Below are 144,179 nucleotides of genomic sequence, written 5' to 3' on the forward strand. Positions count from 1 at the left end.
CTACAGAGGAATTGTCGTGTTTCAGCAGCTGGGTCAGAACAGTAATGTCTAGTGCCAGGGTGTCAAACTCGCAGCCCGCAGGCCAGATGCGTCGTGCTGGTCATGCCCACTCCCATTTTAGCGAAGGGGGGGAAAGTCGCGATACATCACATGATGAAAATGTGATGCCGCCAGTTTGACATCCCTGGTCTAGTAGGTCAAATGTAACTCTTGTGGAACTCACTGGCAAACCTCTCCATGCCTTGCTTTCTCCTGGGCCTCAGGCAGTTTTTAAATAACTACATAAATAAATACCATAATGTAATATGCAATGAATCTCTCATCTTGATTATTGCAAGTCCTAGGTGTGACTCTCTTTGAAAAGTGTCTGGAACAAAATGCAGCAGAAAACCTTGTGCAAGGTACAGCAATCACATGATGCCTGAACAGGAAGAGCGACACTGGCTGCCAACTGATCACCAGATAGAATTTGAAGTGTTAGTGCTGACTTTTAAATAGCTTAAGGCTTGAACATCTGGGGACAACCCCTCTTGCTGTGAACCTGTCCAAGTTACTTAAATCGGCAGGAGAGGCCCTTAGGAAAATGTCCTCTAAGGCCACAAAGATGTCCATCCAGCATATTGAAGAGGAACTTGCTCCTTGTGTAAGTCACAAGCTCTGGAACGTTCTTCCAGAAAGGTATCTTTGACCGTAGCTTTCCCAATACTTAAAAAAGTGGCAGAGACCTACCATATTTTTCAGAGTATAAGACGCACCAAGATTTTGAAGACGCAAAATTTTTTTAAAAAGTTTTTGGACTTTGCAGACTTCCCAAAAATAGACATTTTTTTGAGAAAATGGGGCTGGTTATTGTCAAAAAAGGGGTATGAATAGCCTCTAGGAGGCTTGTAAAGTTCTCCTGGAGGCTTGGGAGGGCAAAAATGAGCAAAAAATGGCCCATTTTTCATGAAAACAGGCCTATTTTTGTCAAAAAAAAGGCATGCATAGTCTTTAGGAGGCTTCCAGAGTGCCGCTGGGGGCTGGCGGGGCAAAAACAAGCAAAAATGTCTTGTTTTTCACTCATTTTTGCCTTCCCCAGCCCCCAGCAGCACTCTGGAAGCCTCCTAAAGGCTCTGCAGTACATTTTTGCAAAGGGGGCAGGGTTTTGGGAGGCCAAAAATGCTGTATTCAGTGTATAAGACGCCCCCAGATTTTCACCCTATTTTTTGAGGGGAAAAAGGTGTGTTTTATACTCTGAAAAATATGGTATTTGTTTTGTAAACTTTAGTTACCCCAAGTTTATTTTCATGTTTTACAATTTGCATTTTGTTTAATTATGCTAACTGCATAAGCAGAAAAACAGGCCATGTATTTAATCAGGAGAATGAGGATGTCCACCCAGCACGATAACTTTTTGCAATGAATAGTAATGCACGAAGAAAGAGGCATATGTCTGAAATCAAGTCGTTGAATCAGTTCAGCAAATCAATGAATACAAATATGTTTTCATATTCTCAGGGATTATAATGCACATTAACTATTTGAAATCCTTACATCAAGAAGTATTGTTTTGTATTCTTACACCAAGCTTGCAAGTAAAGAAATTATTATAGCCCATCTTTCCATCAAAACAAAAATCTTTCCATCGAAACAAAAAAAAAGCAAATAGTTGAAATGCAGTTAAAATGTGCGCAGAAATGCTGAACTGATCCTCAACTTACAACCCATTTGTTTAGCGACCATTCAAAGAGACAGCAACATTGAAAAAAGTGACCTAACTATTTTTTATAACAACCACTACAGAATTCCTGTGATCAATGTAATCAAATTTCAGGTGCTTGGGGTCTAGAGCGTGATCCACTTGTGCGACTCTCTGACAAGCAAAGTCAATGGGGAAGCCAGATTCACTTAACAACTGTGTTACTAACTTAACAACTGCAGTGATTCCCATAACAACTGTGGCAAGAAAGGTCATAAAAGCACTTAACAATTGTCTCATTTAGCAACAGAAATTTTGGGCTCAAACAACTTGTGAAAACCATGGTCCAATTGAAGGAGCAGATCTTAATAATTCTCCTGATGGCACAGAGAGAGGGAGAGAAATGCACCTTCTGTCGTGGTGTTGCTCAACCCTTGGCAACTTTTGAGGTCCACACCTCTTAAAATTCCAAGGTTGAGAAACCCTATTCTATGAGAAGGAATTTCTAGCTTAGGTGTGACCGGATGGGTAGGTGGATGCAAAACACTAATCAGCATAATAATCTGGAATTTAGCTAAATTGAATTTAAGATAAGGTTAACTTTACTATCTGCTCTTCAATATGGTACAAATAGTCCTCGACTTACAACAGTTCATTTAGTGACCATTCAAAGTTATAAAGGCACTGAAAAAAGTGACTTATGACCATTTTTCAGAGTTACAACCTTTACAGCATCCCCATGATCATGTGATCAAAATTCAGATGCTTGGCAACTGGTCCATAATTATGACCTTTGCTGTGTCCCAAGGTCATGGGGTCCTCTTTTGTGACTTTCTGACAAAGTCAATGGGGAAGGCAGATTCACTTGACGGTTCCACCACAAATGCGCGAACGACAAAAGCGCGCCTCACTAAACCGCAGTGACAAAACCGCGGTGACAAAACCGTGCGACGAAGTAGCGACGAATGAGCCCTGAAGCGCGCCGACAACAGCGTGCCGACAGAAGCGCGCTGTAACCTAACCCAAAACCTAACCCTAAACCTAACCCTAAACCTAACCCTAAACCTAACCCTAAACCTAACCCTAACCCTAACCCTAACCCTAACCCTAACCCTAACCCTAAACCTAAACCTAACCCTAACCCTAACCCTAACCCTAACCCTAAACCTAACCCTAAACCTTACCTTAACTTAAATCGCACTTCTGTCGGCGCGCTGTTGTCGGCGCGCTTATGATGTTCGCGCTTTTGTCGGGTCACATCACTTGACAACCGGGTTACTAATTTATCAACTTTCGTGATTCACTGAACAATGTGGCAAGAAATGTCATAAAATGGGGCAAAACTTGCTTGACAAATGTGCCATTTAACAACAGTAATTTTGGTCTCAATTGTGGTCATAAGTTGAGGGCTACCTGTACTAGATAAAGCCTGACTCAGATGATTGCAAAGACAGAGCCATATAAAGGAAGAAGAGGAGGGTGACAACTGGCGTTTGTGACCATTGCACTCTTCCGGGGTCATGTGATCACCATTTGAAACCTTCCCAGCTGGCTTTCCACAATGGGGGAAGCCAGATGCACTTCATGACCGCATGGTTCATTTAACAACTGCAGTGATTTGCTTAACAACTGTGGCAAAAAGGTCATAAAATGGGCCACAGCTCACTTAACAACTGTCTTGCTTAGCAACTGAAATTTTGGGCTCCGTTGTGGTTGTAAGTCGAGGGCCTGTATTGGTACGTGGTAGAACTTCTCTATAACTCCAAAAAACGCTGCGGTTCAAAGGAACTCTAGAAAATTGGGATCGGGAAAAAATACTCTCATATAACTTTTCACATCATACATCCACTGAAATGTTTTCCACACACTGGTGAAAATCCCCCTGAGATCTGCAGTCAGATTGTCTGGTGTACGGCTCAATAAACTTGCGACATTGAAATGGGACATTGAAATTGCAACAAGGACAACTTATGGATCAGAGGTGGTATTCAGCTGGTTTTCTCTCTGGTCCGGGCGAACCAGTAGCGACCGCTGCGGGAGGCTCTGCCCACCCGCCTTGGTGTAATGTGCGAGCACTGCGTATGCGCAGAAAGCGGTGCGATGCGTAGAAGTGGCACATGGGCTCAGATTTGTGAACCGGTAGGGAAGGTAAATGAATCCCACCACTGTTATGGGTGTAATTTATGATGTTTCTTCTGATCTGAATGCCATGCAGTCATGGTAGCTAACCAATTATTTAATCATTTATCATTTAACAAGTAGTTTAAAAAAGTCACCGCATCTAATCTTTTATATTGACAAGGCAGGTGCCTGCTCTTGAAAATAACATTTCAAGTTGCCCACTTCCTGTTTCCTGTTGTATTCGTTTTGATTTAGGCAGTTTGTGAAATACAGATGCAAAGATTACAGTTATACACAGTTTCTGTTCCTGAAATTTCAGTCTATATCATGCAATTCACTTAATGGTTTCTTCTACTATGTTATGGCCTCAAAAAACAACAACATGGGCAACTATTCTGGTAGTCTATCACCTATCTTCTTTCAAATGGCCGGGTAACTAGCAATGAGTACTGAGCTCCTATAACTTAAATTACGTAGTAGAAGAAGAAATTCTACCAATGGTACGAGTTGGACATGCTACACCTGCTGAACTTGCTTTTCTGTACAACCACTGAAGGCATGTTTACCATTCAATCGTTTAAAATGACTCTTCTTTTTTCCCATCCACTGATTTACTGAAATTCCCTTCCATTGTGGTCCGTTCTTGCTCCTGCTGTCTTTTACTCATTCTTCTTTGCAGAAAAGAAGCAATTGCATGCTCAGCTTTGGAAATAGAATAAAATTCCTGAAAAGAAGCAGGGGTCGTCAACAAACCTCCTCCGATTTCACAGGTTGAGGCACACCATCGAGAAGGACTACCTCTCATCTCTTTCACCACCATTCTCTCCTGGGGATGGAATTCTAAGCAACTCTTCGTTTGTGATATGTTTGTATTTATTAAACTTATATCCATCCTCTCGTTTAGGACTTCAAGATATAATATTTCCACCTTCTCTATTTTTATTTATTTATTTATTTATTTATTTATTTATTTATTTATTTATTAGACTTATATACCGCTTACAATTTTTTTTTAGCAAATTGAGTCAGCAACTTGCCCCCACAGTCCGGGTCCTCATTTCACCCACCTTGGAAGGATGGAAGGCTGAGTCGACCTTGAGCTGGTGAGATTTGAACCGCTGAACTGCAGATCACAGTCAGCTAAAGTGGCCTGCAGTACTGCACCCTAAGCAACCAAGTTCACAGAAAGCGTATCGGAAGCCTGGAACCAACTTCCAGCGGAGGTAGTGAGTCAATCCTCAGTAACTGAATTGAAACATTCTTGGGATAACAGAATAATAGAGCTAGAAAGGACCTTGGGGTATTCTAGCCCAACTCCCTGTCCAAGCAGGAACCCCCTATACTGTTCCAAACAAATGGCTCTCCAGTCTTCTTCTTAAAAGCCTCAACTGATGGAGCCCCAGAGGTGATATTCTGCCATTTCACCCTGGTTCAAGCAAACTGGTAGTGGTGGCAGTGGGAGGCTCTGCTCACCCGCCCAGAGGGCGTCACGGATGCTCTGCGCATGCACACGCTCCCGGTTCCAAGCCGGTAGTGAAGATTAGAGCATTTGATGCCTGTGGGGCACCCACAACTGCTGAAGGCAAGCTGTTCCACTGGTTAATTGTCCCCACTATTAGAAAGTTTTCCCTTAGTTCTAGGTTGCTTCTCTTCTTGATTAGTTACCACCCATTTCTTCTTGTCTTGCCTTCTAGAGCTTTGAAGAATAGTTTGACTCCCTCTTCTTTGTGGCAGCCCCTTAGATATTGGAACACTGCTATCATGTCTCCCCTATTCCTTCTTTTCATTAGACTAGACATACCCAGTTCCTGCAACCGTTCTTCATATGTTTTAGCCTCCAGTCCCCTAATCATCTTTTAGCCTCCAGTCCCCTAATCATCTTTCTGGCTCTTCTCTGGACTCTTTCCAGAGTCTCAACATCTTTTTTTATATATTGGTGCAAAACTGGATGCAGTAGTCCAAGTATGGTCCTCTCAAGGCATTATATAGTGGTACTAACACTTCACATGTTAATTGGGAGTGTTTATCCTAATTGGATAAGCACATGTCCATCATTTGATAAAAATAAAAAAATAAGTAAAATATAAAAATAATAATTTTAAAAAATAAAGTGAAAGTAAAACAAAAATAAATAAAATCAAAGGGCTGACTCAATGGATCATTAGATCTTTTTCTGCTGCCAATTTTCTATGTTTCTAAGGTAGCTTGAGCCAGCAGAGAAGAATTGGCCCAAAGTTACTCAGAGAACGGCCATAGCTGAGGGTGGACTAGAATTTAAATGTGCTCATTCTTCACTTCCATTACTAGACCACACTGGCACAGCGGGCTGAATGCCTAGACCAGGTAGTACTGAATGGGGATAGTATTAAAGTTAAAGGGGAATACTTTGTTTTAAATCAGATTAAATTGCACTTCCACATTTTTCCGCCAGGTGGAGTATCCTATTCCACAGGGTTTGTTCTGATCCCACAGCACTTGAGCAGCTGTTCATCTGCTTTAGCTCATCCCTGTGGCATCTTTTGCCACATAGTTCAGGAAGGGACCAGGCACCTTTGCACTAACTTTGCCTACTCCATTAAGGCACAGAAGCAAGGATATCTTTGTTTAAGGGGCCATCATTGCTCCCAATCAGCAAAGCTTTCTTAGACTGCATTCAATTCCCCAAAACCGAATAACCCAAAGTTAGCTGAGCCAACTATTGCCTTTTTTTTCCTCTCTTCAGTTTGCACCTGCTCTTCTTTCGTTTTCAGCAAGGGATTCGTGTCTTCCTCACTTCCTGCCTTTTAAACAGCCTTTGAGATACTTTAATTTCTTCTATTCTGACGTTTCTCACGATGCCTTCAGCATTTCGTTTAAACAGACGGATGCTCCAGCTCCAGTTCTGAACCATTTGATTGCTCCGTAACAACAGCGCTCTTACAGAAGCTATGGCAAAACAAGCTATATATATATATATATACAAAAGATAAATTGTGTAGGTACATAGATCTGTTTATTTTCAATAGAGTCATGAACATGGGCAAGCAGAATGAAATCTCTCTCCCTCTCCCTCTTTCCCTCCCTCCCTCTCTCTCCCTCTCTCCCCCTCTCCCTCCTTCCCCCTCTCTCCAATATATCCAATATATCCAATATATCAAAATAAACTCGAAATATAAGATAAACCTCTAGATAATTCAAAGATCCTTTAAATGCAGATAATTTAACAGTTTCCTTTTTTGTAGCAACAAGCAACTGCTTTGTACCTTTCCCTGGGATTCTTCCCAAGCAAGACTTCCCTATCCTTCTTGATGAAGGAAGTTCCTTAAGGGGTGAAATCTTATCTTGCCTAACCCTCCCCCCTCTTTTAAATGGCAACAACTTACAAACAAAGCTCCTGTAATTGAAGTCAGTAACCACAACACTGCCTACTCCAGAACCCCCGCCTTCTCAACCTCTGACGTGACAGATCGTATTGCAGGGAATACTAGGCTGGACTAAGAGGAGAGGACCACAGTGCTAAGGGACCACAGCCCACAAGGGTGGGGTCTGGGTAGTGCGGTCAAGCCCAGCAAACCCCCATGTCCATATCCAGTGTTCTGGATTATGAATATCAATGAGCCAAGATGGAAAGAGGATAGCTATGTGTTCTCTCACTGAGAGATTCTGCCTTCTTGCAGTCCTCCCTGTAGAGACGGGCCCAATTCTGCTCAGGCAGTCCGTTCTTGCTATCCTCAATAGACAGACCAGGGCTTAGAGGATGGTGGCTCAGTTTAAGTTGAATGATGACTGATTGCAGCCTGTTTCAGATAAACCGAACACTGGAAATGCATCATATCACACATTAAACATCAAGTCATGATATATAAACGGCAGTAACTGGCAAACACTAGGACTGTGTGTGGTTTGGAATGAGGGAGAAGAAACATTTGCCAGAATGTAAATGTAATTTCTGCTGCTTTCTTGAAGCAGTCAGGCATTCTTCAGATTTCTGTGTGATCAGGAAAAAGGTGATCAAAGAAATGTCCTTCTGGGTTCGGCTCCAAGTGGGGAAAAAGACACTGGAGACATGGAGGCTGCTTGGAAAGATGGTTTATTGTTGGACACGACCACATGGCTTGAGTCCTGAACAGAAAAGGTGATCGCATGCTTCAATGTTGGTGGAGAAGAAGAGAAGGGCTGAGGGAGGGGCTTGCTAAGCTTTTTATAACCTGTTCAGTCCCACCTCTCTGTTTCCTGTTCCTGTGTAAGAAATGTATTCTGATTGGTTGTCAGACTCCCACGGGGCCATGCAGGGGCAACTCTCTAGGCTGTGTTTTGAATCCAGGTTTGGTTGAGTTCTCAGATGCCATGTGGTCAGTTGGGGCCAATATTATCATACTTTCCTGTAACTGAGGTGGAGAAGTCTTTATTATGTAAAGTGGACTAGCTTGGTCTTCTTAATGGCCCATTAACAAAGTGGGGATGGGCAGGAAGCTACAGGCAGCTATTCTGTCTTTTAAAACATGTTCCTTTCTTTTCACATCCAGAGAAATATTCTGCCTTTTCAATATTTCCTAGGATATTTCATTTTTCTGGGAGAGGGCTGGGTGATAACTTCCTACAATGGAAAAAAGTCGCTGCTGCTTTAGCAGGTTCAATTTAATGTGCCAGTAGTGGTTAAGGCACCAGGCTAGAAGTCAGGGGATTATGGGTTCTTGTCCCGCCTTAATCATGAAAGCTGGCTAGGTGACCTTGGAAGACTCTCATCTCACAATATTGTTGTTGTGAGGAAAATAACAGCAGGAAGGTGTGTTGGAAATTATAATAAATCAAGGTGTGTGCCTTAAGTTATTAATATGCAAATAATCAGGCAGGATATAAATAAATAAATAAATGTAACTTTTGTATTAGCAGATTCCTTGAACACATTACATCATAAACCAGAGCTTACTACTCACAGTGGTTGGTTCACAAAACATGCTCAGCCCAAATCATAACAGCAGCAGCATAATGGGCACACATGGCTTAGAAACCCTTTTTGTGCTATTTGTATGCTGTTTCCTGCTGGAATTTTGGTGCAAAGCTACCACTAAAGGCAAAGAGGTTGATTCTGGTGAAAGTTTTCATCTAATACATGAACAAGTTCTTGCACAAATAGTTAATGCCAATTTATATAGCAGTTTATGCACCAATTTATTATGTAGCAGTCATTGGAGTCCATAGGATGGGAAATAAATGACAGCATCTGCATAATGAAGTCATCACACAAATCACCACTTAAGTACCTGGGTCAAATGTCAGGATGAAAGTCTGTAATGGCTAAATTGGGTGTGTCATCATTTTACTGTCACTGTGGTTTGCTGCAGATGATACTGCTAATAACTTCATCTCAGACTAATGTAATCAATTCATTAATGTGTGGTTGGATTTGTATTCCGTGTTTCTACCTGAAAAGGGAACCCAAGCAGAATGAGGCATGAAGAAAGTGCAGAATACATGAATAAAATAAAAAAAGATACTGTAAAACCAATTTTAGAATGCATATATATATATATATATATATATGTATGTATGTATGTATGTATGTATGTATGTATGTATGTATGTATGTGTGTATGTGTATGTGTATGTGTATGTGTATGTATATGTATATGTATATGTATATGTATATGTATATGTATATGTTTACGTATACGTATACGTATTGTGTCACAACCCCTGGTATGCCCAAATATGCATACTGCTTCCTTTCTCTGTCTATCGGCTCATCACAAGAGATCATCACGACAGAAAGCCATTATTTTTACTGTTGCCTTTGTTACATTTGTGTTGCATTTGTGCTGATAAATAAATAAAGGGAGACTAGTATAGATCTATTTCAAGCTATTTAGCTCTCATCAGCTAGCCATACCTTTACTGGGAATCGAACCTGGGCTGTATTACATAGTGGCTAATATAACTGCCTGATATGTAATACAGCCCAGGTTCGATTCCCAGTAAGGGTATGGCTAGCTGATGAGAGCTAAATAGCTTGAAATAGATCTATACTAGTCTCCCTTTATTTATTTATCAGCACAAATGCAACACACACACACACACACACACACACACACACACACACACATCATGATATCATTAAGACAAAAATAAAGTCTCTTTCACGTTGAACTTAATGATAAGGAACTGCAGTAACAAATTCATGGGTTTTCTTGGCAACAATAGGAAGCCGATTTGCTGGTTTTGGTTTTTCTGGGTTCCTTTTTCAACTGTCCAGTTTAAATCCCCAGGGATTTCCAAATGATCTCCCATCCAAGCGCTAATTAAGGTCTGGTGGGGGGGAGGAATCAGCCGAGGTGGACTAGTTGCTAGTCTCAGACCAGGAAAGGTTACCATCTGGACAGCGGGACCTGACCGCGGTATCTGTTTTGTGCGAAAACGAAAGCACGGCAGACTTTTTCGACAGGGGCTTTTCTTCTGATACTTACGGCGCTCGGCTGCCTAAGCATGAAGTTGAAACGGGCTGTTTTCAGGTTCCGTTTCAGGGTCTTAGAGGAGGCAGCGAGCGAGATGGAGACCTCGCCTGCCGCCGCTGGCGGCGGCAGCTGGGACGGCGAGGATTGCCGCTGCCGCCGGTGCCCTTGGTCTTAACCCCTTGACCCCCGCAGGACTCCTTCCCAGCCACACAAGCGAAGAGGAATGGGCTGCAGGGAGAGTAAACCGGGCTGCTGCGGAGCCCGAAGGAAGGTAAAAAAAAAAAGCGCGCGGGGCAGGGGCGGGAAAAGTTACTCGGGGCTGCCGGGGTGGCATTTCGGGGTGGGCTGGCACCCTGGTTTCTCTTGACAGCCCTGGTATCGGTCCCGAAGATGAATTGGGGCGTGTGGAGTCTTCCCCCCCCCCCGATTTCTTGCAAACTCATTCATGTGTACACACACGTACACACATACACACACACTTTGTAGTGCCACGAACTTCAATCTGTTCGCGAATCGGAGGCGGGCGAGGCGTCCGGGAAGGGGAAAGGAAGGAGCTCTTTAGCAACAAAGCCCAGAAGTTTGCGACCGCAGCAGCGACAAGTGGGTGCGTGTGAACAAATTCAGCGGCTATTCAAGCTTTCTCTTCTTCTCCGCCTCCGCCCCGAAACCAGGCAGATTATCCGAACGATGGCTGGAGTCGAACGGACCTTTCGCCCCTAGCAAACAAAGGGAGCCCTCCTTTCCAGCTACAATGCGAGAGGGGGGGGGAGGAGGGGGAGGCTGCAACAGCCGACGGCCAAGTCAACTTTTAGAAGAGATACATTACAGTCCAAGGGATGTTTGCTTCTCGCTTGTAAGGCTCGCGATGGGAGTCTAGGGTGAAGTTCCCGTTACTTCCCCCCCCCCCAAGGAAATCTGTGTGTCTCTACCTGATCGCGCATAGAGGTCTGTTGCTCGTGATCGCACATCCCGCCCCAGATTAACTTCTCACTAAATCGCCTTTAATTCAGTAAACGGTAGTTTTGTTTTTTTTTTAAATCGGTTTAGAAACATCTTGGCTAATATTTATAGGCTGCATTCACACCAAGAGGGTCTTCTATAAACCAGGATTTACAAATCACAATAGCTGACTTCATACTAAGCTAGAACCAGCAAACTTCGCAATAGAATAGAATAGAATAGAATAGAATTCTTTATTGGCAACAAGTGTGATTGGACACACAAGGAATTTGTCTTTGGTGCATATGCTCTCAGTGTACATAAAATAAAAGATACATTTGTCAAGACTCATAAGTACAACACTTAATGATAGTCATAGGGTACAAATAAGCAATCAAATCATATTAGGAAACAATCAATATAAATCGTAAGGATACAAGCAGCAAAGTTACAGTCATAACTGGGAGGAGAAGGGTGATAGGAACAATGAGAAGACTAATAGTAATGCAGCCTTAGTGAATAGTTTGACAGTGGTGGGGGAATTATTTGTTTAGCAGAGTGATGGCATTCAGGGAAAAAACCTATTCTTGTCTCTAGTTGTTCTGGTGTGCAGTGCTCTATAGTCGTTTTAAGGTTAGGAGTTGAAACAATTTATGTCCAGGATGTGAGGGGTCTGTAGATATTTTCACAGCCCCCCTTTTGACTTGTGCAGTATACAGGTCCCCAATGGAAGGCAGGTTGTTAGTAATTGTTTTTTCTGCAATGTATGTTTCCTTGGTGTCGTCTTTGCCATTGTGCTGAGTAAACCAGGATTTTAACACAATGTGGATGTTTATGCCACACTGAGAAACTTATCCGAGGTTTTCCAAATGGACTGTTAACATAATGCGGGCACTTATTTTGAATTCAGTATCCAGAGGCAAGGCCTAATTTACACTTGTTGGATGTCTAGGAAAAGAAGCAACATCAGTATGCAATTTTCAACTGGAAAAATAAAAATAAAATCTATCTCAAATTGTAGAACAGGCAGTGAAGATTCCACTAACCTTCTCCTTTGTTTTAAACAAGAAAGTTTCTACCAGGCTATTATCTTGTATTTAAAACGATGCTTCCAACCACATTTTCAGGCAAATAGCAGTGCCTGTAATTCCATCATGCTTATTTTGGGGTCAGGATGTATTTGTTTAGTTTAAAGATATGAGCAAGGGCAGCTTGATGGAGTGGCAAGGTACTAACTTTTTATAGAAGTCGTTATCTTGAATTAAAGTCTTACTAGGCAACAGGGCTATGTTGTATAAAATCTATATAAAAAGTTTTGAGTAAAGTTAGATTTTAAAAGTTTGTGCAGCTTTTTCTTTTTTAACCAAATTCTTTAGCAAAATACAGTATTTATGGGACATATTACAGGGCTAGTTATAATGAACTATATGAGAATGATGCATTTTGAACACTGAATGATAAATACATACTAAACTCAAGTGAGAACCATTTGTGTAGTGGTTAAAGCTTCAGGCTAGAAACTGGGAGATAGTGAGTTCTAGTTCCACCTAAGCCACAAAACCAAATTGATGACTTTGCTAGTTCACTCTCTCTCAGACCTAGGAAGGAGGCAATGGCAAACCACTTCTGAAAACTTTGTAGGACTTGTCCAGGGAGTCTCTAAAAATCAGCCATAATTAAATGGGAGAAAAAATTGATACACTATCTAATCTTCTGATTCTAAACAGCATGATTCTCGTGAAATAAAAATGCATATAATGATGAAATCCATCTATAAAACCAATAAATAGCAAACAAAACATCCACCTTTCCTTTCCAGCAACTCCTTCACCACTGGACTGATTCTTCACTACAGGTAGTCCTCGACTTACAACAGTTCATTTAGTGACTGTTTGAAGTTACAATGCCACTGAAAAGAGTGACTTGTGACTGTTTTTCATGCTTATGACCATTATAGCATTCCCATGGTCGTGTGATCAAAATTCAGACGCTTGGCAACTGACTCATATTTATGACGGTTGCTGTGCCCCGAGATCACGTGATCCCCTTTTGCGACCTTCTGACAAGCAAAGTCAATGGGGAAGCCAGATTCTCTTAACAACCATGTTACTAACTTAACAACTGCAGTGATTTACTTAGCAACTATGGCAAGAAAAGTCATAAAATGACTTTAGGTGAGCAAAACTCACTTAACAACAGAAACTTTTGGCTCAATTGCAGTCACACGTCGAGGACTAACTTTACTTCTTTCAAATGGGCCATTGCTTCTGACTCACTTGCTACTCTTAAGTATAACTGTGTGCAGAAATAATGAGAGGAGAAAGAGAGAGGGAGGGAGGGAGGGAGATGGGTTAAGTCAGGAGTGTCAAACTGGCGGCCCGCCCATCGGATGCATCTTGCGCAGGCCATGCCCACTCCAGCTTTGTGAAAGTGGCAAAATGTCACGTAATGGCAACATGCCATGGCGAGTTTGACACCAGTGGGTTAAGTCACCAGGCTAGAATTCCAGGGATCGTGAGTTCTAGTCTGACCTTAGGCATAAAGCCAAGTGGGTAACCATGGGCCAGTCACTCTCTGTCTGCTCTAGGAGAATAACAGTGGCAAATCACACCTGAAATCTTGCCAAGAAAACTGCAGGAACTATTCCAGACAGTTGCCAGGAGTCAACACTGACTCAAAGGCATAATAAAACAAACAAACAAAAACTCTGGTTAGTCTTTTTGTTCTGTACCTAACTTGCACAGTGAAGATGAAAGAGTTTTGCAAGATGCAAATCTCTGTTTCTAAAAAGAAGTGCCACATTCCCGATCATCAAACCACACACACAAATCCACCATAATTACTGACAAAACTAATGCTTTGCCCATGAGCAGAAACACGATTGATCGATTATTGGTTGATTCGTATGGTGAACACATAATCCCTACTTGAGGCCGTGTTTCACCTGACTGAACTTTGGGCCCCGTGAAAACGATGGTGCAAACCTTTGCAAAAAGCCATTGTAGCCGTAAATATTCAAAATAATCACATTCTGCTCAGAAACGCCTATGTTTGCCTTTACCTACTTTTCCCATTTCTCAGATTAAAAAGAAATCCAAAAAGACAGGCCTGTTGTTCTCTGTGTTTGGAATCCATGCTTTGAGTTACTAAGGAACGTCTTGTTTTTTCCCGTCTTCTCTTTGGCAATGTGCACCTGTAAAAAAAATCTGCTTCTCAATAAATATGCTTAACTCAGTTGCATAATACTTTAATCTCCTACATGCAGTGAAAACAGTTATGTACCAACCCGGAAGAACTCTGAGAGAAACTTACATCCAGATTACTCCATGTCCGTGGTGATGAATCTATGGCACGTGTGCCAGAGGTGGTGCACTGAGCCCTCGCTGTGGGCACGTGTACCCTCAACAGCTGCTCTTCTGGTTTCGGGCAGGCAGATGTGCACCAGCCATCTGGTCTTCATGGGTGCCGGAAAACAGCCAGGAAACAGCCCAAAAAGCAGCCTGAAAATGGCTCGAAAAACAGCCCAAAACCATGGCCGTTTTCCAACCGTTTTTCACCCAAAAAAGGGCCTGAAAATGGCCCAAAATACAGGCATGTGTGCACCGCTGGTCTTTGGGTTTCCGGCACTCCAGCACACATGTGCAAGCACCACATACACACGTATGCATTTGTGTTCCGGTTTGGGCATTCGGTGCCGAAAATGTAAGCATCACTGCTCTGTTTTAAAACCATCATGTGAAAGGCAGAGGTCCAGAATAGGAGGATTCCTTTGAAAGAACAGGAACTGGAAAATACCATGAGTTTAGGTTATTGGTATTAATGGACTCAACTTACTTTTATGTATGACAAATCAGGTGAGGATTTCTCACAAAACCCTTACAAAATACGCCATACCTTATCAAGTGTATCCTTTGCCCACAAATTATTAAGATTGGAAACAAAATGTATTTTATTTTTTGTGCTGGTGAAAGGGAAAAACTGTGGTAAATACATAATTGTTTTGGGGCCTGCTCCTGATTTTGTCAATTAATCATCAATACCATTGCAAAGCCAAAGGTATCCTGCAGCCCATTTGGCTGACGCCTAAAAAATAATTGATATGTACCTTATTCCGATTATATTCCAAAGGAAATAAATAACTTTGCAGTCTGCACAGATGCAGGTCTACTTCTCAGCCCCCTTCCCCTCCCTTTTTAATCCCCCCCCCATGTTTTCTAGGGCATCAGAAATGCACAGAGGTTTGCATCTGGAAGAGAAGGAGGTTTCTAGTGAACTGGTTGCAACTACATATCTGAGTCCAGAATCAGGGACAGCATTAGGACATGCTGCTTTGACTCTGTTCTGAAATGAAGTAAACTAGAAGATAAACCTCTACAACAACGTTTCCAAGCTGGGACCACATTGGGAAGGGTGAATGCAATCCCAACAGTTACCATTGAGTACCATTTAAGATTAATGGTGCCACATTCTATAGCTTTTATTATTCAACTGTTTAATTTTAATGTATTTTGGATGAAGAACAGAGAGGAAATCAATTATTCAAAAGTTTATGTGAAGAGATTCACACAAATGTATCTTTTCCATGCTGAGTACATTTAGTGATAGCTATTTTATTTTCCATCATGCATTGTCTATTTCTATGATGGCAAACCTATGGCATGTGGGCCACAGGTAGCACAGAGCCATATCTGTCGGCACATGAGTCGTCAGCTCCAGTGCGCAGGCACACGCCGGCCAGTTGATTTTCAGCCTTCATTTTTGCTCTCCCTAGGCCTTGGAAGCTTTCCTTTGCCTGGGGAGGGCAAAAATAGCCTCCCCTGCCTGGTATAGCAGGAAACACCAAGCTCAGCTTGGAGGCGAACATTGTGGGGTGCGTGGGGGATGAAGCATGGAGGGGGGGTTGTGCATGCATGCGCATGTGGGGGTGCGGTTTGCATTATGGGTTCCGTGCGGGCACTCACATTCTTGGCACCCAACAACAAAAAGTTTCGCCATCACTGTTCTATTTTGTCCTTGTATAGCTGATCTTTACTATCAGAGATTTTTTAAAATTGTATCTTCTTTTTTTAAAAAAAGGCTCAGGCGAGATTCAATGGAATTAATCATTTGTCCCCTTGCAACCAATTGCATCCATAACAACTCGCAATGTCAAAAGATTAGCATGCACCCACTATATCACTGCACAAATAGCACAATGATGCAATGGCATCCTGAGGTCTGATAGAAGTCCATTAAATCATGTCCTTTGCATGATGATGTCACAATGTACTCTTCTTCTCTCCGCCACCGTGGCACGACATAACCGTGAACGTCAAAAGCGTGCCGACAACACCGCGACGCTAAAACCGCGATGTCAAAAGCGCGCCGACAACAGCGCACCGACAACAGCGCACCGACAGAAGCGCGATTTAACTTAAGGTAAGGTTTAGGGTAGGTTTAGGGTTAGGTTTAGGGTTAGGTTTAGGTTTAGGGTTAGGGTTAGGTTTAGGGTTATTTTTAGGGTTATGTTACAGCGCGCTTCTGTCGGCGCGCTGTTGTCGGCGCGCTGTTGTCACGCGGTTTTGACGGTGCGGTTTTGTCACCGCGCTTTAGTCACACGTGCTTTAGTCTACCGCGGTTTTGTGGTGGAACCCTCCACAATTGTCCAAGGCTAGTTCAAGTGGCAGGCAGGGCAGAGTTTTTCACCTCACATAGTGGGGCAACTAAATTAGCCGTAACTCAGGATTCCTTTGTTTTATACAACATCTTGAGCCATAATTTCTTTATTTGGGTTTAGTGCATTGTTATGAATCTACTAAACCCTGATCTCTGAGTTAAATCAACTGTGTCAAATTGGCACCTTTAATCTGTGTGTTCTGCTTCCAAAGTGTTTAGCGATGGCAGGTGAGCTGGTAATTGTGAGAGTGTTCAAAACTGTATCGTGTCAACCTACACAACTGTAGTTTACACAGCAAACCGAAATGAACCAAACCAGGGCTGGGTTTCAACCGGTTCGCACCGGTCCCTGCGATCCGGTTGGTCGCCGAACCCGGAAGTAAGTAACTTCCGGGAACGGCGAAGCCCACCCCCCGCGCCCGCGCGCGCGCCCGCACACCCGCGCCGCTCCTTACCCGGTTTTTTTGAATTTCGCGCTTTCCACGCATGCGCAGAACGCCTGCGCGATCCTCCAGGAGCAGCTGGAGCATCGCGCAGACGCTAATACGCATGCGCGCGCCGCGTGCGTGCACACGCGCGCCGCTGCGTGCGCGAGGACGCCGCCGGCCTCGTTCCAACCGATCCGGTTGGAACGGGGCGAGAAACCCACCCCTGAACCAAACCCATAAACATGTGCAAGAAACTTTTTAGGGCCAGCTGGTAGTATCCAATACAGAATGTTGTTTCTTTGGTTTGCTTTGATTGTGTTGTGCAATTCCAACTATTGTAGTTGGTAAACCATGATTTATAGGTTAACATTATGACCAGACCAGACTACTGAAATAGAGAAGGTTTGATTGTGTGAGCTAACTAGATAGGAACCAGCTGTTTGGGCAGGGCTGTCATAATATTCCATGTAGCAGCTTCTTTGCCATTTCAAGGGTGTAGGCTCTGTCATCTATTTTTGTTTCTTAGAGGAGAAGAAGATAAGGAAATGATTGTGTTGGTGCCACAGCCAGAAGCCCACGGGGATTTGTAGCGAGAGGAATGCTGGCTGAGCTGCCCAGAGGATTGTAGTGTTACTTTATATCAGGGGTTGGAATTCAGCTGCCTGGCACAGGGGGAGACAACGTGTGTTTATAGTCTGATCCCTGGTGGGGAGAAAGGCTGAGAGATGGCTGGCCTCATTCCAGAACCAGATTAGATATCCTGCACTACTGAGGAACAATCCTGTAACAAGCAAGAGTTTTATGAAACGTAAGCAGGCAAAGTCTGAACAAAAGGGCAGAAATGAAAAGGCACAGACAGGACAAAATGTGTGGGAACAAAAAAATTCTGAAGGAATTTTTCTTGCATTCTTGTGACTCCAGTTAATGAAGTTTCTTTACTGTATCTGAGATGATTTACTGGATCTTTAGACTTAGAATAGCCTCAGTTTTTAGCTTGCTTCCAGATGTCTTGGACTACAAACCCTATAATCTATACCAAGCATACATGAATTGCTGGACAAGTGTTGAAGTTAGAGTCTAGCACAGTTGGGGGATACCCAAATAGGAAATGTTAATCTATGGTCCCCTATCAACTACAGAGGGAGGGGTTCTTTTCTCAGAGATGTGTTTATCTGGATTCTTGTTTGTTTGTTTGTTTAATTTCTAGGTTGTCCATCTCAAAGCAATTGGTTTTTGGGTGGGGTATCAACCAAGACCCAGGGGCAGAGTGGCTGGATGGGCCCTTTCATCTGGGACTCCATGGTAAATGGACTGCTGCACTCATGTCAGAAAAACCAAGATGCTTCTGGGTTGTAAGGATTAGCCGGAGACATCACTGTTGCCCAGTTGGGGGGCACATGCCCCCAGCAGGAGCTGGTACAAAGGACAGGAACTCACCCTGCCCCACAACAGCTGTCGGATCTCGAACAAAGGCTTGATATTCTCCAATCCAGGATCCCAACCACTCGAGCAACCGTGCTCCTTTCAGAGACACTGCCCACAGTCATGGTGTCAGAACCTTTAAGTTGGTGATTCGTATCAGGCTCTTTAAGTTGGCTTCCAGAGATTGTTGCTTCTGTCTCAGTCTCCCTGCTGCAAAGCAACCCATCTGGTTGAGCTGCAGAACTCGGTAGCTGAGTTGGCAGCAAGTCTTTAATCTGACTTCTCTGGACGTGAAGCAATAGGCATCTCAGGAGTTCAGGAGCCACCAGGTCTGATCCAGATAACTGAGGGCCTAATGCATTCCATCACTTCTTTGTCATAGTCACATCACTTTCTGATTAGCCTTAGAGCCGTGATGGCAAACCTAAGCGACACGCAGAGTCATTTCTTAGGGCACGCGAGGCGTTGCCCTGTCAGCTCCAGCACACATGTACGTGCTGGCCAGCTGACTTCAGCCTTCATTTTTGGCCGTTTTTCACCCTCCAGAGGCTTCCCTGAAGCCTCCGGAGGGTGAAAAACAATCTAATGTGTAACCCGGAAGTTCAGGAATGGACTTCTGGTTTGTGCATTGGGCCGTTTTGCTCCCTCCGGAGGCTTCATGGAAGCCCCCTGAAGCCTCCAGAGGGTGAAAAACAGCCCTACAGGGAACCCGGAAGTCTGTTCCTGAACTTCTGGGTTGCCCGTAGGGCCATTTTTTGCCCTCTGGAGGCTTCAAGGTGGCCTCCTGAAATCTCCAGAGGGTCTCCAGGGGGCGGGGCGGGGGAGACCGTTTTCGCCCTCCCCAGCTCCTAGAGAGCCTCTGGAGCCTGGGGAGGGGAAAAACGGGTCCATCGTGCGCCAAAAGCGGGGGAAGGGCGGGGATCACATGCACATTCACAGGAGGGTCACGCCCATAGAATTATGGGTGTGGGCATGCCTGTGCATGACACACACCCTGCGCTCTCCCTGCTTTTTGCACACAATGGCAAAAAGTTTAGCCATCACTGCCTTAGAGTGTCCCTAGAGTTCTTAGAGTACTCTTAAAGCACCACAGGTGCTTGGATGACTGCTCCATTCAAGTGACTGGTGGACCCAGATGAGTTCCAAAGGGAGCTTGGGGTACTTCTTGAAGGTTTGATGCATATTGTGGCTGAAGTCTTAGTCACTGCATAGAATGAGGGGGTGAGTTGGGTTTTGGATCAACTATGCTACCTTTCCTCTCCAGCATAGCCTAGGTCTCTCCTTAGTTAACAAAGGCACTTGGGGAGATGAAGCAGAAGAGGTCACCTCAGTCCTTTGGAACACTATCCCATGGGACATCAGGGGAACATCTACTCTTTTAATCTTCTGGAGGGCTATGAAGACATGGCTTTTCATGCAAGCATTGGGCTAGGATGTTTGCTCTTGTGCCTGGGAGGAAGGGCATGTTTTTATTTATGTTTCATGAATTGTTGAGAGATGCCTAGCGACATTGTATGAATGGGTGACCAAATAAGTCCAATAATAAATAAGTTAGTAACCTAAAAATGAAAAAAGAGACTTTGTTCCTCTTAACATAGTTGCAAAGTTGTCTCCCACCTCATTTTATAAATAATAGGACAGACCTGCATTTAACCCACACAGCTGTGCTGCTATTTTTAACAATACAATAAGAAGTGAAAGATAGTTTACCATTTGTGATAGTATATTAAATACTAAGCTATCATAGCAATATAAATTGATATATTTGAATTGTAGTGGCCAAGGAAGCTAAGAGCATAAAATTTCACATGAGTCTGAGATCTTACTAGGTGGTTAAGCATCTGCATCTCTTGATCACATACAGGTGAAACTCGAAAAATTAGAATATCGTGTAAAAGTTCATTTATTTCAGTAATGCAACTTAAAAAGTGAAACTAATATATGAGATAAAATTCATTTCATGCAAAGCAAGATAGTTCAAGATGTGATTTGTCATAATTGTGATGATTATGGTTTACAGCTCATGAAAACCCCAAATTCACAATCTCAATAAATTAGAATATTACATGCAATCAATAAAACAAGGATTGTACATAGAACAATATTGGACCTCTGAAAAGTATAAGCATGCATATGTACTCAGTACTTGGTTTGGGCCCCTTTTGCAGCAATTACTACCTCAATGGGGCATGGCATGGAAGCTATCAGCCTATGGCACTGCTGAGGTGTTATGGAAGACCAGGATGCTTCAAACCGGCCTTCAGTTCTTCTGCATTGTTTGCTCTCATGTCTCTCATCTTTCTCTTGGCAGTGCCCCATAGATTCTCTATGGGGTTCAGGTCAGGCGAGTTTACTGGCCAATCAAGCACAGGAATCCCATGGTCATTGAACCAGGTTTTGGTGCTTTTGGCAGTGTGGGCAGGTGCCAAGTCCTGCTGGAAAATGAAGTCAGCATCCCCATAAAGCTCGTTTGCGGAAGGAAGCATGAAGTGCTCCAAAATCACCTGGCAGACGGCTGTGTTGACCCTGGACTTAATGAAGCACAGTGGACCAACACCAGCAGATGACATGGCTCCCCAAATCAACACAGACTGTGGAAACTGGACTTCAAGCATCTTGCAGTGTGTGCCTCTCCATTCTTTCTCCATACTCTGGGTCCTTGGTTTCCAAATGAGATGCAAAAGTTGCTCTCATCAGAAAAGAAGACTTTGGACCACTGAGCAACAGACCAGGTCTGTTTTTCTTTAGCCCAAGTAAGACGCTTCTGACATTGTTTGTTGTTCAGGAGCGGCTTGACAAGAGGAATACAACATTTGAAGCCCATGTCTAGGATCCGTCTGTGTGTGGTGTGTCTTGATGTACTGACTCCAGTCTCAGTCCACTCCTTGTGAAAGTCCCTAACACTTTTGAATGGCCTTTTCCTGACAATCCTCTCCAGGCTGTGGTCATCCCTGCTGCTTGTGCACCTTTTTCTTCTACATGTTTCCCTTCCACATAACTTTCTATTAGTGTGCTTTGATACAGTACTTTAGGAACATACAACATTTTTTTGCAATTACCTTTTGAGGCTTTCCCTCCTTATGGAGGGTGTCAATGATGGCTTTCCGCACAACTGTCAGGTCAGCAGTCTTTTCCATGATTGTGCTTCCTACTGAACCAGACTTAGAGACCATTTAAAGGCTCAGGAACCCTTTGTAGGTGTTATGGCTTAATTAGTTGATTAGAGTGGGACACTTTGAGCCTAGAATACTGCACCTTTCCACAATATTCTAATTTTCTGAGATTGTGGATTTGGGTTTTTATGAGCTGTAAGCCATAATTATCACAATTATGACAAATCACGGCTTGAACTATCTTGCTTTGCATGTAATGAGTCTTATCTCATATATTAGTTTAACCTTTTAAGTTGCATTACTGAAATAAATGAACTTTTGCACGATATTCTAATTTTTTGAGTTTCACCTGTATTATTGTGTTTTTAAATATACATTTAAATGTGTTTTGAATAACCAAATAAAATGAGATAATGACTTCCTATATTAGCCATCCCCTTAGCCTAGATTACAAGAAGTACTTGACTACACTTCAAATATGTCTCCAATCACGCTAGTTGGAAATCACAACTTTTGTAGTTCTACAGCCTGGAATATATGGTATACAGATTGAGCGCTATATACTTAACAAAAACCACCCACAGTCACAATATAAATACATATTTTTTAGAGTATACATATTCTAATTCATCTGTGAATCGAGCTTGCTAGAACAATCTTAGTCAATGCATTTTAATTACAATCAAAGACTATTGAATGATTGATTGTTCTCTACCACGGAACAATCCATTTTGTCCCCATGCGAGGACTTTTAATATCTGTTTGTTTGTTTGCATCCCACCTTTAGTATCTTTATAAATAACTAAAGATTGCGAACATAACTAATACTCCTTCCTCCTTCTCCTATTTTCCCCACAACAACAACCCAGCGAGGTGGGATGAAGTGAGAGAGAATGACTGGCACAAGGTCTCCCAGATGCCTAAAGCAGGACTAGAACTCACCATCTTCTGATTTCTAGTCTGGTGCCTTAACCACTTGACCAACTGGCTTCAGAATATAATACGTTACGGCTCTCCCCAACTATGACAGCCACTATGCTTGTTTGGAATGATGGGAATTGCAGTCTGGCACATTTCTAATGCATAAAACCAGTAAAAGCTACGCTATGCCAAGAGATTTCTACACTGGAATTTTCCAGAGATGATACCTTATCATTTAAGTGGTCTCCACACTTAAAGACCAATTGGAACACAACTGCCTTCTCTCCCTCCCTCCCTCCCTCCCTCCCTCCGTCCCTCCCTCTCTCTCTCTCTCTCTCTCTCTCTCACCTCTCTCTCTCACACACACCTCTCCCTCTCTTGCAGTGGCTAAATAGAGAAGTTAACCATTCCTCCCAATCACTTTCTGCCTCTGATTGTCAGTATTACACCATCTCCTGCAGTCTGGAATGAGAGGAACCGGATCCTGTCTTTCCTCTATGTGACATTATTTCAGGATATGAAGAGTGCTATCATATCCCCTCCTTGTTTGTCATTTTTCACAGAGGAACCTATGCAGTTCTTCAGAGATTTATAGCACACCAAACATAATGGAATGAAGCCTATTCTGTTGTGGCTGAGTATTAGCTGATATGAATATAAGACCGAGTGGCCGAATATCTGTTTTATGGCTTTTAATCATCAAGGGCTATTCTACAGATTAGGAATTTTAGACCTAATTCAAGTACCGCTTAAAAATCGCATTTGTACGGCTGTAAACGTAACTGGTGAATGAAGTGAATGAAATAATTTGGTTTTCTCAACTTTAGCTGTCTCCTGACACGATTCCTGAAAGTCTTAGCCAGCCAATGGGGATGGGTGGGGTGGGGGCTGGTAATGATGTGAGTTATGGTTTCAGATACATCTGGAGGAAGGATGAGAGAAACTCGTGTTCAGAAATATGCAATGCACAATGTATAGAGACACCTAGGAGATAGTTACATTGTAAGTGGTTCAGTGGCTAAGACACTGAGCTTGTCGATTAGAAAGGTCGGCAGTTCGGTGGTTAGAATCCCTAGTACAGGTCTCCTGTGTGCACAGGGGGTTGGGCTAGAGGACCGCCAAGGTACCTTCCAACTCTTATTACTGTTTAGTTCTCTGCCAAGTGTAATCTCATTGGCAAACTCAGATGTTTAGGTTGGACCTACAGCAGGGGTGGGTTTCTCGCCCCGTTCCAACCGGATCGGTTGGAACGAGGCTGGCGGCGTCCTCGCGCACGCACGCGGCGTCCTCGCGCACGCACGCGGCGTCCTCGTGCACGCACGCGGCGTCCTCGCGCACGCGGCGTGCGCATGCGTACTAGCATCTGCGCGATGCTCCAGCTGCTCCTGGAGGATCGCGCAGGCGTTCTGCGCATGCGTGGAAAGCGCAGAATTCGAAAAAACTGGGTAAGGAGCGGGCGCGGGTGTGCGGGCGGGGGGGGGCTTTGCCGTTCCCAGAAGTTACTTACTTCCGGGTTCGGCGACCAACCGGATCGCAGGGACCGGTGCGAACCGGTCGAAACCCACCCCTGACCTACAGCTCCATCTTTTTCTAGTCTGTTAAATATTGTTGGGACGCTTAGGTCATTTTCTTTCATGCATTCCACCCATCTTTAAGTTGGAAGATTAGCACATAAAGCATGAAAAAAAAAAATCTGGCCCCTTAGTTGAATTTGATTGTGCTTTAGCCAGCCATAAGTGTAAGACAGGGTTGAGAAAACTGCGGCTCTGGAGCCGCATGTGGCTCTTTCATCCCTCTGCTGCGGCTCCCTGTTGTTCAAAATATGTGACACCCGCCAGAACGTGACTTATTGAGCTCTTTGACCCTGGAAGGCCAACCATGGATAAATCCAAGAAAAGAAAAGCTTCAGAAGAGAACAGAACGTTTAATTCAACTACATATGCTAGTTTTGTGGCTGCTCAGGAAATAGTCAGGCATGGGAAAGGGTTTCTGCTCCCCGTGTTTTCTTTTCTGTGGGGAAACAGGTCCAAATGGCTCTTTGAGTGTTTAAGATTGCTGACCCCTGGTCTAAGCAGTAGTACCATGATTGCAGAAGATTAAATAGGAGACTGTATTATGTAAAGCACAATCAGCCTAGCAAAATTATTTGACATCTATTCTGTATACAGGTAGTCTTTATGACCACAATTGAGCCCCAAATTTCTGTTGTTAAGTGAGATGTTTGTTAAGCGAGTTTTGTTCCATTTGCTCCATTTTACAACCTCTCTTGCCACAGTTGTTAAGTGAATCACTGCAGATGATAAATTAGTAACCCAGTTGTTAAGTGAATGGCTTCCCCCACTTACTTTGCTTGTCAGAAGGTCGCAAAAGGGGATCACATGACCTTGGGACACAGCAACCGTCATAAATATGAGCCAGTTGCTAAGCATCTGAACTTTGATCATGTGACCATGGGGATGCTGCAAAGGTCGTAACTGCGAAAAACAGTCATCAGTCACATTTTTCAGTGCCGTCGTAACTTTGAACGCTCACTAACCAAACCGTTGTAAGTTGAGGGCTACCTGTACTGAAATAATGTTATTTCATTGCCCCCTGATGTTACATTTTGATATCAGCAGACACAATATAACAAATATAATGCAGGTAGTCCTTGACTTACAACCATTTGTTTTTGTGACCATTCAAAGTTACAATGGCACTGGGAAAAAAGTTATTTATAATAGTTTTTCACACTTACGACCACCAGTGGTGGGTTGCTGCGGGTACGGCCCGGTACGGCTGTATGGGTAGTGGCCAGGAGAAGCTGAGAGCATACCAGTACGGTGGCTCATTTGACCCACCCGCCCACCCGCCCACCTGCCCTCTATTGCTGTTTTTATGGGAAATGGAAATGTACGCCTGCATGCACTGCATGCGGCGCCTGCGCGAGCCCAACAAGCAACTGATTGTCGCAGCGGCAGTGGATTGCACATGTGTATGCAGCGCATGTCCGGCATGTGCACAAAGAGACCACGAGCAGCGTACCGGTAGCGACGGTAAGAGCAACCCACCACTGACGACCACTGCAGTATCCCCATGGTCACATGATCAAAATTCGGACACTTGGCAACTGGCATGTATTTATGATCATGTGATCACCTTTTGTGATCTTCCGACAAGCAACGTCAATGGGGAAGCCAAATCCACTTAACAACTGTGTTACTGAAACTTAATACCTGAAGTGATTCACTTAATAGCAGTGGCAAGAAAGGTCATAAAATGGGGCAAAAATGCCTCTTAGCAATGGAAATTTGGGGGTCAATTGTCGTCCTGAGTCGAGAACTATCGTGTCTCAATTTGCCTTATATCCTCCTGACTGCACAGTGGTCCACAAAGAAAGAGGCTTTAGGAATTATCACTTTAAACATAAGACAATTTTGTCATGTACAGAATAAACAGTACCCAGCTTTGTCTGTGCCTCCCTCCCCCCTTATGTTTCAAATTAAGTTTTTCCTAACTCGCAACTTCTTGAAAATGTTTTGTACTAATGTTTCTCCTTTCCTGGGCAACAAAGGTGGGTACTTTGAATGAGCCATGGTGGTGCAGTGGTTAGAGTACAGTACTGCAGGCTACTTCTGCTGCCTGCTGCCTGCCTGCAATTTGTCAGTTCAAATCTCACCAGGCTCAAAGTTGACTCAGCCTTCCATCCTTCCGAGGTGGGTAAAAATGAGGACCCAGATTGTTGGGAGAAATATACTGATTCTGTAAACAGCTTAGACAGGGCTGCAAAGTACTGTTAAGCGGTATAAAATACTGTAAAGCGGTGTATCAATCCAAGTGCTGTTGCTATTGCTACTTTGGTTGCAAAATGGATGTAGCCCCAAAATCAAAATCTTAAGTCTTTATATACATCCTTATTTAAAATTAGGCTGAGATGGAAACTCTGACAGTAGCAAAGCTTAAGGAGATGGTAAAAACAGTGGATGCTGAAAAAAAAGCATTCCTGAACTGATGATATCGCTGCTTGAACTGCAGCCTCTGCTGGATATGGGTGAGTGCCAAATATTTGGAGGAATTATTAGGACTGAGATTCTGCCCAAAAACCAGTGATAATTTATTGTCTTCTCAAGGACAGTGCACTCACTCTGCACCCTGATTTCAACCTCTGGAGTTAGCTATAAAAAGCAGCAAATTATTGTTGAGTTACCAGCTGGGCTTCACCCGGTTGCCCAGCTGTGTGTTGTGATTGGCTATCTAGCTGCTCCAGGAGAATTATGGGCATATGTGATGTGAAGTTTGGGTTAAGGGGAGGCGTCTGGCACAACTATTGGAAAGTGTGCGTTGCACCCTGGCTCAGTGGAGTGCAATGCCAAACTCTCGTCCCTTGTTTGTCAGTTTCTTAAGCCTCCTTCATGTTTCCCAGCTGCTCCTTTCCCGACACTCCTTAAGGGAATTGGGGTGGGGGATTTTCTCAGCTCAGCTAAGGTAAAGGATGGAGCCAGCTGCAAGGACAGAAAGCAGAATGCAAAATAAAAAGAAAAGGGAAGCTGAACATATTTCGCAGTCCACTAAAGGGAATACGAGGGTGGATGTTACAATCCATTTGTGTGTTTTCAGATGTGCAAGGATCTTTTTCTTAAAAACTCTCTAGGTTTCACAATGTGACCCCAGAGTAGGAAAGACAATGGTCCAAGTTCATTGTAGCCCATTTAATCACATCTGCTATTCAGGCTGTTTCTGTGTCTATTTCAACTCTGCAATTAATTCAGTAGAAGTATTTCTCAACCTCAGTGATTTTAAGATGGACTTCAATTCCCAGAATTCCTCAGCCAGCAGAGTGTCTGAGGTTGAGAAACACTGCAGTAAACCATGTGTCAGATAAACAGATAATCTTTGTCAAGTTCTCTTCGTAAGTTGTGAAAATTGGCAAAGGTTTATGACCCTTTTTGCAGTGTCATTAAATGAATGACACGGTCATAAAGTGGCCAATGCAGTTGTTAAGCAAATGTCGCAGTAGTTTAACCAACCAATGGTATGCTATGGGTGTGGTTTTGCTGAAAACTGGAAGTAAATGCCAGTTTTCAGCAAACCAGGGTCACATGGAATACCATGGAATACAACATGGTCACATGGCCATGGAATGCTCAAACAGTTGCTGAGTTTGATCACATGGTCCTGCGAGGGCCCAACTGTTCATATTTTGAATCCAAATTGCAAGTAGCCCCCACATATGTCCATTATAAGTGTGAACAGTTGCTAAGTGACCAGTTGTAAGTTGAGGACTACTTGTATATTGCTTGGTGTGCTAAGCTCATAACTTCACTGCTTACTGTTCAGGCTGGTCTGAAACTGAAATTATTTGCTTTTTCCTAGCAAATGTTTCACATACATTTTTCAGAAATGTAGCAAAAGTTTGTTTGAGTGCAATTGCCATTAAAAGAGTCTAGGTTTGATTCTTATGTGATTTAGTGACACTGAACTTACTTACTTACTTTCTTTCTTTCCTTCTTTCCTTCCTTCCTTCCTTCCCTCCATTCCTTTGTTTTTGTTTTTATTTTTGTACAGTACTATTGCAATGTTTGTTTACTCAAACATTTATTCAATTTGTATGGCCACCCATCTCATTAAATGACTCTGGGCAGCAAGCAATCTTCAAATAAATTAACAATTCCAACCACCAATACAAAAATTAAAATGCACGGCAGCTGAGGAAGATATCACAACCAACAGTCACTTGCACAGCCAAGACACAGCACCTTTTACCCACTCGGGGCCCCAGGTGCAGGTGCAAAACCAGATCAGGGCATCCCAATATCCAAAAGAAGAATATCCACAAGGTGGAATATGCCTCCTGGGTCTTAGGCCTGAAAGCTGACTGGATTACTTAAGGTCAGTCACCTTCTCTCAACCCAACTCACCTCACAGGATTGACGTTGTGGGAAAGCAGGAGGAGGATTTCATATGTTTCCCATCTTGAGTTACTTATAAAAACGGGATTCAAAATCTAATAAATAGATAGGGTCCCATTGAGACCCAGAAATTACCCATCCTGCCAAACTGGATGAAACAAGTAGAAACATCCAGAAAAATAAATAGTCCTTCAAGTGACCTGGTCCCAAGCTATGAAGGGCTTTCAAAGTGACAACCCACACTTTGAATTGGCACTGGGCACCAGCAAAAAAATCACCTCACAAAGTAGTAGTGATACATGTGCCAAAGAGCCAGCACTACTTACCCCATTCTTCACTAGTTGAAACCTCTGAATCTTCTTCAGAGGCAGCTCCATATAGAGCTCATTGCAGCAGTCCAATATTATCAAAAATCTCCTTCTGTGAGCAGTTCTTAGCAGTTCTTCTTTTCATAGCATCCGGGACGTGATGAAGCATAGGCAATATGGAGAAAAGCAACTCAGCTATATGTACAAGGTGAACACCTATAGTTAAAGGCAGAATAAGATTTATTCTTGTAATTTGCTTCTACCAGGCACTATATTTTGTTCTATGTGTGAATAGTCTGGTTTTTTTTAAAAAAAAAACACATACATTTTAAACAATGTATTTGCATCTTGGAGAAACAATATGGCTTTACCTTAATAGTATAACATAAAACATATGGATGAAATGATAACTTAGTTTCCCTAAGGATACCCAGTGCCATGTCACAGCGGTGAGATGCTGTGTGATGCTTCAGTCTGTCACAATCAAAGGGAGCATTACTTTAACTCATGGCAAAGATGTAGATAACAGTAGACAATTTCTTACAGTCCTGATTCAGACCATGCTACATCTCAGCTATTTTCAGCCTAAGTATATAGCCAAAACTGATTGGCAGGAAGTCTTTCCAAGCCTTACCAGGAGATGCCAGATACCGAATGTGGAATCTTTAACATGCTGCTTACCAGTGAGTTAGAAGTCTTTATGCTTGGTATTAAGAAACAGGTGATTGATGCCTTCATCTTTAAGAAAGACTTAGCAAGTTAAGCCCAATTTATTAGATAAATCTATTGGTAAACCTTGCTTGTGATCTCCCTGTAGGGGAACTCCAAGGATATGCTGTTTCTTTATGGGGAAAGTCTGGCATTTCCTGCCAGGAAATAGGTACTCTACCATGAACAATAGAATGTTTTATAAATAAACGGAATAAATTCTGCCTAGATTTCATGACCTTTGCCTCAAAAGTGGCAAAACAGAGCAGATGTTTTTCCAACATGATGAGCTAGCTGTGTACCAATAATGTCTTTACATGTGGTGGAGAAACCTGAACTTTAGCAACAGTCTGGTGGCTTCTGCCTCTAACACAGAGGTGTTAGAGGCCTTTTGGACCTCAGGCACCACAAAATTCATAATTCTAAATCTCACGGACCACTATGAATTTTTAAAAATGATAAATAGTATTTAGTGAAATATAAAAATGCAAATAATTTTTCTGGGGGCCACCAACATTTTCTCATGGACCACCAGTGGTGACCACTGCTCTTAACACACACACAATTTTCCTGTGGCAGCAATGATACCAAACACAGAGGATATAATTGATTTCACAAGATGGTAAATAAGGACAGTTCTTAAGTGAAAAAGGAACTGATCTTCAATCTGAGGAATTATGAACTATGCTACCATTGAATAATTTGCTGTTAGAAGAATTCAGAGAATATCCCATGTTGCCAGCATCAAAATTTCACCAAAATGATCTGTTTCTGTCAAGTTTTTGTCTTTGTGACCTTCCTGTCCTCCTCCATACAGTAAATTATTATTCTCTTTGTGTCTTTTATACAGAAAGAAAGAAAAACTCAGTATAACAGAGGACCAGCTTCCTGTGAATTGATAGCACTGAAGAATGAAGGTACAGATAGTTATTAATTATTTTGAGGCTTTTCTATTTGAAAAATCACTGAAGGATACCTTTGTTTCTGTGGAACTAGTGGCTACACATAGAAAGTTCTTATTATTTTTGGAGATGAATTTGGGTGCAGTAATATGAGAACCTGCTGTTGACAGCTATAATTGTTGAGCAGAGAACTTACCTTTCCCCACTCCTAACTCATTCAATTTGATGGAAGAAAATTTGTTCTCAAAGGAGAAGAGGATTCTGGTAAAATTGTCATGGAAAATATGAGTGTCATATTGTTGTATTTATTCAGTTATGATGTAGCTAAAGATGTATATATCATCCAATCTTCTCTCCAATGATATGCTGTTTACATGGCTTCTCACACTTCAATTAAATCCTAAGGAAAAATATCAAAAGGGAAATTTACGTGGGCTTTTTCAGTTGTGATAGCCATAGTACTTAGACAATAGACATATATACTACTTCATAGTGATTTACAGTCCTCTCTAAGCGGTTTAGCATATTGCCCACAAAAACCTAGGTCCTCATTTTACCAACCTTGGAAGCCTGAGTCAACCTTGAGCCCATCAGGATCGAACTAGCAGTCAACAGTGAGTTAGCCTGCAGTACTGCTTTCTAACCACTGCACCACCTTGGTTCTTGTGATGCTATGGTAGTGCTAATAGGAGCTTCTAGGATTATTGGAAGACTCTTTCTTAGAAAAATTTGGATAAATTGTCTGCCCAATTTCTCTGCCAGAAATTGAATGGAGAATTTAAAAATGTAATTTGTGCCTAGTAGATTGCCGAGCCACTGTGCGGCTGTGTGGTTGGTCGGAAGAAAAATGCCAATGTGTACATGCATAGCACATGACACATAACACATAACACATAACATGTGCACATGCATAGCTATTTCTGCAAAGTATAGAATAATCTGGACTTTTATAAACTTCTCTAAATATCCAGGCCTTCAAATAAATTATTCTCTCAAATATCCTCCTTCCATGCCAAAAAGTAGAAGATTGGAGATGGCATTGAGCTTATATCTCTACTTTTCCCCATATTCCTTCTCATGAAAGACTTATTGGAGCCTCAGCTCAGCAGGGAGGAGTTACAGAATAAAACTGGTGAAAAGAGACTACCACTTCTTCCTCTCTAAATTTGTTTCTCTTGGATGGACCCACTTCACAGATAGGGGATTATAAGTTGTAGAACTGAAGCTATTATGCATACATATTTAATGAGATACTTTGTTGTTGTTGTTAGTTGCGAAGTCATGTCTGACCCATCATGACCCCATGGACAATGTTTCTCCAGGCCTTCCTGTCCTCTACCATCCTCTGGAGTCTGTTTAAGCTCACGCCTATTGCTTCAGTGACTCCATCCAGCCACCTCATTCTCTGTTGTCCCCTTCTTCTTTTGTCCTCAATCTTTCCCAGCATTAGACTCTTCTCCAGTGAGTCCTTCCTTCTCATTAGGTGGCCAAAGTATTTGAGTTTCATCTTCAGGATCTGACCTTCTAAAGAGTAGTCAGGATTGATCTCTAGGACTGACTGGTTTGATCATCTTGCAGTCCAAATGACTTGCAGGAGTCTTCTCCAGCACCATAGTTTAAAGACCTCAATTCTTTGACGTTCAGCCTTTCTTATGGTCCAACTTTCACAGCCATACATTGCAATTGGAAAAACCATAGCCTAGATTATATGCACTTTTGTTGGCAGGGTGATATCTCTGATTTTTAGTATGTTGTCTAGATTTGCCATAGCTTTCCTCCCCTGGAGCAAGCCTATTTTTGAATGAGATACTAAGGACTCTCATATCGTTAGCATCACGAGACTATCAATTCTTTTTTACTGTACAGGTGAAATTTTCTGAGATTGTGGATTTGGGGTTTTCATGAGCTGTAAGCCATAATCATCACAATTATGACAAATCATGGTTTGAACTATCTTGCTTTGCATGCAATGAGTCTATCTCATATATTAGTTTCACCTTTTAAGTTGCATTACTGAAATAAATGAACTTTTGCATAATATTCAAATTTTTTGAGTTTCACCTGCATATCAAGAAATATAGGGAAACTGTCTTGCTTCAGAAGGGATTTAGGGAATACTAGACAACCAGTGCCCTGTTGGGTCATATGTCCTTATCCAAACAGAAGCAAAAATACCCATTGGGAATGAGTGCAACTTCTGATTTCCTGTCAGCTTCCCTATGTAAGTTTCCTTGTGGGAATCTGGCAGGGAACATTAGAAATCTCCCTTCCTTTCCCTTCCCTTCCCTGCCTGCTGGTAAGTGGCTGCTGTGGGATGAGGGAGGAAGCAAGGGGTTGTGAGACTGACTGGAAATCTGTCATGGAACTTTGAAAATGAAGATCACACTGAAGCAGCCACAACTTTCCCACATATCATTCCCTTGGAAGTTATGGGTCCTGGATTTTGGATGCATTCTGTAAGTTAGCCTATTTAATGTACTTTGGGTCAAAAAAATTGTTCCTCTGTGATGCACCATTAAAGGCCATTACGAGAGATTTAATTATATGCAACCAGAGTAATGACTTATTGATAACTGATGGACATAAAACATTCATTTCTAATTTGATAAGAGATTTTACCAAATAAATTTTGTTTGAACCACATTTGCTCCACATAATGTAGATAACCCTTTGCTCTATACTCCTGTACCCTCACCCATTATCTAAAGATGCCTTCCATTCACAAAGCCATTTTTAGTTCTTGACATAGCATCTGGGAATTGCAATCCTAATAAAACATCTCTGTCTATGTCAGTAGCCTGTAAATAAAGGTAATGTAGGAGCCTTTGGTTGTTTATTGCATGTGAATAATGTGGTGTCAAACATCATAAATATATATTTGAGTAGAATGAAGTAATAAATTAAGTAATACATTATATATGTGTGTGTGTGTTTGTGTGGTTGTGTGGTTGTGTGTGTGTGTGTGTTTTATTTGTGCTGATAAATAACTCTTGCGACTGACAGAGCCGATTGACAGAGAATGGAAGCAGTTAGCTTCCTCCCATAATTGGGGCATACCAGGGGTTGTGACTTTAAATATATATATATACACACACACATACATACATACATACATGGTGGCTCAGTGGCTAAGATGCTGAGTTTGTAACGGAGTGAGCTCCTGTTATTTGTCCCAGCTTCTGCCAACCTAGCAGTTGAAAGCATGTAAAAATGCCAGTAGAAAAATAGGAACCACCTTTGATGAGAAGGTAAAAGCGTTCCGTGCACCTTCAGCATTTAATCATGCCGACTACATGACCACGGAGACTTCTTTGGACAGCGCTGGCTCTTCGGCTTTGAAACGGAGATGAGCACTGCCCCCTAGAGTCAGGAATGACTAGCACATAGGTGCAAGGGGAATCTTTATCTTTACCTTTAGTATGTGAAGACTTGGCAATCATCTTCTCCTTAATGTTGCTGAGTAGTCATGCACTCTCATCTCTGCAAACAAATAGTTATTTATTTTTTAAATGTAGGTTTTTCAGGCCTAGTAACATATTAACCCCAAAGTTCCCAGCTTAAGCTTTTCAAGTTACTGAGAAAACCTTTAGATAACTATTTACTCTTTATTTAGTGCATCAAGCTATGCACGAAGTGGGTTTGATGGTTTCCTTTTCTTATATTCTCCTTTCCCACTTTGCTCCGGTGTTGCTTTTGTTGCACTTATAATTCACAGGTTCAAAGAAATCGAATTCTTCCTTAAATTCTGGGGAAATATCTGCTATGGAATTGCCTGCCTTATACCAAGTGCTGTGTGAAACTCTTTGCATATAAATAGCTCTGCAAACTAGATACCCCAGGTTTCCATAAAGCATTCGCAGAAGCTGGGAGATAGCTTGTATATTTTCGTGAACTTCATGGTGACCTAAGAAAGACTCTGTCCTAATATGGACACAGAAATGTGGATCTGGAGCTTGCAGATGGATTCCATCTATAGCAAGCTGGGTGTACATCTGATCTGTTGTGATCCAGAAAATGATGCATGCATAGGAGATTGGCATATATTAACCCTCTTCTTACAGAGTGGAACATAGCCTCTTCTGTACCATGCTATATACAAGGTAGACATAAAGTAGCAACAATGACTGGTGCACCTGTCTGACGGCAACGAAGAATTAGTAACAACAACAGGGTATTCCTAAAAATACAAATAGTCCTCGATTTGCAACATTTCATTTAGTGACTGTTCGAAGTTGTAATGGCAGTGAAAGAAGTGACTTACGACCATTTTTCACACATATGACCATGGTCTTGTGACCATGTTTTGCAACCTTGTGACAAGCAAAATTAATGGGGAAACCAGATCCATTTAACAACCATGTTACTAGTTTTACAACTGTGGTGATTCACTTAACAAATGTGACAAGAAAAGTCATAAAATGGGGCAAAACTCACTTAATAAATTTCTCACTTAGCAACATAAATTTTGGGCTCAGTTGTGGTTGTAAGTTGAGGACTACCTGTAGTCACATGTGTATCCTAAATTTGATTTTGGGATAAACTCTATTTGAGAAAACGATTTCATGTGTGTTCATACGGGTAGTATATTAATCCAGGATTGTGTGTGTGAGACCATGATAGTAACCTGTTCTGATTTCTTATCATAGGTAGGTTTAATTATTGACTTTAATTATATCACCTAAACTAAAGATAAAACTTCGTAATGTTCAAAAGCTTTGGCAGATGGGCTGGCTGAAAATTCCCTAGAAAATTCCAACCCAATCAATCATTGTGGGAAGTAAGCAAAGTTTGGGAGAGGTGAGTTTGTAACAGAGATTAAAAAATTGGGAGGGATTCAAAGAAATTGCTCAGAGAACCATTGCAGAACATGTTGGTACAGTTAAATAATGTTAGATTCTGGAGCAAGTTTTATGCCTTCCCTGCTTTATTATCTCCATGTACTAATCCTTAGTGTTCTATCAAGTGTACTGTACTGAGAGGCTATGCTAATCACTTTGTTGAGGTTTTTCTTTTTGCTCCAAATCAGGGGTGGGTTGCTGCCATTACTGGTGCACATTTGCACCTAAAAAGGTCTGCGCATGCGCACAAAGTTAGAAAAGGGAAAAAAAACAACATTTTTGCAATGAAGATTGTTCTGCGCATGCTCAGAACTGAAAATCAAGAGAGCGCCACCACCTATAGAACCGGTTCGGGGGTGTGGCAGTCTGAGTTACTACCCACCTCTGCTCCAAAGGCTTTTGCTCCAAAGTTATTATTATAAAAACATAACAGAATTCTTACAAATACCTTGGAGAGGAGGTGAGAGCAGGAGTTGAGGAAAACACTGAACTCCGTTACTCAAAATTGCACTTCTACACACAGGGAACATCAGTCAGCATGCAATACACTGCCATTAAAAAAAAACAAAAAACAAGGCTTTAAGTATTCAGGATCACAAATCTACTTGGGAGGAGCTGTCTTCCCCCACTCATCCAAAGTAGATTTTTCTGGGTACGTAAAAGAATGCTTGGATAGAAGAAAACAGATTCTCCTGCATTCTGCTGACAAATGTGTTCCCATCAGCCGAAGCATGTAACAGAATTATACTGAATATTTCTTTCTAGCTCTTGAGCTATAGTGTATCCATCCATACAATGTCATTGCTCTCTTGGAGTATGAATGTTTATAATTGCAATATAAACAGGTATTTTTCACTGGTTCATAGTGTCAGTAAATGATAGCGCATGTGACTTAACATGTTGCGCTACACCAATTTTTTGCTCTAAATAAACAAAACTCTATGGCTTTCCCAACAAAGAAGCAATACCAAATTCCAGTTGTTTAAATGAACAGCATTTAACGCTTATTATAGCTCATCCAGGTTCCTTATACAGTGGTGAATAATAAAAAGACTGCAGCAAACAGATTTTGTTTTCATTTATAAATATTAATTGGGTTCATCTGGGATTTTAAAGAATCTCCTTTCCAGGTTGTTAGGTCAGATGTGGTATTCAGGACAGAATTCTATATTCAAGGGCATCAGTTGGTTTGATCAAAGTCCTGAGATACCCGCAGCTCATTTTTTGCATGTTCCCTCTGAATTATTTAGGGAGTTTTAATTCCTGACACGATGCATGGGAATCCAGATTTATGTAACTCTCTTCCTATATTCTGTACTGCATATAACATTCATAAGGCCTCATTAACCTCATGACAGACAAATATTCCTATCTGTCACTGATTGCAAATGGCATGAGAGAGTAGCTTGTTTAAGCAAGCAAATCATGCATGTAGAGAAATAAAGATTTGTTACTTCCAGTTTATATCTGATGCTTTTCACAGACTCTTCTAGATCTAGAGGGACCCTAGACATTGTGTGTGGCTGAACGAGCAGTCTTGCTAGCAATGTCAGATATCCCAGAAGCTTCTTCAGAAATTCATGTTCTTCTGTACAGGTAGTCCTCAACCTACAACAGTTGTTTAATGGCCATTCAAAGTTACAATGGCATTTTTAAAAAGTGGCTTATGACTGGTTTTCACACTTACGATGGTTGTGACATCCCCACGGTCACATGACCAGAATTCAGGCGGGCAACTGACTCGCATTTATGATGGTGGCAGTGTCTCGTGGTTTTGCGCCTTTCTGACAAGCAAAGTCAATGGGGGAGCTAGATTCATTTTACCAACTGTTTTACCAACAGAATAACTGCAGTGACTCCCTTAACAATTGTGGCAAGAAAGATTGCAAAACTTACTTAAATGCCTTACGTAGCAACAGAAATTTGGGGCGCAATTGTGATCGTAAATGGAGAACTACCTGTATTGATAGGACATGTGGTATCTGTTCCCAGAAACCCTTTTAGATAACAAACTGGGCTTTGATCACAATGTTGGAGGAAAAATAACAGCATAACAACCAAGGTGGGGAAAGGGAAAAGAAAGCCACATATATGTAATTCTTCTTTTCTCCCTTCTCCTTGGACAAGCCAAGACAGATTATTTGCACAATGAAGCAGAAAAAAGGAAGGTTGCACTGCTGGAGAAGCAGATGGAGGAGACCACAAGGTTCCAGCAACAGGAAGAGGAAGATCGTCTGAAGGAAGTTCACCATGCTCACAGACTTAGCCAGGACATTCAACTCCAGGTTAGACCTGCCCATTCAATATGCATCTAATTAGGTGCTCACGTATATTTCTTTTCAGTTTGGAATTCCTTTTCTTCTGTTTTCTGCAGTAATCAGATTCAGATAAGCCCCTAATACACTCCTTGGGGACACCATACAAACTCAGGATTTATATGCCTCCCGCTTTTGTGTCACCCGAGTAGAGTAGTGTTGCATTTGAAGATGAACAACTTTGTTCAAACCAAGAGCCGAGGTGACACAGTGGTTAGGGTGCAGTACTGCAGGCCACTTCAGCTGACTGTTATCTGCAGTTCAGCAGTTCTAATCTCACCGGCTCAAGGTTGACTCAGCCTTCCATCCTTCCGAGGTGGGTGAAATGAGGACCCAGACTGTGGGGGCAATATGCTGACTCTGTAAACCGCTTAGAGAGGCCTGAAAGCCCTATGAAGCGGTATATAAGTCTAACTGCTATTGCGATTGCTATTGCGATTGCTATTGCGATTGCTATTGTTATTGTTATATTACCTCGGTTGGTTTGAACTCACTGTTTTTAAAGACCACATATTTGAACTCACCTGGGATCTCTAAAAAAAACACAAATAAAAATGTTAGTTTCTCCATGTACATTGGAAACCTCACCAATTTGACAACTGCTCTTTTCCTTTCCTACTATCTCCCCTTTTCTCACTCTTTGTGGAAAGTGATGCTGCAAGAGAAATCCCTGTGGGTTTTCCCAAAGTTGGGGAAAGTTTATCTACTTCCTTCTTTCTTCTTTAATGGGAGCTGTTCAAACTGAGGAGAATTAATTTTCTTCAGCGCTCACCAAAATAATGTTGTTTGGATAAATATGGAGACAAAGTTAACAGCTTTATTATTTGGCTCCTGTGTCAGTAGACCATGGGCCAGTTTCTGCTAACGGTAACTAGCTGATTTACAATAGTTACCACCCAAGACTTGTAGACATGGGCATTATTATCGAAAATGAGCTATACTATTTCTACCTAAATTATCATATGTTGACAGCAGACTTCATTGAAGTCTGCTGTCTACCTAGCCTGTTGACAAAATGTTCGGAAACCAACCCACATGTTCAAAGAAGAAGCCTTCACCCTCATCCTACACCCAAGCTACAGATATTTGCCACTATTGCAGACTAGACTATCCTTAACAGCCAAAGGTTGTTGGTTGACTATGGATATGAACTAAACATGAACTAATCTATCATTTTTCATTCATCAAATCTGCTTCTTTATCTCTGTGCCATAGTGCTTTGTTAATAATTAATAATTCTCCATGATGAAAATACACTTTTTGCAACTGATCCTTTTTTTGGCATGGGTCCCCCCCCCATTTAAAAGCCTACCAAATCTGTTTGATCTGATGTTCTAGTAGGGGAAAAGAATGCTTCTAACATCAGAAGAAGAGGTTAAAGAAACAATGATAAGATGGGCAAAAAACTTTGGATATACAATAGAATTAGAAAAATGGCAACAACTATGGGAAAGGAACTATAAATTGACAATGACGACAGCATATAAAGAGAACTTATATAAAATGTTTTATAGATGGCACATGGAACCGGAAAGATTAGCAAAAATGTTTAAGGATATATCAGCTAAATGATGGAAATATCACCAATTACCAGGGACATATTATCATATGTGGTGGACGTGTAGGGATACAAAAAGCTATTGGGTTAAAATACAAACATGGTTAGAGAAAATGATACATCAGCCCAAAGAGGTATTGGTATTCTATCAGAGAAATATAGTAAAAAAGATTCATATTTGATTGTACAAATAATAACAGCAGCCAGAATTATATTTGGAAGGGGAGGTAAAAAGAAGATATTAGATTGTGCAGAAATGAACAGGTTGACATTGAGAATAAAGGACAAGAGGAATCAGTGTACTATAGGACATGGGGACAATTTTATGTTTGGCTTGAAAAAAGATACAAATAGAATAAAGGAATAAAGCATAAAACAAATAACTCGGATGACACATTATTAAATCAGGGGGAGGGGAAGTAAGAAAGTATGAAAATGTAAATATACAGGCGGAAAAATGATATGAATTGACAAATGTTAAATAGCAAATATAAGAATGTATATTTAAGAGTAAATTTGAAAGGAAAAATAAAAAACTTTTACAAAAAAAAAAAGAATGCTTCCAACATCACCAGTCTCTATTCAAAATCCTATGCAAGTGTATTCAGATGTAAATTCATTAGGGTTACTCATAAAGCTGCATAAAATTAAAATGCTAATCTGGCCACTTCCATTTCAGTCAACTGGGGGGTTTGGGAGTTGTAATCTAGAAGAGCGCAATTGAGGAAAACCACTCAAAATTCTTTTTGGATAATTATAGTGTATGTTTCATGATAATAATGTATTTTTTTATTTATCTGCAGCTTAACCTTTTATAGTTTTCCCTTCCTTAGGTAGAGAAGGAGGATTTACAGCACAAACAATTCTCTAAAAAATATGATATGTTGAAGAGAGAACAGGAGGAAACACTGCAAAGTAAGAATCTAAAACATGTTTATGGTATCCGTAACATTTCTTTTGACTTTTCAAAAATAAAGCACCAATGTATGCCACCTTGAGTTATATAAAAAAGGCAGAAATAATAATCATCCAGATTAGTGTAAAACAAGTCTGTAACAAGTCTCTGCCAAAGATGAAGGCTCGGAATGAAATAATTGTGTCTCCCCACATTTAGACAGGTCCAGATTTTATTTATTTACTTAAAACATTTATATATCCACCTCTCTTATAAACAATCCTGGGCATCTCTTAATCAAAACAACATAAAAACCACAGTAAACTCTAACATACTAAAACATTAATAGCATCATTGACTGAGTTGGGTGGCCATAGAAATTGAACAAATAAATGAATAAAAATTAAAAGCAATCAACACCTGACACCAAGTCAAACTTCTAATGTGCAGTCACCTATTCTTATCCCATCGCTTTGGGGAAAATCTGGATCTTTATGCAAGGCTTTGTGGAAGGCTAGGAGGGCAGAGAGCTGCCGAAGGTCAGGGGAGAGGCTGTTCCTTAGGGCAGAGGCTATTACAGAAAAGGCAGCCATCAGATGGCAATATTTAGGGGAAAGGAGTAAGAGACTGGCCATGGTATGAGGTGCAGATGTCCTTTGGGGCTTCCCAAAGACATTGGGGATTCCTTGCCTTGCAGTTTAATACTTTGTTTGAATGATAGAAAAACAAGCTAACACTCCAACAGTAAGGTTGCAAAATTGTCCATTGGATCTTCTGCCTCTTAGTGCTTTTCTTTGGGATCCTAACTGCCACAGATAGCTGTCCTTTATTAACAGCACAATTAACAAGCCTCTTTCTCCAGTTTTATGGGAAAGATATAAAAAGGTGGCTGAATGACCAAAGCATAAGTAATAACCACAGAAACTCAGCAAGAAATAGCAGGAATACCATCACATTTATGAGCACAATTTTTAATGACCGGTCTACTTACCACCTCTAAAAAAGCTTTAGTCATAATTTTGCTATACAGAAAGAGGTACCTATTGATTTCTCTAGAAAGTGGTGGTGTTTGCAGGAAACCCTTGGCTCATCACCAATATGACATCTCCCCAAACTAATTTGCCATCATTCAGTTCTTGTTCCCTATAGATAGCTCATATTCACTTGAGATGCAATACTGTAACAATGTGGCTCATTCGGTTTTTCAGTGCCTTCTGGTTCTTTGTCCATACAATTTCCAATGATCTGTTTGCTTACTCTGTCTGCCTCCTGGATGTGACTCAATACGAGTGATTTGTCAGTCACTGCCTATAAAGAAATCACGGATACATCAAAATGGAGCTTGTGCTTTCTTTTGTTCTGACCCCCATTTTGTCTTTCTCTTGCAGACCTCCAGAAAACACATGATCAAGAGAAGCTTCTCCTAACTGAATCCTACCAAAAAACTCAGGCATCTTTGCAGGTACCAGTTTCTCTGCTTCAGGGAAATAGAAAGCTCCAGATTCAGTTCAGCAGGTCAAGATGGCAGCAAAAAAGCCTATACTTATTTGATCTCTGTTTTGATCTGCTTTGTTCTACCTGGTCCCTTCCCAATGTGCCTCCTTACTCTGATTGATAATTATGGAATTGTACTTTTGTGCTTCTAGAGGACACAATGTTGTGAGATGTACATTGGATCATTCTATTATATATTGCACTTTGAGGAATTGAGCACGGTGAAACTAGCTATAGGTGTGTGGTAGTAGAAAATTATAATTGCTATTATGTTCTTGTTTGGAAACACCAACATCCTAATTAATGACCCATGGCATCTTCCAGAGTCTTCTGCTTGTAATAAAAGTGAAACAGGGGAGGTCTTGTTGTGACATCACAACAATGGCTGGATGATGCTGTAATATCATTGGTGGAGAAATGTCCAAAACCAATAATATGGTAGTATAGCGTTCCGACTGCTAGGGCTTCTGTATCAGAAATGGCAAAAGGAAGTTTTGTCCCAAATCATTAACCTTTGAGGTTCTGTTGAAATTAAAAATGAGGTAGCCAATGGTGAAATCGACTCATTTCAGCACTATGGCACTGAGAATGGAGAGCAGGGAAGATACAATGAAAGTCATAAAGTAAGACTAATCCGTCTCATCTTTCTGCTCCAGGAGACCATTGACAAGCTGACTTCCCAGTTGAAGGTCTTTCAGGAGAAAATGAAACGGGTAGAAGAGTCAATTCTGAGCAGAGATTATAAAAAGCACATTCAGGTGACTTTACACTGTGTGGGATATCTTGATCTTATTTATTTAAAAGGAGCAAGTAACAGAGTCTAAACAGCAGGGTCTTCTGAACATATCAAAATAAAACCACAATAAAAAAGTTGGAGGAAAGATACATGCTTTTGCTTTCAGCAGCCATTCTGCACTATAAGGTCATAAAAACAATTACTTTTCACAGTTCCTATCGCTGCTTGATTTAGTGTGCTTGAAACTGATTATGGATAGTCCTTGAATTACAACTAACTAATGTAGACATAAAGCATAATGTCACATGATCACACCACTTAGCAACAGTAAACCCTGCAGTCCTTGTTGCTATTGTCATTAAGTGAAAATAGTGGGCTGTTAAGCAAATATTTTCTCGCAACTTCCTGTCAGCTTTTCACAAATAAACTGAGCATGGAAGCTGGCAGGAAGTTGCAAAACCCATATGGCTTGCAAACAGGACAAAGACATGCAAATGGCTACTACTGGGTGGGGGAAGGAGCAAGGACGTGCAGGAGTGTCTGGGGAGGGGGTGCAAGCATACACAAGTGGTAAAGGACATGCAGTGGAGCATGGTGAGGTTTGGGGGTGACTGCTGCTGGGTAGGGGAAGGTGCACAAGATTGTACAGGTGACCAGGAAAGTGTGGCGTAAGCACACAGGCTCAGAGTAGGTGCACAGGTGGGAGAGACTTACCCAAGAGTCGTACAACCTTCTCTGCCAGCTTCTACATGACTTTGCTTGTGGGAAGCCAGCAGGGAAAGTTGCAAATCATATCACCTGATTGAAAGATGCTGCAACCATTGTAAGTGCAAGTGCAAGTAAGTGCAAGACATCGTGACGACGCGAGTTTGACACCCCTGCTGTATAGGAAGCAACCAGCTCCTTGAATTGCACCTGGAAACAAACTGGCAACAGTGAAGCTCACAAAGCACAGATGTTATATGGTCCATCTAAGGCATGCCCATTCCTGCTCTGGACTAGTTGAAACTTAATGCCTTTTTTTGCTAGCTATTTTGGCAACTTATACTAGGTGGGGGGGGGAACAGAGCCGCTACAAACAAATAAATGCATTTCTCTCCTTTTTTAAAATAAAAACCTTTAAAGGACTATGGGACCCCCAGCCAGTTCTGGGAGCAAGAACTAGAGAGTCTACATTTTGTCATTGAGATGAAGAATGAACGCATCCACAGCTTGGACAAGAAGCTGCTGAACCTGGAAATAGTGGTGGGTTACTTGTATGAATTCTAGATGTAACTGGAAAGACTGATAAGAGAGCTGAATTTTGCTTCAAAAGAGAGTGAGTGAGAATCACCTTTCCCAATTGTGTGCCTCTGGATACTGTGGAATGAAAAGAATATAGGTAACTGCCTTTATCTAAGGGGCCTTGCAATTGACCATTTTTTTCCATGGGCCGAGTCATCTAATCTCACTATTAAAATGAAGAATGGCTTGGGAAGGCTCTTTTAGGACATGTTGATGCAACAGGAACTGGTATTTTCACACTTGTATGAATAGGCAGCGTTCCCAGAGAACTGACAGTCCATTAATTTTCCCTTCCTGGCCATTAGATAAGCAAAGAAATATCTCAACCAATCAGTAGTCATCTAATTAGGGATGCCTTATCCCACCACTGATTTGGGAGGAATTACAACAAAGCCCTTATCTTCCATTCTCCAGAATCAGCAAGCTTTTTTCAACTGGCCATACTAGATTCCTTTTTGCAAACCTGCCATCCCCTCCTTGCCTTAGTGGGATAACAGGAGCAGGTAGGTTGAATCAGGGGTCTCCTCCTACAGCTTCATAGGCTGCCCTTTGCATTCAAGGCTATGATTCACTTCCACTTTGGCAGTGGTTCTTGTTTCCATTTGGCATGCAACCTCCCGAGTGGAATAGTAGGAAGGAGGGACCAGGTGACAGGCTAAGCATCTAGTGATTATGTTGACGGATCACTAGGGGACTCAGTTCTCTTTGTGAGCAGATCCATGTAGAACTCAAGATCAGATCACTGATAATACAAAATACGTTTTATTTGTACTGGTAAGGATTCTTGAGGGATATGGATAGACATTTTTCAGCCCTAATTAGAACTGTTGGGGATTCAGAACTCTTATCTGGAACCTTTGACCTTCCCTGCAAATCATGTGCTTTTTCATAAAGTTACATGCTAATGCTTGGAATTGTAATCCAAGACTTTTAGAAGGTGCATTTGCGCTTGAAAAATAGTTTACAAACCAGTAATGTTCTTCCGTTTCCTACAAAGGATTCCCAATTGATTCGCAAGTGATTCCCAATTCTCTACAGATATGAGGGCACAGACCAGGATTTTATTAGTGCATAAATCTACAGTTTCCAGGGTGTAAATATGTTTAGGATGATCATATTCCCATAAAGTTCTGCAGCTTGCTACTTGGTCTTTATGTCACTGTGAACTTCTTGCATGCTATACCTTTGTTGTATCTGAGGTTTGCTCACCCTTCTGGTCCTCTCTTAGATGGAGTCAAACTTACTACTTGAAGAGAAAATTAAAATTCTACAACAGGAAAATGAAGATCTCCAAGTACGGATGCAGAACCACGTGACAGTGACAAGGTGATATCTTCACTACAGTAACAATCATTAAAAAATGTTATGTTCTTTAGTAGATTTTTATCTCACCTTTATTACTTTACAAGTAGCTGAAGGAGCAGAAGATCTTGTTTTTACCACAACAAGAAATTTGTAAACAGGGTGGGGTCCAGAGAGTGTGTTTGGGCCAAAGTCAGCCAGCCAGCCAGCTTTTATGCCTAGGGCAGAACTAGAACTCAGTTGCCTAGTTTTAGCCTGGTGCTTTAATCGTTAGACCCAAACCAGCTCCCATTCAAATATGATTCCTTGTTTGATCAGTTTTCTGTGTCAGTGTAATCTGATGACTATGGGAAATCTTTTTATTCCCCAAAGTCTCACGGCTACTGTACTTAGTAGCTTTAGAAACATGTGAACTACTAAATTCTTGGGCAGTTTTTTTTAATTGATGTTTACTTTCAAGAATATATTATGTGTGATTTCTCCTAGTAGAAGTGGGTGAGTGTTTTGTGGCTTCCATATGTTTTTAAACTGCAACCTTCCATTATTCCTCCCAACTGTTAGACTAGCTGGGCTTATACAGCACACTAAGCCATAATGGCATTTCTCTAGCTTTGTCTTAAAAGTCACTATATTTTGGAAATCATGGTTTATGACTTATAATGATATATTCAAGAAATTATGAAATCATGGCTTAGCATCTTGTGCAGACTCAGGCTACAGCTGATGACAATTAAGAGTTCACTAACATTTGAAGAGCCACAAATAAGAATAGAATCTATAGGACTTTCTGGCTCTGGAATTAACTGGGATTGTCCTCTGATGCCTCAAGGATCTTCCTCCAGAGAGTGAAGCTTGTGTTTCGGGGACCATGCAGAGTATCAGCAATGTTAAGGGGTAAATTGGGCATCTTAAATATCTTCAAGGAATCAAGAACCCGGTGTGCTAATAATCCCCAACCCTTCACCAATGCAGAAAACAATAAAAATTATTAGATCCACTTAGAAAGGGATAGAAGTCTACAAAGGCTTCAGAGCCCTTCTAATTGAAAAGTCTTTAAATGTAGCCACTAAGCTGTGCAATTTTTACACTTAAGTTTATATACACGAAGAGGCAAATCCTTGGAAGGAAAAGTGATGCATATTTCTTTCTATCTGTACACTGTGGTCTAAGAACTGTAATTCTTCCCATGCTTTAACAGGCAGCTGTCTGAGGAGCTTCTGACCATTCGTGAGGCCCTGGAGAAGGAGACCCAGCTGAGGGAGCAAGGTCACCGAGAGAAAGAGGAGCTCTTGTACAGGGTGCTTCATGGAGATTCAGGCCACTCCTTTTCTATCTCTACTGAGACTTCACTCATTGCCACATAGCACTTTGAGAGGCCAAAGACACTGGCGTGGTATAAAAACAGAACAGGAGGGATGGAGACCACAATGTGACTGTTTCATCATTGCATTCTACTCCAGAGGTGTTCAGATATTTTTTTTAATCCCATGGACTAAGGTGGCCTTCAAGGGACATGCCACAGGTCACTCTCCTCTCTGACAAATGAGGGCCAGACGTGGGAGTAGAGATAACATTCACATTAAATAAATTAAATAATTCCCTGATTATTTAAGAATTTTCCAATGTATTGGTGCAGAGGGGAACATGCCGAAAGCTGGCAAAAGGGAGGGCCTGGATCCAGGTTGTACACCTCTGTGCTGGCCCTGGTGTTGTTATTCTATGGCTTAAGGACAATTCTTGTTGGGATTTTCTCTTATGCCCTTATTCTTTGAAATCCTGAAAAATGGGATTTTTCCACTTTACTTTGAATTTCAGGGCTAGTCAGGGAGTTCACCCTTCAGATATTTTGTGGTATTCAGCAGTCAGACCAGGTATTTCTCTTCTCCTTCTCCCAAGAATTAGCAGAATTAACTACCTCATATAATAGATCATGTGAGGGGGTAAAAAAAAAAGAGAAAAAGGAGTAGGAGCTGCAAATAAATTGCACTTCACACAGTCACATATCTGTGAGATACTAGATACTAAATGAAAGGTTTACACTTGATTTCAACTGATGGAACTAGAGCTATACCAAAATTCTAAAGCAGTTGGCTTTTAAGCCAGTGCTTTGTAAATTTGAAAAGATGTGTAACTAAGTTTCTTTCTCCGTTGCATCTTTCTTCTGCTGTGCCTTTACATAATATTTCTTTTATCTTGTGCCTAGCTCATGTGTGACTCAAAAGCTTAAGTCATCCTTTGCTGTGCTGGGATTAAAGTAGTACAATATTTTCACCTTATTTCTCATCTAGTAAAATCAGGGAGCTATCTATATGAGTAGTGCCTTAAAGCTAGGACAATTGTAGGATTATCACCATAGTGTTAGGATAGGAATTACCAGTGGGACAACAACTTTATGATTTTCTACTGATTTAAGGATGGGTGGATAGCACTTAACACAGTAGTGGAGAAAGACCTTAAGAAAGAGGTTCTTAATCTGGGCTGACTGTATTCTCAGGAAATGTGAGATGCAATTTCAGGGGGTATAACAAAGAGTGACTTATGTCCCTTAGTGACAGGTCACATGTCATAATTATTGTTTTAGAGAGTGCAAATATTAACCAAACATTTCCTGGGGGCATGGGACATAAAGGTTTGGCAACCACTGCTTTAAGTAAAGATTTTGAGGTTTTTCCTGCCACATGGGGCTGCATATCCTTGATCACCTTTCATATCACTAAGAAAAGCTTTTAAAAATTACTCAGTTATGTGAGCTTGATTGTTCTGGGTCCCCCCATTTTCTCTGTTGTTAGAATTATGATCAGTCACTGACTATATCCTCTTATTATCTAACTTTCTATATCAAATAACTGGTTCTCACAGATTTGGAAGACAATGGAAAAAAAGAATCATTTTAATTAATTTGCCTTCCAGAATCAAACTCTTTTGTCTTGTTTGACAGAGTCTCTCTTTGCTGGTTCAAAATTTTGAGAATGGTATATTAGAATGGTTCTCAAAAATTGAACAGAGATCAAAATTCTTACTGTACTGACTGTTTGTAAAGCTGATAAATGACAATGCCCTCTACTGATTGTAGGGTGGTGCTACAAGTTACATTAAAAAAAGTGATTGTCAAATTGGAAGCACTGTTATAGACATGTAATAATTTAAATTCAAGGAAATTGGATCTTAAAATGTATTGTTCTAATGAAGAGATTAAATTGGTGTTTATTGTGGTTCTAGTGCAATGTAGACATTGAATGAAGTGAATAAATATTGGTACTTAGTATTGCTATATATTCAAGGAAAGCTGATATAGTTTTATATTGGAAAAACATTACAGTGATTTAACTAACTTCTGAACTGCCCTCTAGATATATGCAATGATCTGTGTGCTACAAAATCTGATTTTGGAGTGACCCTCTCCAACATATAATAATTTCTATCCAATTGAACTAATTGTTCAGGGCAAAACTGTTCCTAGATCATGAGAGGTAATTTTTTTCACTCTACTCTGCCCCAATTAGACCACATGTGAAATATCACATCCAGTTGTGACATTGCAGTTCAAAAAGGATATCATCAAACTGGAGCAGATTCAGTGGAGGGTGACCAAGATGGAGAAAAGTTAAAAGTATCTTGGTATATTTAGCCTACATAAGGGAGGGGAGAAATGATAGCAGCCTTGAAATATTTGAGGAGCTATCACATAGAAGAAAGAATGGTTGTATTCTCTATTGCCTAATATTATAGTACCAATGGATTAAAGCTACAAGGAAGTAGATTCAGGCTAGATATTTGGAATATCTTTCTGACTGATGTCCTTTGGTAGAATAGGCTGCTACATGAAGTGGTAAGTTCTACCTCACCAAATAGTGGCCAGCTGTCAGAGATGCTCTAGTGCAGGGGTGTCAAACTCACGATGACATATTGTTGTCAAGTGACATCAAACTTCCCCCCCTTCACTAAACCAGGGGTGGGTGTGGCCAGCGCATCATGCATCCAGCCATTGGGCCACAAATTTGATATCCCTGCTCTAGTGGATCCTGTAACAGCAGGAACTAGACCACCAAGTTGTACTATGATTCTAGAAAAACTCCATAAAAGCTCTCATTATTCAGCACCAACACTTATGCAATAACTGATTAAAAAATTTCCTGGGCAACATTGTTCTGTCCATTATTTTGGTTGGTTCTCTTAATTTATCATATTGGCCAAGCCTAGTTCTCAAGAAGTGACTTTTGTAGGAACATCTATTATGTTTTTCAGAACAATTTATACAAAGGAATATACAGGCTTATGTACCACAGCACTACATTATGCCAACAGACAATGGATAAATAGTGTCTTATAGATACATATTGAAGCCCAATGGAACATAGGATTGCACTTTGCAGGACCAAGTCATATACCTGGGTTCTGAAATGAGGCAATGAAAGATAAGAATACCTTAATGAAAAAATAGTAGGTGAGAAGTTATTCCCAGTGCAGCAGACACCCTTTTGGCCCCAATGATACCTATCACTTTTGTCAACCCCATTTACAACTGTAAATTGTGTTTATTTCCCTGATCTTTAAAAACCCGTTCAGGATTGGTATTTGGTTTTGGTTTTTTGCTTGCTGTAAGATGTTAAAATTAGGATTTTTTTGCAGGGAGACATTTTCATATTATTGCAAACATGAATCACTGTGACATGAGTAATATTTGAAATGGTCATCATAGCTACAATGCTTACAAAAACTCCAGTAACAGTACAGATTACATGAAATGCATTTAATCTCATCTTTATTATTTTTATGAATAATTTATAAAGAGTCACTTTGGATAGTGAGATAGGTGACGTATAAATTTAATATTTTTTTAAAAAAGCAGCAAGCATACCTATGTAATACTACTTTCTCCTCTTATTTTTCCCATAACTCTGTGAGGTAAATTGGTATAAGAGTGAGTGGCAGGCACATGGTCACCCAGCTGACTTTCATTCTAAGGTGGGACCAGAACTCAGTCTCTTGGGTTTTAGCCTGATGCCGTAATCACTACTAGACCCAACTGCTAGGTAGAATCACTAGATTCAAATATATAATTCCAGATAAGTCACAGATGCAACAACAACAAAATACTTTCTTTATCTCCTTACTGCCATCTACTGCCAGGTTTTAGCAGCTCAGTTCCCATAGCTTAATTATTTCCAGCAGTAGCTATTCACCCATTCAATTGTGCATTAGAAAACCACTTTATTAGCAAGCACATTATCTGGCTTTACTGTATTTAAGTAAGAGAGTCTTCAATTTATAGTACTACTAGTTACAGAATTTAAGTTTTAATAAGAACAAATAGAAGTCTTCTTCCTGGACTAACTCAGAAAAAGGCACAAGTTTAGCCACTGCTATTTTTCTCTATATTTTTATCCAGAAAACCAGTTAATACAGTTTTTATGAAAAATATTATTTAAACAAGTATTTGCATTTCCCCTGAAACGCCTTAATATATGCCTTAAGATATGCTACTTAGCAATGGAGATAAAAGATAAAATTAATATCAGAAATATTCACAAAATTCACAAATGTTATTTTAAAATATCATTTTATAGATGTCTATTTTTCTTGCTGTGTGAAATTTATTTCTGTGAACATATCCTTTTTTTCTTAAAGCACTCCAGAAATATACTGTGATGTTTATGATTAAAAATATGAGGAAGGTAGTATTTGCATGTTGGTGCAGCTAAAAGTGAGGGCTAGACCTGGTCTGATCTACAACCGGATAATGGTCCTTTTCATGAGGTGCAACCATTTAGTAATGGCAATACTTTATGTTCAGTAACAGGAGAACATTTCTACCCATTTCCTAAAAGAGACACTCTCCTTAATCCAAATTCCAAAACCATAAGAAGTCGATATCATGAAAACAAAGCAAATATCTTCTACTATGAAAAGGGGCTGAGAAAGTGTGTTCAGAGACTGAAATTTACTGTTTGGATGAGCTATATATAAATAGCCAGCAAACTCTCTTATCCAGGGGTGAAATTCAGCAGGTTCTCACAGGTTTTGGAGAACCGGTAGCAGAAATTTTGAGTAGTTCGGAGAACTGGTAAAAAGTACCTGTGACTAACCCCAGAGTGGGGTAGGAATGGATATTTTGCAATATCCTTTCCCTGGAGTGAGGTGGGAATGGAGATTTTGCAGTTTCTTTCCCCTGCCACACCCACCAAGCCATGCCCACAGAACCAGTAGTAAAAAGTTTTTGAATTTCACCACTGCTCTTATCCCTATTATTATTCCTACTATTGCTTTTCTTTGTGTTTTAAATTTGTACAAGTTGTCTTGTGATTGTTATGAAAGACAGAATAATGAATTAAAAAATATGAAGGCTTACATAAAACTGTAGCTAAAACAAATGTGGATCATTGACAATGTAATTCTTTTCCTACCTTTATGCTGGTATCTATAAGAAAAGGAAATTATTTAGGGGTAGGCTAACCAGCCAGCAAGACGAGCCATTGCTTATTATTGCTTCATTTTTCTCTTAGCCATTCTGTGAAATCAGCTCCATCATTATTCCTGGATCACGATACTCTCTTGTTCATTTCTCAAAGAGAATAATGTCACAGATCACCTGTAGACCAAAGGCTTAGAAAAATTGTTCTGCAAGGCAAGCTCACCTCACTACCTACATCCTGTCCTAGTAGCTCCCAGTGAAAACAAGAGCAATTTCTGGCTCTCCAAAAAAGGCACAAAGATTTGGAAAAATTGGAAATCAAAGAAATATGTCTCCTTTTTTCCAACACTCTGGCCATTATAGATTCAAATATCAGCTGCCTCTACACTCAGGAGTGCCTTATCCTAGCTATGAAGATACCAAAGTGATGAAATGTTACAGAAAAATATGTAAGGGGTAGGGAATGCTCAGGATGATGTTCATGGCATTGTGATTCAAGCTCCACCATTTTGGTAATGTGTAGGTTTTCTGCACTGGCTCTGCCGTCTTCCAACCATCAAGCAAGCCAAAAGTCCAAAGATCTGCTAACGCAGAGGTTTCGGAAGCCAAGTGTCCTTTTTTTACCTAGAGCTAGTGATGACAACTGTAACAAAATAAAGACATGGCATAGATCAAGGCTAGGAGTCTGACAAACATAACAAATCCCTCTTCCTCCCAAAAAAGACAAGAGGCACAATAACATGAAATCTGGAATTCAAAGCACCACACAAGGTAAGCACCACGGCAGAACTTGAGACTAGAAAGGTTTTACCACATTCTTTTTTTCAGGGAGGCCAATCAAGGAGCCAGGCTGAACCACCTCCCAGAAGTACAGATCAGCTATGTTGCTCATTGGAGTCTATTCTCCTGTCTGCCTGCTGCTTGACTGGTCTGACTTGTGAAGTTCAGCCCTCTGATGCTGTATCTTTAAAACATGCCTCTGCTTGGGACTGGGTGGGTAAACCTCAGAATCTAAAAGGCCTGTTAGTAGGTTCAGCCAAGGATTCCTGCAGGCTTGCTAGACCTGCCTCAGCAAGGGTGGAATCATTAGGTCCAACATCGCTGCAATCACCTCCTTCTTTAGTCTAGCTTGTAAAATATACTGTATTTGAGATTCTTGTAACTTTGGTTCCCCTTTACCTTGTTTAGCACAAACAATTCTGTTCTTTCAGTGGTTACCTTGTTTCTGTTGTTTCTATAGCTGTTTTCTTTTAACAATTGTTGGGTTGTTATTACCCAAACCCTATATGTAGGTTGTGGGAACACCAGAGTTTAAGAACACTTGGTCAGTTTATGGGTTAGTTTGTCCTCTACCGCAACCTTCATCTAGCGAACATGATTTAATTATCTGTTGTTGCTCTAATTTTCTTCCAAGTCAGTTTTTGATTCTTGGTAACTGTCTGGACTATTCCCTGCAATTTTGTTGGCAAGGGTTTTGGGGGGGGATTTTTTTGGACGTGGTTTGCCCTTTGCCTCCTTCCTTAGGTTGAGAGAAAAGGACTGTCTTAAAGTCACAAAGATGTGAGATTTGTGAGACTAGAATTAATGGACTCTAGGTTTCTAGTCTAATGCCCTAACTTCTATACTAAACTGGCTTTCATTTCTGTTACCTATTGAGAAATAGAAGTAAATGGATAACATTGAAAGCATTGTTATGAAATAAGCCATTTCACGCCATGGTTTCCTTGGAGTCATTTTTGAAAAGTGACATTTGAATCCGTGCTGTTTATTAAATGAATTGTTTTCTCTAGAGATGAATCTTTGTTCTTCTTGTTTTCTGTGCTGTGGCGAATTCCATAGCCAAAGTAAATGAGAAAACCTGAAACACATAGGACAGCAGCATCACTCTTTTCCACTCAAAACGTATAATAAGGAGAATAACCCCATCACAAACACCGATATAAAATAACATTTATAGTGATATAGTCTATGGCTGACTTTGTAAATAAAATGCTTTTTATCAAGGATATCAAAGTTAATATCTCATCCCTGAATCATAATTTATTTACCTACAATTGACCAAAATCGACATAGTAGTAAGCCAAAATGTGTCTTATTTGCTTTCAACTCCAGCCAGTTGTGGTTTGTCCAGCAAACCAAGATTAAACAATGGTTCACAACCAGGGGTGGGTTTCTCGCCCCGTTCCAACCGGTTCGGTTGGAACGGGGCCGGCGGCGTCCTCGTGCACGCGCGGGGCGCACGCATGCGTACTCGCGTCTGTGCGATGCTCCAGCTGCTCCTGGAGGATCGCGCAGGCGCTGTATGCATCCTGCACATGCATGGAAGCGCAGAACTCATCAAAACCGGGTAAGGAGCGCGGGCGGGCGGGTGGGCCAGTCGCCGTTCCTGGAAGTTAGTTACTTCCGGGTTCGCCGACCAACCGGTTCGTAGGGACCGCTGCAAACCGGTTGAAACCCACCCCTGTTCACAACTCACTAAATCAAAACCTCAAACCATAACAGCATAATAATGAAAGAACTACATTTCCTCTGGTGTTATTGGCCAGTACAGTAGCATCCTTATTTTATGAGTAATATATGATCTGGATCTGAGTACACTGCACAGGCCCTTGATGGCCTGTACATCTCATTGTTTTGATGAGGTGCAAACAGATTTAATTGAAAAGCATCAGTGACACCCCTGGTAGATGCATTAACCAATGTTTTAATTTAAAATTTAATCTGCCCTATAGCACCAGAAACCAAAAAACATAGAATAGGAAGAGGCTATTTAGACAACAGAATCCATCTCTCTGCGCAGTGAAGAAATCCACATTCAAGCAACTCAGACAAATGGTAGCTTAGCTTCCATTTGGACACATCCAATAAAGGAGAATCAATCACCCTTCTGGATAACTGACTCCACTATCAAATAGCTCTTTGTAACCTTGAGGAACAGAAAAAGCTGCAATCAAGACAAATGTGAGATAAGCAGGAATGGAATTTGACAAAGTGTCTCAGAATTGACTTTCCTTGTTCTATAATCCTTTCTTCTGTCAAAGAATAAGTCATAATTAGAATTTAGTAACTCTGGTGAGCTAATAATCAAGAATTTTACCTTATCAGGTATTCAAGGGACACAGATTGACAAATCATGATTGATTTGAAGCCTATTAAGTACATTTCTGCACTTACCAATAAGCAACCATACTGAGAACAGAACCCAGGTCTCATAGCTCAATTGGGCCATCAGAAAGCTATTGATGAAGATACTGAAGATCGGTAGGAATGGCAGGCATGGTACCTAAATTAACACACATATATATTTAGGCCTTAGACTTTAATAAAAGTGTGGTCTTCTATAGGCCTCATATGACATACCAACATTTTTTTGAGATTCCCAGACTCTTCCAAAATGGGGAAAGTCAAAATTGTCTGATCATTTTCTGCAACACGTGAGAGTGGCTAATGAGTGTTTTAAGCCCTTGCATAGACTTAAAATATCCAATGTATTTCTTAAAATCTATGCAAACCCAGATTACACAACTCCTATCTTATGCCTAAATAACATGCCATCACCACCACCACTCCACCGTGTTGTCTTAACAACAACGCTACCACCATGGGCAGAATTCTTCAAATCATTGAGTAAACTACTGAAACTACTGCTAAACTACTGAAAGTATAGAACAGCTTTGAATCATGAGAGGGACAAAAAAAGAAGAGGCAGCTCCGTTTAAAAAATATACACTTTGACTTAAAAAAAACAACTAGAGAAACAGAATAGAGTACAAAGAAACAGGTATTGGGCATTCTCTTCACAGGTGTAGCCTTCAGGAGATTCTACCCAACTAAACTTAATCTCAGCATTAACAAACAACCTACCCAGGAAATATGTCAACAGTGTCAAAGTGTTTTTTAAACGCCATTCTGCCACTGGAACATGTCAGGGGTGCATAAAACTTGTTAGATTTGTCAACCATTGGTTTAGAATGAGGTCAAGTGTCTCTAGTGATTTGAATTAAGGAGAGGATAGAGACTGGTAACAGGAACAACAAAAACTGAACAAATCTGCTTCATTTGTAGATGAAAATTATACTTCAGTTCATGAATTGGTGGCCGCCCAGTGTTCATACCTTATGCACATATTTGGCTTGCTAACCAAGCCTTTTGCTGCTTACCATGAAATGTACTTTCTTCTGATTTTGAGGCTGTCTCCAGATGACCAGCGATGCCAGTAGAATCCCCAGCAAGTTGAAAAAAAGGCAGACAACACACCACAGAGTTCCAGATGTCAAACATGGCAATTTTATGGAGGTCAGCACGCACACAACACAGATGAGAAGAGCTGGATAGAACATAATCTGTGAAAAGCATGCAGGGGACAGGCACATTTTCCTCATAAAGGACCGGACTATCCTATACATCCCTTTACATGCAATGAAAAGCGTGAGGCAGAATGGCATGATTGTTTAATCTAAAATCCTTTAGGAAGTAGTAAAGCTGTTGTAAATCATTAAGCTAGTTGTGCCATTTTTTATAGGGTTATATAGCAGTTTTGAATGTTGTACAACACACATATGATCTGGCTGTTTCTATTCCAAGTGATGGCTGTAATATTTAATCCATATTTATGCATTTATTTGATGCAACACTTTTCTTATCTGTTTTTATACATTTAGTAAATAACAAGCTCAGAAGTAATGGTGTCCAAGAGCATCAATATGGATGTTATGTTTGGTCATGGACTCAATGACGATGAACAAAATGAAATCTAGATTACATAGGATGCTGGTGATTTGAATTTTATTACCTTAAAATAACTGCTTGCAGTCTGAGAGAGCTTTTTGCTTTTAAGGTGGTTGGATTTAACCAGAGGAGTTTACACCATGATTATGTTTTAATTTAAAAAGCATATCTATAAATTTAAATATAAATGGTGCAAACTACAACAGTTAATTTTTTTAACTAGTGCATGATAATATTTGTGATTAAATTATAAATCTGCATAATTTTTGACACACTGATCTTAATTTTCAAACTTTTTAAAGCTTCAGAAACCTATTATAAAACTAATGGAATGCTTTGGTAGTAATGTTTTGAAAATACTTTAAGATGTCTTTCTCCATATAAAAATAACATTTCCCTACATTGTTCCAATTTATGGAATGTTCTTTCTCAGGGATTATATTGGAGCAAACTTTCTTTGCCTTTAGAATCATAGTTATGGGATAGCTCTTTCTCTTCTCATGTTGATTCTTAATAAGTTTAGTATTTTTTAAATCTGTTTTTCCTTATTTTTCTACTTAGTATTTTATATTTTGGATATTATCTGTCAATTGAACCCATGAATATGCCCATGGACATTTCAGGCTCCCTATTACTTAAATTTTAAAGATTATTTTTTTAAAAATGGAAGGAAGGGAAGGTAAAAAGCTGGCTAATTTCAAAACAATCCCTCTAATGTTCTTATATTGACAATAATAGCTCTAGGATTCCCATAAGCATTATTAGAAAAAAATAAAAATAAAAAGAGTAGGTGGCTGAAGATTTAAAGAAAAAAGGAACATTAGAGAATATCCTGAAGGGCTAGAGGTGGTGATAGAAAGCAACCAATTGGCTATCTATCTAATGAATGTTTCTGACAGGTCATGCCTACTATTTTCCTGTACGCTGCTTGGAGAGTCCAAACATGAGTTAAATTCTGTCTGACTGCCCTGGACTGAATTGAAAGATCTTTAGCCACACCTCCTCTTCCCGATTCTCAGATTTTTCAATTGAGTTCTAGCCCAATGGACACGTTTTTAGTGGTTCCAGAATATCAACAGAAATTTAACCTTAATTTGGACTTTCCAACCAGATAATTTTCCATCCTGCAAGAAAATAAGGTCTGTTTAAAGTTGTTTTTGATTCCCTGGCTTCTGCTTGTTGCCGACGCTTGTTCCAGGCTTCTTCGGGTGCGCGGGGCTTCCCCGACTTACTGGGCGACGCGAGCCGGCTTGGGAGCTGCTGCATTCGCATTGTGTATTGACGCAGCGGTCAGCGGAAAGGGGGCCCAGCTGCTTGCGCTAGTTTCAGAGTTTGGCGCGACGGTCAGTGGTGCGAGGACCCAGCTGTCACGCCATTGCCGTTACTAAGATGATGTTGAAAAGCCTTTTTATAAAAGATAAACAATTCTATATAGAATAGAATATAAAGATGTAATATCATTGGATGATTTCAGGATGATGTAATGAAATGTCATAATATAAATTTACTTCAAATTTAATATGCCTTATATTGAAAGGATGTAATAATAGCTAGACTTAATGGATGTTTAATAATTATAACAATTTGTATACATGTATATTAGATTGATGATACTAATAATGGGGAAAACATGGAATTGAAAATTATTAGAGAATGTTATTAATGCTAAAATAATAGAATGACTTAGAATAGGATAAAAAAATAAGTCTTTATTATTGGATATATTGAAGATGATATAATGAATCATTATATAGCAATAGCAGTAGACTTATATACCGCTTCATAGGCCTTTCAGGCCTCTCTAAGCAGTTTACAGAGAGTCAGCATATTGCCCCCAACAATCTGGGTCCTCATTTTACCCACCTCGGAAGGATGGAAGGCTGAGTCAACCCTGAGCCGGTGAGATTTGAACCGCTGACCTGCTGATCTAGCAGTAGCCTGCAGTGCTGCATTTAACCACTGCGCCACCTTGGCTCTTTATAATATTAATGGTTATATATTAAGAATACCTTGTCTAAAATGGAGAGACAATAGTGATAATCAAACAAAGGAAGCATAATAACAATGTATACAAAGATATCTTGATTGACAATATGTGAATTTTGATAAAATCCAAGTGATGACTATGGAAAAGACACAGAAAGACCTTGTAACCAATCGACACACTATATGTAGTTGAAGAGGCTTTTATGTTATATTTGTTGTGTGTTTGTGTTTGTTTGGAAAAAAAAATTATTAAAAAAAAACACAGTATAAATTGGCTGGAATTAAAAGCGGCGAGGCTAGCTCTCCTTCACTTTCAAATGACCCTCCAGGGCCAACACGTGATGCTGTTAATGGACAATGTGGCCACCAAGGTACATGTCAACTGCTAGGGGAGCACTCACTCCAAGTCCTTGATGGCGGAGGCGGGACACCTGGGAAAGTGGGCGGAGAAACATCTGTTGTCCCTTCGAGCAGAGCACATTTCCGGGGTGAGCAATGTTCAGGCCACGATCGATCATTTGGAGTAGTGTCTGCACTCGGACCTCTTCCTCAAGATCACATGAAGGTTCAGCCATCCCTCAGTCAACTTGTTTGCCACCCCAGAGAACACTCACCTCCCTCGCTTCTTCTCCAGGTACAAGTCCCCGAGGGCAGAGGGGGTCAACGCTCTGCTTTGCCACTGGCCACCAGGCCTCCTCTACGCGTTTCCACAGCTGCCTTTCCTTCCCAGTGTCATCTGAAAGATCCTCACAGAACAGGCGGAAGTTCTTCTCGTAGCACCATTTTGGCCCAGACGGGCCTGGTTGCCGACCTCGTGAGCCTCTCCATGATCAAGCTGTGGAGGAGTCGTCCAGAGGAGGTCTCTCTCAGCCAGGGGGCCCTATCACATCCGGAACCCCAATGGTTGCAATTTGCCGTTTGGCACTTGAGAGGGACCTCCTAGAGAGGGACAGGCTCTCCTCAAAGGCCATCCAAACCATCCAGGCAGCACGTCGACCATCTACTACCAGAATCTACGAGGCCACCTGGTCAGCCTTTGCAAAATGGTGCACACCTAAGCAGATAAACCCCGCTTCAGTCGCTATACCACAAGCTTTGGACTTTTTGCAAGAAGGATTGAACCAGGGATTGGTGGCCAACACGTTACGTCACCAAGTTGTGGCGCTGTCCACCGTCCTCTAGCATGTCATTCTAAGGTCCGCAGCTTCCTGAAGGGAGCTTCCAACTTGTGGCCCCCGGTCATTCATTGATACCCGATGTGGGAGTTGAATGTTGTGCTTTGGGCTCTAGTCGAGGCTCCGTTTGAGCCAATTCGTACCTGTGACTTGAAGCACCTAACTTTCAAGACAGTATTCCTGACCACAATCACCTCTGCACGTAGGATTTGGGGGATGGCGGCCTTGTCAGTCAGGGAGGACTTGTGTGTCAGACATCCAGACAGGGTCGTCCTCTGCTTGGATCCTTCATTTCTTCCAAAGGTCAACTCTTTGTTTCATCAGAGCCAGGAAGTCATTCTTCTGGACTTTTGTCCTTACCCAAGACATCTTACGGAACGCAGATGGCACAAGCTGGACGTGCGTTGAACCATTCGCAAATACATCAAGCGCACCGCAGTGTTCAGGCGATTGGAATCGCTTTTCATTTCCTTTCAACCTGCTACCATGGGGTGCAAAGTCACCTCCACCACCATCGGCTGATGGTTGTGTGCTTGCATCACCCTTCCCTATCAGCTCCAGTCCAAACAGGTGCCACGACGTATCACGGCCCATTCTACGAGGAGCGCCGCATCCACAGCAGCCTAGGCAACTGAAGCGCCCATAGAAGAGATCTGCAGAGCAGCTACGTGGGCTTCGCCATCCCAGTTTGTCCGAGCTTACAAATTTGACAAGTTTGCGTCAGCGGAAGCAGCCTTTGGGAGACGCGTTCTTCAGGGTATTCATACCGCTGGAGAAACCATTGAATCAGGTTCTTCCTGCCCTAGTGACATTTAGCTTAGGTATGTCCCATGCTTGGACTCTCCAAGCAGCGTACAGGAAAATGACCATTGGCTTACCTGAAGGGTCCTTTTCTGTATGCTGCGAGGAGAGTCCAACCCCGCCCTAGGGTCTCTCTCTCACAGTTTCCATGTTTATACGCATTGCATTTCTTGATGTGGATTGTGACTTTATTACCGGACTTGACTTATACAATCTATGTTGACTTGAACTAAGAACAGACTCAATGGAACCATGTTTGAACAGTGTTACAGGCCCATGCCTTCATTGAAAAATCTGAGGAGCTGGAAGAGGCGGCGTGGCTAAAGATCTTTCAATTCAGTCCAGGGCAATCAGACAGAATTTAAGTCATGCTTGGACTCTCCTCACAGCGTACAGAAAAGGACCCTTCAGGTAAGCCAATGGTCATTTTAAGTAGGTAAATCTTTCACCATGACAGCCATTTTCTAAAGAAACCAAAAGCATGCCCTCACAATTCTAAATGTGCCCAACACTTACCAAGAATAAATACTGTGTATACTACTAGTCGGGAAGAGTGATGGGATGGGATTATATCAGGGTGTATGAGGAGGTCTATCCAGGCCATTCTACTTACAGTTGTCTTTTCTATTGGGTCTGGAGAACTAGGATCAGGTTGGTACCTGCAAAAGAATTGAACAAAAAATCAATGGTGTCTTATTTCTTATTTCTATGGAATTGGCATACTCAGGTGGTGTTAGTAATATGTCAGAGCCACTGCAAATAAAGTCATTTTCAGAGAATTAAGAAGGCCAAGGGAGGCCATGGAGACATATTAGCATACTAAACTATAGCTTGTGGTTTTGGATTCTGATTCAAATTCCTCCCTAAAATTTCCACATGTAAGAAAATGACAGTTGGGTAAAGAGGGAAAGGAAGATGCAGAAATATGAAACTGCAAGGAAAATCTCCATGGGAGTAATGACCCAATGCTCCAGGAGCATCAACGCTATTTGTGGAAATTCACTGAATATGGAAAATAATACATTACACGATAATACATCATTAGTAGTCTTCTAATATTGAGACATTCTATATCCAAAGAACTGTATGAATATCTGGAACAGTATTCAATTTGGTAACAATAGTTACAGTGCAGGTTACTGTATTACCTGAGAAGTAGAATGGAAAGAGCAACTAAAGTGTAGGCCAGCAGTGTTCCAATAGACATCACATCAACCAAGACCTTCAGATCGAAAAGGACAGCCAGCAGTGCTTTGAAAACAGAAAAAGGTATTTACTGCAAGAAAATCAATTGAATAATTTATATTATTATAGACATCTGTATAAGGACAAGATCTTCATTACTTTGCCCAAAACAGCTCTTGCCATGGTTTCAGTCTCTTGAGTTAGAATAGCAATAGCAGTTAGACTTATATACCGCTTCATAGGGCTTTCAGCCCTCTCTAAGCGGTTTACAGAGTCAGCATATCGCCCCCACAGTCTGGGTCCTCATTTCACCCACCTCGGAAGGATGGAAGGCTGAGTCAACCTTGAGCTGGTGAGATTAGAACCGCTGAACTGCAGATAACAGTCAGCTGAAGTGGCCTGCAGTACTGCACCCTAACCACTGCGCCACCCCGGCTCTAGAAATTAGGTAAGGGAGAAATTCTGTGTGAACAGGGGGTGCACTTTGAAAATAATTCAGAGTACTCTGAAATCAGCACCTCTCTGCTGTTCAGTAAAGCACTCAACGTTCTGGTTTTGAGTGAGACTATAAAAAAGGCACTACTTCAGGGAGTCAACTTAAGATGGGGTCAAAAGCATTTCTAAACTGTTTCTGAAGTATGGACACCCCTAGCCATGATCCAAAAATGGTCAAGTTCAACTCAAGGAATATTTATGTTCATAGTTATTTTTTCTAGAAAAAATAATATCTAGACTTACCTGAAACTGCTCCAGATACCAAAGTTGCAATAACTGGATTTTGTTGGCAATTCACTCTGGCCAAAACATGAAAGAGAAGTCCATCCCTGGCCATTGCATATAAAATTCGTGGCATTGGGAACATAGAACCCAATAAGCTACAAAATAACCCCAAGACAAGAGTAAAATATCTCTGTTAATAACTCTTTGTTTCCTGTGGCAATCTGCATTACATGCACTGGAATAAATTTTGCAAGAGAAGAAAAAATCTACAGCTTCAGGAAAAATGTGAATCATGGAATTGATATTTTGAGAATGATATACTTCTTATAGAGCTTGATGATAAAAGAGTGTTTTAGGAGATCATTGTATTTTAACCTCCATTATGCCATACCTGATACTAAGTAAAATGATCTGCAATATGTACTTGACATACCTGAGACACATGAGAAAGGAAGTTTTATACTTATAGTGATTTGTTCTTATACAGTAATAAGCAAAGCGGGTCCATTAAGAAGCCGATCACATAAAGGATGGACAATCTAAAATGTATTATGTACAGTATCTGTCCTCTTTCATTTCATTGTTATTTTTGTTTTAATCCTGTTCTTATGTAAACTGCTTCAAGTCATCAGAGAAGCCGAGTAAAATGAACAATAATCAATTACTGTATTTTGTCTAAAAATATCAAAATCAATGAATTATAATGAATGGCCGTGGACTCAAAATAATCAGATAGAAAAATCTGCTCACAAAATGCATAATTAATTCATTTACAGAATTTGCTATCCTGAAATATAGTTATTGCCACATATAAATTTATTAAGTGCTGATCTACCAGTGTCTGTTAATGACATTTAAATAGAACCCAAGTTTCACAACCTTTAAAATAAATGGTTAGCAAGCAACATTGTGTGACATGTTGCCTTCCTGCCTTTGTCATGGTCTTGGACATATCTGTATGGCAGTAGTGGTTTTCAAAAATTGTTCGAACCTACTCTGTGGGTGTGGCCTCCTTTGTGGGAATGGCTTGCCGCCCATGTGACCGGGTGGGAGTGGCTTGCCACCCATGTGACCGGATATGAAGATGCTGACGACACTTGTCAGAACCTCCTTAAATTACCTCACACACAGCACTGGCATGCATGTATAGGAATATGATGTAAACTTGTTTTTTAAAAGCCATCTTTGGTTTGCGTTAAAACAATTTCAACACACGCAATGTTCTGATTGCACCACAAACGCAGTAGTCATCCTTACCTTTCACAGAGGCACTGAGTTTTATAAATATGAGCATGATAGTGTAGAATAATCATATCCAAGGACCAGTGGTGGGTTTCAAAAAATTTTGGAACCTCTTCTGTAGGTCTGGCCTGCTTTCCGGGTCCACTGGTGGAACCTCTTCTAACCAGTTCGGTAGATTTGACGAACTGGTTCTACCGAATAGGTGCGAACTGATAGGAACCCACCTCTGCTGTATGGTTATAGTTAAAACATCCTAGGCAAGATGGTTCTTGTTATGTTCTTAAAACATAAGGATACGAGATACCTTTACCTGGTTGTAAGTGCACAGAGTGATCCCACAGCAACAACGTACTTGGCTGATCTCCATCCAATATATTCAAAAGCCACTGGTAATGGGCTTAGTGGATCCAAAAGGTGGTAGGGCATCATAAGGGTCAAGGCAGAAGAAACACCAAAATATATCAGGAAACAGATGAGAAGTGAGAAAATGATTCCCAGGGGGATAGATTTATGAGGATCCTTCACTTCTTCACCTGTTAAATGCAGACATGAGAATCCCCAAGATCACTTTGAAATATATACACTTTCATACTTCTGATTATTTATTTAATAATTATATGAATTGTGCACAGACGCAAAACCAAATTATGAAAGAGAAATAAAGCCCAAAGGAAATCCTCTTTTAGGTACCACTGGTCACTCACTGGGATTGGAAACACTGAAATAATATGGCTTTAAGTTGCTTCTAGACTCAGTGATTAAGGGACATAAATGCCTCAGGGAAAGAACTCTGAAAAAGGCCTGTCTCCTAATCAATCCGTTTCTTTCAGTAGGGTGGGAGTGTGTGATCCAATGGTGGGATTCAATTTTTTTTACTACCAGTTCTGTGGGCGTGGCTTGGTGGGCGTGGCAGGAGAAAGATACTGTAAAATCTCCATTCCCACTGCACTCCAGGGGAAGGTACTGCAAAATCCTCATTTTCTCCTGATCAGCTGGGACTCGGGAGGCAGAGAATAGATAGGGGCAGGGCCAGTCAGATGTGGTATTACCAGTTCTCCGAGACTCCGAACTACTCAAAATTTCCGCTACTGGTTCTCCAGAACGGGTCAGAACCTGCTGAATACCACCTCTGGTGTAATGCTTACCACTCTATCTCCATATGACTAAATTTCATGGGCTAATTTATATCTGGCAAAGTATTGTCTAATTATCTTATTTCAGACATAAAAATGTAGAGCATTTTCTATCTTCCTGTTAGACCAATCGAACATAGGATAGCTTTAAAAGGACCTATATCTCTTCTTGAAGTCACATCAATTTATATAATAATAATTTGTTAAATTTGTACACTGCTCAACTCTCAACATCTCTGGCTGGCTCACCACAATTAAACAAATAAATTCCAATTAAGATAAAAGGGGGGGGGAGCAAGCTCAATAAATTAAGGGGTCTCACTCTACCTTGCCAAAGGTCTGGGTCTTCACAGTTCATCTAAACAACAGCAGAGTGATGGCCATCCAGATCTTGGGGGGGGGGGGGGGACCTCATTCCAAAAGGCAGGCACTGATACAGAAGAGGCACATTTCCAGGGTCCAAGTAGATGATATTGTTTAAACAAAGGAACCCAGAGTGTATAACTCTGTGGGATCCGATCAGCCAGGCAGATATTATGAGAAATAATTATCTCAAATAAGCAGGCTGAATGCCATAACTGCCAAATAGGAGTATCAATAATTCAGATTTGCATTGCCCTTACTTATCCATGGATTAACCATTAAGCAAAATAAGTACATGCTTATGGTGCCAAGGGAAGAGGGCACCATAGAGTCTTCCCCCCGGCTATCTTGCCCTTAACTTTTTCACTGCCATGCAATATTTTCCAGTTCTTGTTGAGACCTGGAAGGGCCAAGGGCACCATTGTTAGACCATGTGTAAGACATCAATTGGCCTTAATCTGGCACTGTTCTTACCTGTAGTTGCAATGCAATCAAATCCAACAAAAGCATAGAAACATGTAGCAGCTCCAGCCAGAGTGCCTGAAAAGCCATAGGGCATGAACCCTCCAGTTCCATATTTCCAGGTTTCATTGCCAGCCACAGTTCGGTTACTTTGGGGAAAAAAACCCACATTAAATCAATCAATCTGAGAAAGACCTGAATTGGTACAGTTGATTGAATTGGGGCCTGTGAAAGATGTATGAATGAAAGAAGGATGTACAACAAAAGTATAGATAGGAAAACAGTGGATGTTCAAGGATAGAAAGAAAGTATTTTAAAGGAGTGTTTTTTTTCCTAGGGTAATCTTGTTGAATTTAACTTCTAAAATAAATTAGAGTACTATGGAGTATAGAAGAAGGAATGTTAAACTGGGAAATGTTAAATTCAAATCCTAGTTTATCTGTGAAGTCCATCATTCTTCTTTAACTTAACCTATTTCTCCAGATACATGCTATCCTGATTTCTCTAGAAAAGGAGAGATTCAGCTCACAAATGAAATAAATTCTAACAATAAACAGAAGTACCATAAATATGGTACCTTGCAGAGAACATTCACATACTTAAACCTTTTTCTTTCTTTCTTTTGTAAACTGATTCTGAATCTTTTGAAAATATATTTTGTGGACATTTGTTGGTTTTTACATGAGCACTGATTAAACTAGTTTCTTACCTAAGGTAACTGTCAGTTAGCCTTTGCAGATCATTTTGACTTAATCTCCAATTTTTCAGATCTCCTTTCAATAACCCACTAATTGTTATGAAGATAAGGATGACCAAATTAATAGTTGTAAAGACTTTATTCACTGTAGTAGATTCTTTTATACCTATGGAGAGGAGGCCTGTGGAGTAAAAAAAAACATAATTAAATTTGTGCTAAGATCTTATTGTTGTTAGGCACTATGCTTAATGGCACCGTCTGAAAGCATATGGCACCGTCTGAAAGCATATGTCAAGAATATCTGGACATAGTGTAGAAAAAGCTCCCTTTGCAAACTGAAAGTACCCTTGCTGGTTCTAAATAGCTTGTAAAATATAATTACCAAAAGAACCAAATAGAGATATTTTATTTATTTATTGGATTTGCGAATGCCACCTAACACCAAAAAGATTCTGAGCGGCATTCAATAAGTCTAATACATAGATTAAAAATTAAAACTACCTAATTGTCCAGACCAAAATAATACTCCCCAATAGGCAGAATTTCAGCAGTGCCTAGGCCTAGAACCCAAGCCAAGTCTTAGGAACTTTTATGGTAGAAACCAAGGAGAGTGGGAGTCTTATCTCTAGGTTAGGGTACATTACAATTTTAAAGGATGGGGCTACATCAAGCACTTCAAATAAAGTAATAATGGATTGTGGAGGTGCTTGTTGTTAAAGGGACTACAGATCAGAATGCAGGTTTTCCATGTCAAATGTCTTCAGTGCAATCTTCAGTATCTCCCAGCAATGCTGTGAAAGGTTTCTGGAGTTCTGAAAGCAGTCTGTATAACCCAAATGGAACATGGTCTGCTCTGAAATAAAGCAGGCATGTTATATTGTTACACAAAACATATCTGGGAAGATAGCTAGAAAATATTTAGAAGAATCTCACTTTTTAAAGCTCGGGGAGATTTGGAAAGCAAATAACAACCTTTGATTTAGTACTTTAGTACTTAGCAAATGTCAATGTCTTCCTGTAGCCTTTTCAAACCCTATGTCCTCCCAATGAGTTGGAATTTAACACCCAAAATTCACATCCATGCACATTAATTCAATAATGAATAAGAAGCCATTCCTTGTCCTGAAAACACAGGGCATGCTAGCAGGCATAATAACAACAGCAGCAATAAATCTAGTGAGCTTGTGAGTGGCAGCTGCAGGGTTGGGTAACTGTAACTGAGATTCTGATATCATCATTTAGGGCTGCCTAAGATGAAAAACAAAGGGCATAGTGAGAAGATAAAATTGTTTGCTTCTAGAAAAATGTTTAAATTGACATGGGGTTGGTTTCTAATAGTTACAAGATTGAGAAAGAATCGTGGAAACATACTTGTCACCAGAAAAATTAGGCAAACAGCAAAGATATCTGGATATTCAGCCAGACCTGGGATGTTCAGGGTCAGATGTATGTTGAAAACATTCCCCAGGTTTTTGCCCAAAATCTCATCGAAAGTAGCACTCCATGCTCTGGCTATACTGGAAGCTCCTATAGAGAACAAACCAGGTATACTAAACATTGTCATATATCAGGCAGAGCATATCAAATTTAAAGAACAACATATTTGCACAGTCCTATCATCTCTTCTTTGAGCACACATTTACATTGCACAGGAAGATGTTGATAATTGCTGGATTCTATGCAGGAGGGGAGGAGGGGAGGAGGAGGAAGAGGAGAAGAAAAGAAGAAGGGGAAGGAGTTGTAAGTCCAGAGGCAGCCTAAGACAAAAATTTAGTGTATGACTTGAGATGGGTGGCTATAGAAATTGAAAAAATAAACAAACTCACTCCATCACTTTCAACACCCCACTCTTATACAACCTAAGATGCAGAGTCCAATTCTTCAATTTCACACAGACCCACACAAGCAGAAGAGGGCTTACTACAAAGCTGCCACTTCAGTGAGTTGGCTTTGTGCCTCCAAGCATTCACAGGTCAAAAAAGAAACCTCATGGGCAGAATTACGCTAGTGTTTCTCTTGCCTAGTCTACGCTGCATGGCAGAAGGTCTTTAGATTCGACAGCATTTTCAACAATGGCATTTTCCAGGGCAGCCCAAAGAGATGGGGTTTGGAAGCTAAATGGGCTACAATACTGAACTTCATTCTCTCTAGAAATTCACATCTACTTAAGCACTGTCTGGTTATCTTTTCTTAGGCCTAAAGAGCCCTGATATAATTGAAATCTAACACAGTACTAGAATGGAGACACTCATGCCATGATAATACCAATTACATAGGACAATAGCAGGTTCCACCCAGTGACGAATGCACACAGCTCTCCAACTGTGATGTAGCTGTACAGATATGCTGATCCTGTCAGAGGCACCCGGGCTCCAAATTCAGCATAACACAATCCTGCCAAAATGGATACCATAGCAGCAATAAAAAAGGAAATGATAATACTAGGTCCTGAGGTATTCCTGGCTACTTCCCCTGCTAAGACATACACCCCTGCACCTAGAGTACTGCCCACCCCAAAGGCTACTAAATCCAGGACAGTAAGACAGCGGTGCAGGTGTGATTCTCTGTAGCCATTGGCAGTTATTACTTTCCGACGAGAAACCATCTGAAAGAGGGAGATGATGGAACTCCAGACTGGCATCTGAAACAGAAAGAGAAGACCCAGATTTTCTTCTATATGTGATATCCTTTCAGATATTTGAAGAGTGCTATCATGTCCATTCTGCGTCAACTCTTCTGATTAAACATAATGGCAGCATATGGTCCAGATTTGATGATAATCTCAACAATTGAGTTTCATTCAGATAGTCATTTATATTTATCTTATGAATCTTTGTTTTTATTTTTTGTCTTTTTCTTCAGTATTCAATGTATAATTTTTACTTTTGTATGTCACGTATTCATTTTTTTTAAAGCATACTTTTTTTGCCAGCTTGGGAACTGGAGGAATGCATATTAACATGGCTACTAGGAGAAGAAACTGAAAGATGTTTTACATGTAAGCTCTTACCTTACAAACTTCAGTTAGATGCAGGGACAAGCAAATGAAAGCAAAACCAAAGATCTTGAAATAATTATTTAATGCTGCATAAAAACTCATTCTGGTGTACTTTGCAACCAACATTTCCTTAATCACTTTAATGTATGCCATATTTTGATTTAGGTGAATCAATCTTAGAAAAAGCTAATTTGGGGGCTGCGTAGAAAATAATCTCCTGATGGAAACATACAAATATATTCAATTAACCTGAGGGTGGTCTATATAGGGCTTTGGAGCCAGTTCCAGATTGGTGTGAATCCCATGATATCCCACAATAGTCTTATTGTAGAGCAGCTACAGCATAGTCCTTGCAGAATTGCAGTTTATTTTGGAAATGAGCATGCTGGAACTCTGCAAAGCTTGGGGGCAGGTCATTTCTCATTCTTAGAAATGTCTGTTTGCTGTTATTTTCTTTTCCCTTCTAACTCTGCAATGTCTTTATGCTGAAGTTTGTGAATAGAGGGAGAGAAAGCTATAAATAGTCTGTCCATCTAAGGAAAATATGCACAGTGGGTGAGGGAAGGAGGGCACTATTTGAATTTTATAGTCTGTGCTCTCCTAATGGGCAGCTGCAGAATCATCTGGAGGTCTTGGAGGCTGGACAGCTGCAGGCCATTGAGAAACTGATGAAAAGGATCTGGAGAAAGTTCAGGAAGTGACAAGGGCAGATGTGTATTAAAATACTCAGATATTTTCAGACAAAAATGACTGAATAGAAAGGTTGAGTTTTTTGCTGTTCTCTCTTCAATCAGTAGGTTGCAGAGTTGGGTAACATAGTAACCCAAGGACAATTTGAAGATGGGTTTTAAAAATAGACTTTAAAAAACTGCTATTCATACAATAAGCCATCATGGTACCTATTCATGAATGTCATGAATGAAAAGAAAATACTGAAGACTGATGCTTCAATCAGAATGATCAAAGCTGGATAAAAACGCAAATTAACGCCTATTATTTGACCTGAAGTCAGGTACGGTATTCTTTTTCAATTGTTCTTCATAGCAATAGCAATAGGACTTAGACTTATATACTGTTTCACAGCACTCTCTAAGCGGTTTACAGAGTCAGCACATTGCCTCCAACCATCTGGGTCCTCTTTTTACTGACCTCGGAAGGCTGGAAGGCTGAGTGAACCTTGAGTCTGGTGAGATCCAAACTGCCAAACTGCTAGCAGCCGGTGACCAGCAGAAGTAGCCTGCAGTACTGCATTCTAACCACTGCGCCACCGTGGCTCTTCATTAGGTCTTTTTCTTGATCTTGCTTTCTAGCAATTAATCTGCTTTTATACTTGCATCTTATTTTCTGCCTTACTTCTCCAGACTTTCAAGATGCTCACTTTAGATCCTAAATATGGATTTTGATTTGTAAACATGCCAAATGATAAAGGAGTGTTTTTAGAAAGGAAGATTATTATTTCAAATTAATCTAGCCCCTTAGTCTGTTTATAACATTCCCAAATCAACACCCTAATCACCTGTTATCTGTTTACAGTTGGTTTTTCGACTTACAACCCCAACTGGGACCAGAATCTTGGTTATTGACCAAAACGGTCCTTAAGTGAGGTGACCATGTGACTGCTTTTTTCAATGACCACAATCCCAGCTCTCCCAATTGGCTAAATGGTCATATGGCTCACGCTTTGACCACAAAAGGCTGGCACAGGAGGTGAGGGAGGCTCTGGGAGGCCTTCCATGGTAGAGATACAGGTACCTGTAATTGTACCTGTACCTTTTAAAGTTTAGTGTCATTTTGGTCTAGTGGTTAAGATACCATGTTAGAAAGCGAGAGGCCCACCTGACTTTCATAGCTAAGGCCTCTGAGAGATCATGTGTTCTAGTCCCACCTTAGCCATAAAAGTCAGGTGAGTGACCTGGGGCCAGTCATTCTCCCTCAGCCCAACTTACCTCACAGGGGTGAGTTGTGAGGAAAGCAAGAGGAGGAAAGTATATTGGATACGTTTCCCATCTTGAGTAATTTGTAAAAATAATAAAAACAAACAAATAATATACAGGCCCACTGGCATGGGGAAACTGCCAAAGCTGGGAGGACTGGCCCCTCTCCACACTCTACCACACCAGGGAAGTCCACCAGGGAAGTCCGAGCCCTTTTCCCAACCCACCCTATTTTGGGTTGACTTACTTTTGCCTTTTTGTACCACTGCCTTTCTAGCCTACAAAATGATTGCCTTCACCAGCATTCTGGTCTGAAAAAGAGCCTTTCTAGGCTTTATCTTTCTAGAACAAAAGAGAAAAGAGCCTTTCTAGCCTTCGGAATGAAATAGAAAAATCGCCTTTCTAGCCTTCAGAACTTTTCTAACCTTTTCGGCCTAAAAGCTAGGCAAAGCGATCATGCTGAAGGCTAGAAAACTCTCAGCGGCCTTTGATACCATCGACCATGTTATCCTTCTGCAACGGTTACGGGAGGTGGGAGTGGGAGCCACCGTCTTAAGGTGGTTCTCCTCCTACCTCTCGGACAGGTCGCAGTCGGTGTTGGTTGCGGGACAGAGATCGACCCCTAGGCCCCTCAAATATGGGGTGCCGCAGGGTTCGGTCCTGTCCCCCCTCCTATTTAATATCTACATGAAGCCGCTGGGTGAGATCATACGCCGGCACGGGATCAAATATCATCAATATGCGGATGATACTCAATTGTATCTGTCCGCCCCGTGCCAACTCAGCGAAGCAGTGGAAGTGATGTGCCAGTGCCTGGAGGCTATCAGGGTCTGGATGGGAGCGAACAAGCTTGCACTCAATCCAGACAAGACCGAGTGGCTATTGATGCTGCCTCCCAAGGATAGTCCAGACATTCCACCTCTTAGCCTGTGGGGTGAAATTATACACCCCTCAGAGAGGGCCCGCAATTTGGGTGTCCTCCTGGACCCGCAGCTGACATTAGAACACCATCTGTCAGCTGTGACCAGGGGGGCAAAAGCCCAGGTTTGCCTGGTGCACCAGTTGCGGCCCTACCTGGACCGGGAGGCACTTCGAATGGTCACTCCTGCCCTCGTCACCTCAAGACTGGATTACTGTAACGCGCTCTACATGGGGCTGCCCCTGAAGAGTGTTCGAAGACTGCAGTTGGTCCAGAATGCAGCTGCGCGAGTGATATTAGGTGTACCTAGATACACCCATGTTACACCCATCCTCCGCGAGCTGCACTGGCTCCCCATTGGTCTCCGGACGCGCTTCAAGGTGCTAGTCGTTACTTTTAAAGCTCTACATGGTTTAGGACCTGGCTACCTGAGAGACCGCCTCCTGCCACTTACCTCCCAAAACCCAATAAGATCGCACAGGTTGGGCCTCCTCTGGGTGCCATCGACCGGACAATGCCGGCTGGCGGCCCCCCGGGGGAGGGCCTTCACTGTAGCTGCGCCAGCCCTGTGGAACGATCTACCCATAGAGATCCAGACCCTTACCACGCTCCCGGCCTTCCGTAAAGCCACCAAGACTTGGCTGTTCCGGCAGGCCTGGGACTGTTGATTAATATCCAGCCCCTCTTAGGCAGAATGGATGGTGTGTAATTTTAATAATTGTATCTCTTATCTTAAATTTTTAAATGCTTTTTATCTTGCCTGTGAGCCGCCCAGAGTCCCAATGGGAGTGGGCGGCATACAAATTTTATTAAACTGAAACTGAAAACTAGAAAGGCTCTTTTAGCAACTGCGGAAAAAGATACAGAGAAGTCAACTTGGGGATGGCAGGATAGAAAGAGGGCCTGGGTGGTGGAGAAACCTAGCCAGAGGGCAGGCTAAGGCCTAAAGAGCCATGGCAGCTTTATACATACCAATGGGCCAGGTTGGAGAGGGCTGGACTGCTGTGCCCTTGCAGCTGTAAGGGTGGGCATGTCGTCAAATGCTCAAATTTTGATCATGTGACTGTAGGGGTGCTGCAACAGCTGTAACTTCAAGCAGGGACTTGAACAGACTCAAATGGACATTGAATGAACAGTTGTAAATTGAGGACTATCTGTATTCCAAAATACTTTTTTAAATTCTTAAACTCTCCTGGCAGAGAGCTTTCCTTCCATTTTTCCCAAAATTAAAGCCTTTTCTACAGCTGGGTCTATAATGCATCCGAAATACAGTGTAACAATCTAATTATATCAAGGAATACATTAATTTTTATTCCCAAATTATCATGATGGTAGCCTTGGAATGTTATTACAAAAATGTATTGAGTCCCCAAAACAGTATAAAATAAAACAAGTGCTGATTAAAAAAAAAAAGTCAGGTGTCATGTCAAAGATTTTCAGAAAAGGAAGAATTATAATAGACATATGCTTTAGAGGAGTGGTTGGGACCCCTTTGGGGGGGGTGTCGAACGACCCTTTCAAGGGTCATCTAAGACCATTGGAAAACACTTATTTAAAAAAATACAGAAAACATAAAATAATTATATGGTTGGGGGTCACCACAACATGAGGAACTGTATTAAAGGGTCGCGGCATTAGGAAGGCTGAGACCCACTGCTTTAGAGCAACTCCCAATCTGATGGTTATAATTGTTGGGAATGATAGCAAAAATGTAGTTCAACATAAATAGAAGGCTACTTTGAAGAAGGAAAGCTGTTTTGGAATAAACTGAGAATTCCGGCTTTGGAATAATTAGCAGTTAATGTTCATGATGAGAAGTTAAGTTAGTCCTTACCATAATGTGCGTTAGACAGATGCCCAATTTTCATACGAGATTGCACTTTTAAAAATAAATTACTCATCAGAGGTTAATCAGATTAACCTTCCTCTTTCAAAGGATTTAAGAAAACCCACACTTAGAGGGCAAAGAGGAATTGGTAACTAGTTACCAAGTTACTGTTATTATGAGAATGAAATGGTTGCTGTGCATCTGGCATAAAGGCACACACTGTGGCTTGCAGATCTCAACACTGAAAACTAAAAACAGAAGAAAACCATGTATGCCACATCAGAAGAATGAAACATCCAGTGTTATACTTTATTTAATGAAACAACATTTGCTGAGGGACAGGAGGCAAGCAAAGCTTTTTCATACATAAAAGATCATATTTCATTGAGCCAGAAGATAATGTTCTTAAAAAAAAAAACCTGGGAAAATTATAGTTATCCATATATGGTCAGAAAGTTAGATTCAGTGGGATGTTGCCTTTCATTTACGTCATATGACCCATCTGAGGTTTTGAGCTCTTGTTCATTGCTGCTGGTGGTGCTAATGTTTACTAGTGCCAGGTCTGCCCTCTCTGGTGGGGCCTTCCTTGACTTTTGGCAAGCAGGAATAGGCCCTACTATTAGGCTAACTGAAGCTGTCAATTTTGACAGCTATTTTGGAGTAACCTCACATAGGTAATTAGTAGATTTTTGTGGTGACTTCTAGAGAGGAACAATTTTTCTGCATTAGATGTCAATAAAACTTGGTTATTTTTGTGGGAGTTTGTCACTTTAGAAAATGGGGTATAATTTCTTTTTTCTACCTTTTGCTGCTGCAGCAGCAGCAACAGCTACTACCGCAGCCAGAAACTTTTCATTAGCACCATCTTGCAGGTTATGAGGCAATAGCCAGCATTTTTCTAAGCTGTTAAATCTTACTTTCCATTTTCATTAGGGCTTCGGAAGGATGCTACACCAACAACACAGTGGAAATTAAAATAACATTTCCGTGGCATTATTCATTATCCATGCTAGATGGAGACAGAATTAAAGAAGGTCAGGACAAATCTCTGTGGTGGGCTCATGACAACTGCTCAAGAATGCTGGACCAAGTTCTAATTAGGTTATTTAGATATTCATATCATCCTACCTGGATGATACGGACTAACTTGACTCAGTCTTCCCCAGCCTGGGCCCTTCATACGGTGAGATGAACATGACTTCAAAAGTTATTTTCTCTGGATATTCTGTGTATTAATCTAACCACTTCTTTGCCACAGTGGAGGAAAGTGATGTAAGTTTAAAGGTTGCATTTTTATTTAAACCCAAGACACATAATAAGATTCGTTTTCCAGAAAAAGCTGGGGAAACAATGGGTTGTGTTGCACTCTATTAAGGATTAAGTACATTTTTTGTGTGCGCTAGAAGGGGAGATTCACGTTCTTGCTGCACCCTAGTCTCATAAACATGCTTACTCAGAAACACTTCAACAGAATTCCATCTGCCTTAATGCTGGACCCATCTGCAGAAATTGCAATTGACCGATTAATCAGAACCCCCTCCTCTCCCCAAACCCTGCGAAGAAGGCGATCCTAACGTTGTTTGAATTCAGAGACAAGATACATCTTATGCAAGCCATTTTCCTTACTGGTGTACTCTGGCTAGCGTCTCTTTTCCCGGCGTGTTAGACATGCAAAAAGAGGCTCGCCCTCTATAGCGAGCGTGGCATTTCTCTGCAGCAAACATATTTTTCTCCCCTCCTCCTCCCCTTCAGTCCCGCGCGAGAGGGGAGCGAGGGTGGTGCCAAGGGCCGGCCAGAATTGGAAGATTCCGAGGCTTGTGACGTCGCGGCTCGAGCGGAGCTCGGAGGAACAGCTGCATTGCGCCGAGACCGGCCTGCCTGCCTTTGATCCCTGACCTAGGAAGAGCCCGGTTGCCTAGCGGTGGATCCTGCGGCCTCTCCTTGCAACAGCCTTAGGAAGCAGAAGAGGCATCGGCCCAGCAAAGTAAGGATTTGTATGCCTACTTATAGCATATAGCGCTCTCTCTCTCTTTCTCTCTCTGTGTGTGTGTGTGTGAGTGTGTATATGCACACGTGCCTGTGCTTAAGAGGATATGAACAACCCAGCAATTGTACTGGTAGCAGCTGCTAAACAATCTCATAACTGATTTAAGAGGGGAATACTGCCATATGGATTCACACAAGGAGGAAAAAAACCCCCATCGCTAATGACTTTTCTGTATAAATTTATATTTAGATTTAAAGTTTATTTATATGCCGCCCTTTTCCCTGGGGGGACTCAGGGCGGCTTATTGGGTGTGGCTCAAATCCAGGGTATGCACTGTTTGATGATTCTTTCATAGAGAGCTTTTTTCTTTTCTCGTTTTCCTCGTTTTCCTTTTTTAAGCCTGTTATACGTGGGAGGAGAAGTTATGGAGTTATTTCGGATGGTGTTGCTGTACTAAAGAAAATATTTTGAGGAATTTTGTCAACATGGTTCATGCCAGTGAAAATGGTTCCAAAAAAAATGGGGATTCCCCCCTCCCCCAGTGTAATTCAGTCTTTGCATCCCTTCATTAAAACAAAATAGGTGTTTGTTTAAATTGTAACCAAATTCTAATCTGAGAAGTGAAACTGTACCTTACATCTGTAGGATCTTGAAAAATCTTCACAAACTTTTTGTAAACTGAATGATAAACTGAAAGAAGGCAGATGCTGCCTATTTGGGGGCTTTATTTCTGCTAATACTGTATAGTTGCATTTGAAAATTATCTTGTTTTAACTAGTAAGCAGGCAGAGTTGCAATCTTATGGGGGGCCCTTTTTGAGGGAAACAATTTTTGGCCTTATTATCTAGACCTCAAGATGATGTGTTTGGCAGAGACTGTTAGTTGTAGGAATTAAGTCTCATGGAATTAAGTATTGGAAAAAGAGAATAAATAAATATTATAACATTTATAATGTTGCTTCTTTTTGTTTTTAAGGCATTGTCATCTCTGAAAATAATTACCAGGTTGATTTATTAGGAGAATTTTACCCAACTGTGCTCACTTTCAAATGTTCCACAGAATTTCCAGCCCTGGTGGAAAAGACTTTATCCCATTTAAGACAGAATAATATCTTTTCAGTGAAAATGCTTGCCATGTAAGTGGGCAAAGGCATCTGAATGATAACTCTAAGCCCCCTATTGCCCTATTCCCCTATTGGCTCCCTAGGGGCTGGGTGCGGTCCTGGATATCAGACAGTTCTAGAAAGTTTTTTTGTACACTTACTTGGAAAGAATCCCTTCTGAATTATATGCTACACTGTTTATTTAAATTGGAAAGTTGTTTTCCGATGCTCCAGGCAACAACCGTTTTTAATTATTGCTTTCCTAGTAGTACATGACTTAAAAGTCTTTTTAAAAAGTGCTGTACTGTCAGACTGTTGATTTGTTAATGAAAACTTCATTTTGATACAGATTTTTAGCTGCATGAAGTAATGGTGAGTGAGTACTGGAACAATAGTTAAAAATCTGAGCAAGATGCCTTTTTGTAATTTTTTTTCTTCTCGCTGTTTTTAAGAGATCTGGCAGTTCTCAGGAAGGGACTAAAGAAGAGAAAAAGCATAGTTACTTTGCAGTGTTTATGATAGAGACCCTGGATGCTTGTAGGGAAAAATCCTGACTGTCATCAGAAGACTGTGCTCCTATTTATCATTTAATTTCTTACTGATTTTTCCTTTGTAAGAAAAAAAAGCAATAGAGAGACAGGGGAGGGAGGATCAGATCCTCCCCCCCCCCCAAATATGAAAGTTTTCTTTAAAAAGCAGGGTAATAATCATACTAAAAACTTTAATCTTGCAATACCTGCAGACTGTTCTTAAAAGGTTAATTATAGGCTATTAACTCAACTTTTTTCTCCCTTTGTGGACATAGTTGCAATTTCATTCATTTAATCTGGCAAATCATTTATGGGGCTGCTTTCAACATTGCTGTTTAAACTCCTGAAAAAGAGTTTTCTCTTTCAGACCAGATCAGATTTAAAAAAAGAGTTTGCAACAGACCAGCGTTCCTGGACAAAATCCAATTGAATACAGAATGAATCTGGGAACAGAGAGGTCAATGTTTCTTTCTTGACTTCAGTTAATGAGAACCAGGTTTACAATTTCATTGTCTGCTTTAATGGATCCTCTTTGGGTGTCGTAGTATCTTTGTGAATGGATTTTTTATACAGTACATGTATTCTAGAACTACACCTTTGATGCCTGCTGTTATAATGCTTTATGGTGCCTCCTTTCACTGTTTCTATTTATCCTTTACAGTAGTCACATACATTTTCCATTTACCTTGGTGTATTTGTCATAGGAGGGGAAAGAGTCTGATTTTTTTTTCTGCAGAATGGAAAATCTAACACTCCACTGTAGCTTTCCATGCAGTAGTTCATATGAGAATAGTAGTGTGTTCCGTTTTATTTTACGTGAGTGCAGAATATCTCTCATCAGAATACTAAGAAATATGTATGTAGGCGGAAGATTGTCTTAGTCATGTAATTTAGGTTATTAGATACCAGGATGATTTGTCATATTTAATTCTCACCAGCTTGTGTTTTACTGGATGTCAGCATAGGACAGATCCTTTTTTTTCTTATCTGGTCATGTTAAAAAGTTATGCAAATGAGTTTTCTCACTATGGCAACATGAAATGCAAGATACATAATTTTAGATGATAAACATATAAACTTGGAACAGAAAATGAACTACAGTCTGTCTGCATTCAAACTAAAAGTATTAATTTCTCACAAGCATCCTTACCACTAAATTCTATTATTCTGAACATAGCAACAGCCTTATTTGATCAATATGTCATCCTTGATGGATCGATGCCAAATCCTTCTTACCAGAAGTACAAAGCATTGTTTTCTTCCACAAGTGCATTCAGTAAGCTGTGGAGATGTACAGCTGTTGTTTCTCATTCATCCTGGCTCAGTTATTTTCTGTTTCTGTTGCTTCATATGTTTAAGCCTGCCTCATGTGCTTCCCTTTATGCTGATTTTTCTTGACCACATTTTGGGAGATATGCCAAAGAAGACATTGAAACATTACTTTGTTCACTGTGGAGAGCCTTGAAGATAGCAGCATGTGCTGGCTGTGATATTGTCTATATGAAAACTAAACAAAGCCAAAACTGGTTTAGTTTTAACTACTCACATTTGGTTACATCATGTCTCTATCTATCTAGGTTAGAGTGAAGACCAAATTTCATGCCTTCTCTTAGTAGAGCCAAGGTAAAAACAACAACAACATGGCACATGCATGCATATATTCTAACCAAGAATCATAAGTGGATAGCGAGGGACTTTTATAGAAAATAACATGAAAACTTTAGTTTTATTAAATATGTCTTTTCATATTCCACACATCTCCTTTACATGTTTTGTTTGCTTTAGGGATGACCTGGATCATCCCTAAAGCAAAGGTGAGGTCTTTTCTATTTTAATAGCCAGCACAATTTATGGTTTCAATCAGACCATCTGAAGTATGCAACCATCTTTTGTTTGAGTGGAGTCTCTTTTTCTTCTCTGTTATATAAATTGTACTCATATAAATATATTATCAGTCAACACAAAACAGTGACTGATATTCCAGCTTTGACAGTCCTCTCAGATTTCTGTTGTACTGCACCACTAAAATTTCAGGTGCTTCACAGTACCATAAAACGTTGCAGATTAAGGGAAGTGAGAATTCATATGCTGGGTTCATACATCTTGCTAAATCGTACGTTGGTTTGAAATCCATGGGAATCTGGAAGTCAGTATTGTAACTTATTCAGCAAATTATTAGTTAAAATAAACTGTGATTTAGTATGATAGAAGAACTTAGTAGTATATTTTCTGAAGGAAATATTTTGCCCAATCAAAAAGCATTCATAGCTGAATTCTACCATAACAGGCCAACCAGGACAAATAGCTGGTATTGCAGATACATGTTAAATGATAGAAAATGTACCTACTATCTAATGTATGTAGGCAGCTGATGTGTGATGATCACAAATGCCTTTCAATTGTATGTTTCTTAGTTTGATAAATTCACACTTACTGCATGCACCATTATATTTTTATGAATTCCTGTGAAAAGCTGAAGATATGCAAGTAGTTAGTAAGAAGAAATAGGTGCCATATTTCCTTACATTGGCACTTTTGCTAAAGACTTCAAGAGGTATCTTCTCATTGAATCATACCCTTGTGTAGACTGACTGCAGTGCAGCGAGGCGTTGCCATGCATTTTTACTAGCTGGTGAGGCTTCATGTATCATAGAAATACTGTAGTTGTGCTTAACAGTGATTGTCATGCAGCTGTGCTGAGTGGAAAAAAATATTCCTCTTTGTACTTAAAAGCTGATCCTGATGTGCCTCCTTTAATCCTGCATTTTTTGCATGTCCTTTATATAAATGTATAAAATGCTTCAGAATAAAACACCTGAACTTGTTTAATAGATGTGGCTTCCAATTAAATGTATTGTCCTTTTTGCCATCAGCAATTATTTTTATGCCTTTATTATCAGACATGTCTTGCCAAACCAAATGTTAAGAATTCAGAACAAATGCCAAGGGACAATGAGTATTATTTATTGTAAAAAAAAGATATCTATAAATAGCAAAATTGCAAATAATTCCTGAATATATTCTATACATGTGCATTTCTCAACACTGGAGCAGTAAAGCAAGGTATTGAAAAATAAGTCAGTGTTCCTATTCAAATATATTTGGTATATACTGTGGCTCTACATTTAATTAGCTTTTGCAAAGTTAGCCAAGAATTTGAGGAATTATAGCTGCAACTCAACTGCAAGGGGCCAGATGGTGGAATCTGATGTGAGTTATGTAGCTTTTCATAGGCTTTATTTCTGTATGTCTCTCAGAAAGGAATATTTTAGAACCATGCTTTCAAAGACTAATCAGTTTTTTTTTTAATTTACAGCATCCTAAACTTCTGTAATATTGGGACAGAAAACATGTCAAACAAAGGAAAGGTAAGAAACATTTGATATCTAGTTATGGAAAAAGCCAAGAAGTGATGTTCAGATACTGCTTGATCACAGAACATCTCTGCTTTTCATTAAGGCACATGAGTTTGAGAAACAATTATGGCTGCCTTATAGAATCTTCTGATAGAACAAGTTAGCTTATTCAAGCAGCATGATTTTATTTTATTTTTTTGACTTTGCACATAAGTAGCAGAGAGGTTCTGTGCTCACACAACTAAGGCACTTGTTTGGAATTATTTTCAAAATGTAGACAATCCTAATACAGGTAGTCCTCGACCTACCATCACAGTTGAGCCCAACAGTTCTGTTACTAAGTGAGACAGTTGCTAAGGAATTTTGCCCCATTTTATAACCTTTCTTGCCAAAGTTGTTAAGTGAATCATTGCAGTTGGTTTTTTCCCCATATATTTTTATTATTTTTACATTTAAAACAATGAAGTACCGCGAAGTCGAAGTGACCATACAGTCACATTATATACAGCTAGTCTCAACCATTGACAATTAGCCTACTTAATACATTATCAATCCTTCTGTCCAATCACAATATATACAGTTTGTTCCAGTCTTGTCACCTTGTCTTATACCAGTCATAAAATCTGTTCCAGACTTCAAAATATTCTGATTGAGTTGAGTTGAGTTTATTATTTTTCTATGCCGCCCTACTCCCCGGAGGGACTCAGGGCGGCTCACAAACAAGTCGGGGGGGGGGTACAAATAAGAAAAAAGAACATGAACAAAACAATACCACAATTTAAAACACTCAACAACCATACCATTCGAGGGGGGACAAAAACTCATTAGCCCCTGGCCTGTCGGAACAGCCAGGTTTTAAGGGCTTTGCGGAAGGGCTGGAGGGTGGTGAGGGTCCGAATCTCCACGGGGAGCTCGTTCCAAAGGGCCAGAGCAGCCACAGAGAAGGCCCTCCTCCAGGTGGTCGCCAGTCGGCATTGGCCAGTGGATGGAATTCGGAGGAGGCCTAATCTGTGGGATCTAATCGGTCTATTGGAGGTAATTGGCAGTAGGCGGTCTCTCAAGTACCCAGGACCAATACCATGAAGGGCTTTGATTCCCCTTTATTTTTAAGTTCAAGAGTGAACCTATCTGCTTCCGCACAGGCCAACACTTTTCTGGTTATATCTAGCTCTGATGGTGTGTTTTCTTTTTTCCAATATTGTGCATAAGTTATGCACGCCACAGTTAGTACATGTATAATTAAATAAAGTGTATCTTTCTTAAATCCCTCTGGTACTATACCTAAGAGAAAAATTTCCGGTTTAAACAAGATTTTCTCTTCCACCATTTGTTCTAACCATGATTGAATCATTTTCCAATAATTTTTTACCTCATTGCACGTCCACCACATATGATAAAAAGTGCCTGGTATTTTTTTACACTTCCAAATCATTGCAGTTGTTAATGACACAATTGTTAAGTGAATTTAGCTTTCCCTTGACTTTGCTTATTGGAAGATTGCAAAAGGTGATCGCATGACCCTAGGACCCTGCAACCATCATAAATATCAGTCAGTTGCCAAGCATCTGAATTTTGATCATCTGACCATGAGGATGCTACAATGGTCATGTTTGAAAAACAGTTATAAGTCACTTTTTTTCAGTGCCATTGTTAACTGTTGTAAGTCGAGGACTACTTGTAGTTGTTGCTTAGTGGGTACAATGATCATGCTGAGTTAAGAATTATGGGTATTAATCCAATATGTCAGACAGAGAAGATTGTTCTAGGGCTTGTAACCATAAACAGATAAACATAGGAAGTAGACAGTTTGATTGCTAAAAGTACAGTGCTCCTTATGCAGAGCAGGGCTTTGAAATCCCATTTGTTTATGTAGACTTGTGACTATTTTTGCCTTCTGATGGGTTTTCTATTGCCTCTTTTGTTCGGGAACGGACGTCTGGTTTGCTCGTAGGGCTGGTTTAAGTCCTCTGGAGGCTCTGGAGGACGAAAAACAACCTTGTAGGGCCGTTTTTAGTCCTCTGGAGCCTTCAGGGAAACCTCCTGAAGGTCCCTGAAGGCTCCGGAGGGCTTAAACCGCCCCTACGAGGAAACTGGAAGTCCGTTCCTGAACTTCCAGTTTACCCGTAGGGCCGGTTTTTTGCACTCCGGAGGCTTCAGGGAAGCTCCTGAAGCCTCCAAGGGGGACTCTTTTCGCCCTCCCCAGGTTCCTATAAAGCCTCTGGAGCCTGGGGAGGGCGAAAAATGGCTTTAAAAAAAGGCTGAACTCAGCTGGCCAGCCGCTGGCAGCTGACAGGGCAACACCTCGCATGCCCTGACAAATGACTCCGTGTGCCACCTGTGGCACGTGTGCCATAGGTTCGCCATCCTGGTTCTAGTGCAAGATTTTCATCAACTAAGAACTCAATGCAGGCTTTCTTAATGAAGATAATGATATAAAAGAAAATAAGTAAACTTTAAAATCCAAGGTGATACTGTAACATTTTTTCTAAGCATCTGAGCAAGAGCTTGTTTGGGGAAAATTAATCTGTGTCTGAAAATGCATGAAGTTTTAGGATGAAAACTGTTGTAAGATTTGAGAATGGCAGCTGAAGTCATGCCGGTACCGTAGCATCCCAGATAATTGATTTATGATGCACCAAATGTGCTGCTGCTCTGCTATTAGGAATTTGTTGCCATATATTTTTCCTCATATTGCATTTCTTTTCCTTAAATTAAACTATAATTTGATAGGTGTGTTGATAAAAATTGTAAACGTATATTGTTTTATATTCAAATTAAGCATTAGCAGTAGTAAGGAATGCCATGTGGAGTGCCATTTTTGAAAGTAATATATGTGTATGGATCACCAGTGGTAATCTTCCTGCATTACAATTATTATTTATTTAATTATTTAATATGCACTGCTTTAAAAAGAAAAAAGAGAGCTGAATTTTCCTTTGCCATACCAGAAAGTACTGATGTGATTTTTCAAATGATGAAAAAAGGAGTCATTTCTTGATAATATTTGCAATTTTGAGAACTTTTGTGTTATATCTTCTTGTAAAAATAGGCTTTCTATCAAATATACCAGAAGAAAATTATTATTGTGGAGTGCATTCCTTTGCCATGCATGTTTCATATTTGTTTAAAACTTAAGCGTAACTGATAGGGATGCCGTTCAAGTATCACCTGACAGCTGAAAGAATGCATTATAGATAGCATGTGGTGTTAAAGGAAAAAAAAATGTCTTACTGGGGTGCCTCTTTAAAAAATTTGCTTTCAAAAAAAGTGTGATTCCTGTATAAAATGGGTACCCAGAGAAGATTTACAGAGAAATATTGCATTGTTTGCTTAGCATAGTCACATCTGTTAAAGAATATGGATATGCCTGAAGCATTCTTCCTTCTTGTGACCAGTCTAATCAGGGGTGAAATCCAGCAGGTTCTGACAGGTTTTAGAGAACCAGTAGCGGAAATTTTGATTAGTTCGGAGAACCGGCAAATGCCACGTCTGGCTGGCCCCAGAGTGGGGTGGGAATGGAGATGTTGCAGTATCCTTCCCCTGCCATGCCCACCAAGCCATGCCCACCAAGCCACACCATGCCCACAGAACCAGTAGTAAAAAAACTTGAATTTAATGTATGAACCATTGTGATATAATATAAATGAATTAATTAATGAATTTATTTAGGATATAAAATGAAGATTACACTTGGAGCTGCATTCTGCTCAATTTAAAATTGTGATTCAGACTATGTCACTTTCTTACAGATATGTTCAAGGCAGAGGTGGTATTCAGCATGTTCTGACAGTTCTGGAGAACCAATAGTGGAAATTTTTAGTAGTTCAGAGAACCGGTAAATACCACCTCTGACTGGCCCCGCCCCATCTATTCTCTACCTCCCGAGTCCCAGCTGATCGGGAGGGAATGGGGATTTTACAATATCCTTCCCCTGCCATGCCCACCAAGCCATGCCACGCCCACCAAGCCATGCCCACACAACCAGTAGTAAAAAAAAAATTGAATCCCACCACTGGTACAAGGCCTTTGGGTCCTTATCAATAAATAAAAATCTCACAACATATCTAAAGGTTGTAAGGGTTGGCAAAACCTGTCCCTTCAAAACTAGGACAATCAATAGAGTATAGGAGCATAGGAGATTGTAGGAAGACAATTTGCAAGGATTCTCCATATGGTGGTTGTATGTGAATATTGTATTAACAGATTCCAGAAGGAGAGAGAGGAGTACTTGAGAAATGATTCACCCTAACTCACTTTCAAATATCTCAACGAATATTGTAATAAATGGAAGTTTGGAAAGTGGAGGAAAATTTCAATGTGGAAGAAAATATGGCAGTAAATCAGAGTCTGGGTTCTGTTCTTTTTGTGATAGCCCCAGAAGATGTGAAGATGTGGAGGCATGGCACAAACATGGTATATAAGAAGTCGACATTGCCAATAGAAAAACCTAGGACAAAGTAGTTCTTCTATTTATAACTTCAAGACGCTGGCCATCTGTCAGAAAACCAGAGTGACTCATAGATGCGGGGGAAGGGATATGGGGAAAGAGGATCTATTTTAATTATACAAGTGAGATTTCAATTGGAGTCTGTTACTCAGATGCTTTAAGGTTCTTCCAATGTTATATCCCTGCTTTGCCATGGTCACTTCCGCACCATTATTTTCTTTTTCACATGAATAGTTCCTCGCTCAAGGCCAGGTGCAACCTGGGGAAGTAAAGGAATTGTGTTATAAAGAAATGTGGCGTGTGATAGTTCCCATAAACACAAAGAATGGACGTTTCAACTCAGTCATAGAAATTGAAGTGAGCTGCATTCTGTGACTGCCCCATTGGTATGTGTTTCTAAGTATATAGGCAGCCAAGTGTTAGTCACAGCTGTCGATGTAGAGAAGAAATTGTATGTGCTACAGTATCATTTATCATCCTACGCTTACCTTTATCATCACATAGAAGAGAGGCTGCATCTAGTGAGAAGCAGCTGGGAGCTGGCTGTGGAAATTGCAGCTCCTTCCTGAAAACAATTTGTTACAGTCTTTATTTTGATTTGAATCATGGAATGACTGTATGGAGGGGAGGTGGTGTAATGGACTACAGTGAAGTGGCAGTTTCCCAGGAAGGAGGGAGCATATTCCAAGGAGGGGAGGGGAGGGCTGGACAAGAGCTGGACTGGATCGTGGGAAGAAGAAAAAGAATTAGGATATCCATTCCCTAGAATCTCCCATGATATATCCATTAGACTAGGCTTAGTCTGGCAAGATTCTTTCTATATGGTGTAAGCAAGTAAAGAATTGAACTTTGGTTGGATTGTGTTACATCATACTTAGCTTGGCCTGACAGATATTTGGCCTGAAGAGAACTGTTCCATGTCTATGGAGATTCTCGGTTGTCCAGGTCATGGTGGTCATGCCCCAAATATGCTTTTGAAAAGGCAACTGAGCTTTCTTTATTTTTTTGCTTGAAGATGTTTCACTTCTCATCCAAGAAGCTTTTTGAGTTGTGCAATAAGCTTCTTCAGTTATTCTTTCACTTCTGGGATGAGAAGTGAAATGCCTTCATGGAAAAAACAAAGTCTATTTGCCTTTTGGAAAACACCTTTGAAGAACTGCTCCATCTTTTCTTTCAGAACAAATAGCTTCGGAAAATAACGGGGAAATGTCCCTCCCTCCAGTTTTTCCCTTTTAACCCCCCCCCCCCCCCGCAGGCCTTCCTATCTCTAGATGGAACATCAGCAGCTCAATACATTCGCCACTGATTTGATTGTTATTTCATACATAATACTATATTCATCTCTCTCTAACTGTCCCAAAGGAAATAAAATAAAATAAAGGCACTCTTTTGCAAGAATACATGTAATAGATAATTTACTTAGTGTGCATGTACATTAATGCTCAAAATTGTTGGGGAATGTCATAGTTCTGAAATTCTTGCTGTGGTTGAGTTTTGTAATCTTAAAAATATATGTTGGATCATTTGAGGTATTTGCTCTAGCTATTACTCCTATGCAGCTTAAATAGAAATACTACAAGTCCATATAATTTTAGATTTTTGTGAAATTCCAAGGAGGAATACTACAGTTCTGGAATTACCTGCTACATGCTGTTTTATTGTCATATTATCACAGGAAACTATAGTTCTACTCTAAGGTACATTGATTAAACGTGGCCTGCATTGGAATACTGCATCCACTTCTGATTACCACAATGCAAAAAGGACATTGAGAAAGTAGAAAGAACAAAAAGTTAGAAAGTTAGAAATAGAAAGAACACAGAGTTACAAAGATGATGATGGAGTTTTAAGGCTAAATCCTAAGAAGAGTGATCAAAGAAATTTTCTTTAGGTAAGGAAGGGAAGAAGAGAGACATAGTTAATAGTTTTCAAATATTTGAAAGGCTTTCATAAAAAGAAGGTATGGATTTATTCTCCATAGATCCAGAGGTAGGACAACAACTAATGGAAGTTTTGCAGAAGGAGATCCAAGCTTGAAATAAGAAGGGAGTTCCTGACCATGAAAGTTATTTTTTTTATTAAAACATTTTTTTAGACAGACAAACAAGACATAAAACATAAAAACATCTTCCATTACATACAGTGTGTCAATTGGTTACAAGGTCGCGATGTCAGCTGCAACCCCCACCCCCAAAAGCAAAGGTTCTTAAGCTATTTGGCTGGAATGGTCTGAGGATTCCATGCTTTGACAGGTGTTTGAAGTAATAGATCTCCAAGGTCTCTTTTAAATCTATGATTTTATGATTATTGTACTTTCTATAGATGACATGTTTCAAAATTAATAATAATTTGATTTTTATCTTTTTTTAATCCTAGGCTGGAAGATATAGGGGTTCAGTGAACGATTTCCCAAACTTTGATGCCAACCAGGATGCAGAGGCACTATACAATGCTATGAAGGGATTTGGTATGTCTTCAATGTTACCTCCTATCACTATGAATGAAAATTTGTTGTGTTTTTCATATACATCTTGTATTTTGAAATGTTTTACACATGTGATTTAAAAAAATCAATAGCAGTGTTTTAGACATGAAGCCAACTAGAAGCGGCAATGGTAAATCACATCTATAAATGTTGCCTAGAAAACTGCAGGAAGTTGTCCAGGCAGTTGCCAGGAATAAAAAATGGCTTGAAAATACCCTCCCCCCACAACACCAAAAATAAATTCAATAAGAGCACTCCATATCAATGACATCATCTGCACATTTTCTTTTGCTACGGAAATTGTGTGCAAGAATGGTGAGGAGAGAGATTATCTCTTTTCTAGGTTTGGTATACAAGTACTCTATTTACAGGAGTTCATTTAGTCACTGTTCAAAGTTACAACGGCATTGAAAAAGTGACTTCTGACCATTTTTTACACTTACTACTATTGCAGCATCCCCATGGTCATGTGATCAAAATTCAGACACCTGGCAACTGGTTCATATTTATGACAGGGGTCAAGTGATCACCTTTTGTGACCTTCTGACAAACAAAGTCAATGGGGAAACCAAATTCACTTAACCATGTTATTAATAACTGCAGTGATTCAATTAACAACCGTGGCAAGAAAGGTGGTAAACGTGGACAAAATTCACTTAACAACTATCTTACTCAGCAACATAAATTTTGGGCTCAATTGTGATTGTAAGTCCAAGACTACCTATATATATTTTAAAGCTTCTTAGCTTTGAAGAAGCTAAAACAACACTGACACAGTGATGGCCAATCTTTTTGACAAGAGTCTTGTTCGTCACATGCCTTCTTCTATCCATAAGTCTATTTTGCTTAGTGAAGGAGTAATACAGGCAGTTAGTAGGTGTGACTCAACAGCAGACCTATAAACCAGCATCCCTACTTGAAAGTCACCTAGAGAAATGTTTCAAGTCTTGCACAAGATCAAACCAGCAATTTTATGCTATTTTATAAGCCGCTTGCCTGACAAATTGGTTGTAATTCTTTTAAGGAATTCACTTATTAAAATTATGACGACTCTTAAAGCATGCACAGATTTTTCTTAAGCTTGCTGACAACCCAGAAAGCCACAGATTGATTTAATGAACAGCACACATGTCCTTGGCTTAAAAAGGTCTAAAGTACTTTTTCCAAAATACTTTCAAAATATGAACAACTCTACTATATTCTCTTATTCTTGTCCAATTCCTCGTTCCTTTGTCAAATTGAATATTTGATGCACAAAAGAAATTTTGCAACTTAAAAAAAAATCCTATTAAACATTGTAGCTCAGATTAGTTTGAGGCGAAAGTGGTAGGATAGGCATTCTGATAATTCTGGGGAAGGGAAATTTAGGATTTTATGTTTATGCCGATGTACCAACAAAGTAAAAATTTCCAAGCAGAACTGTTCAAAATGGTAAAATAGTTCTGTTAAAGGACAAGTGAAAGAATACAGAAGAATTGATTCTCCTTTCCCATAATACACAAAGCTGCTTCCTTCCTTTCTCTCTCATTTTCTGTGGACTGTAGTAGAATGTTATTTAACTCCCAGCTAAGCATGGCTGTCAATGTGCTTCCTGTTTTCTCAGTTCCAATTCAAATTAGAAAATGGGACTGTTATCCAGATTTTTTCAAAGGTGATTCTAATGCATGTTATATAACTTTGCTGTCAGTTTTGGGATCCTGTTATCGTAAAATGACTGAGGCTTTTTCCCCCCTGCAGGCAGTGATAAAGAAGCTATACTAAATCTCATAGCATCCAGGAGCAATAAACAAAGAAATGAGATCTGCCAAGTATATAAGGCTCTCTATGGAAAGGTCAGTCTCAGAATGGATAGGAAAACTAGGGGAAAAAAAGACTTTATACAAGGCTTGTAATTTCACCTTTGAATACTGGATTGTGAATGGCTGATTTCCATTCCTGCATATATCTTGACCTCTCCTATATATGAGAGGAATTTTATCTGATCTTATAGATGTGGATGTACTTCACTACATTACTTTTCTACCTCAGAGATGGCGAATGATGGCCTCTTTATTACTTGTGAACTTCAATTCCCAGAGTTTCTGAGCAAGCATGAGCATGGCTGGCTAAGTAATTCTGGGAGATGAAGTTTACAAATCATAAAAGGACCATCCCTGCTCTACATCACATACATTTGGTTTTTAAGGCTTTTATTCCACAGTTTTTACTTCTTTCAACTAAGAAACCAAGGATATACTCAAAGCAGAATTTTAGAATCTTTAATCATGATGCAGAATTGCCAGTGGTGAGCATATATTTTAATCTGGCAGCTGCCTCCATACTCCAAGGGGGGAGACCCTTCCCATCTCCAAACTATTGTATAGGATATTCATACATCTACCTATATGACCCTTTCTTGTTGAGGAATAAGAGTAAATAGATCACGATAAATGAGTGCCCCAAAGACATATGTTGCATAAACAGAATAGAAACAGTTCGTACTGTAAAAATTCCTTGCTTTTAACTACCACTTCTTTGAATCTGTGGAACTCAGGAGATAAAGTGTCAGGCTTGGAAGCCATCTTTTACAGTGGGTCTCAAGCCTGCCACATATTCAAACATATTCTACTGTGGGAAACTGGGAGCAGGGGAGTGTATGGAGCAGGGGAGATATGTAGCCAAAATTCTTTCTCAGAGAGTCAAGGTCCTTTTGTCCTTGCACCTGACATAAAGTAGGATCGGTTTCCTTTTGCGGTAGAGATATAAACAAGAAAGCTTTTTTAATAGTCAAAACAGAGGATGAAATAAAATAAGATTGGTCTCTAATGCTGAATCTTCTAGTTCATTCACAAAATTTTAGGGGAGTGGAAAGAGTTGTGGTAACCACAACTAATGAATTACTAGGGTAAGAAATTGTTGGCCATTTTGTGACATTTAAATCTCATAACAGTTCTTTCACATGTTGGGTAATAATACATTTGTCCTTAACAGTGGTACTCGCATAGATTAGATTTTAATTTAAAAAAACAAAAGTCTATCTATTTTTTGCTTTCCACTAGAGAGATACAAATTAATATTTAACAAAATTAAGTATATTTGTTCCTGCTTCCAATGTTGAATTCAGTTTTCAATTGATTCTAAGACTTTATACTTTTTTGTGGTGAGTGGACTTCTAACAAACTGAGCAAAGCAAATTGGTTTTATTTTTTATTCCTTACCTTTTTCTTCCTTTTTATTAGGACCTGATTGCAGACTTGAAGTATGAATTGACTGGAAAATTTGAACGACTGATTGTGGGTCTAATGAGGCCCTTGGAGTACTTTGATGCCAAGGAAATCAAAGATGCTCTAAAGGTAAAGAAAGAGTTTGATTATGGTTGTCATTATTTATGGAGCTCATGAGAATATTGCTCTCTTTATTATACTTCTAAAGTTCATTTTTTTTTCTTTTGAGGAGCATTTATTTATTTTTCCATCTTTTAAAGTAACAACGCATTGTGGCTGATATAGATAAGTTGTATTCTTTATTCCTAGGGCATTGGGACTGATGAGAAGAGCCTGATTGAGATTCTGGCATCACGGACCAATCAACAGATTCATGCTCTGGTGGAGGCTTACAAAGATGGTGATTACTACAAGATCTTTGTATTGAGTTGGCTTCAGCTACTATTAATCCACGGCTGTTAAAGTTGCAATAAGATCTACAGGATCATGCTGGATATTATCACTGAGATGAAGTTAGCAGTTTTGGTGTCTTCTCTCTGTCTCTAACAGACATCTTATCCTGAATATCCTGGAGTAGTTTACAAATTAAAAGTTTTAGCTTTACCTCAGTGATGATGAACAAAGGTCCTTTCAGCTTTTTGTTCAGTTTGTACAATTATCTTGTTATATTGCTTTTATCCTTGTGCTGTTAGTTTGTGGGGGGATATATTTATGAATGCTTGCTCAGTTTTGTTTTTGACTAACACACAATGCATTCGTGAATCAGATGAGAAAAACAGCAAAGTTTGTTAGTAACTGTTGAATTCTTTTTTAGCATATGAAAGGGATTTGGAGGAAGATGTCATAGCAGATACCTCAGGACACTTCAAGAAGATGCTCATTGTACTGCTTCAGGTATGTTGGTCTTTATGCTCTCTTTTAACATTTATTCCAACATTTATTAGCTTACTAATGGAACTGATTCATTGTTTATTCTTTATTCATTGTTTATTTCTATAGGGAAACAGAGAAGAAGATGATGTTGTGAGTGAAGACTTAGTAGAACAAGATGCCAACGTAAGTAATGGTAGTGCCTATGTGATTCAATAAAGGAAGAATTTGATCTTTTTTCAAAGAAGAAATGCAGTCCTAGAAAAGAAAGCATAGAGGGTGATCTAAGTCCTGTGTAGATAATTTTTGTAAATTCTGACGTACTTTTTCTCTGCTAAACTCTCAGAAACATCCATTTTAGTGTAAATAAGAATAGGTCTGATAAATGCTTGTTTATATTACCTCAATCAGTATTGGTCGAATTTTTGGCAGCCTAGCTCTGATTGGTTTCCTACATTCTTTTGATGTAGATAATATTTATAATTTCTCAATGTAAAAGAGTAAAGAATAGGACTTCAGAAATTCTGAATTGAATACTAAATTCAAGAAGAAATTTCTCATTGGACTTCATAGCCCCAGAATTTAGGTTGATCAGTAGATATACTCCTGAGGCTTTGACAATGCACTATACATTTGATATATTGTTTTGTTACATATTTATTTATTACATGTATATAGTACTTTTTCACCAGGAATTGAAAGTGGCAAGCATAGCAATCCTTTCTCCAATTTTCCTAACGATAACTATATAGTATAGAAAAAGTGAGAAAGTGATTGGTTAAAATGGTCTTAACTTTTTACTGAGCTATCAGATCAATACTACATATCAGTTTTGAGAATTCAGTAATGCTAACTCAAGTTATATGGATCATTATTTTGTGTTGATTTAGAGCTTCCAGATAAAAAATGCTTTGAAAATATTGATGGTAACAGTAGTTGTTTCCTTTGTCCGGTTCCTGTTGTCCTGTATACTTAAGTTTTCCCGTTGTCCTGTGTACTTATGTTTTTTAAAAGGACTTGTTAGAAGCTGGAGAGCAGAAATGGGGCACAGATGAGGCCCAGTTTGTCTACATTCTTGGAAACCGAAGCAAACAACACCTTCGGCTAGGTGAGCTGAAACATTGCTGTACAAGAAATAGTAATAATTTGAATCTCAAGAATCTCACATTTTCTTACCTACTTGTGATCTCTTTTACCAAGGCATCATAAGTTTTCCTAGTATGATAGTGATGCATAAGTGATTGGTGGATTGGTGGGTACGTAGGGTAAGGACGGAAAGGAGGGAAGGAAGGAAGGAAGGAAAAAGTTAAGTTCATTCTTTAGAATCTGGTCAGCAGACCACATGGACTGCTGAGAATAGCTTTCAATTACATCAGAGTCTGATCTGTGATATTGTACTTGATTGAATATTTTCATCACCGAAATACAGATCCATGAATTTTATTCTTCTTCTATAAATACGATAAAGTAGTGCAAAAGGAACTGATTCTTATTGCTTATTTGCTTGTTGCTTGTTAAATCATGAGCCGTGGTGGCACAGTGGTTAGAATGCAGTACTGCAGACTACTTTTGCTCATCACCGGCTGCCAGCAGTTTGGCTAATTCAATCTCACCAGGCTCGGGGTTGACTCAGCGTTTCATCCTTCTGAGGGGAATAAAATGAGGACCCAGATTGTTGGGGGCAATATGCTGACACTGTAAATTGCTTAGAGAGAGCTGTTAAAGTGGTATATAAGTTTAAGTGCTATTGCTATTTGTCATCACCTGTGATCTCAGGAGGTGATGACATAAAGATATTTCTAGACTTTGCTATCTCCTAAGACTTGGGTTTTTGTTTAAATTCTGTTACACATAATTATAATTACAGAGCTTCCCTTCTAGTAGTAATGGGTGCACAATGCTGCTAATACCAATTTTAAACACTATGAAATGGCAGTAATGTTAAGTATTCCATTCAAGTTGCAGTGTGATAATGAGGTAGCTCTATATCATACAAGTGTCATTTGGAATTCAGCTAAAGGTACTTTTGATATATCAATCAGCCAAAAGCATATGTGTGTATGAGAGAGACTGAATACCAATCTCCCACTTTTTTCAGTCTTTAACGAGTATCAGAAGATTTCGGGAAAATCCATTGAGATGAGTATCCGAGGAGAACTATCTGGGGACTTTGAAAAATTGATGTTGGCTGTAGGTAAGCTGGATCCTATCTTATAAAGTATTTTTGAAGAAATGAAGGCATGAAGGGGCTTCAAAAGCCAAATTAAATCTGGGCATGCATGTAAAATAAGTACAAGTCTCAAAATACCAAGTTCCATACTTTGAAAACATATGTATATATCAAGAGGCACTTTCGTCAATTTTTCTTCAGGATGAAATAACTTTGATTAAGATGAGAAAGATACAGAATGCCTGTAATTTACTTCTATGAGAAAGATCTAGAGGATTTCCAAACATCTAGCAAATTCATAGAGGGTATCTCTTTCTCCGATTGCTAATAATCACACCATTCATGGTTAAGGGTAGTAGTTGTATCTGCAGAGAGAAACTCGGGTTGTTCAGAATAAAACAGCAATAACATCTGAGGTTTGAGCATTTTCTTTGTGAGTTGAGAGTATAGAAATCATGTTGGAAATAATGTGATTGGGTGTCCAAGAGGAGGGAATGGCTCCCTGTAATTCTACTCAGGAATGCATCACAGTGCAAGATTGAACAGACTTTTTAAATCACGTATGATGCCAGACTATAGCTTTTGAAGAGCTTCTGGAAATGCATTTTTGACCTACAGACCTAAAACTCTCTCCCAATGCTCTCTCCACAGTGAAAAATATCAGGAGTACGGCTGAGTATTTTGCTGAAAGATTGTTCAAAGCAATGAAGGTGAGTACCAGTCCAGGTATTCTAGAAAATAGCTTTCATCTCCTACTATATGTATCTTCTGAACATTAGGAGGACCACTGTTGACTTTTCTATATTTTAACTGTTTGGACTTTTCTAATATAAAAATTAAAATATTGAATTGAAATTTAAACCCACTTCCACCTTATTTAGTTCCAGGGAATGGACACTTAGCCAATTGTAATAATTCTACCTTATGATCTTTACTATGATAGTTTATAAAAGTGAGATGCTAGCCTTAACTAGTGGCTTTGAATCTGTGTCAGCTCAACTATACAGATTCTAACTTTGCACAGGATATTATGCCATCACATGTTTTTGAAAAGGGGTTTTGGAGTTACTCAATAAATTAAGTCTATTTAAACAGCCAAGTTTGTATCATAAATGTTATTGCAACAAGAAGCAACTTGCTTTAGCTTTCACTAGTCACAATTTATTATAGGTGTAAGGTGTAATCAACATTGGTACAAAGAGTGATACAAATAAATGTTTGATGTTTCAAAAAAGAAGGTCAGGGAACAAGAAAAGTAAGAAAATGTGTTTTAATATAATCCATATTTCTAATAGTAGATTTTTTATTAATTTCTTAGCCAAACATTGACTTAAGCAAATAGTATTAACAAGCCATATTTGGAGGAACATATTCAGAATAACATATGCAATTGATAAAGAATAAAATATAATCAATTTATCATAAAATAAAGGTTGAACAATATTGACATGGGTGTTACTCAGTTACTACCATTATAGTTAATAACTTTAGAAAATGTTGCCTTATTCTTCTAATAAAATTATTGTAAATGATGAATCAGTTCCTTTCAATTGCGCTTATAGTTTATGAACACTATTTGAAATATTCCAGCGCTATTTTGTCTAGGATGCCCTATAAATTTTTCTGTGGCTGAAAAAAGTCCGACTCTCCTAAAGCTATGAGGCACAGGTAGCATGTGCTATTCATATTATATCTGACATTTTGAAAAATAATTAATTCAACTAATTGACGAACTATTATATAAGTCACATATAGAAAGAAGAAAAAGCCTTTGAAGTTGTTTTGAGATGCACATAACGATTGGGAATAGCCTCTCCTATTGGATTCTAGCATCTTCTATAAACATTAAAACTTTTGAACATCCCATGTCCCTTTGGGATTTTTGTGACCTTAAATGATTCATTCTAGGGTTTTGGGACAAGGGATAACACGCTGATTCGCATCATGGTGTCACGAAGTGAGATTGATATGTTGGATATTCGGGAAATATTCCGGACTAAGTATGAAAAATCTTTGCATCATATGATTGAGGTAAATATTGTATATTTGCACTGCAGAGGATATGTGAAATTTATCATAGCGGTTTTGTTTGTATTTATAATGCACTGAATATTATTAAGAAAGGATCTAGTGCTCCTGAAGGTATCTTGTATCTCATTGTTCATGTTGTGCTTGGAAGAGATCATCAGCACAGAATAATTCAGGCAGCCTTAGAGAGAGATGATTGGGTTAAACTTTCTTTTGTGAATGTTTAGGTTAGTTTTCGTGGCATGCCATTTAGGTTATATAACTTTCATCTTAAGGATGATTTGCACTTTGGTTATAATTGTGAAGAGCTGAGTTTTTTTCTCTCCCTTTTACAGAGTGACACATCAGGTGATTACAAAAAAGCACTACTGAAACTGTGCGGGGGAGATGATGAGTAAGTTCAATTCTGAAGCATGGTTTCTTGTGGGGGAGGAATGATTTTTAAATGGCTCTCACTTGCTGAAACTCTTTTTGGGCCTGTACTTTTAAAACTATTATTTCCCAAGCAGAATATGATTTTTATTGCAGGGCTAATTTCTATCATAGCAAATACCTTCCCCCAAAATTTCAGTAGTTTTTCTAGAAAGTGATATTTTTCATCTGAGGATAGTTGAACTATTCTTGGACAGCAGGCCCTTCAGCTCAGTTTTTGTTGACAGGCTAAAAATGTGTTTGCCTGCCTGGAAGGACTGCAAGCCTTTTAAAATACTCTTAATATTCATATTATAATTATGGGGGAAATCTATGTGGTTACTAAGAGATGACCCAGCATTGATATTATAATGTGTTTTTAATCATAGTACCTCAGTCATAAAATGCAGTAGGAGCATATTGCTATGTGTTTTGAAATGCTCTGATTAGCAAATAACTGATTATTGTCCTTTTCCATGATTAAGTCTCCATAAGCTACATCTAAGCAGGTTCGGCTTCCTCTCTTTTTCTCTATAGCTCCATATCAGAACTTGATCCAGTATGTGGGTATATACTGCTGCCCAAATTCAGTAGTTGAACCTGTGAGATTTTATATACACTTTGGACCAGCCTTCACTAACCTATTGCATTTCAGATACATTAAATGTTAACTCTCACCACAGCTGTGATTGCTACAAATGTTAATTAATGTAGTTGGGACATCTAGAAAGTAGAAGAATGGATGAGAGGATGGCTTGGGCAAATTGCATATGTCAATACTATGATGACCAATATTGGATGACCAATGATTTACTAAGCACAAGGACTACAAGTGTATCATTTACATAGTATGGGAATCAATGCAGAGAAGAGTGGAATAACAGCAACACTAATATATTTTATTTTAAAGAGAGTCTAGAATCCCTTGCATTATCCTATTCATGTACTATTTTTGCAATTCTCAAATGACATTGAAATAAAGTATTAAATTGAAGAAGTAGCCTTCCAGGCTATATTTGATATAAGGGGTACCTTCATTCGTTGTCTTCCCACCTTTTCATTCAAAACCCAAAGTTATATTGATGTTTCTTTTTTATTCAAAAGCAAAAGATTGAGCTCAAGCAAGATTGGGCCTAATTTAAGGTTTTAGAGTTAGCATAGGCTTTTAATAATTTCCCTATGATCCTAGTATGGATTAAGAAGAACTGCAGTTGCCTTTTGCAAAGAGAAGGGAAAAAAGACCCTCACTTTTTTCTTAGGAAATATGGCAAACACATCAATTAGCCTGCTTTCTGCCATGCCTCTTATAAAAATGTACCAAGTTATTACTTGGTACATTTTTTGCCTCTTATAAAAATGTACCAAGTGATAGATGGGTGGATGGATGGATGGATGGATGTTGTTTGGGAATTTAGTTTGGAGAGGGAGGATGGGACAGTGTGACTGTACCAGCTAATTTGCACAGGATCTGCATCTTCACGTTTTACTGTGTCTCTGCAAATGTCATCCACCTTGTATCTTTCCATCCCTCCCCTTCCAGTGCTGCAGGTGAGTTCTTCCCTGAAGCTGCGCAGGTGGCCTATCAGATGTGGGAACTTAGTGCAGTGGCCAAAGTGGAGGTTAGAAGCCAGCCTTCCCTTCCCCTACCTCTGCCTTGCTGGCTCAAAACTACAACTGCTTCACTCTATCCTCTGCTAATGCTCTACACCTCTTGGATATTTTGCCTACTTCTAAACATGCCACTTTAACTAATACGCATTCATAGAAAAATTATTTTCTCCTTCCTTGGTTTTTCACATCATTAGGAATTAACATTTGAAGATGTTGCTTATTCCTCAGTATAATAGGATATCTGATGATAAAAGTAAAAAACAGTCCAGTGGAAGTACTTTTTTGTAAGTGCCCATACACACCCAGCAGAATCACTGCAGCTTCATAAATGCATCTGCAATATGGATCCTCAGAGCTATGTTAAGAAAACAGCCCATAGTTTCTGTTACAAAATCAGATTAGCAATAGATGGGTTTTCTTCCTTTGCTTGTTTTGCTGTGTGAGCTATTGAACTTACTAAACATTTCACTAATTATTTTTAAAGGGTGAATTCACAAATGCTCCTTGTTAGTGGATTATTTTAACAAGTAAACCTGCTCTTTTCTCAGACAATTTTTCCATCATGATATGTTACTGCCTAATACAAGGAAACACAATGATTAAATGTAGTCACTGGAATGGGCTCTGTGAATTCATCCTAGGCTTTTTGCATGTAAAACGGTTGGAGAGTTAGTCCTAAAGAAATCACGTCGTTTTGAATTACTGTCTGGAAGATTGCTGATGTAATCAGAAACAGGCATTGAGAATTTGAAATATCGTTGAAAGATGCCTTCCACATGCTGACTCTGGGAGATGCATGAGCATGGAATTTATCTTGCTTTTTTCCAATTGTTTTATTATATTTTCTTTGTTTTAAATAAAATAGCAACTGTTAGGAGATGGATGGGGGTGCCTTATTTGGACGCCCTTCTGCTTGACCCCCTTTCTGTGCCTCTCCCCTTTTAAAATGCATAATTTTAATTTAAACTACTCTTACTTTTCTACAGGTGAAAGGAACCATTTTTCCAGCTGCAAATTTTAATGCTGATGCTGATGCAAAAGTGCTCAGGAAAGCCATGAAGGGGTTGGGTAAGTTACCCTTTGCAACGCTCTGATGCGGAGCAAGAAAAGTCACTCTTTTTTTTTTATTCAGTGTTAAAGTAGTAACATTTGTAGACTTTCCAAATAGGAAGCATTATTTCTTGTCCAGATATCTTCCTAAGGCAGGCTTTGTTAGCTGAATGCTTTTAAAATGTAGGTAATTTTATAGATCCATTCCTCATATCCAGTCATTCTAGGAACGATGTAACCTGCACCTCAAACTTTACATGTAGAACTCTGTCTCTAGGTTTTGTTCTACTAGAATCAATACCCGATGTTAAAAACACTCTAAAACAGTGCTTCTCAACTGGTGGTCTGCGGACCTCTGGAGGGCCACAATGTTTTCACAGGAAGTCTATGAAGGATAGAAGACTTGTTATGATTTAAATCATGAGTTAAGTCTTGGTGGTCCGTGGCCGCAGAACATGGCCACAAAAACAAGGGTGAAATTCAGCAGGTTCTGACAGGTTCTGGAGAACCGGTAGCAGAAATTTTGAGTAGTTCAGAGAACCGGCAAATACCATCTCTGGCTGGCCCCAGATTGGGGTGGGAATGGAGATTTTTCAGTATCCTCCCCTCAGGAGTGGGGAGGGAATGGGGATTTTGCAATATCCTCTCCCCATGAGTGGGGAGGGAATGGGGATTTTGCAGTATCCTTCCCCTGCCACATCCGCCCACAGAACCAGTAGGAAAAAAAAAATGAATTTCACCACTGCACTAAAGGTATTTAATCGCACTAGCAATAGCATTTAGACTTACTACTTCACAGTGCTCCACAGCCCCTCTAAGCGGTTTACAGAGTCAGCCTATCGCCCCCAACAATCAGAGACCTCATTTTATCCAACCTCGGAAGGATGGAAGGCTGAGTCAACCTTGAACCTGGTGAACTGCTGGCAGCCCGGCAGTCAGCCAAAGTAGCCTGCAATACTGCATTCTAATCACTGTGCCACCACAGAGGGTCCATGGTGAACAAAAAGGTTGAGAACTACCACTCTAAAACATTTGGCTACTAGTGGCTTATGGTTCTCCCTCAGGCCACTTGCTTCATGTAGCTGATTGGAGAGATTGATAATCTGAGTAAATCTTAGGCAGCCGTGAAAGAGAAGCCAGTGCAATGCCAGCAGTGTACAGTGCTGAACTTGCTGCAGATCACAACTGTTTATGTATTTTAGGGAAGAAAATACACAATTGCAAAGTATGTTGCTGTTGTCTGTTGCGCCATTTAATTACATTTGATACAAGGCTGTGTAACTGTATAATGCAAAAAGGAATATCATTTTAAAATTAAATAAGCATAAAATGACACACACACACACCACACACACAAACACACACAAATGTTGGAAGGAAATAGTTGCTTTACTCTTAGAGGCCTGCTTACTAGATTTACACAAAGTATATGTTGAGGTGATGATCATACTCCTGAATCTTCATTCATGACAGAAGAAATGTCTTTCAGAACAAACCTGGTTACCCTTCTGATTTTGTGATTCTAGAAAAAGAAGGATGGTTCTGGTGATCGGTCACCATCTAAAAATCATCCAGGCAGCAAATGCTCCATAAAAACAGTATCAATGCATATTGTTAGATACTGACAGTGATCAAATGATATTCTACTGCTTCCTCTAAGACCCAGGAGATGGCACTGTTGTATCAACAGCTCACTGTACTTAGGGAAAATGCTCAACATAGTGATTTTTTTATATATTTGAAAACCCATTGGTCTCTCAAGCCATTGCCTAGTCTTGATATTCTGTCAGTAGAACTTGCCACAAGTTCAGTGTGGTAGGAAGAAAATGAGAATATATTTAGAGAATATATTCTAGAAATAGCTGAATGATTTTGTTGCTATTTGTTACGCTTCTACATTGTTCAATAAGAGGCATTCCCTGGGCATTCATTCAGAATACCATAAACCACATTGCACTTGTTCATTGATTTATTTAGGAGACTTGTTCACTTCCTGAAACTTAACAGGTGGCTTACAAATCTTTAAAAAATACACAGAATAATAAGCTATATTTTTATTCATTAAAATAATAAAATCCAAAATCCAACCTCCCAAATTAGATAGTAAAATCAATGAACTAAGTTTAGTTTGGTATGGCCCTGTTGCATATAATTAATCCCCCAAAACTTTCTGGAAAAGCCACATTTTACCTCTGAGAAGGCCATGGTGGTGGGGGGTGGGGGCATCCTTGCTTTGGGGGTGGTGGGGGGAAAGTATTCCCAAGGAAGGAGCTGTTGCAAAGAACACCAACAGTCACACTCCTTCTTGCTCTATAGCAACTGTAATCAGTAAGATGTGGGCTTGCAAAGTAGTTGACAATTGAGATTGAGATTGAGATTGAAATTTATTTATAGGCCGCCCTTTTCCCTAGGGGGACTCAGGGCGGCTCACAACTCATGGGAAGGGGGAATACAAACAATAACAGACAATAACACATAAGAGCATACATAATTAAAAATAGAGCGCAACATTCATACCATTCGGGTGGGGGTGAGTTACATTCTTTAACCCCAGGCCTGACGGGATAGCCAGGTCTTAAGGGCTATGCGGAAGGTCTGGAGGGTGGTGAGGGTACGAATCTCCACGGGGAGATCGTTCCAAAGGGTCGGAGCTACTACCGAGAAGGCTCTCCTCCGCGTAGTTGCCAGCCGACACTGACTGGCAGATGGAACTCGGAGGAGGCCTAATCTGTGTGATCTAATGGGTCGCAAGGAGGTACTTGGCAGGAGGTGGTCTCTCAAGTATCCAGATCCCTTTATGGGTGGTAAGTAGCACCTTGAAGCGCACCCGGAGATCAACAGGTAGCCAGACAAGTTAGAGATCATGGCTTGCGTTGAATAGCATGAGCATGCTTGGGGCTTGAGTTGTCTTAATGGAAATCGTTCATATGCAGTTGCATCTCAAGCTAGTTAAATGTGTCTCTCTTTGCCACTCCCAAATCTATTTTTAAGACAGGAATGAGGTTACAGTCTATAGGGCCATGTGGTAATCATCTGAGCACACTGCAGTAAATCATACCCCAAGGGAATAATTCCGGAATTTTCCACACAGAAATCAGAAGCAAGGTGCTGTGGGTATTGAGCTTATGCACTGATTTGACTTTTTTCCCCAGTCAGTTGTTTAGGGCTGAAACAAACTCTAAAGATGGTGAGATTGTAATGGGAGAGTTTGTAAGGGGTCAAAAATAATACGATTTATTACAAAAAACCCTGGAGGCAGTAAACTAGAGGGATTGGTCTTAACAAAGAGCGAATATCCTCTCTCTCTCAACCCAGTGGTGGACAATTTCCTTTTTGTTCTTTCTTGGGATTACTTCCTTGACTAAGTGCAAGAGTCAAGATTAAATGTTATTGAACTGAGAGGAAAATGGTTGAATGTGTTCTGTTTACTGGGTTCCAGGCACAGATGAAGATGCCATCATTGAGGTTGTCACACAGAGGAGTAATGACCAGAGGCAAGATATCATAAAAGCATACAAGTCTCATTATGGCCGGGTAATTAGTACAATCTCTTCTTTTGTATCTCATTCCCTTTCTCCTACATTTAGTTGATTTACTTATTGCAGGAGCACTTATGCAGTAACTCTTATAGATGCCTATTTAAGTTCGGAGTTACTTTTAAAAATAAAGAATTAAGATCATTCTTTCATTGGTTGCCTTCCCCAATTAGATGCCTTCTAGATCTTCTGCATAACCATTTCAACTGCTAATTCAAATCTCTGATGTGTGTGTGTGTGCGTTCAGTTGAACACGCATTAAGGTCTGTAGATTTCAGAATGCTGATATAAATATGTTAAGTATGCTGGAGGTCCATGTGCCAATAGTCTTTCTTTTTTGAAAAAGGAAAACAGAAAATCTAGCTGCATAGGAAACAGCAATGAGGAGCATGATTATAATACTTGGGAAATTTGTAGAACTTCCCCCATTATCTTTCTGAAGCTTTTGTTTGTTTTGTGCCATAGCATTATTTTTATGCATGAGGCATTCAGGATGGAAAATATATATTTAAAAAAAGGCATTCTCCCTCCTAGTTAAATATCATGGACCAATCTATTACTCAAATCACCATTAATGTCTATTGGTCTTTTTTTTTTTTAAGGAGGTCATCTTTTACCATCTTACTCAGTCGTGTCTGAATGTCTAACCTTCAGTTGACAGTTTTAGGCAGGAGATGAAAAGGATGAGTTGAGTTATGTATCTTCCTTGGGTATGGCAAACTGGCCTATAAATTAGTGGTGGGTTCCAGATCCCGTTGCAACCAGTACGGTGCAACGGGGCTGGGCATCCACCACATGCACACGCCCAGCACACGCATGCGTACTTACCACCTGTGACACTCCGCGACGGCTCCCACGACACTTCAGCTGCTCGGCGGAGCATCACACAAGCGCCGTATGCTCCATGCGCATAAGCCCCGATCAGCTCAAATACAGGTAAGGCGGGCAGGTGTGCCCTCCGGAGTACCGTACCGGAATGGTACCTGGTGCTCCCAGCAGGCACTGGTACGTCCGTACCGGGGCGTACTGGTCGTATCACACCACTGCTATAAATATAGAAGAGCGTTGAGGGATACAGTGTGTTAACTATTTGGGCACTTGTATTTTTAATTGCAGATTACTTTTAATCTGTATGCAGATTTTGACTCTGGAGAAAAGCCTCTTAACAAAACAACAATTATTAAGCTCTTATTATTATTAAGCTCTACCTGCATGTGGAGCAACTACAGCTAGAGTCTGTTCTTAAGTCAAAGTATGTATTCTCTATTGGCTGCCATTCTTCCTTCCTGCTCTAATCACAAGAAAAAGTTAACACCCCAGAATATTGCATGTATTATTAAGATAGATCTAACGAGCCTGAGGGGTAATATGCAGCCCAATAGAAGTAGATGGACTTTCATTTCATAAAGCCTCACTGTTTACCATGCTTGCTAGGACTGATGTGGGATAAATTTTAAAAATAATTGAATGCCCACAAGTGGCCAATCCTTGCCCCATCATATTATGTCAGAGCCTTTTTTCTAAGCATCGTCTTCCTCACTGGTATCAATGTTTTGGAGTTTTTTCTTCTTTTAAATACAATTTTATTAGACTTTTGAAAGGAAGGAAGGAAAATGCAGAGATGAAAGAAAGGGTTTTAAAGAAAAGGCTTCTAGTCTTCTTTTATTGCAGTTATAAATATAAAATTATATAAGTTAACAGCTTTCTCTATGATTATAGCATTGTTTACATTTTCTCTATAATGTGTTATATTTATTCTAATCCTCAAAACCATGTATCATTTTTACTGTTTCCTGCAAAAAGTCAATAACGGATTTACAGTCATTGTTACATTTCCTATGTCTAATTTGGCTATGTTTCTTTGGAGTTTCCTATTTGTTTTCCTTCATGAATGTCTCCTGTGATAGGACCTTATGGCAGACCTGAAATCTGAAATATCTGGACCTTTGGCGAAGGTTATTCTTGGACTGATGATGCCACCAGCCTTCTATGATGCAAAGCAACTGAAGAAAGCCATGGAGGTAGAGCAGATTTCTTTTTAATATAGTATTTGAAGAACAGAAAGATAAATTTAATCCATACGGAGAAAGAGTATATATATATATATATATATATATATATATATATATATATATATATATATATATATATATATATATATATATATATATATATATATATATATATATATATATATATATATATATATATATATATATATATATATATATATATATATATATATATATATATATATATATATATATATATATATATATATATATATATATATATATATATATATATATATATACTCAACGAGTAATTAAGTCCTTGAGAAAATGAGGGATTTCCTTCTTGCTAAAGATTGCCAGCTCAGGCTGATACGTAGGTTCAATTCTGAGCCAATTCCCCCCCCCCCCCCCCCCGGCCGCAATATCAGGACATCGATGCACTAGGCATTCCCTATAAATGTGAACACTTAGCTGACCTGAAATCTTAATGGTGACTAAATGATCAAATATCTTTGCATCACTCCAGGGGGCTGGAACTGATGAGAGTGCTCTCATTGAAATTTTGGCCACACAGACTAACCAAGAGATTCAAGCAATTAATGAAGCCTATAAAGAAGGTAAAGGGTTTCTTCAATAATTCTTAAGGGGCAAATGGATGTAGGAGACTAAGAATCCAGAAAGTGTTTATCAGTTGCTGTATAAAATGCTTAAATTTTGCCAGTACACATTTTATTTACTTGCTTGCTTACTCATTGGCATTTTCCTATAGTGGTTCCAATCTAATAGGATGGCAAATCACTGCTATATTGGCAAAAAAAGACAAGGGAGACTGTCCTTATAAAGAGCAGGAGTTGAGCCTGACTCAAAGGAAAATTGGTCATATTGGTCTGTTTATTGCATCAGATCAAGGTTAGAAGCTACTGACCTTCAAGGGTAGAAGCTACTCAGAATAAAATATTCCCATGGGCTTCATTCCATGTCAATGTCCTATTCACACACTAAAACTGGAACCAGTACTTTGATGGATGTTTTCTAGTATTAAGTCTGCATATAATTATCCTTGAAGGATTAAGGAGGGCCAGGCATACAGTAGGTAATTTTTGAAGGAGAGCACTGGAAAAATCTCAGGGATACAGGCTAGACTGAAAGTCAAAAAACACCGTGGCAATCCAATTTACATTTTTTTAAAGAAAATGGGTTTTTAATCACCAGGAATTGCACTGGAATCCAGAGTGTCTTTGAACATTTTCTTCTGCTTTTGTGTTTTTCCAGCTTATCATAAATCTTTGGAGGATGCACTGAGTTCTGACACTTCAGGACATTTCAAAAGGATCCTAGTCTCCCTGGCACTGGTAAGAGTCCCCCCACCCCCAAATGCATTCTTAAAGCTCCTTTACTTAAAAGATAAGTGTTTTCTGTCTGATATTTCTTAACATCTAATGATCTGATTCAGTTTTTAAACCACCTTTAAAAGTTGCCATATTTTAATTTTAATTTTTATTCATTAAGGATCTTGTGAATTTGATAATGGTACATTGAGTCGGAAAGAAACAATTCTATGAGTATTTTTGCATGCAGGAACAATAATGCTGCTGAGCTGTAATGGACACAGGTTCAAATGACAATTCTTGCCTCAGTTTCATATAGTCATCATCAGAAAGCAAGTAGGCTGTATAGGATTTGAAAGCTGCTTCAAATGGTTTTGTTTTTATTTATTGTGCAACAGTAGACTTTTAGAAAGCTATTTGCATCAAGGTGATAAAATCTAAAATTGCTCAATACATGGATACAGTTCAGATAGTATTCATTTGGTGGCTATAATTTATTTATCCTCAATAAGAATGATAGAAATCTCATTTTGAAAAAATAACAAAGTACGATGTTTTCTGAAAAAGGAGTGGAGAGAAACTATATGCTTCCCAGGCATATAAAATAAGATACGTCACTGGAGAGCAAAATTGCAAAATTTGGGCTATGCCATGCAATCAAACTCATGGGGAAAAAAACAGCTATGTTCAGCAGGAAAAGGAAACAAGGCTGCCCAAAAGCATGAGACACCAAAACTGACATTAGCCAAAGCATAAAACAACAGAAAGAAGCTGTACAAGATTGGAAAACATGGAGAGAGCTGGTCCACAGAATGGTCAAGAACTGGACATGATTGAATGGATAGCATCATCATCAAATAATGCTGGGAGTTGTAGTTCTGCAGTAGGTGGCGTGTGGTGCTATCAGATCCAACTGCAAAAATCTAAACAATTAGATGGCTGTAAATGAATACAGAAAGGTCTAATTCTTTGGTGTCATCTAGTAGGCACCCAAATGTTTAAAACCCAGATTTTGTAGCTCACAGCATTGCTTCACGCCTATGGGCAATTAAACTAGTAGCTCCCAAGAAAGGTGGTTCAATATTTAAAGATGTTAATTTCTGGCCCATTCCCATGGGCCTATTTTTTTTTGCACCTTGTTAATCTCAATGTCTAACTGCAGGGTAACCGAAGTGAAGGAGGAGAAGATTTTGCAAAAGCTCGTGCCGATGCTCAGGTAAGTAAAGCCACATGTGCAGGAATGGTTCTGCTGTGCCTGGTGCCTTTCTTCCATGATATAGATTTGAAGATTCTAGAGCTGATAATAGGTTAATGTTGAGTTGCATGAGCTATACTTTGCCATAAAAGATACCCCCCCAGAACAGAGAGAGCAGGAGAGAGCATGTGAAAAAGCTCAATTAGAGTTCTTGCTCTGAGCTCATACTGTATATATAGAAACAGATTTGGAATGAACACCATGCAAACATATGATTTATTTAGGCTTTGTTAAGTAAGCTACAATTATTTGGGCTCACACAACACTCTAAGCCCACACCAATGCCTTAGTATCATGTGTGAACCCAGTTGCACTTTGCAGGTAATTCATGCATGTCAAATTTTAATGTGGGTTTTAATCGAAGCTTTTCATTTCCCAAAAAGTAATAACCATAACCCATCATATATATATTTTGCAATTCCATGTTAAGGGACACTCATATTAAACATAGTTAAAATTGGTTAAGTAATCCATTTTTAATACATGCCAGATTCAGGACAGAGAGCAAATGTTTATACAGTAAGTCACCAATTGAACTCTGGATAATGTGAAGTGATGCAGTTAGGACTGTTTCCATGAGAGGGAGTTCTAATGTTTCTGCAGGCTATTGCATGATTTTGAAAGCAATGCTGCATCTCAATAAGCAGGAAAAAGAGTTGCAGAAGCTAGTATCCTAAATGTGAACTTTTTAGCCAGATCATAGTGAACCAAACCCTTTCTGTATTCATTCAATGCTTAAAACAAGCTGGGCATGCAGAATTGCTTCAGATAAACAGATCACATTATCCTTGGTGTGCTAATGTGCTAATATCTTAATTTTAGTATGGATGGCATATTCTCATGCTGGAAGTATTTTTCTTAGGCCTTTTTTCTTCACCTTTTTTGCACATTGATTTCTGGTGTCTTCCACATTTCTTTGCCCAAATAATTTTTCTGCTGATCTCTTCAATTAGCTCATTGTTCCTTTTTCTTTGCTGTGCTTTCATTTTCTATTGAAAGTTGTGGGGATCAAAGACTTTAGCTTTTTTGACAGTTGACAGTTTCCTTCCTATTGCCACATTCCTCATATAGAGGCATATACTGATAGCAATAGCACTTAGACTTATATACCGCTTCATAGTGCTTTACATTGCTCCCTAAGCGATTTACAGAGTCATCATAGTGTCCCCAACAATCTATCTCTTCTGTCTGTTACAAATTAAGGGAAAAATTACAGTTCTTTGTTGAATGCTGATGCTCTAAGGATAAAGGAAGTTTTCTGGTACAAATTTGAAGTTTAAAGAAAACCGTCAAGACAGCTTTCTATGCTACTATTTGAGAATGTGGCACCTCTTTAATGAAACAAAAATTGTGAAGTTTAGAAAATGTGTTTAAAAAACAATTGTTTCAGAAAAACCACCTACTAATAAAATGGATAGGTATGCATGCTACATGTGCACATTATGTTGCAGCTTTTTAATCTTCCTCCCCCACTTGGAAATTTTCCTGGAGCTGTCTCTGGAGCAGGGAGAAATATTATCAGTTTCCTGAAATGATGGAAAGGGGCTCCTGTGTTGTAGGATCCTTTTTACTAAATACATGTAATCAGAAAACATTAGAACAAACATCACTTCTGTGTCTCAGGCAACCTTCCTTTATAGAGTTCTGCTTATTTCTGTTTCCATGCTCCTTTCAAGATCTCCTCTCCCCCTCTGCTTTTGCATTAATTGGAAAGATGGCATACCTTTTTAAAATAGAGAATTTCCACTCATTGTTGAAAATAAAGTTAAGGGATGTATGCATGATTAGCCCCTTCAGTATTGAGGAACTTCATCCGATCAGAGTATCTGAATACAAAATGAGAATGGAACGCCTTTTGTTGCCATAATTAAACAGGTTATATTGGTGCCAATGTCATCTTGAGATCTTAGAATGACCCAATTTATTTATGAAATCCCTGGAGTGACCTGTGCCACACCATCTCTGACCTTGTTCCCTTCCTCTCCCTCCCTCCCTCCCTCTTTCTTTCTGTTGTCAGGTGGTTGCTGAAACCCTGGTGAGTGCCTGCCCTTTATTTTTCCTTGACATGTTCTGAATGTCTGTCACTAGTTTTCCCAACTGCATTGCCCAAAAATTATTGAAAGCAGCTTTAGCACATTTGCAAGATGCAGGTTGGGGAAGGATGATCTACAATACAATTGCTTTTCTTACATCAGTTTTTAAGGAATGGTAGAATTAATACATTAAATGTAAAGTGTGGTTGAAGTTAGAGTTGAATTAAGTGAAGGCTCTGTGATTATTATCACAGAGAAAGCTCTTCGGTCAACAAATGGCAGAATACATCAAGGTTGACACAATAGCAACCAAAGGTCCACATGTTATATTATAATTTTACTGTGTCTGCTTGGGAATGCCAAGTGGACAGAAAGAAAGAGAAAGAGAGAGGGTATTTTCAGCTGTGCCTATTGTAACCTAGTCTTTAAGTGGTCTTTATAAAGTCTACCTGAGGTCCCTTAACTAGGAATGCCAAAGATTTCAGAGACTTTTTGAATGAAAAGCATGCTGCCTGATTTTGAATGACAAAAGAGATGCACTAACAATTCTGATTGCTGATGCTGTGCCTCTCTGGGCTCACACAATAATATTTTCCAAATCAATATTAATTTGCTTCCCCAATTTTAGATATTGTGCTGTATTGCCTTGGCTCATGTGCCTTCCCAGCCTAAGATGACTGAAAAGAAATTGTGTGTGGATAGAATTACAGATAGTCCTCACTTAATGACTGCAGTTGGGACTGGCAACATGAGGGTTAAGTGAAATGTCACAAGACGGGGCTAGACTTTTGATGTCAGTTCTTCAGTCATTAAGGAGATCACCCACAGTTGTTTAAGCATGGCATTATGTGACTGTGACTTGCAACTTACTGCCACTTCTTCATTGACTTTGCTTATCAGAAGCTGACTGTGAAGCTTCCAAATGGTGATCCAGGTGACCACGGGACCCTGCAATAATTATAATTTTGGTGACTGGTCATAAAACCTTTTCAATGCCATCATAAATTTAAATGGCTGCTAAGCAGTCATTAGGCAAGGACTACCTGTATTATCAGCTGTTGGCTTGTTTAGGCTTCATTTTTCACCTGCGCAACTGGAGGAGTGTGCTAGTTTGAACTTACTGCCCAGCAGCAGAAGGGCAACAATGAACAGTTTGGAACCAGGAACAGCCTACTAACTATCCCATAAAGAGAATTAAAGTTAGCAGAATATAATTTGTACCGATCTACTGAATGTGCTGTTTATTTCTCTGTGTGTAAGAATATGCACAGAAATGAATTCAAAAAAGTACCTTTCCTTATTTTTTGCTAGATAGAAAAGCAGCTGGATACTCACTTGGGATTGGGGAGGAATCAGACTCCCTAACAGAGATGCTCATGTTTTTTTAATAAAATTAAATCTGACACTATCTCTGTAATGGTTTTTATGACATGGAAATTCTTATGGTCCATTAGTCGATCTATATGAATGACAGTATGTTCTGTACTTACTGATAAAGAATATGTCTTGGGGAGAGAAACACAAGACTTACATGGTGGGCTTTGGCTGATAAACATTCTCAGTCACTGCACAGTACTAGTATCAAACTAAATAGGTTGGACAATAGATTTATAGCATCTTAACAATATTATGACCAACTGATTAGATTGTTCCAAAACAATCCAATTACCTCCAATAGACCGATTAGATCCCACAGATTAGGCCTCCTCCGAATTCCATCCGCCGGCCAATGCCGACTGGCGACTACCCGGAGGAGAGCCTTCTCTGTGGCTGCTCCGACCCACTGGAACGAGCTCCCCATAGAGATTCGAACCCTCACCACTCTCCAGGCCTTCCGCAAAGCCCTTAAAACCTGGCTGTTCTGACAGGCCTGGGGCTAAAGAGCTGTTGCCCCCCGTCTCGAATGGTATGACTGTTGTGTGTTTTTAAATTATGTATTGTTATGGTTCGTCTTTTTATTTCCTGTCTGTACCCCCCTTCCCTGATTTGAATTGTGAGCCGCCCTGAGTCCCCTTTGGGGAAAAGGGCGGCATATAAATGAAATGAAATGAAATCAAATCAATCAACAGACTTTTGACATTCACTAGATCCTTCATTGGTTTTGCAGAAATTGTCTGATGTTTCCGGTGATGATTCGACATCCCTTGAGACCCGCTTCCTGAGCATCTTGTGCACCCAGAGTTATCCCCAACTCAGGAGAGGTAGGAAGGCAACAGGGATGTGTTGCAATGATTATATCTTACAGCTCAAAGCAATGTACATCATGTTCCTGCCTCCTATTTCCCCCCACCAAAAGCATGTACACCTTGGACCGGCCCAGCCAGTTTTCAGGCCTAAAAGAGCAGTAGAACTGAGAGTTTCTAATCAAGCACCTATAACCACCTCCCAAAACTGGCTGTCCCAAAATGTATGGTTTGTATGCCATGTTTATAATCATGACTAAGCACAAAGTAAATGATGTTTTCAGGCTATGCAGTCACCTGAAGCAATTGTTTGGGTAGAGCTGTCAGAACTCGACAGTGAAAAAAACCAGCAGAGAGTTAAAGTTTCCTCTCTCTTATATTGTTGCCATCTAATGGCCATCTGGATTTTTGCAGCCCAGATCTGGTAGCCCTGTGTTTTGGGGCATCACCTAAGCCTAGGGACTGGAAGGAAAGGGGCTGCTACAATCAACTTGTTAAAGAAAGTGGGGGGGGGGGAATCTCTTTCCTGGAGAAAGCCAGCATTTTTGGACATAAAAATTCAAAGGAAGTTCATTTAATCAGCCAAGGCCCTTCCCTGTCGATGTTAATAGTTTGTTCTGGAGGCTTTCCGTGGTATCCCTAATTGTTACCCACCTTGAAACTCAGAATAATCCTTTAACTCAAGCTTGCATTGGAAATTTAGATTTCTTACATTCTGCCTTTAATCCTTGTAGTCTTCCAGGAATTTGTTAAGATGACAAATCATGATGTGGGCCATGCCATCAATAAACGGATGTCCGGAGATGTCCGAGATGCCTTTTTAGCTATTGGTGAGTGTTGTTTTGTATGAGTATAGTATAGAGAAATGTACTGTTGTTGTTTTTTTGCATATGGAATGCAGGCTTTACTAAAACCTCTCAGAGTGAAGTTGTTCTTGCAATGTTTTGACAATTGAGCAATTTTCTGTGATTTGCATAGATGAAGAAACTGGCCTAAGCTTCTTGTAAAAATGTGGAGTGTGGTCTTTCATAAAAATGTGGCTATATTGCAAAATTGGATTAATATATGAGACAGAATGCATGCACAGTATTGTATGCAGGTGGTGGTGGTGGGGGGGGGGGGAACGGACCAATTGCCCTGGAAAACAAAAAAATAGATGGATGGTCTGATTACTAGAGATTTTCTACAGGCCAACTATCAAAATGCAACATTTTTCTGATTGTTCATTTTCAGTTTTTTTCTGTACCATTGCAAAGCTAGAAAGCTGAGTACTTTTTTCCCAAAGAATTTTTATTTTTTTATTCTCTTGCATACCATTTTAAGTATACATTCACATAATTGGTATTCTTCTTTACATTAATCATTCTTATACATTTATTATTTCATTTAATAAGTTATAATGTACAATTTGGGTTGCTTTATTTACCATCCCTTCCTCCTTTTGAAACACATTGTTTTCCCTTTCTTTTCTTTCTCCTTCCCTTCTCTACTTTGTTCCTTCCTCCACTCCTTCTCCCTTCTTCCCTTACCTTCCTCCTACTCCTGCTCTTCCTCTTACCCTTCCTACCCTCTCTTCTCTTTCTCCCCCTTCCATCCTCCTCTCCTTATCTCTTTCTTCTTTCCCCCGTCTTCCTTTCTTTCTCTCTTCCTCCTCCCTTCCTTTCTTTTTCTATTATTGTTGGTGTATATTTCAAAACTCAGTTTATGTTTCCTTGGGATGGTATTTCCGTCAGCCCAGATATAATTTAGTATCATTTCTTATTCCCTTACCTTCACTAGTCTACCCTAGGTATGTTTTCCCCTCTTTATATCTCGTTCTTGAATGTATATATATTTAATATTTTCTTTTCTGTTTTCCCCTTCTCCCCCCCCCTTTTCTATTTAATAGTGCGTCATTTGTGTACTTTATCTTTTCCCTATTTTCTTTTCTAGTTTGCTTTCTCTAGCCAGTCATAGAACCTTCCCCATGTCTTGAAGTACTCCGATTCCTCTTTATCCTTTATATTCATTGTCAACCTATTCATCTCTGCACAATCTAATATCTTTTTTATTATCTCTTCGTCTGTTGGTAGCTTATTTAATTTCCAATTTTGGGCAAATACGATTCTCGCTGCTGTAGTATTTTTGAAAATAATATTGATCTTACACATAATGCCGAGTGTCATTTTGGCTGGAGCATTTCATGTTACCTAGTGTAACTATGGCCAGGTAAAGTTCTTTCTGGCTCAGATTAAGCTACTGCGTATGAAACCTCAGTGGAATTGAACAATCCTTTAGTCATCTTATTTTCAGCCATTTGTGATGGGTATTAGACTCGTTTAGCCCAGGCTTTGTTCAGGCTTACTGTCTGGCACTAGTATGGTCAAGTATACTTGGGCATTGGGTAGCTCACCTGTCACCTCTTCTCTTCACCAAGACTTACAAGAACCAATTGCGTTGCTTGTTAATGCCCTCACTGGACTGGAATGGGCCTTTTTTCTTCTGGCCTCTTCTGTGTCCTGCCTGATGGCAGCCAGAGGCTAGACATGTACTGAAGAAGAGTGAAGAGGGAAGCCACATCTGCCTTTGCCCAAAAAAACTTCCTCATTCAAGTGTACTTGCAGACCAGGAAGTGGCTGCCCAATCACCCTCCTTATTGCAATTTACAGAATTGCGGGGAAAATTTTTTGGGTTCTTAGTTCCTGTTGTTAACTGTTTTGTGTTTTTTTAAATTATGAGGCATTACTATGGCAATGAAGATACACCCTTCTAGTTGAAAATCCGCACTCAGAAAATGTGCATAAAGGATGGAAACTGGGATGCAGTTCGATTTGTGAAAACCCTTTTTTTTTACAAAAAAGAAATATGATTCATGTGTTGTTTGATATTTATTAGGATCATTAACATATCTTTTTGAACAGCTGTTGTTAATAATCTCATCAAGGCCTGGATTTCTTGCTTCTCATTTCCCCTGATTTTCCGGGTTACAGACCCTCATTGCCTCTCCCGCCTCTCCCTGTTTTCAACCACAGCTGTAATTCAGGATAATAGTTCATGCACTTGATGAAGCGTGGACACTGGTCCAGGGAAGCCTAATAATAAACATTAAACCAACTCATAATTTCATTGTGGGTTCTTAAGAGTCATGCTGTTTCTTCTGCAACAGACATCTTTGAAAATGGCTCCCTCCTCCATCTCCCTTCCTGTTTGGAAGTTCAGTTCAGTGGTGGGATTCAAATAATTCACCAACCAGTTCTCTGCCCTAATGACCAGCTGGGTAGGTGGGGCTCGGTGGTCATGTGATCATGTGGGCGTGGCCAAGTCAGTGTCACTCAGGTCGATGGGTACTTCACCTTAGTTGTTACAATGGTAATAAGGGTTAACTGGAGAGGCGGTTTCTGTAAGCGGGGCAATAAAGATTAGGCTAGAAACAACACCAGAATGTTTCCTTCCTGCCTTCCTTACAGGATTAGCCCTGGAAAGTGGATGGAAACAAAAGATTTCTTTCAACAACTGGTTCTCCGAACTGCTTAGAAAGTTACCAACCAGTTCTCCCGAATAGGGGCGAACTGGCTGAATCCCACCACTGGTTCAGTTCCATAATTTTACATGGGCAGATTTTTTGGTCTCTCTTCCTTCCCTCTTGCATTTGCTAAATGAAAAGCTATAGTATACTATTACCAGATTTATTTAGAACCTTACTGAGCAAGGAGTGGCTGAGCCAGAATACTTTGCATGCAGACAACTGTTGGTGATTTCCTGGCAATACATTCATGTTCTCCTCTTTGTTGTCCCTCTTTCTTTGAAGTGCGGAGTGTTAAGAACAAACAAGCTTTCTTTGCTGACAAGCTATACAAGTCCATGAAGGTAAAAACAAACATCCATTTGTTGTTGTTGCCCCAAGAAGGAGGAGTCAGTATACTAATCAAATATTTTGGTTCTTCCAGTTTTAAAGACACCAGAAGTGGTCTATTTACAGGGAGCTGATGCTATAAACAGAGACATTTTTAGGAAGCTCCAGCTAAACTTAACTTTTGTCTGTCCTTTATATAAAGAGAATTCCTTAAGAAAACCTTGCTAGAGCTCAAGTGCAGTCATGAGGGACACATTCTCTTTTGATCATCCCACCTTTAGAACTAGGATTCAGCAGGCTAGCAGGAGCCAGACACAGTGACCCAACACCCACAAAGAAGGGAACTCAGATTTAGCAATGCTGATATTTGCCAAGCAGGATGTGAAGCTTCCATTCAATTGGCTGGGCTTTATAATTGTGGGAGCAAAACTATCCTGTTACTAGGTTATAGTTATGATTGTCATCTCTTCAAAATATTTTGCAGCAATAAAGTGAGTGGAAATCCACTACTTCCTGCCTCTCACCCACCTGGTGCATTTTTAATCTCTTCAGGGTGCTGGCACAGATGACCAAACTCTCATCAGGATCATTGTTTCAAGGAGCGAAACTGATCTGCTCAACATCCGGCGTGAATTTTGGGAGCTGTATGACAAGTCTCTACATCACATGATTGAGGTAAAAGAAACTTTCGGGTTTTGTGAAAACCACTTTGCCTATTTTAATGTCATAAGTACTTTGACCTTTATCATTTGCCTCACTTTTTGCGTATGACTAATTAGTCTCATGGCAGCCTGAGTGAGTATTAAATTCAAGAGTGCAAAAAGAGACACTATAAGCTGAAAAGAACAAAACAGATCAATCTGTAGCGTTAAGTTAAGAGCGTGTCATGCACAGAGAAACCCTGTGTTGATATAAGAACGAGTTCATGCTCTAAAGTGTAGTTTTGTTTGACTACAGGTACATTTATTAGCCGGTCACAGGTAATCCTTGACTTAACAACAGTTCATTTAGTGACTGTTTGAAGTTACATTAGCGCTGAAAAAAGTGACTTATGACTGATTTTCACACATATGACCATTCCAGCATCCCCATAGTCACGTGAACTAAATTCAGATGCTTGGCAACCGACACATATTTATGACAGTGTCCCAGGGTTATGTGATCACCTTTTGCAATCTTCTGACAAGCGAATTCAATGGGGAAGCCAGATTCACTTAACAACTGTGTGACTGACTTAACAGCTGCAGTGATTCACTTAACAGCTGTGGCAAGAAACATCATAAAATGGGGCAACTGACTTAGCAACAGAAATGTTGGGCTCAGTTGTGTCATACATCAAGGGCTACCTGTATATGAATAGCAGCTGCTCAATCAGGTGCTTTGCCTGGGCTGACATTATCAGGGACACCTTCTCCTTTCTCCAGTTTGTATGGAATTTTTAATCCAAAGATCGAGTTCCTCAGTCAGGGTTCTTTAGGAATATACTGTTGCAGAGAACATGCTTAAATAGATGCTAAAGCAATGTTTTTCAAACCTGGCAACTTTAAGATATGCGGATTTCAACACTCAGAACTCTCATCCTGGCTGAGGAATTCTGGGAATTGAACTCCGTCCATCTTAAAATTGCAAAGTTTGAAAAACACTATGCTTAAGGAACCCACTCTAAACTGGACGCCTCAGTGTTGGTCATGGCAGTGGGTAATAGCAAGGTGAAAACAGTAACCCTACACACCTGGAGGGCATGAGGTAGGAGAAGGTTGAATTTTAAAGATGTATTGGTTTAATGTAAGTTTAACAGCTATGGTTTTTCTTAAAGGATTCTGTTAATGGTTAAGAGTCGTATAATTGAGTTCCTGGCAGAACTATAATTCTTGTGCTTTGTACACAGCATTACTTATTAAACCAGTTTAAGATATGCACAGCAGAGGTGGGTTGCTAATTTTTTTACTACTGATTTGGGCGCACTCCTATGCTCGCACGCAGGAGCCTCCCACCACCATTACTACTGGTTCGCCCAATTCAGGCCAAACTGGCAGCAACCCACCTCTGATGCACAATGGGTATTGAATTAGTAAATTCATTTACATTTTTGCATACTTGATGATTTGGATGCATTTTCTCATTTTTTTTAATTTTTTTTTTGGTGACTTGATTTTCCTTGTTTCAGAAGGATACTTCAGGGGATTACCGCAAAGCACTGCTAGCTGTTTGTGGAGGAGAAGATTAAGCAGTCAATTAGTGCTGTAGAAGCCCATCTTACCTGAGCTGTTGTTAGTCACTTACGTGCAACCTAGAAGTTACAGTTGCTTTGAAAACTTCAAGGATATTTTGGATTCACTGAGGTCTCACATTGTGTTAGGGAAAAATAGCTATGTTGTCACAAAGAGCTTAATATTGCAAATAGCAAAGATCACAAGGATAATCAATTCAATGGTTGGGAGGAGGGGAACTGTCTGATTTTGTCAAAGCTGACCAGTGGCCACCTGTTTAATGAAGCCATACCTTTATAGGTATATTGCGAACCAAAGAAATAAAATGTATGTTGCCGGGCACGCAGTTGTTCTTGTTTGTTTTGGAACAAGGGAAGCACATGATATAAGAGAGTCTAATTTTAAATAAAGTTTGGGGCATGCAAAGATGTTTGTACTTTTCCAGCAGTTTATAAATATAGTCATGAGTGCTGACAATAACAAATACAAATAGTCTTCTTGCTTGTGAAAGCCTGCAAAGTGCTGCATAAAAGGAATGATATTTACCTTTTTGTTTCTTTATTAAATTCACATGTATTTATTAAACTAGAATACCATCAGATTCAGTGAATTACCTTACAGCAAAATACAAGGTATCCATCCATTCTAAGAAACAATAAAGCAATCATGGAGCAGAATTAAAACAACTAATTGTGGGTGGTTAAAAAGTTTGGTATATAAAAATAAATGCACCACTCAGAGCCCCTTTGTAAAGGAGATGGGTGGTTAGAAAGTTTGATGTATAAATTCAACATTAAAATATCCAGAATAGATTTAGAAATAAAATTGTATTTGTGATGTGAAATAATAACAACTAATTCTAATGGCATAGCAGCCATAGTGGCACAGTAATTAGAACGCAGGATTGCAGGCTAATTCTGCCGACTGCCAGCACTTTGATTCTAACCAGCTCAAGGTTGACTCAGCCTTCCATCCTTCCGAGGTCGATAAAATGAGGACCCAGATTGTTGCAGCAATAGGCTGACTCTGTAAACCACTTAGAGAGGGCTGTAAAGCACTGTAGAGTGGTATATAAGTTTAGGTGGTATTACTATTGCTATTCATACACTGAGGAAAATCTTATGGAAGAATTCAGTCTTTCCTTGATACTTATTTCACCTGAATGTAACAATCCATAAAGAATAAGGATTGGCAAATCTCATCAAATCTATGAAGTCATTGGGATTGGGGAAACAATCAATGCTTCAAACTCATTTCCCCTATCTGAAAAATGGGTTTAATAGCAACAGTTCCCGGGTAGATATGGTGATCTGTATTTACATAGGTTCCTAAGAATAGTATTACTGTTCATAGGACTATTATGAGTAACCAGCAACTTTTGATACTTGAGTAACTCCAGCTTCCTCATTCAGAAGCATCAAAGTTTGTTTTTGATCCCATCTTCTTTAGTGGCCAGGCAAGCTGAATTTTAATTATTAAAATGAGATACACAAGTAGAGATACACAACTAGGAAAGAGCCCTATCCCTCCAAAAAGAAAACCTTCTAAAGCATTTAACTTTTCTTAATTCTGTCCATAGTTAGAAGCAGCAAACTCATTTGTCCACTGAGTTTATGCAAAAAAGAATAATCTCTATAGTAACTTCAATGTTTTTCTCTTCCTCACCATGATTTCTGCTCTCCAAAATAAAAGTAATAATAATCTATTCAAAACCTGACCTATATATCTGGTTTTGACGAGGAAAAAAAATCATACATAAATGGGATTGATGACAGCCTTATTTGTAGTAGCTTCTCAGTAAAAAAGTTACTAAACTAAAACATTATTTGTTCCAAGAAGGTTTTGAAGATAACTTGCCATGTCTGACTTCTTTATACATCTTGACAAAGTGAACATCAGGTTACTGGCTGGCCAACTAAACATTCCCTTCCACCACCCTGATACTGTAAATAGGATATTGCATTGCCTTCTATGGTTTTGTTCAAAGGTGGCAGCAGGATTATCTCTGACCACAGGTTGTCATCAGTGGTGGGTTGCTAGCTGGTTTACTACTGGTTTGCTCGTGCTTGCTTGCACGCACAACTCTTCTGCGCATGCGCCGAAGAGTCCAGGCAGGTGGACTACCAGTTCAGCTGAACCGGACCGAACCAGGAGCAACCCACCTCTGGTTGTCATCTAGAATGATGACTTACGATCTGCAGTACAACCATTTTGTGCAGTGGATATGATTGTGAATTTTGCCTAAAATGGTTCTCTAATAATTTCTAATCACTCCGTTCTTTTATGATAGAAGAGCCATTGATGAAATAGCAAATGGAAGAATGGACCATACAACCTACAATGAAAATAATGGGGCAGACTAATAAGAATAATTTACTAGGATACTGGGAATGGACTGTTCATTCTCTCTGAGTACTGGGAGAGTGTTGGGAAGCCTAATGGACCTTTGAATTGCTTCATTTGCTTTTTTTTCTTCTTCTAATGTATCACTAAAATGATCACTTAATGTGGATCAGGCTAAGGAAGTTTCTGACAGCAATCTAAGCAAGAATCTCATTTAATTAGGGTAGATGTTAAAACTTCAGTGCCTGAGCCCTGAACTACTATAGCTGAATTATATTGCTTTCTGGAAATGATAATAGAACTAAAAATAAATTTTAATCATTTAAAAACATTTAAGAAACTTGCAGAAAAGAAAAGCTCCGGTTTTTGTCTGCTACATACAGTATAAGTGAAATTTGATGACACCACAGATGAGGACTTAGCAATGATGTTCACAGCTATCACAGTCATTTTGAGTGTGCTACTTTTTGCAAATATCCTTATGTTAACTTGGCAGATTTGTTGCTATGCTATCTTTCACAAATGGCCTGAAGCAGAAGCATTAATTCCAATCATGAATATTTAAACTATCAGGGTTAAAATAAAAATTTTAAAAATGTATTGCATTTTACAAACTCTGCTTGTTAATATTGTGCTTTAGCTAAACAGACTGGATCTGAAATGATGAAAAGGTGAATGGATGAGTAAATTGGCAGGCATTTTAATCAACCTCAGGGAATATTTGCTCTTACATTAGCATGTAATTAAAAGATCTTAAGATTATTTCAGCTTTTATTGAATGGGTATCTTAGAAGTTCCACATTGCCTAGAATCTTATGAGATACAGTCCTAACATACTGAATCTAGAGGGAATCAGGTAATGGCATTTATATTAAACTATCATTACATCCCACATTTTTGGTTTATTGTTATATAACGTTTTCTCTTTATGTTCTATTAATGAAGCTAAAACTTAAATATATAAAGTGAAAACCAGTGGAGTTTAATAGTTGAAATGATGAGGTAGGGATTGGGATGTTCTAATCCTTAGGTATGGAGGTTTGCTGAGTGACCAGGGACCACTCACTCCCTTTCAGCCTAAATATAATCAACTTCTGCAACAAGCCAGTCTCAAAAAACCAAACTTCATATCATGCATTGGTAAACTTTCCTGTTAGAAGGCAAGTACAGAGTCTAGTGGATTCTGCAACAAAGCACAGCAAATGCTAAGAAGAAGAAAAACAACAACAGGGGAAGTCCAGAGAAGAAAAGACCCCAATGAACGCAATAAAAGAGATGACACAACAGAAGCTGATGAGGGATTATCCTTGATGACACAAACATAACGTTATAAGAACTCAGTGCAGAGACCATCGTGGCAAAATGATGCCCATTGAAAGAGTCAGAAACACAGCGAACAACTGAAAAACAGCAGCCCACAGAAACTAATGATGGCCCTAATACAACTATTCTCACACTTATCTCATTTACTTCCGTCACTACTTGAGCTTTGTGGTTTAGAAGCTTTTATTTTTTTTTCTTCAAAAAGCCAACCAAACAGTGTAAACAAGTATTCTAGCTGGTAGATTCATTTTAGTGGGAGGACATAAGAGTTTCTGAATTCGATTTCTAATTCCGGGAGCATTTCATCTTATTGAAATCATTCCCTTCATAAGGAACGTTTAGTCAATGGGAGAAAGCAGCTGGCTGATGTGCATGCCCACAGAGGAGCTCTGTGTGCCAACTCTGGCACACATGCCATAGATTTCCCATCACACACACACACACACACACACACATATATATATACAGAGAGAGAGAGAGATTAGATTTATATTTACTATCATTATTCCAAATGGACATTAAGGAGTTACTATTGACTTCTGAGAATTTTTCTGACCTATTCAAAATTGCCAGGTGACTTAGCTCAGGCCAGTGATCTATTTCTATATCCCTTAAAGATGTATTTTTCAAAAAAGGATCCAAGAGCTAAATGCATTTTCCACACTCAATTATACAGGCTGTGTGCACAAACATTGCAGGCTTGAACCTAAGATAGCATTCAATCGAAGTGTGGAAAACTTTATTTTTAGAAGGATCACAAGATGTAAACAAATGTCCTAATTGTCCTAAGATGATCTTTATTCTTAAAAGAACAATGGTTTATTTTATAATATCCTCTGATCTTGAAAATTGGTAGTCCAATTTTAATTCACAGAAAAAACCCAAAGGGAAAATGCTGAGAAATCAGTGAATAGGCACACAAATCATTTGATCACATCTTTCCCTCAAATGTTGCACACATCTTGTTTCAGTCATGATGTATTAATTGTTTCTTGATGATTATCTATCTATCCATCCATCCATCCATCCATCCATCCATGTCAAACATAATCCACTTTGATAAGTAATTCTGGAATAGCTACTGCTGGAAATAATTACTTTAATTGGTGACATTTGGGTATATTTTTTTTTGCTTTTCCTGAAGCTCCCAAGGAGCATATTACCAACCCTAAAATTCAGAAAGGCATCTTTCGTAAATCATGGTAGCCTGAATGGAAGAGAATGGAAGCAACAAAAAATAATGGCTTAATGTTTAGAAAAGGTGATGACCCAAAAAAAGAAAATGGAGGAAGGAAGAAGTCTAGTTATGAGGAAACAAAATGATACTCTAAGTGATTTCCACAGGAAAAAAATTACACTTGCTAAAGTTCAGAAGCTACGAGATGCATACAGCTGTATTGCATGGTTTTGTCTCAGTCCAGTGAAATATCCAGGAAAACAAAATTGTGTTTCAAAAATTGCGACATTTTGGAAAAAAAATACAACCCAAATAATAATAAGTCTAACAGACTGAATCCAGATGTCTGGCACTTATTTTTTTAGCAGAATAACAACAATATTTCACATCCACTTTTACCACTGTCTGATTCCTGAAAAAAACCTGGCTTTCAGCTTCATGTTGTACTTTTGTAGGCATTTTTGCTTTGGTCTATACAATAGAACAGTGATGGCAAACCTTTTTGGCACCAAGTGCCGAAGATGCACTGTTTGCACGCTCATCAGGGACGCGCCCAGTGGTGGGTTGCTCCCAGTTTGGACGAACCGGTACTAACCGCAATAGCAGTAGGCATGCGCAGAAGCATTGGGCATGTGCGCGAGCATACCCAAACCGGTAGTAAAAATATTTGCAACCTACCACTGGGCGCTCCCCAGTAGAGAAGCCGCCAAGTGGGCATGCGCGCTCTGGAAACTGGAAGTTCATTTTCCAACATGCGGCAGCTTCTCTTTCAGGGCGCATGTGCACCGGCCAGCTTGTCTTTCAGTTACTGGTGCTCATGCACACATGACGATCAGCTGGCCAGCGTGCATGAGCATACCAGAAACCGGAAGACCAACTCTTCTGGTTTCTGGCATTGTCACACATGCAAAAACAGTTGATAGTTGCCTGCGCATGCGTGCAAGAAACCCAGAAGAGGAACCGGCAATGCTGCGTGTGCCAGCCAACATCGCTCCACCTGCCATAGTTTCACCATCACAGCAATAGAAGCTAGCACTAAACTTCTATTTTTATTATTCTCCCCTCAACTGAAACTAAAATTATTTTACTTAATTTGAAGGAGGAGAAGATGGACTAAAGAGAAAAAAGGTTGAGGAAATATGTGTGGAAATGTTTGATGCTAGATTCTAAACACAAATCTCAGCCTAAACCAACACCCACTACATACAAAATACAAGAACAATTACTTGGGAGATGGGGAAGATTCCAAAACCTAATATAGTCAGGATGTTGACTAAACCAAACACATTAAGTTTTTGGAATTTTTCCCCCCATAAAAACTGCAGGATAGATCTTATTGAAACATTTGCTGCCAACTAGAAATGTCTGCATTTCTACAGGTAGGTGCCAAATGCCCATACACAGCATTACCTCCAATTACTGTTCTTTTCTTTTCAGATTTCAGATTCATTCATTCATGTATACATACAGTTAGTGCTTGACTTACAACAGTTCATTTAGTGACTTATGACCATTGCATCATCCCCATGGTAATGTGGTTTACCTTCGGATGCTTGACAGCTGGTTCATATTTATGACAGTTTCAGTGTCCTGGGATCATGTGATCCTGTTTTGCGACCTTCTGACAAGGAAAGTCAGTGGGGAAGCCAGATTCACTTAACAACTGTGCTATTAATTTAACAACTGCAATGATTCACTTAATGTGGCAAGAAAAGTCATAAAATGGGGCAAAACACACTGAATAAATTTCTCACTTAGCAACCTGTTCTGTCCCCCCTTCTCCGCTCGTTAACAGACGACAGGCAGACAAACGTAAAAAGAACTCACTTTATCAGTTCTCGCCTCAGACTGGCTGCGAGCCCCAAAATAAACATAAATAAAGTCTCTGACGAGATAACAGAATACCAAACAAAAACTCTTACAAAGCAATGCACTTCTCCAAGTGTCTCCTTGAATCAGGGTTACAGAAAGCAAATCACTTCTCCAAGTGTATCTCAAATAAACCATGACCGATGATCAATGAATGTTGAACGAACGAAGGAACGTTGACTCCTGCAACCAGGGCGTGGCACCATCCGTCCTTTTATCCCCAGAAGATGCCCCTAACGAGCCCCAGCTGCATTGTTAAACTTGCATCCCGAAAAGACTCACAGAAGACTGCTGCTGAGTCACAACAGCAACCTAAATTCTGGGCTCAATTGTGTTCGTAAGTCGAGGACTACCTATACAGAGCAGGAGAAATTTCTCTAGGGAGTTCTTTAATAACAAGGATCAGATACATTTGTTCACCTATTGTCATGGTGTTGGAGGCTGCAGAGGCTAAATTAAAGAGGGTAACATTATTATTATTGTTATTGTTGAATTGAATTGAATTGAATTGAATAGGTTTATTTATAGGCCGCCCTTTTCCCTGAGGGGACTCAGGGCGGCTAACAACTCATAGGAAGGGGGATACAGACAATAACATATAACATTACATATAATTAAAAAGTAAACAACATTCATCCAACATTCGGGTGGGGGCAGATCAATCTCTACCCCCAGGCCTGGCAGGATAGCCAGTTCTTGAGGGCTGCGCGGAAGGTCTGAAGGGTGGTGAGGGTACGGATCCCCACGGGGAGCTCGTTCCAGAGGGTCGGAGCTACCACTGAAAAGGCTCTCCTCCGCGTAGTGGCCAGCCGGCACTGGCTGGCAGATGGCACTCGGAGGAGGCCTAATCTATGAGATCTAATCAGTCTCGAGGAGGTAATCGGCAGGAGGCGGTCTCCCAAGTACCCAGATCCACTACCATGGAGGGCTTTATAGGTGGTAAGAAGCACCTTGAAGCGCACACGGAGATCAACAGGTAGCCAGTGCAGCTCGCGGAGGATAGGTGTTATGTGGGTGAACCGAGGTGTACCCACAATCACTCGCGCGGCCGCATTCTGGACTAGCTGAAGCCGCCGGATGCTCTTCAAGGGCAGCCCCATGTAGAGCACGTTGCAGTATTCCAGCCTAGAGGTCACGAGGACGCGAGTGACTGTTGTGAGTGCCTCCCGATTCAGGTAGGGTCGCAACTGGCGCACCAGGCGAACCTGGGCGAATGCCCCCCTGGTCACAGTCGACAGGTGGTGATCAAAGGTCAGCTGTGGATCCAGGAGGACTCCCAAGTTGCGAACCCTGTCTGAGGGGTGTAAAATTTGGCCCCCCAGCCTGAGTGATGGAATGCTAGCCAAATTGTTGGGAGGGAAACACAACAGCCACTCGGTCTTTTCTGGGTTGAGTACAAGCTTGTTAGCCCGCATCCAGTCTCTAACGGCCTCAAGACCCTGGTTCATCACGTCCACCACTTCATTGAGTTGGCACGGGGCGGACAGATACAGCTGTGTATCGTCCGCATATTGATGGTATCTTATCCCGTGCCTCCGAATGATCTCGCCCAGCGGTTTCATGTAGATGTTAAATAGTACGGGGGACAGGACCAACCCCTGCAGCACCCCATATGTTAGGGGCCTCATGGTCGATCTCTGTCCCCCGACCAGCACCGACTGCGACCTGTCCGAGAGGTAGGAGGAGAACCACTGCAGAACAGTGCCTCCCACCCCCACCTCCCGCAGTCGTCGCAGAAGGATACCATGGTCGATGGTATCGAAAGCCGCTGAGAGATCAAGAAGAACCAAGATGGAGGGATGACCTCCATCCCTGGCTCTCCAGAGATCATCGGTCAATGCGACCAAAGCGGTTTCTGTGCTGTAACCAGGTCTGAAGCCGGACTGGAAGGGGTCCAGGTAATCGGCTTCCTCCAAGGACCGCTGAAGCTGGTAGGCCACCACCTTCTCAACAACCTTCCCAATAAAGGGGAGGTTGGAGACTGGACGATAGTTGTTAAGTACAGCTGGATCCAGAGATGGTTTCTTCAGGAGGGGTCTCACCACCGCCGTTTTAAGTGCGGCGGGGAAGTGCCCCTCCCGAAGCGAGGCGGTAATAACCGCTTGGATCCAGCTCCGTGTCACCTCCCTGCTGTTAGCTACCAGCCAGGAGGGACACGGGTCCAGTACACAGGTGGAGGCACTCACAGCCCTCATGGCCTTGTCCACGTCCCCGGGGGTAACATCCTGAAACTCAACCCAGCGCTGGTCTACCAAGTCATCCACTCGTGCCTCGGCTGGGTCTGCAAGGGTGGAGTCCAGATCCGACCGAAACCGAGCAACTTTGTCCGCCAAGAACTGGGCATAGTCTTCAGCCCTACCCTGCAAGGGGTCCCCCATATCCCTCTTATTTAAGAGGGAACGGGTTATCCTAAACAGGGCGGCTGGACAGGACTCGGCGGACACAACCAAGGAGGCAATGTATGCTCTTTTTGTTGCCCTAAGTGCCCTGATGTATTCCTTGGTGCAGGTTGTTAAAAGTGCTCGGTTCAATTCGGATCTATCGGACCTCCACAGGTGCTCTAGGCGTCTCCTTCGGCGTTTCCTTTCCCGGAGCTCCTCGGTGAACCAAGGAGGCCTCCGGGATCCACCACCTCGGAGTGGCCGTAGTGGCGCAATCCGGTCAAGGGACTCCGATGCTGCCGAGTGCCAGGCAGCAACCAGAGTTTCTACCGGATTGTGGGCGAGAGTGTCAGGAATAACCCCAAGCTCCGTCTGGAACCTCAAGGGGTCCATCAGTCGCTTGGGGCGGAACCACTTGGTCGGTTCCTCCTCCCTACAGTGGGGGTTTGGTCTCCAGAAGTCAAGCCTCAGTAGGCAGTGGTCTGACCATGACAGGGGTATGATCTCATTACCCCTCAGACCAAGATCACAACTCCACTGCTCCGAGAGAAATACGAGGTCGAGCGTGTGACCCGCTGAGTGGGTAGGGCCCCGGATTATCTGGGTCAAGCCCATGGCTGTCATGGAAGCCATGAACTCCCGCGCCCCATCAGAGTGTTCACCGAGCGTAGGCAAGTTGAAGTCCCCCAGGACCATAAGCCTGGGGAACTCAGCTGCCAGCTCGGCTACCGACTCGAGGAGTGAGGGGAGGGCTGCTGCAACGCAGTTGGGCGGCAGGTACGTTAACAGCAGGCCCACTTGACCCTTGAGGTCCAACTTCAGCAGCAGGGACTCACACCCGACAAGCTCCGGAGCAGGGATCCTACGAGGAACAAAAGACTCCCGAATAACAATAGCCACACCCCCACCCCTTCTCTGAGCTCTCGGCTGATGAAGCACCTGAAATCCTTCTGGGCACATTTCTACGAGGGGGACTCCTCCCTCCGGGCCCAGCCAGGTTTCAGTAATACACGCCAGGTCTGTCCCCTCGTCTAAAATTAAGTCCCGGACGAGGGGAGCTTTGTGGACAACAGACCTGGCGTTTAGCGACAACAGCCGGAGACCAGGGTCCTTGTTACTCGCGCCATCTGGTCTCGGAGTGGGACTCATAGGGCCGGAAGGAGGGATCTCTATTACGTAGCGATCCCTCCTTCCCCGGTAATGGCCAGCCCTAAAGTCCCCGCCATATCTGCCCCTCCCCATTACGACCGTAATGCTCCGACCCACTCCCGTGTCTGTGGTCCCCCCACCCACACCTATAGCTCCCGCATTCCATGCCAGGCCCTCCGAATCAGACACACTCATTCGTTCACTCAATCAATCCCCACATGATAGTTAAAACACAAAATACAGCAAATATAGGGCAATAAAAGTGGGCACATTCACACAGTCATACACATCAACCAGACATATCCCAAACACAGAAAGAAGGAAGACAAGAGAAGAAAAAGATAGAAGAAAATTGCGCTAAAATTAGAATTAAGGTGCGAAGCCTGCCAAGGCTTGATAGGTCTTAATGTTCACGATGGCTGAAGTCCAGCTATAACCCGGGCGGGGTATTCGGGGGGGTAAGTTGGGTCCTCCTCTTAACGGCCAAAAGGTCCAAGATAATTGGGAGCAACAGGTGACTTTTCTATAAATTGTATTCCAGATAGAGCCCCCCAGACAATGATGGAAAGTAATAGTCAGAAACCGCTGTACCAGCAGGTCGAAAGGTCCAAAGTCCACAGTTAGAGGCGGCCAGATGATAGGGTGCCTCAATAGGGGAATACCAGGTGACCAACAAAAGGGCACCGGGGGAGAGTCAGATGATAAAGGTGACCAAATAAAGGGGGTAATCTCCATAGTCGTTAGGATGGTATGAAAGAGGGGTAGATACCTGGGGGGGGGGGCGTAATGGCGGCACCAAAGCCTGCTAAACAATCCCCTCTGTTGGTATCCAAGGCTGCTACCCTCTCTCTGACACGACAGTTCCCACTTTAATTCCCAGTTCAATTCAGACCTTAACAGGTAAGCTTGTAAAAAGTCCAGGGGCTCCTTCAGGCTCCTCTCGGTCATAGATAGCAAAACCGAAGGCTTGGAAAAGGCCAGGGAAAGGCTGAGATGTATCCTGATTGTCGCCAGCTGGTAAGGCGGTGGGGGGGGGGGCTTCTAGGAGGAACGCTGCGGCAGCGGTGGACAAAACAAACGCCGCCAGCCACCCAAGCTCCTCAGTGCCGTCCGCTTTCAGCCACCCTCTCTCTAGCACCACTGTCCACCAAAAATCCAATTTCGGGGCCTCTCCCGGTCGAAAACTTTGTAGCCGAGTCAAAAGATGCTGGGCGGGTTGGAAACCGCCAGGGAGAAGCGCCGTCAGCGTGCCGCCATTTCCTCTGTCGTTGGGAGGTCGGAGGACTACCAGGGGCGATCGTGCAGCCCGGGGGCCGTTCAGAGAGCCGTAACCCTCCGGCAGCCACCTATTCATAGCCCCCGAATCCCCCTCTATCTTTGGGATTCCCTCTCGCACCTGTTCCGACTAGGCTCGGTGATGTTTCCTGTATTTGTTGTTGTTATTATTATCATGTGAAAATGTATGGAAATTACTTATAATTGGTTCAGCAGAACAACTGGATATGTAGTCATAAATTTGATTGCATGTTAATTTGGTAAAGACAACGAGGTAACGGAAGTGGTACTATAAAGGCAACAGTTCAATGACCAAGGTTACCTTTTCTGAATAATACTATTGTTGAGGTGTTAATATCTTCAGGTGTTCTCTTCCAGCAGCCTTGCTTCCCAGCACAGTTGTTATCTCATAGAGATTTTATCGACATTCTTTGTGTCTAAATGTTTTATAGTGGAGCTGATAGTTTATTTTCCTCGGGAAAATGGATTTGGGACGGATTATTTACTTATCTTAACTAATGCCATTTCCTTTCTACACAACACCAATTTTTCCAAGAGAAAGAAACATGAGAAAACACTGATGAACATTGAAAATATACATCTAACAAATAAAGGGTGGAAAGTCACACTGGAATTTCCTCTGAAGCTTAAGTTTTGTTTCTCTCCCATTTTCTGAAGTATACTAAGCCAAGACTTTTTTTTTTCCTTTATGAAATCTATACACCATCTCAATCTGGTTATACGTTCAAGGAATTTAGATACTGATTCAGATTGAAGTGAGTTACAAGGAGAGGGAGGGATGGAGCGAGGAAGGAAGGAATCCCTCTGAATTAAATGGGATTCATCATCAGAAATATGAAGAAACATGATTTGTTTCACAAATCTCTCAATTACATAACTGAGATACCATCTCAAACAGCACTGCAAAATCGAGTTATAAATGGCTAGAACTGCTGCATATTGTATGCTTCCAAGAACTCTGTCAAACATGAATTGATTTTGCAAAAAAACAACAACAAACAAACATTGCCCACGTCCATTGAGGAATGAATGGATACTTTTTGTTATATTGATTCACACCCATTTGTTCCTCATAAGAATTACGCTGGCTTAGGAGAATGTATCTCCCCCATTCAGAAAAGGAAACTCTTTCGTGAAAGAATTTCCCTCTGTCCCTTTTCTTAAACTGACTCAGAGGTGCAATGTTTTAAATACCCCTGAGGAAAGAAAATGATTAAAACCTCTAATGCCATTGACCAAGTTGCTACCATATTTTTAACACACATATCTGAAAATAATTTTAGTTTAATAGAAAATGAAACAGATTCTAACACAAAGCAAAAACTAAACAACATATGTCCCTTAATAATGAAAAATTAAACAGTAACAGCATGAAAAAAAATACAACAGACTACCACTGGGTAGAGACTGCCTGTCAACCACCCCTATCTAAAAGTAATAGTGCATCCCCACATAATCCTAATAAACATTTAGTCTCAGTTTGTCATCCTATGAAGAGATTTGATTTCTGTTCTCTCAATTGAGGCAAAGGACCAAAGAACCTACAAATCGTCGTCTTGAGCATTTTTCTTGATTACAGAAAACCGATAATTTCATGCATGTTCAAATATGTATTTTGATTACCTACATAGGCGGTGTAGAGTTTCTGATTCACTAATCACAAAAAGAGACTACCATCTATATAAATTCTTATCTTTGGAATAAGTTCTAAAGAACTCAGCAGGTTTCACTTCTAAGTACTATATATTTATTCTGCAGCTATTTACAATTCATTTCACCAGAGTCATTCTGTTGCCATTCTTTGTCTCTGCCGTCATTTGGGAATGGGGAAACACAGGAAAGTCATCAGAAAATCTTTGTAGATAGAAGATGAGGTTTTAGAACAAAAATAGATGGCTGTGGGATCTGACTAGAAAAAGGTCTCTTTGCTCCCAGACATGCTGAAGGTGGGGAGATTTCAGTAGCTTTTTCCATGTTCTAATTTAAGAAGCATTCAAGCCTTTCAACCTGCCTCAGGGCTTTGCTATGAACCTGCTCACCCTGACTGCCATTCCAGTCAATGAATGCAATTGTTGGACCCAGAGGGCTCCATCTTTCATACCGAGATAAAAACAAAGGCTAAAAGATCATAAGGAGGATTGACTCCTGGATGAACTGATCTGTCAGGTCAGATTATTGAGCTGGCGAATAGTCTTTTGGACTGATCTAGAATTTGAATTCATAAGTAGGCATTTCCCAGTAAAGAAACGGGGGAGGGGGGGAATATAGTGTGTGTTGATGCATTTCTCAACAGCTAAGTCAGATTGAACAGAATAACAGAGTTGGAGGGCACCTTGGAGATCTTCTGGTCCAATCCCTTGCTCAAGCAGGAGACTCAATACCCGGAGTATCAAACTCAAGTTCTGGGGACTGGATCTGGCCCGCAGGGTGCTTAGATCAGACCCGCGGGGCCGCCCTGGAAATAGTGAATGACTGACCAGCAGTGCCTCTGCCAGTGAAAACAGAGCTCGCAAGGCAGTGGTGGCTTTCCATTTTGTTTACTACCAGTTCGCTCGTGCACGTGCATGCCATTTGTGCACATGTACAGAAGCGTCCGGGCGGGTGGGCAGAACCTCCTGCCACCACTACTACTAGTTTGCCTGATCCGGGCCGAACCGGGAGCAACCCATCTCTGTTGCAAGGGCTGTGCACCGCCCTCCTGAGCTCCATTTGTGCTGGCAGACAATTGCAGGAGGCTGTCCCAGCCAAAAACAGAGCTCTCAAGTGCTGTTCGTGGCCCCCATGAGCTCTGTTTTTGCTGGCAGAGGGTTGCAGGAGGCCATCGCAGCCAAAAACGGAGCTCGGGAGCCTGTTTTCAATGGCAGAGCACTTGGGCCACCACAAGTGCCCCTGACACGAGTGATGTCATGCAGGACATGCCCACCCTTGCCCCCCAAGATAAAACACAACCCTGATATGGCCCTGATATGAAATTGAGTTTGACACACCTGTTCTATACACTGTGAACAGTCCCTCAATAGTTTATCAACAGAAAAATTCAATATTTCTTATCTACTCAGCAGTATGGCATAATTTATCTAGTCTTTTTGTTGCTTCCCTTTATTTGTTTTATTAATAATTAACTAGAGAAACAACTGTAAAAGCAAAACGAAAGGGAAAGGGAAAGGGTACATATGCATACATAAAAATACACACATAACATTGTAATCCCTAACTCAACTATCTTGTTATTGATCTTTCGTTGGTAATGTTGAGATTATTAGTTCATAAACTTTGTACAAAGGTTAAGGTTGAAATAAAAATTCAAACAATGTGATGCAGTAATGAAAATAAAACCTAAAACCAAAATAAAAATGTATATTATAGGAAAAAGAACCGTTTAGGTTGCTCTCCTCTCCTACATTTTCCCTCTTTTCTCTTGTTTTTTCTTCCTCTGGCCATTAGCTACTAGTTCAATATTTTTATATGCTTTAAACATCAATTATCTAATGTTAACATAAGAAGAAGGCCTGCTGCTTGGGATTTAATTAGTAGTGTACTTGTACACATGCATACACAAAATTACAACTCCTTCTCTAAGCTAAATATGCATAGAATTGAAATAACTTAAGTATCAACAATATTCCTGCAAGGATTAAAAAAGAAGATTCGTTTTCTGGCCCTTTTGATGTGTATGCCTTTGAGGTTGCATTCAAAACAGCAAAGGGATCAGGACAATAGCTAAATTTAATTTGATTTATAGTTTCAATTCTATTAGACTTAAATATAATTGACGTGTTTACTCTCTGTTAATGTATAAAATAATTTAATGCCTTCAAGTGGCAGGACTGCCAGGAAAAGTGGTTTGCCATTACCTGCTTCTAGAGAGAATATCTGATCCAATGTCCCTTAGATGATTTTGTGACCAGATCTCAGGATCTCTTAGTTTCCAGCCTGGTAACTTAACACTACACCAAATTGAAATACTATGTTTCATTAGTACTGATTAAAAACAATTTGTCAATTAATTGAAAACAATTAAATTGGCAACATTCCTCTACCATCTTTTACTACTGCAACATGGAAATGGAGCTGTAGTACCATCATTTGCTGCATTAAAAGCCTTAAGAGTGTAACCAAAAACGTTTGACTGAAGTATTGCCCTTTTTACGTGTATCCCATACACATTAAAAAGGAGTGAGGCTTCAATCACATACTTGTAGCCACCACCTTGACTGTTTCGACTCAGCTATGGACAACCATGAGGCTTTTGCTTCCAACAATCCCATTTAAACCATGGTGCCTCTGTGGTTAGAATGTAGTATTGCAGGCTACCTGTAATTTGGCAGTTCGAACCTCATCAGTCTCAAGGTTGACTCAGCCTTCCATCCTTCTGAGGTTGGTAAAATGAGGACCCAGATTGTTGCCGGGGGGGGGGGGGGAATGCTGACTCTGCAAGCCACATACAGAGGATTGTAAGGCACTCTGAAGTGCTATATAAGTGCTATTGCTAATATAAGTGCTATTGATATTGATCACAGCAAGAAAGCCATTAAGTAAACACCCAGCTTCGAATCCCACAAATCAACTCTGACTTGAATTAAGATGCTATAATGACAGATTTTTTCATCCCAAGTCAATGCACAAAACCATTACACCTATGCCAACCGAACAGCTGTGATGTAAAAAAAAGACCCAGCTGGGTAATATTTAGAAGCACAAACACTTAGTGCTACCATGGACTGACAGAGCTCTCCTTCTACAAGTCTCAATTAGTCTAGTTTGCATTATTTTTGTATCCCAGTTTGTATTACTTCTATAAAATTACAGAGTGGTTTGTTTTAAAGCTGAAAGTGACCTCGGTACTTTCAGGGAATAAAGGATGTTTCTACTTCTGAATACCCATGATGTAGAAGTAAGGTTTGAGCATTGATTCCTTGATCTTCAGATAACGGCATAAGCAACTGGTAAGTTAGTTTCAGAGCAAAGGATTAGGTCAATGCTTCTTTTCTCCCTGAGGCGTGACTTAGATTGATGATGAGTTACTGGGTGATTTTCAGATACAGGCCAATTTCCTACTGGGTGACTTTGTATGTCACCCAACCAGGCATTGCTGGGGTGATGCAAAACTTGTCCTCACTGTTCTTATTGCAGGACCACAATGATTGTAAGATAATTCAAGAATGTGCTGGAAATCACGAGCAAGGATCCTGCCTTAAACAATTAATCTGGGGCAGGCGTTGCTCTGTAGCTTCTAATGATCCAGAAGAGTCTTCCCATTCTTTTTAATCCTTGTCCGATTTCTCAATGTCACCTTCCCTGGCTTCCCCTTTGTTCTTTGGGGTCCTTTTCGTTCTCCAGTGCCACAGGGCCACCCTTGACTGTGAAAAAGATTCTGGCTTGCTCAAATGTACTCAGATTAACCCTGAGTATATGATTTGCATAGAGAGTAGAGATCTCAATGTTCTGGAAATCCCCTTTCCTGACCAAAACTTCCTCCCTGGACTCAGAAAGCGTCATCGTTTTGTTTCACTGCTTTCTTTCAGTGCAAAGTAATGCAACACAGCGGTCTGAAAGGATAAACAACGAGCCCCCCAGAAGATGTCAGAAAGGAGAATGTCCTGGGATATTTTCAATGCTACCCTTTGTTACCCATTCTTGGCCAGCAACTAGTTTTCCTGCCTTGTTGGTCCTGCCTCTCACTTCGGGCCTTGCTTTATAGAAGAGAGCTTTTCCCTCAGTCATATTGAGCAGGGAGAAGTGATCTCCCATCCTACTACATGCTGCACTTATATTTATGCTTATATTATTATTATTCATATGTACATGCATAGCTTTCCTCGATGAGAATTTACTGAACACTGCTGATTTATCAGAATATTCAAGAACATTAATGCATTGGTAGCCCTATTAATAGGCTGATCTTATTTACAGCTTATACAATATGAAAATTTCCTGGACTTCCTTGAACTCACTGGGGCTGATTGCTAAGTAAACACTTTGAGATTCAGGAATGCTGTGGGTGGTCCATGTGAACTGAATAGCGGTTAAAGGAGAACCAATAAAACCCAGATTCCGGTCCACTCACAACCATAGAAGGCTCACTGGATAACTAGGCCAGTTCTTGTGTCATACCACACAGGATTGTTGTTGTGTGGAAAATGGGAGAGGGGAACACTATGTATTTCACCAGAGGTGGTATTCAGCAGGTTCGGACCACTTCTGGAGAACCGGTAGTGGAAATTTTGAGTAGCTCAGAGAACTGGTAAATACCACCTCTGACTGGTCCTGCTATTCTTTGCCTCCTGAGTCCCAGCTGATTGGAGGAAATGGAGATTTTACAGCATCCTTTCTCTGCCATGCCCACCAAGCCATGCCCACAGTATTCCACCCTCAGCTCCCAAACAAAAACCAGGGCATAATTTTTAACAAGTAAAGAAGTCTCTTCCTCTCTTCCTCTATTTCTTTCTTTTTCTCCATGTTTATTTTTAATATAGTCCTCCGGGTTTTCAAGAACTGACTTATAGACATTGTAATTTATTTTTCAGGTAGAATATTAGGCTAGTAAAGCACCAGGATTTTTCAGAGCTTCCTTGCTTTTAATCAGTAACTCCTTGGTAGTGCTTTACTAGGCTAATAGTCTACTTACAAAATAAATTTCTGCTTCTTTTACTTATTTGGTTCATCTGCAATTCACTGAAGCATTCCAAGGCATGGATGGATGGATAGACAGATGGATGGATGGATGGATGGAAGGAAGGAAGGAAGGAAGGAAGGAAGGAAGAAGGAAGGAAGGAAAATTGAGCAATCATTATTTTCAGATAGATAGTTCCAAAGTGTGTTTTTCCTCTAGAATAATTCTGAATCCAATCTATCCCCAATTCTAAATCTAGGAAACACAAATACTACCCATTTGAAAGCAAGCACTGGTTAAGCTTCCAATAACATAAACAGGCATCTGTAAACAGTGCAGACAAACATTCCCAGCAGCATCTGTAGCAAACCCCAGTAATGGCAAAATAATGACATGCATACAATAAGATTTCCAGGCGTATATCACCCTTATCTACTTGTCTCTTAATGTCAAGTGCAATGTGTCATTTGCGTGATTATCAGACATCATTTTTTTGCTGCCTTCCTGCAGATGTGCACATTCACACTCAAGATCACTGAATGAACATTAATTGCCTTTGAACTGGGTTACACATTGTGTCATACTGATTGTGTGGGACGATGATTTAAAGCAGGAATAGGGAAGTATGGATCTTCCAGACTTTCTCACCCCTGGTTGGGGTTGATGAGGTTTTTTGGCCCAGCAATAAATGAAAAGCGACAGATTTTAAGGATAAAAAAATGGGAGTTTTATATATTTGGAATGAATTTCTTTATAGCTGATTTGCGTGATTCTAAATCACATTAGCAATAGTTACGAGTGCAGAACTGAGCAGTGGGGGTTTATTCCAGTCTGGTTATCAAAAAATCAAAATTGCTTGAGGATATTCACTGGAATAAAGCCTTCATAACTGTATGCTAATTATTCAAAGCTGGTACAGACACAACATAGTCTAACCTTGAGATACAAAATAGCATCCAGATCTGATTTTGTGAGGTCCCTGGTACTCCCTGAGCCTGGTTGTTTTCTTGCAGACGTTTCATTAACAAACTAGGTAACAATATCACTGATCAAATCATCATGTTGCTACCTAGTTAGGTAATAAAATGTCTGCAAGAAGACATCCACACTCAGAGAACACCAAGGACCCCACAAGTTCAATCTTGAGCTACAGATATTCTCTTAGATCTGATTTTGAACTGTTGAAAGAAATGTCTTTCTGGGTTCGGCTCCAAGTGGGGAAAAAGACACTGGAGACATGGAGGCTGCTTGGAAAGATGGTTTAATGGTGGACAGGACCACTTGGCTTGAGTCCTGAACAGAAAAGGTGATCACATGCTTCAATGTTGGGCAGAAGAAGAGAAGGGCGGACTGAGATGCTAAGACCCTGGTTTTATCTTGAGCTTGTATTCTGATTGGTTGTGAGACTCCCATGGGGCCATGCCAGGTTTGGTTGAGTTCTCAGATGCCATGTGATCAGTTGGGTAAAGGGACAATCTTATCCTGCCTTGATTCTATCCCCCTGGAGCTGAAGGGGGGAACTCTTTATTATGTAAAGGGACTGGCTTGGCCTTCTTAATGGCCCATTGACAAAGTGGGTGGAGGCAGGAAGCTACAGGGAGCTATTCTCAATTTAAAACATGCTTCTTCCTTTTCACATCCAGGGAAATATAATATTCTGCCTTTTCAATATTTCCTAGGATATTTCACTTTTCCGGGAGTGGGCTGGGTGATAACTTTCCACAGAACAAGACAACCCTTTTCTCTAAAACACAGAAATCCTCCTAGCTCTTATGGGAAGGTCTAGTTTATTCTAAGATCTGGATTTTGTTATTGTATCAGAAGGCCCCTCTCTATCTGGTATGGCCTGAAGCAGTCTGATCTGTGTCTGTCCACCTTGCACTATGCCTTGTGCTACTTTCTCTTTCCTGTCATCAAGGATTTGGAATGGCCTATAAAATACCATGGGGACATGAGAGAAATAAGGTTATTCGTGTAAAAGAGCAGAACCTGAGCGACTCCATTTTTACACTTTACATAATAAAAGCAAGCAGCACTTTGTAAAATGTTCAGCTCACTACCATCTATAGATGGAACATTTAGGAATACCAGAGCTGGGAGATTACCTATGGAAGAGCTAGGCCGGGTCAAATTGAGGCCTAATGGGAAAGTGCTGGCGTCAGTTTCAAGAGGCTGACATAAGAGGATTGATTGTGCTTATAGATTCCTAATATGGTGGGAAGCGATTCCGCCAGGAGATTTTTGGGCTGGAAACTGTTTAACTGGTTGCCAAGATATTGTATTATATATATTGTGTAACACGACTTTATGTAACACAGACATTTAAGGAAATGAAACTGTTGCCCCCAAAACTGTATTTAAACATTGTATCTGAACCTGTCAGACATTCTCTTTCCATCTTTCATGATTGAGAATCCTTTTGCAAAAGCTCATCTTAAATAAATGATTTTTATTGTTTTTGGTCTCCTTGCTGCTCTTTGTTCCTTTATGAGATAGATATTAATTTTTCTCACAGGACAGAATCTGGCTTCAAATCTGCCCGTGTTCCCATTTTACTGAAGATGAATTTGGAGGTTGGATGACAATTCAATACACATACACTGTACACAGAGACATCTATGGAGATTCTCAGTCATCCAGGTCATGGTTGTCCCAAAGGTGTTTTTCCAAGAGGCGAGTCCAGTTGCCTCTTGAAAAAGCACCTTTGGGATGTACACAGAGACACACATCTTGACTGTGAGAGGAGAAAGTCTTCTCCCCGTCCTCCAAATCAGAAGCAGGACTGATTATGGAATGGGAATGTGATGAGGCTTCTCTTCTTCCCAAAATGATATTGGATTGATATGATAAGAGAAAGTGATGCACTGTCATGGCCCCCTCACAGCCCAGTTCAGAGGAGGAGGAGGAGGAGGAGGAGGAGGAGGAGGAGGAGGAGGAGGAGGAGGAGGAGGAGGAGGAGGAGGAGGAACTGGGGCTCTCAGACAGGGAAGGCATGCCAGGGGCTAAGGATGATGTTGTCCCGGGACTTTCAGGCATTGGGGGGAATTGCCTTGCCTTGACCACCTAGCTCATAACATGCACATATGTAAGCATATGTGCAGTCCCTTCATCCTGTATATCTTCCAAATCAAAGATCTTAGCCAGTCCAGACTAAGAATGATGCTCTATAAAGCCAATGAATTGAGCAGTATCACATTTTGCCTTTGGACATATGGTGATTTGGGCGCCATCAGATCACTAGAAGAAAAACCTATTTCCCATTCATCTTTACTTTTCAGTTGCATTCTCACAATATCCTAAACTTGGTTAGCATTAACTGCTGGATTATTTTTCTTTCTTTCTCCCCCCCCCTAGTTTTTGATACAGTTTGTTTGTTTGTTCGTCCGTCCAACTTAGATGACCACCCCTTTCAATGAGTAACTCTGGGAAATGAGCAGAATTAAAATAGAATAAGAACAATAACAAGCATTATGAAAATTAAAAATACAGGCAGTCAAGAAAGGACAAAACACAACCAAGAAACAAGTCCCTTCACATACATGGGGCCTTAGGTCCAGGCACATTATAGTTTAATATACTATATTTTGAAAACTCAGAAAATTAATGCACTAATCAAGTTGAACATTTAATACAAACAAAAATGTTAGGTTCCCCTTGTACTATTTATAGTGCTCTCTGAATTTTGTTGATCTGGAAAGAAAGCCAGAAGCAAATGTTTTTGCAACACAACTATCTAAAAAAAGACTCACACACGTGATATTGTAGATAAAAGTTCAGACTTGGGCCCAGTACTCTTCAACATCTTCATAAATGATCTACACCAGGGGTAGTCAACCTTTTTATACCTACCGCCCACTTTTGTATCTCTGTTAGTAGTAAAATTTTCTAACCGCCCACCGGTTCCACAATAATGGTGATTTATAAAGTAGGGAAGTCAATTAAATTTGAAAAAGGAAAGTGCTTCAGTATGGAACAAAACCTGTACCGCCCACCATGAAAGCTGGAACACCCACTAGTGGGCGGTAGGGACCAGGTTGACTACCACTGATCTAGACAAAGGAATAGAAGGGTAACACTTCAAATTTGCAGATGACACCAAGCTGGGGGAACTGCCAACACTTTGGAAGAAAGGCTGAAGTTTCAGAAAAAGCTTGACAGACTTGAGCATTGGGCCCTATCCAACAAGAAGCATTTCAGTGATGAGAAAAGTAAAATCCTGCATTTATAGGTAGGAAAAACCAAATGCATAGGTATAAAATAGGTGGTATCTGATTGAACAATAGTATCTATGAGAGGGATCTAGTGGATCACCATTAAAGTATGAGCCAGTAGTGTGTTGCAGCTGCCCAAAAAACCAATGCAGTCCTAGGTTGCATCAACAGAGGGATAGCGTCAAGACAACAAGAAGTGATAGTAATGTTTTACATTGCATTTGTGTGACCACACTTGGAATACTGGACACCATGCTACGAAAAAATAATAATGTTGAGACTCTGGAAAATGTGCAGAGAAGAGCAACAAGGATAATAAAGGGTCTGGAGGTTAAATTGTATGATGAATGATTGAGGGACCTAGGTATTTCTAGTTTATCGAAGAGAAGGATCGGGGCGACCTGAAAACTATCTTCCAGTACTTGAAGGGCTGTCATAATGTGGAGGGGGTTGGCTTATTCTCTTGGGCAGGACAAGAACTAATGAGTGTAAGTTTGTCAAAGAGAGATACAGCCTAGAAGTAAAGAGAAATCTTCTGACAGGGAAAACAAATTTTCAATGGAATGGCTTGCCTGTTGTGGTTGTACGTGATCCATCACTTGAAGTTTTCAAAAATAGACTAGACAAGCATTTGATTGGAAGAGTATGAGACTCCTGCCTTAGCAGGACTTGGACTAGAAGACCCCCCCAAAGTCCCTTTCAAGTCCTATGATTCTGTCTTCTATATTTTAAGTTTTGTGTTATTTAATTTTTCTTATTGTTACTTTGAAAGGTGAAAGAATAGGTTGATGATAAATAATGAATAATTTCCTGATATTTCATTTTATTCAAATATTTCACATGATTCAGTGGGACAGATTTAATGTTTTCGTCCAGTAATAGCAAAGCAAATAGTATCTTAATTGTTGATTCATCCTTGACTCCTGCTGACACTACATATCCTTGTAGTTTTCTTGGAATTGATGTGGAAGTGACTTTATATTTCTTTCTTCTGAGTTATTTTTTCCTTCCCACACAGTTTTAATATTCCTTAGAAATGTCCCATCCAAATACTTAATCTGGTCTGACCTGCTTAGCTCTCTGGAGATCAATCAAGACCTGCTGGATACTACTATACATTATGAGAAATTTTTAATTTCCATGGTTGCACACATTGAAGTAATTTCCAGTATGCATTCCCCATCCAATCATTTTACATCTTGGGCTTAAAGTGTAGCGTTTGATGAAATAGCCCTATTTATAGTCCCTTTGATGCTGATGGAGGAATCTATAAGGATATACTGATTGAAGCATTAATCTAGTTCTATAACCAAAAAAGGCTATCCAACGTTTCTCCAGGTATTCCCAGAAAGACTGACAGCATGGCTAGACATCAGGAAACTGAAGTCTCAGATGGCAGGAATTTCTGATTACTGACACCTCCTTTGGGGTGGAACAAAATGTCACAAAAAGTTAGCAAAGGTTTCCTTTGGGATGAAAAAGTGCTTAGTCAAGAGCAGTGTCTCAATCTTGGCAAGTTAAAGATGTGTGGACTTCAACTCTCACAATTCCCCTCAAGTTGCCAAGGTTGAGAAACATTAGAGGATACCAAAAAGCAATATTACTGTCTTATTCAGTAGAAGCTACATATCCTGCATTGTTCAGGTTCAATCACCTGAACCAGTACTAAAAAAAAGCTACAGGTTTGGGCAAAACAGTATTTCTGACGATCAGCTGTGCCACATGATTTATATTAGTATAAATAATATAAAGTATATATAATATAAATCATGTGGCACAACAGATTCCCACTCCTAACCTAACCCAGGTTCCGCCCACTCACCCGGACATCATCATCAAATCCATTTTTATGCTCTGCGCATGCGCGGAAGATCCTGCGTATGCGCAAAGGTGACACGTGTGCTCACATTTGCAAACTGGTAGCAAATGTAAGTAGATTTAACCCCTGGGTACAAGCAAACCTTTATTAAGTCTTTGATCTTCATATCTTAGCAATGGAAGGCACAAGAACAAATCACTCACCTCTATTGACAACTCTGTTCTTAGAAAATGAGTTATCAGAAACTCTCATAACTTTTTCCTCAGAAATATAAATGATTTTAGAATAAATTAGTATTCTTATAAGATACCTTTGGGAAGCAGTATGGGTAATCCTTAACTTACATCCATAATTGAGACCAAAATTTCTACTGCTAACAAGGCAGTTTCTAAATACGTTTTGCCCCATTTTACAACTTTTCTTGCCACAGTTGTTAAGTGAATCATGGCAGTTGTTAAGTTAGTAACATGGTTGTTAAGTGAATCTGGCTTTCCCATTAACTTTGCTTGTCAGAAGGTCACAAAAGCTGGTCACATGACTTCAGGACACTGCTGCCATCATAAATACAGGCCAGTTGTCGAGTGTCTAAATTTTGATCACGTGACCCTGAGGATGCTGCAGTGGTTGTAAGTGTGAAAATGGTCATAAGTCATTTTTTTTTCAGTGCCATTATACCCTTGAATGGTCACTAAGCAAAAGATTGCAAATCGAGGACTACCTCTATAACCAGCTTGTAAGGAGTCTTGAAATACTTCTTGCATGAAGAGAAAAATCACAGATTTCATAAATCAGTGGAAAAATATTAGTTCATCAAAAATGATCTCAAAAGAAATGTCATAAATGCTTTTCTATAGTTGGACAATAAAGATCCTCTTGAAATACTGTCATTACCATGTTTTTAAAACGAAGATACAGCAGATTAGTTAAAGTACTAAGAAGGAGAAACTAAAATAATCTATGAGAAAGTAATGGCATTTGTGCTATTTTAATTTAGAAACAAAAGATGTGTAAGGAGCTTGACAGAGATAGGTAACATTATGCATACCACAAAGACAAGAGACAAATTTCTTTTTTGCAGCACTATAACAATTGCTTATCCAGCAAAGCTGGACAATGGAAGAGAATAAAGTACTATACATAACAGATAGAGACAATTATTCTCAACCAGTGTAAGAGGGGTAGACTTCAATTCCTAGAATTCCCCAACCAGTTTGCTTCAGCTTGTTGAACTATGAATCCATTGCTGCATGAGACAATAATGGCCACCCATTTCCATTCTTAAACTGAACTATTATCCCGTTTCCCTGAAAATAAGACCTCCCCAGATAATAAGCCCAATTGGATTTTTGAGCGCATGCACTAAAATAAATTCTCCCCTAAAAATAAGCCTTCCCCGAAAATTTTGCAGCAGCAACCATAAGGTGACCATGCTCACCACCTCCTGCACCTCAAAAATAGTAAGACTGTCCAAAAAATAAGGCCAAGCACTTATTTCAATGGTCAAAAGAAAATAAGACCCTGTCATATTTTCGGGGAAACACGGTAAGCAAAATCCAGATGGCTGTTAGATGTCAGCAATGAGTTAGATTTCCTGTACAGATTTCCTTTCCTGCCATCTAGTGCTTTAGCAGGACACTTGATCTTGTAAAGAAGTGAAAGTTAATTCTCTTTTTATAGAAGCCCTCAATGTCATCATATCTCAGCTCCCCTACCCTACATGTTGTGGGTTACTAGTTGTATCTGTGTCACTTCTTCTCTGTGGAGTGCCTCTACCCACCATCCTTCCCCATAAACCTGCTGAGCAAAGAGAATTAAGACCTCCCTTATCCTAGGGTCCTAGGACAAATAGAAGAGGAAAAAAATGAAATGAATTCCATAGCACCATACTGTATTTTGGTCCTTTTTATTGAAATGTGTAACTAGGTAAATCAGTTCTAAGTTGCGTAAAAGCCACACAATACTGATCTTAGGTAGAGACAATTATAATTACCAGAGACAGTAATACCTTAACATGCAAAACTAGAAACTACATGAAATATGTTAGTTAAATCTTCTTCTAGGCAATGAACTAACATTGGATCAGATGTTTCCTGTGCCAATCCTGTAAATACCATCTTTAATCAGACTATGGAAAGGACCTTAGCTCTGTATCTCCATATCCTTTATAACAAACCTTGGACTTTTTCTCCTGGGAGTTTTGAGTACAGTTACTAAATGAGCAAAACCTTTTCCATCTGGAAAGGAAAGTACCCCAAAAAAGTTTTTAACTGCATGCTAAAAAATCTGTTGAGCAAATCTGTTGAGCTGGGGTTGGCAGGCTGGCCTGTCCAGTCACTTCAAGTGGTCATTTGGAATTTTGTAGCCAATATTTAACACCTACTGTATTTTCAAAAGCCAATTTCATAAAAGGGAGAACTTTCAGTGGTGCCTAATCATGGGAAGAGCTCATTGGAAGCACTCGTGGTCATTTACTCCTGTTTTGCTGGTGGCCTTGTAGTGATTTCTGGCTGATTCCTGAAAGGAAATACTCAATAATCCCAATTGTATGATGGCTTTTTTTTAAAAAAAAAAATTGAGACATGCTTTTTCCAGGAAAAATACGTAGGCATTAAAAATAAACCAGCAACAGATTACATTTGGATTCAGTATTACCTCCCCCCGCCCCGAAGACAGGCATAACCAATTTGAATTTCAGTGACCCACAAAATAACTTTCCCTTGCAACACACAGCATGTGGGTGGAATGAGCTGAATTACAAAAATCTGACAGAGAAACAATTGTGCACGTTGATATATTTTGTTTCTTTAGATTTTATTCCCTAACATATTTCTGCAAGG

The 144,179-nt window shown here is 40.3% G+C and overlaps 3 protein-coding genes across 5 annotated transcripts; 2 read left to right on the plus strand and 1 right to left on the minus strand.

Annotated features, from left to right (window-relative positions):
* Positions 1 to 10,251: 10,251 nt before the first annotated feature.
* CCDC69 (coiled-coil domain containing 69) lies at positions 10,252 to 48,211 on the plus strand. Its single transcript, XM_014067163.2, has 9 exons — positions 10,252 to 10,501; positions 30,463 to 30,529; positions 37,480 to 37,637; positions 40,059 to 40,140; positions 41,509 to 41,582; positions 42,271 to 42,372; positions 43,476 to 43,595; positions 44,863 to 44,960; positions 46,135 to 48,211. The coding sequence occupies exons 1-9, from the start codon at positions 10,454 to 10,456 to the stop codon at positions 46,298 to 46,300; spliced, it is 915 nt and encodes a 304-aa protein (XP_013922638.2). The 5' UTR covers positions 10,252 to 10,453; the 3' UTR covers positions 46,301 to 48,211.
* A 4,837-nt stretch (positions 48,212 to 53,048) lies between these two features.
* On the minus strand, positions 53,049 to 68,794 carry LOC106549492 (cationic amino acid transporter 2-like). Its single transcript, XM_087708228.1, has 12 exons — positions 68,761 to 68,794; positions 68,428 to 68,481; positions 67,212 to 67,367; positions 65,853 to 66,021; positions 65,156 to 65,292; positions 63,496 to 63,718; positions 61,962 to 62,098; positions 61,187 to 61,289; positions 60,555 to 60,697; positions 55,509 to 55,675; positions 54,523 to 54,631; positions 53,049 to 53,206 (listed from the first exon to the last, which is right to left on the minus strand). Exons 1-12 carry the CDS (start codon positions 68,792 to 68,794, stop codon positions 53,079 to 53,081), a joined length of 1,560 nt encoding a protein of 519 aa, XP_087564354.1. The 3' UTR covers positions 53,049 to 53,078.
* Positions 68,795 to 75,334: 6,540 nt separating this feature from the next.
* Positions 75,335 to 117,503, plus strand: ANXA6 (annexin A6). 3 transcript variants are annotated; one of them, XM_087709431.1, is made up of 26 exons: positions 75,335 to 75,503; positions 80,455 to 80,506; positions 87,318 to 87,408; positions 89,164 to 89,258; positions 90,645 to 90,758; positions 90,939 to 91,029; positions 91,444 to 91,523; positions 91,629 to 91,685; positions 92,514 to 92,607; positions 93,598 to 93,693; positions 94,321 to 94,379; positions 95,578 to 95,700; positions 96,033 to 96,091; positions 97,649 to 97,727; positions 98,706 to 98,787; positions 102,209 to 102,303; positions 104,213 to 104,326; positions 104,847 to 104,937; positions 105,593 to 105,672; positions 106,811 to 106,864; positions 108,921 to 108,938; positions 111,044 to 111,137; positions 111,854 to 111,949; positions 114,907 to 114,965; positions 115,504 to 115,626; positions 117,122 to 117,503. In XM_087709431.1, the coding sequence occupies exons 2-26, from the start codon at positions 80,489 to 80,491 to the stop codon at positions 117,176 to 117,178; spliced, it is 2,019 nt and encodes a 672-aa protein (XP_087565557.1). In that variant the 5' UTR covers positions 75,335 to 75,503; positions 80,455 to 80,488; the 3' UTR covers positions 117,179 to 117,503. The 3 variants fall into 3 exon arrangements, with proteins under 3 accessions (XP_087565557.1, XP_087565558.1, XP_087565556.1); XM_087709430.1 differs by having other exon boundaries at positions 75,337 to 75,503; positions 117,119 to 117,503; XM_087709432.1 differs by lacking the exon at positions 108,921 to 108,938 and having other exon boundaries at positions 117,119 to 117,503.
* Positions 117,504 to 144,179: the final 26,676 nt, after the last annotated feature.

Source organism: Thamnophis sirtalis, unplaced genomic scaffold (assembly GCF_051295495.1).
Source record: "Thamnophis sirtalis isolate CommonGarterSnake01/CBP01778 unplaced genomic scaffold, rThaSir2_p1.2 scaffold_3, whole genome shotgun sequence".
NCBI classification, from domain to species: domain Eukaryota; kingdom Metazoa; phylum Chordata; class Lepidosauria; order Squamata; family Natricidae; genus Thamnophis; species Thamnophis sirtalis.

Bases quoted from the DNA above. Each gene is read 5' to 3' on its own strand.
- LOC106549492 (XM_087708228.1), bottom strand. From the start codon at position 68,794: ATGCATTCCTCCAGTTCCCAAGCTGGCAAAAAAA. The intron at 67,368-68,427 runs GTAATAACTGCC...TGTTCTCTATAG, and splicing joins AGATGGTTTCTCGTCGGAAA to GAGCTTCCAGTATAGCCAGA. The intron at 61,290-61,961 runs GTAAGTCTAGAT...CTGTTTTCAAAG, and splicing joins GGTATCTGGAGCAGTTTCAG to CACTGCTGGCTGTCCTTTTC.
- CCDC69 (XM_014067163.2), top strand. From the start codon at position 10,454: ATGGGCTGCAGGGAGAGTAAACCGGGCTGCTGCGGAGCCCGAAGGAAG. The intron at 37,638-40,058 runs GTTAGACCTGCC...TCCCTTCCTTAG, and splicing joins GCCAGGACATTCAACTCCAG to GTAGAGAAGGAGGATTTACA. The intron at 42,373-43,475 runs GTGACTTTACAC...AAACCTTTAAAG, and splicing joins ATTATAAAAAGCACATTCAG to GACTATGGGACCCCCAGCCA.
- ANXA6 (XM_087709430.1), top strand. The intron at 87,409-89,163 runs GTATGTCTTCAA...TCCCCCCTGCAG, and splicing joins CAATGCTATGAAGGGATTTG to GCAGTGATAAAGAAGCTATA. The intron at 111,138-111,853 runs GTAGGAAGGCAA...TAATCCTTGTAG, and splicing joins TTATCCCCAACTCAGGAGAG to TCTTCCAGGAATTTGTTAAG.